The sequence below is a fragment of the Gopherus evgoodei genome, chromosome 3 (genome assembly GCF_007399415.2).
Source record: "Gopherus evgoodei ecotype Sinaloan lineage chromosome 3, rGopEvg1_v1.p, whole genome shotgun sequence".
NCBI classification, from domain to species: Eukaryota; Metazoa; Chordata; order Testudines; family Testudinidae; genus Gopherus; species Gopherus evgoodei.
In genome coordinates, this window is record NC_044324.1 from 182,221,146 (window position 1) to 182,365,324 (window position 144,179).

Consider the following 144,179-nt stretch of genomic DNA (forward strand, 5'->3'; position numbering starts at 1 on the left):
ACAGGGTGAGAATCACACTGTGCTAATATAAATAATAAATTCTGTGGTGCACCAGTATTTATTATAGATCTAAGGGTATGTCTATATTGCAATGTAAGCCTGGACTCAGACTTGGATCCTAAACCAGCTTCTGCTACAGTTCTCTAGGTCTCAGGCTCAGACCCAGGGTCCTAGATCCCCAAGTGGGGAGAGAGTTCAAACCCATGTCCAGCTGAGACCCAGGTTTCAAACCCTATCATTCTGCTGCGTGGATGCAGCTACACCAGAGACAGGGCCTGGGAGTCCACAAATGCTCTCCAACAAAACCATGGGCTGGTATCTCTACCCCACAAGTCGCCAATCTACTCCAAGGGAATGGAGGCAACCCTCTTTATTAAATGAAAGTGCAACTCAGCGTTTAACCCTTCTATTTTATCCTGACCGCTGAGCAGCAAACGCAGTGACTCTTCTCTTGCATTGGCAATGGTCACTGACCAGAAGAAGTCCTTCGCCAAGAGTGCTGCTTCCTTTTTGCAGGAGCACAGCCAGATTCTGGTGACTTTATGGCGTGAGGCAAGAAAACATTCCATTTTAGTAGGGGTGCTATGGATGCCAACACCTACCAGCAAATAGCAAAGAAGCTGGCAGCGTTGGAAATTTACCGGATTGATGACCAGCGCAAGGAGCAGATTAAGTAGCTCAAGACTGAGTACCACAAAGCCAGGAGCCAGAACAGCACCTCTGCAAACTTACCATCATCCTTCCCGTTTTATGATGACTTTGACTGGGGGTCTGAATACTGTGCCTAGCATGGAGCCAACAATGTGCACAATGACCTGGTCAGGTGGGATAGTGTCCTGCTGTCCCCAGAATCTAGCATGGAAATGGATAGGAACCAGCAGCAAGGGCCCGATGTGGCCACCAAAATGACTCTGGTGATGAAACCAGTCCCCGAGGAGACTTTGTTGCAAGTGTAGCTGCAGCATATCTTTGAGTTGTTCTAGGAGGAGCTTTTCGATGTCCCGCCCAGAGATGCAGCCCACCGCAGACCTGGCAGCAGGAACAGAAGAGGCAGAAATCACCCAAGAACCAGTAAGTTTCTGGCTCCATTTCTGTGTTTATTAATATACTATGGGAAGGATTTCCAGTTTATGAATGAATGCAAAGGTTATTACAGGCCTCGGACAGCAGTGTGTATCTGTGAATGGCAGATTGCACGCCAGCACCTTGGTATCTCCCCAACCACGTGGAATTCAAAATGGACATGGGGAAGCACAAGCAGTGAAACAAGTCTCTACAGAAAAGCTCAAATTTTGCTAGGACAGGTCACTTTGTTAGAAATAAGAACCCTATATTGTCTTCCCTGTAAGCACACTGCTCTGTACCAATCCAGTGGTGTAACAAACCTTCTGCAAACAGTAAACTGTAGCAGGGGGAGGCTGACGTGTAGTCCTTTTACAGCTGTAGACTATTTCAGTTAAATGTAGTCCACATGATACACGAGGGATGAAATCATGTGTCTGAAATACATCTGGGAGTTTGAATTAAGTCCAGAAACTGGTGGTGTGGGGCAGGTAAGGGGGATGCCAGTGGAGATTAGTGTGCTTGCAGGCAGTCACAACAGGCTGTATCAGAAGCAGAGGCAAGGCACCAATCCATGCAGATGATAACACAGCATCCTGTTGATTCAATCATGAAGTTTGACCCAATCTCGGGTGCTGATAGCTGCAAAATTTTCCTATAGTGGAAACTCCAGATAGGTGGGCAAATTTTGGGGAAGGGTGTATTTTTCAGGGCCATCTCACTGGCTGACCTGCCCACTCCACTCACAGATGTGCTTTTCATTCACCATACGTTTGAATATTTCTGTGCCATATATGGCTGGCTTCCCATCAGCAGCTTGGAATAAAACCTCTCTTTGCCACTCGGGAACCACAAAAACTGTTATGCCCTCCAAAATGTGGAATGCCTGCAATGACAGAGGCTTACGCAGAACACCGTCGCAACCACCCTCCCCCAAAGCCCAAACCAGTCTGTGTTTTCTAGAAAAAAAGCAGTTGTGATTTGTAACTTACCATTCCTCACTGCAATTAATCCAGCTGTGTCCAGGGAGCTTCTGTGATCCGAAGTTTCCCTTTAACAATCTACCGAAATACAGTTGTACAAAGTAACATTTTACGTCCTTGAAATTCCAAAAGATGTTCTTCTGTGCTCATGTACTGAGACAAACAACCTTCTGCGTGTTGTCCTCTTCCAAGTCCATTTACCTCTACAGACCACAGTACCGCGACAGATAACTGACACAGCAATAGAAGCTTGGGTCACCGTACCATCATGGACCAGTCCAAATGGAAGCATTTCCATGATGAACTTAGGGTTGACATTCTGGACAGGGCCAACAAGCTGGTCCAATACCAAAGAGAGGGACAATTACAGCAAGTGGAAAGGTTCAAGCTGGCTGCACAGCTTGAGGGCAGGATTTCAGGGCAGAAGCAGACATTGCTTAGCAGTTCCCAGAAGAGGAATGGCCATTAAGGGAGGAAATAGAACTGTTTGAATAGCTGCTTTTTCTAATGGCCACAAGACTGAAGGCTCCTGCAGTGCCCATTCCATGGCTTGATTCCCCGCCCCAGTACAATGTGCTGCAGACTAGGAACAGGTTTGACAATTCCATGATGGGGTGGGCCAGGCAATCAGGCCCTATCAGCATATGGACAGACTAAATGTACCCCACGCAGTCCTGCATGCTGAACCCCTCCCCTGGGGATGCCTCCACCCCTCTGCCCTGGCACCCAGTGAGCAGTAAATGTATAAGGAGGGGAAAAGAAGAACAGGGCAGCAAGGGACCGGCCATAGTAGGAGGTTTTCTGTCTTGCAAATTGTTTCACTGTTTGCTCCTGTTCATGCACTTTGTGCATGGTTTTGTTAAAGGTTTTGGTGTGCTAATGGCAGATGGCCTGTCTGGCTATGGTTTAATAGTGTGCTTTTCTAATAAATGTTCAAAAACAAAAATTTTTTTTAAATGAAGAAATTGTATTATCACTGCATCACATAATGTGTATTCCAAATAATAAAGATAAACACATCACAAGGGACAGCTTTGAAGTTGTATCCAAACATCACTTGTCAATACAGAATCTAAATCCGGTTCTCCCCATCCTGCCGTATGTCATAAGTGGTCATGTCACCCATAAGTACAATGCATGGCAATCCAACCCCCACCTCCCAACCTAACGGACTGTAAGCATTGCATAAGCACATTCATAAAAGGTACTAGTCTCCCTCTTCCATGTAAATCCATGAAGTAGGAGCACCCTAATTTCTGTTGCCTGGGTGCATCCAGCTGCAGCTGTGATAGGTGCATTTTCTGGTGGAGAGTACTGGTTCAGCAATAAATTACTGTCATGGGACCACTGAGGGGGGAAAATGGCTCACCTTTGGCGTCACAAAGATTGTGAACAGCACACCAAGCCACAGCACTGACAACACTGTCATCCAAATGGGTCTATAGACAACACCAGTGGATTTCAATCTGCCAAGCACACATTCAACCATCATTCTACACCCTCTGAGAATGTAATTAAACCTTCTTTTGCCTGGTCCTCTGACATCAGGGCATGGTTTTATAATCCCAGGCAAAAGGGGGTAAAGCAGTGCCCCCCATAATAACAATGTAATAAATGGAGTTACTGTCCTGACTGTTATTTGGTGGGAATAATGCCCCAATTGGCAGAAAACCCTGGCAGCATGAAACTTTCCATTGCAGCCTCGCTGACATTCATAAATCAGCCTCCGTGGCCCACAAGGGCCTGCATAACAATGTAGCAGTACTCTTTGTGGTTTATGTACCCGTGCTCTGTGAGGAGGAAAAAGCTATGGGTGCAAGAGCTCCATCAGTGGCCCCCACACAGTTTGGAAACCCCATTCTCTCAGAGCCAGTAATTCCTTCAAGAATATCTTTTATACCCCACACCTGATTGCCTTAGTAACCTCCACCACCACTTTACCCACAGTCGACTTTTCAATGCCAAACTGATTGGCAACAAACCCATAGAAGTCTGGCACAGGCAACTTCCAAACAGCTATAGCAGCCCACTACTGGACCAGCATGGCCACCCTCATGTGTGTATCTCTACACTGGAGGTTGGGGCAAGCTGCTCACCAAGCTTCAGAAACGTAGCTTTCCTCATGTGAAAGTTTTGGACCCACTGCTGGTCATCTCAGATCGGCAAGAGGATGTGTCTGCACCAGCCTGCGCGTATCAGCATCTATATCAAGCGTCATGAGCAGCATCAGCCAGTTTAAGTCTGCCTTGTCTGTGTCCTCCTCCTCCTCTTCCTCCGTCATTAGCTCTCTTGGGTGCCTTTGGTGAGTCAGAAACCACTGCCGGAACATGGATACTCGGCCCATTTCTTGAAACAGGAATGAAAGTGCAATCAAGAGAAGTTCTTCAAACGACAGCTGCTCCATGTTGTTGTCTCTGGTTGCTGGGAGCATGCAGTGGCGGCATGCTTTGATGGCCTGATCAAACTTGCCATGATGTGTGTGTGGGGTCGGGAGACAGACAGTCAAGTTTTCTCACACTACGCTGCAAACAAAGGGCTAGAACAGCCCCATTTTGGCGGGGTGCTAGTAAGTATGGGGATTCAGTTGGTTGTACTGAAACCTGCGCAGGGCAGTGTGGATGCTGAAGCCTGGGTTCAAAAATCCTCATCCTAGGGCTAGCAAACAGTGCAGATGCTCATGCCCTGGGCTCTCAAACCCAAGGTTTGCTGACTAAAGTTCCACTAACTCTGGACTTACATTACAGTGTACACATACCCTAAAAGGCTTGGGCTGGTTTTAAGCCACTCTTGTGCCCTCTCAGTCCTGGGCTGTTCTGTAGACAGTCCTGGGAGCCTGCCTGAGTTACAATAGCTTCTTTGGGCCTCTCCATAGAACACAGTGCTGCCTGGAATCTCCACAGTGCTGTAATCTGGGACACCACCGCGACACCCCCTTCCATTGCAGCCCCACTACTCCCACTCCACTATGGCCTGTGAGTAGGTTCTCTAAACAAAGCCCTGTGGCTGTCTCCACAATACCTGTGCTGGCGGAAGTCTTATCTAGACAGATATGGAGTTTAGTGTCCCTTTACACCACTCCAGTCCTTTAACCCTGCATAAAGGGGGCTGGAGTGGAGGTGAGGATCACACCCAAAGCCGGGGGAAGCTTTCACTGCAGCAGACTTCACTGTACGCTCTGTCTCTAAGGCTGCCTTGCAAATGCTTATACATCTTTTTAATTGTCTCAGCCCTCATCCTTTCACTTTAAGATATGCTTTTCAAAATGAAGGCATTGATGCTTTCTGAATAACCCTGCTGCAAATTAAAGCATTCTATCAGACCTGCTTGGCTACCAGGTCTAAACAAAACAACCCTAGGTCTGAGACCACGACAGCATAACGAATGTAAGGCTTAGAAAGCCTGACAATGCAATTCACTAAATGTAAAATAATTGTTAACTGCACTGTTATTAACAAGGAGACTTTAGTTTTATCTCACATGGGTTGCTCTAAATCTTCTAATCAGTGTTACAAAATTTTATTAGTCCATCCTCAGGAGTCAGTTTCCCCATCTCTGTGGCAAGGACTGTGCTTATATCAGCCCCCACATCTATTCAGTCTCCATCATAAGCTCGGCCTCTCATCCTACACATAACTTCTTCACAAACAAATGCATTGTTGTTGTTTTTTTTTGTCTGTCCTTAACAGGAGCAACAGTAAAACATAATGAACCTATTGTCCTGATTAAGTTTTACTAGTGAAATAGGATTCATTACTACACTGCTCATTGATTGGAGGAACAATATTCCTATATAAAGAAAGATATATATATTTAAACATAATTTTACTGGTTATCACAATTTTTAAGACTTACGGGGTGACAGGAGACCCTGAAAAGGAATGAATGGTTAACATCTTATCAGTGTTTATTTCTACCCTTGAGTTAGAATTCCCCAAAGCTAGCCATTAATGCAAACCATCAGCACTATTGCATTAACAGCTGGCGTCAGGAAATCCCAATGCCTGGTGCTAGACAATTAACTTTCTCATGTTGTGTCAGGATTCTTTTTCATTAAGAATAAAAAAAAAAACCTGCAGAATTCATTTTTACTACTCAGAGCAGCTCCTGGAGCCAAGAGGATTTTAAAAAACAGTACCGAAGCCATGAATCTGAATGAATATGAATATGATTGTGTCTCTGGAACCAATGAACACAGATCTTTGTCTCCTCAAGACAAGAGAGGTCAAAACAGCTGTGTGTTTGTCAGATGGCTTGACTGGAGAATGCTTTTCCATGCTAAAATGATGTGTAATCAAATCTTTAAACCATTTTGAAAACTAAAATATCATGCTCAGTGGCATACATTCATATTCTATTTGATGTCAGCACTCTACTGTATTTCAATTCATTAACCAATGTGTATATACAAGACAGAAAACCTAGCTGTGCACATATAGCCAGATTCTGAACTGAGTCATAGCCAGGGCCGGCTCCAGGCCCCAGCACGCCAAGCACTTGCTTGGGGTGGCATGCCGCGGGGGACGCTCTGCCGCTTGCCGGGGGGGGGGGGGGGGGGCAGGTGGCTCTGATGGACCTCCCGCAGCCGTGCCTATGGAGGGTCCGCTGGTCCCGTGGCTCTGGTGGAGCAGCTGCAGGCACGCCTGCGGGAAGTCCACTGGAGCCGTGGGACCAGCAGACCCTCCGCAGCCACATCTGCAGGAGATCCACCGGAGCCGCGGGACCGGCGAGAAGCACAGTCGTTTCACCTAGAGCCGGCCCTGGTCATAGCAGAGTTACAGTAAGTAGCTGAGATCAGAAATTGGCTCATGGATTCTTATTTCCTTTGGGTTTCAGAAGTTGCCTCTCCCTGTCTTGTGCAGCAAGTTGCATGACATAGATTTTTAAATTGCTTATTGTAGTCTGAACAATTCCCATATTGAGTGTTGGCATTAATGTACGTGCATCCATGTTGGGCCAAATTCTCTCCTCAGCTTCATTCATACAATGGTAACTCGCTGTATTTGGGGCTACTACTGAACACTCACGTAGCTGTAAACCCATTGAAAAATCGTTGACATCTCCATTCACAAGCTACCAATGTGACATTGAAAATCAATGGGATTGCAGAGGAGTAGCTGAGTGCAGAGTGTGCCCCTCCATTTAAGCACATACATTGGTACTGAAGCAATGCTCGGGAACAGACATCATGCGGATTGCACTGGGTGGGGTGCCATCCATTCTAGCAGATGTAAGCCTTTATGTACCAATGCTGCTCTATTGTGCATTAGCTCTAGATTAAGGGCATGTCTATGCTACGAAATTAGGTTGATTTTGTAGAAGCCAATCTTTGGTAAGCGATTTTATACAGTCAATCATGCATGTCCCCACTAAGTGCATTAGGTCGGCGGAGTGGGTCCTCAATTCGGTGGCTAGCATTGATTCACAGAGTGATACACTGTGGGTTGCTATCCCACAGTCCCCGATGCCCACTGGAATTCTGGGTTAAACTTCCAGTGTCTGATGGGGCAAAAAAATTGTCGGAGGTGGCTTTGGGTACATGTTGTCAGTCTCCTCTCCCTTCTTGAAAGCAATGGCAATCATTTCGTGCCTTTTTTTCCTGAGTTAGCATGGCAAGCATGGAGGCTGCTCAGCTGCACACTCCTTTTGTGAGCATTGTAAACACCTCGTGCATTATCCTGCAGTATGTGCAGAGCCTAGCTAGGAGCTGCCAGCACGAGGACATGGACACAGATGTTCCTGAAAGCACGGGATGTGACAATTGGGATATCATGGAGGCATTGGGGCATGTTGATACAGCAGAACGCCAATTCTGGGCCTGGCAAACAAGCACAGACTGGTGGGACTGCATAGTGTTGCAGGTCTGGGATGATTTCCAGTGGCTGCGAAACTTTTGCATAGAATCATAGAATATCAGGGTTGGAAGGGACCTCAGGAGGTCATCTAGTCCAACCTCCTGCTCAAAGCAGGACCAATTCCCAACTAAATCATCCCAGCCAGGGCTTTGTCAAGCCGGGCCTTAAAAACCTCTAAGGAAGGAGATTCCACCATCTCCCTAGGTAACCCATTCCAGTGCTTCACCACCCTCCTAATGAAATAGCTTTTCCTAATATCCAACCTAAACCTCCCCCACTGCAACTTGAGACCATTACTCCTTGTTCTATTATTACATGCAGCCTTTCGAAGGTAGTCAGATATTCAGCAATATCATCATCCTCACTGTATGCAGGACATAAGGGTTCCCACTTGTGGATTTTTGGAGTGATGCGAGTCGTTGGGGTCGGGGGGGTTCTGGTTCTGCTTCTCTAGCAGATCCAGGTGGTGTTTTCGCTCTCTCTCTCTTTCTTTTTCTTCCCGCTCCCTTATTCTCTCTCTCTTTTTCTTCCCTAGCCCTTCTGCATGCAGCTTCCTCCCAGGCTAACTCTTTCTTTTATCTCCAGTTCTTTCAGTTGCAGTAATCTCTGGTGTTCCGTCTCCTTTTTTGCAAACTGCAGCCTAAAAAGCTCCAACTTCGCAATTGCTTCACTGCTTTCACTCATTTTCCTGCTTTTCTGTTCTTAATTCCCTTTCCCGAAATGAGCAAACAGAGAATAACAAAACCGTGACCTCTTCCTGACTGTCCTTAGCCACTGCACTTAAGACTCATTTAAAAGCACAAATATCAGTGCTTAAAGTGTGAACTTCACTTGGAGTAACAAGCCGTACATGCACCCTGCTCACTGCTCCACTGTGACGTTCCCCTCTTGCACGCGTAAGGCCACTTTCATGGAACTTTGTGAGTTGTTTTCGCCTGCCCTGAAGCATGGGAATGCCAAGATGAGACCTGGCCTGACAGTTGAGAAGTGAGTGGCAATAGACCTGTGGAAGCTTGCAACGCCTGACTGCTACCAGTCAGTTGCGAATCAATTTGGAGTGGGCAAATCTAACGTGGGGGCTGCTATGATCCAAGCAGCCAGGCAATCAATACCCTTGTGCTAAGAAGGGTAGTGATTCTGGGAAACTTGCAGCTCACAGTGGATGGCTTTGCTGCAATGGAGTTCCCTAACTGTGGTGGGACGATAGAACGCATAGTCCTATCTTGGCACCGGACGACTTTGCCAAGGAGTACATAAACCACAAGGTGTACTTCTCAATGATGTTGCAAGCACTGGTGAATCACAAGGGCCATTTCACCAACACCAACGTGGCATGGTCAGGAAAGGTGCATGGCGCTCACATCTCTCAGAACTGCGGGCTGTTTGGAAAGCTGCAAGAAGGAACTTTTTTCCCCAGACCAGAAATTTTGAAATGCCAATAGTTATCCTTGGGGACCCAGCCTACCCCTTGTTCCTATGGCTCATGAAGCCCTACACAGGCAGCCTGGCAGCAGTAAGGAGCAGTTCAACTATAGGCTGAGCAAGTGCAGAATGGTGGTAGAATGTGCCTTTGGATGTTTAAAAGGGTGCTGGTGCAGTTTGCTGAGTAGGTTAGACCTCAGCGAAAGCAGTATTCCCATTGTTATTGCTGCTTGCTGTGTGCTCCGTAATATCTATGAGAGTAAGGGGGAGATGTTTATGGCGGGGTGGGAGGTTGAGGCAGATCGCTTGGTGCCCAATTTTGAACAGCCAGACACCAGGGCAATTAGAAGAGCACACCGAGGCGTGCTCATGAAAAACAGTTTCATGACTGACCAGACTACGCTACCGACCAATTATGTGTGTTTGTTCTTGATGCAAAACTGCCCCTTTTGGTGAATAGTATCAGAGGGGTAGCCGTGTTAGTCTGGATCTGTAAAAACAGCAAAGAGTCCTGTGGCACCTTATAGACTAACGGACGTTTTGGAGCATGAGCTTTCGTGGGTGAATAACCACTTCGTCAGATGCATGAATGCAACCAAAACCCAGGACCTTTCGCTGCCATACTTTGTGCTGCAATGTTTCCAGACCACTTGCTACTGGCGTGGCCTGGTAAAGTGTCCTACCATGGATGACGAAATAAGGCAGCCCTCCCCAGAAACCTTCTGCAAAGGCTTTCAGAGTACCTCCAGGAGAGGTCATGGAGATGTCCCTGGAGGATTCCCGGTCCATCCCCAGACACATTAACAGACTTTTCCAGTAGCTGTACTGGCCGTGAATGCATCCCAATTGTTCAGGACAAATCAAACATTAAACACAATTGCTTTTAACCCCTGTAGTGTTGTTACAAATGTGCACTCACCAGAGGTGCCTTCTCCACCTTCAGGATCCGGGAACAATAGGCCCTAGGAGGGTATTTGCTCCAGAGTGAGGAAAAGGTCCTCCACTTGCCTGCTGCACATTCTCCTTCTCCTCCTCCTTTTCCTCATCCACAAAATCCTCATCCATGTTGCGTGAGGCTGCCACCTTGCAGGTGTCCACAAACAGTGACGGGGTACTGGTAGGGTCCCCCTTAGAATGGCATGCAGCTAATCATAGAAGTGGCATGTATGGGGTTCTTACCCGGAGCGACCGTTTGCCTCCTTTGTCTTTTGGTAGGCTTGCCTGAGCAATGTAATTGTCACACGGCATTGCTGTGTGTTCCTGATGTAGCGTCTGTCCAACGTGCCCGGTGCGATTTTGGCATATATATCAGCATTTTTTCTGCTGGATCTGAGTTCTGCCTGCACAGCTTCTTCTCCTCATACAGCAATCAGATCCAGTGTCTCCTGTTTGCTCCATGCTGGAGCTTGTTTGTGATTGTGGGACTGCATGGTCACCTGTTCTGCTGAGCTCGCCATGCTGACTAAACAGGAAACAAAATTCAAAAGTTCGCGGTGCTTTTCCTGTGTACCTGGCTAGTGTTTTTTGTTTGTTTGTTTTATTCAAAGGAAAAGACTTTTGGATAAACAAAATTAGGGCCGAGTCTCTGCTCCTACTGAGGTCAATAGGACCTTTGCCATTGACTTTAATGGGAGTATGAGCAGGCCCTTTCGTACCTAAGATTCTAGCAAAATAACCTTTCTGTCCTTTAAATTGCAGCTAGCAGAGGAGCTGTACTGTATCACTTTATCTTCCTAAGTAGTTATCCTACTTGAGCTTCCTCAGCTATTCTCTGTGATAAGTATAGCTGGTGGAGAGAAAAAACACTTAATCCTCATTTATTGGTCTGCTTATATGACCCGACCGGGATACACCTCCATCAAGTCTAAATAACACAGAAAAAAGGAGCAACGCCACAGGGCAAAGATTTGTCATCTGTCAGCTGTTCAAAAGGAAAGAGAACTCAGCCTTTAGTAGCATTCGACTCCTAGGCTAAAGGTTCTAAGGCATTACCTTTGCCCACATATGTTTTGTGTGAACTCACCTGAGAGGCTCAATGCAGCCTCTGAGCACACCTACCAATTGGGCCCAACGTGTGACTTAGACAACTGAATGCTTTTCTTCCCCCAGCATCATCCATCTCCAGCAGAGCTAGGTGCCTATCTCTGTGAGAGGGGCAGGGCTTATCACACACCCCTCTGGTCTGCAGCTTCCATTGGCTAGCTTAAGTGGTGCCCTGCCTTTGCACATCACAATCTAAGGCACCTATCTCTTCCCTTCATTGTAAATGGAGTCTAGGAACTCAGCTCAGGCATTGTGGATTGCAGCATTATTCCTGTCATTTTCTAGGTGCCCAAAAGCCAGGCTCCAGAGTGCTCAGCATTGCAACTGGACCTTAGTGCCTAACTAAAATAGAAAGCAAACACCTGTATAGACTTATGCTTCTACAGGGCTAAACTGACATCTCAAGCAGACTTACAATAGCAACAGATGACAACCTCAGATAAACACCTGACAATATTGAAATACTGATTATGATAAGGGAACAGGCTGAAATTATGCTGTATTACCACAATATGTACTTGTTTACACGAGTTAAATTTTCCCACACACTGACCACTATTTTGAGAGCAGATAACAAAAAGGAGAGATAGCTCATTGGTTTGTGCATTGGCCTGCTAAACTCAGGGTTATGAGCTCAATACTTGACGGGGCCATTTATGGATTTAGGTCAAAAATCTGTCTGGGGATTGGTTCCTCCTTCAAGCAGGGGCTTGGACTAGATGACCTCCTGAGATCCCTTCCAACCCTCTTAGTCTATGAAAACATTATATATTAGCCCATAGCAACTCTGTTTAATTAAGGATCAGGGAAAGGAGAGGAATTCCTTAAACTTTATTACAGCATGTACCACACCTCAGATGGCTTGAGGGCATTTCCCTTCCCACTTTGGATCTCACAGACCACCAGCCCTTCCATCCACAATCAGATAATATCCCTCTGGCAACTACAATTGCTTATATGGAAAAGTAACATTAGGAAAGTATTTGATATGTTTTTGGCTTATTTTAATGACAATTCCTGTAAACAAGGAGAGGCTGCACTGTATGACTACTTAGCTCTCCATGGACAAAGAGGGCTTTGGAGTAAGAGCATGGACTTCAAGGTATTCAGAAACTCATAAAGGACATGTCTACAGAGCAATGAAAAACCAGTAGCTGGCCCGTGTCAGCTGACTCTGCTTCATGGGCTTACGCTGCAGGGCCGTTTCATTTCTGGGTAGACTTCCAGGCTCAGGCTGGAAGGGTCACAGAGCTCAAGTTTCAGCCTAAGACCAAAGTCCACCCAGCAATGAAACAGCCCTGCAGGTATTTCTTTGCAGTGTAGACATACCCAAAGTAATTTTGCAAACTGTCTATGAAGAGTTTGGATTTGTTTTCAGCAGTCTATGCCTCTGCTTTGTTGATCCTGTAACTAGGCGTGCACACTGGAGAGCTGCACACATAAGGTAAGTGTGCAGAAAAGCACAACGGTGTGCATTTCACTTTGAAAGTATAGCTTAATAAAACTTAAAACAGGCTGAAATTAGCATTGTAAGGATGGAATGTGCTGAACTTTGGGCCATTTAATTGGTATGAGTGCAGATCCATTAACTCCTACCCCAAATTGTTCTCAAAAGGCCAAGTCACGGTGTTTTCAGCTACTTGCTCAATGACATGCTGGAGTTACACAGGCCCCCCGGTTTAATGGCTCTGCCTATGTCCTCCCCTCACCTGAAGGGCAACATGGGTATAAGTAGTGCAGAATGTCTTGCATGAACACACTCTCAACATCTGGAAGAATCTCCCCCGAATGAGCCAGCAGAAAGTTGCATTTGATGAAGAAACATAGGGAACTTCTGATGACAGAGAACGGGGGAGAGGGAGTGTCATTGTCTAATGACAAAGCATTTTTCACCCCACAACTATTTACTAAATATTTTCCAGGATGCAGATAGTGCATGGGGGAGGGGGTGTAAGGTAACCAGGAAAGTCTAATTTTTTTTTAAGCTTGTTCACTTACACAAAAGAAGCAGCACATGTGCTTTGCTTAAATGGCATCTTTTACTTCCCTCATTGGCTTAAGTGGAAGTATTCAAATATACAAATTAACCCTTTAAAACAAATTCCAAGAAAATATTTTTGATACATCTTTTCCTCCCCCAAACACTTATTTAAAAAACAGCATCAACATGCATGTTAGACAAAAAGATCCAAGTCCATACAACAGGAGAGTCTCGGTCCATGACTTTGTTCATTCATTTTCTCCAGTAACAAAAAGGTGCACGTTTTTTTCAGACTGCAGCATTTGAGCAGCACGATCTACACCGACCACAGCAGCCAACTTCTGAGCATCATACTTTGAATAGAGAATGGTACAAGTCCAAGTAGCTTCCTCTCCACTGGCTCTGGCCATCAGCATATTACAAACCTCGCTGTAGAAATGGGGGTAGGTCGGTAACTCATAGAAAATGAGGTTTCTGATGCCCTTTATTAGGTATCTGCATTAGAGAAAAATACTATGGTCACAATATTGTATTCTGCAATCTGACTTCAGAAACTCTCCAATTTACACTGCCCACTTATGAAAGTTACATATCCTTTGAGGCTCTGAGCTCTCCCAATTCCCTGACTTCAATTGGAGTTAAGTGCACTCAGCCTCTTCCATCATTGAGCTCTGCAAGTCCAATGCTACATCCACTGATGTCTGGGAGTCTTGCCATTGACTTAAACAGAAGCAGAATGAAGAGCTTAATCCTGCTAGGTACTGGGCACCTCCTGAAAAGTGCTGAGCACCATCAACTCCCACTGAACTCGAACTCTTTGGATTTAATCCTAACATAGTAAAACTTGGTCAAACTAAGGCCCTGGTACTGCAATGGGATTCATGTGGGCAGTGTGCACCAGTGGTATCCAAATTAAACCAGTGCAATTGAATTCAATGGGGTTATACAAATCCACTCATATAGATGCCTTTTCTGGCTACAGGCCTACATTTAGATAATAGGGTTTTTTGGCTCTGTCTCCCCTCACATACATCACTGAAAGAAAATCCAAATCCCACTTTGCAATACATTAGGAATTACCAGAGGAGTATAATGTAGACTAGTTTAAGTGTCTGATTGCTTAAAATGCTTTCACTACATCCAAGGATGTAACAACACCCAAAAGACTGTTGAAATCTTGGAACAACCTTATGTATGTGCTAGTCAGAACAAAAACGTGTTAAGAACTGGGATTTCTGTTCCACAGAAAATTCCAACATTTCAAAAAAAGATTTTTTCTGAATCAGAAAGAATAACCGAAATGTCTTGCAAAAAGAAAATTAAAACTGATTCAGAATCATCAAAATGTTTTATTTTGATCAAAATTATGCAGTTATGTATGTAATAATAAATGTATTACATATTTCAATACAATGAAAGTTAAATGAAATTAATGGAAAACATTTTTACTTTTTTCCATTGAAAATTTCATCAAAATTGATATTAAATGTTGCACAGGAAGGTTTAGACTAAATAGCATTTGTCAACAGAAAACTATTCCATCAAAAAAAACTGATCAGCTGTAGTCAGGACAGAGCACATTTTCTGAATGGTCTTGATTTGTCACTTACACATCTGGAGTTTTTTTTCCCCCTTCTTTAAAATACAGCATTAACTTAGTTTTAATGCTTTTTCCTAGACTACAGTGGAGAGGAAGAGAGAAGAAACCAACCGAAATACCCAAGTGTATATATTAAAACCCAGAAAGAGTCACTCTGGGAAGCTGTCACACTGCCAGCCTAAGCAATCCACATGCTGTAAGAGTCACGATATGGTTTATTGCACCCAACAGACAACTTGAGAACTGGAAACTCCAGAGTTCTAAACCTCTGCTACAATTTCCTTCAGAGGGCCTTGGGCAAGTCCTTTAACCTTCCTGCTTCGGTTTCCCAAATGTGCAAAATGTAAATAATCGTTCTCTCTCTGCCACACAGGGAACTTATGGAGAATGAGTGAATAGTTGTAAAGCACTTTAAAGATGCAGGGCCAAATTCTGACCTTGATGTAAGTCAACTCTATCTCTGTTCACTCTGGCCTCTAAAATGCCAAGTATCACCACTTCAAGAGTTACTTAGAATATGGGTTTAACCAGAAATGCTATATTCTAAAGGGGCAAGAAGGCTAGAGTTGGTGGGAGGAGAGAGAGAGAGAACGCTCAAACCAACAACAAAAAAACCAACACAGTCTGCTGGATGATCTGTATTACTCAAAATAGCAAGACCCTTATACTCAGCTGATGGATGCTGAAGAGATGGCTCTGCAATACTGTAAAATTCAAAGGACACAGGATGTGAGTGTTTCAGGTCAATTTATGGGCATAAACCTTATGTTTTCACTTTTTTTTTTTTAGATGATATTTTCAAGCTAGTCTACATCCTTCGGTACAGAGACTGGAGATTCACGTGGCAACATTCTTCCTGAGGCAGTGCTGGGGAGCACTGAGCAGCTGTAGGTGCTCTTCTGAATGTAACTTAGCAGAGACCCTGACATGTGCTTAATAAGGATCCTATAACTTTTACACAAGGTCAGTTTCATCAGCCTCTGGGCTTCTAGCAGAATAACACTTTTGTAATTTCAGGTTACCTAATTAAATTCCACAAACGGTTTCAAGTAGAAAACTTATTATGGCCCCCTAGTGGTGCTGCTGTCACGGAACAAATTCCAAGTTCCTTTCCAGAGGTGAAAGGAATTATCCCAACCCAGATGCAGACTGTGATGAAAGGTACTATTAGGCCAATTCTGGATGGTGTTGTGTTCCTGCAGATGTCAGTGGGAGCTGGGTGCATTTACCAACTCCCAGCATTGAGCCCTATATGGTATTTAATGTATTATTAAAAATCTAGGGGGATACTTGCAATTTTTGTTTGCGTTAATATTTCATGAGGCTCCTACGTCAATCTAAGAAGGATTCCCCCAACGGGTTACATGAACCAGCCTTCAGATTTCCATATCTATCTATCTATCTATCTCATAGAACTGGAATGGACCTTGAAAGGTCATCAACCCCAGCCCCCTGCCTTCACTAGCAGGACCAAGTACTGATTTTGCCCCAGATCCCTAAGTGGCCCCCTCTAGGACTGAGCTCACAACCCTGGGTTTAGAAGGCCAATGCTCAAACAAGTGAGCTATCCCTTCCCTAGCAGAATCTGGCCCAGGCCTTACCTTTTGTAAAAGTGGAAGCGTTCAGTGAAAACTAAGAACTGCTTCTCTCCTTTGAGGAAGAAATGTCTTGCTCTAACGATATCAGGTATTTTGGTGTATTCACAGATGTGTGTAAAATTCAGCTCTTCCTTCTTGAAGTAATTTCGAAGACGCACATAGTCGAAATACGATGGAATGTAAATGAGTGTATGTGACATGATTGCATCACGATACTCAGGCAAAACTTTGTCAATGAAGAACTGAAACCTGGGTTAAGAAAATGCACACGAATATTATCCTGAGTCAATATGCTTCTGTCCAACATGTAAATGAGCTTTCTTAAGAATGGTTGCGGGGGGGAGAGGGGAGGAACCCTTACAAAACAAACAAAAAAGAGCCACACCAACCCCCTCCCCCCAATAAACCCCACATAACCTCCAAACATTATTATTCTGTGTCACAGTCAAGAAAATCTTTAAACTGACCAAGGTTTCCAGACTTGAGAAGGGCTAAACACAAAGGTACATCAGTGCAAGGGTTCTACGATGTTGATTGTAATCTTTTAAAAGAAAAATAGGGGGAGAGAGGACTAGGGGAGAGGAAAGTACAAGTTCATTTATTTGACTGTGCAGTGTCTAACCCACATCTGATGAGCAATAAGAGCACATATTACTATTCACTATCTCATTATTTTTAGGCACATCAGCTCTGTGGGGCACAGAGTGCACTATACTGGACTAAGCACAACATTTGAAGCTGCAGTTACTGGGGCATAGCAGAATGGTTTGGGTGACAGATTACCTTGCATCTATTACAGAAATAGAACTTTCAGCTTCCAGCCTTCGAAAGACGTGAGGAAGTTGTACCACAACACGGCTAATGGAGCCAATCAAGGGTACGTTCCTTACGGCTACCTGCAGGAGGTAAGTCAAACAGTCAGAGAAGCAGTGAAACATAAATGGCATTTAAAAAGCCTTCACATTCTAATCAGTTTTCAGTTAATTACATACTCCTTCAGGCAACAAACGAGGCTGTTCTGAACAAGTCAATAGAGAACTACTGCCAGCACTACTTCCACACAGTATCTGAGTAACTATACATGCCCAGCGGCGGTCATCTCCCTCGGCCCCGTGAGGCGGCGACAGGTGCGGCCTGGGGGCTGTAACACTCACTGCCCCGCGGCAGCGAGCCACCTGCCCGCCACTACTGCCAGCACTACTTCCACACAGTATCTGAGTAACTATACATGCCATGCTTCTAGGACAGTGGTTCCCAAACTTGGCACGGGCCGAGGGACGTACTGGCTGCCACTTCCGGAAGCTCCCATTGGCCTGGAGCAGCAAACCACGGCCACTGGGAGCCACGATTGGCCGAACCTGCAGACACGGCAGATAAACAAACTGGCCCGGACCACCAGGGGCTTTCCCTGCACAAGGGGCGGAGCAAGTTTGGGAACCACTGTCCTAGGAGGATACGGGAGTGGGAACTAACTCAGTGCTTTCTGTATGCCTTTTGCTCATCTTGGACAATGAAACCTGTCTGGTCATTTTCACTTTCTGGTTCTCGTGGATTAGTACAATGCTGCAGTGTTTGGCTTGCAAGCAAGTTAGAGGGAATGTAACTTGTAAACAAAAATTCAATTGGAATCCTCCCCCCCCAAAACCCCCCCCCAAAAAAAAAACACCAAAAAACCACTATTAATAGCAAGGTTTATAAGATTCAGTACAAAACCAATCCCTAAAATTTGACCTGAGACTCTGTCACATCAGGAATCTCTGTAATGACTCTGTTTGCACAGTGCCTAGCACTCATAGACTTTAAGGTCAGAAGGGACCATTATGATCTTCTAGTCTGACCTACACACACACACACACTTTCTTGGCTGGCTCTTAGGCACTGCCATAATAAACACACTAAATAAAAAAAATCTAATAGATCAAATAAAATTGCAATGGAATCTCTGGGGATAAGAATGGTTGCTTAAGGTAACAGTTTGCCATTAGAGATAGTTCTTAGCGCAGGCTGCACTGTCATGTAGATTAAAAACTGATGTGCGTTATATGAATTACTGGCACATGCACAAACAATAAGAATTTCTATTGCAGTTTCTTCATGTTGAAGATTAACATGGCATCTTGTCAGAGGATGGCTGGCCCTTCTAAAACGAGATAGGTCACAGTCCACTGTGATGACAGATTATTGGCCTCCACAACCAAGAAACTGAACTGTCACCTGATTGACAGCCATGTGACTAAACCAGGCCTCCAGGGCCTGGCCTCTAAGAAGGCCAGAAAAACAGAGGCCCATGGATAGCCGAAGGGGCTCGGGGGATGGTCTGCAGAGTGAAGCTGCAGGATGAGAGAGTCTCCTGCAGTGGTCCATAAGGAAGGGAGTTGTGGTTGAGCAGAAACTCCCAGCTGTAGGTTTAGTTTTCCTTTTGGAGAGAAGACAAAGAAGGCAGGATCAACCTTGTGTCTTCTCCAGAGGCACAGAGAACCATCAGAGGCAACATCTCAGGGATGAGGGGTTGGGTCCAGCTTAAGATGAGGTAGAAGAACTTGTGTTTATTTTGAACTTTATGTTAATAAAACCAAACCCAAAGAAGGGCTGCCACCAGACTCATTAAAGGTGCTTCGGGAGGGAGGAGACTGTGGGGGGGGGGGAGGGGAATCAGAGTTATTGAGAAATCAAGAGGGGAAACTGAGGTAGGGTGCAGCAAAGCCACTCCTGCTACAAGAGGACACGTAGGAAGCAACCGATCCTGTTACCTCGTTACCGCCAAAATCTAAGATAGTTATCGACCTGTCCGTGAACTCACCTGCCCTCTGTAATTGAAGCAGTTCTTATTGAAGATAGAGTTAATCTGGGGATCTTGAAGAGCACTAAACAGTAGTGTTTGACGATAATACTTTGACAAGTTATTCAAATTCTGCATGCGCACTCGTGAAAAATCTACACCATGGGACTCCGAAGGAAGGAGGTTGAGATGGTTCATCAGGTGCTTTAAACAGAGAGAAACAGATGTATGTAACCTTAGACCACGAATGCACACTTGACAAGTAAGTTAACTGCACTGTGAAAGTGAGTGGAAATGAACAAGTCAGCCGACAGCATAACAGACTAGCAGGCTCCCAAAACACAGCTTTCTGGATCCTGCTCACTCATCAGATGAACAGTAATTTACTAGTTTTCTTTCTACAGGACCTAATTAAAATTCATTAGCTCCTCAGACTTTACAAGTGAGGTAGATTTCAATCTTGGTATGGCCCCAGCTTCTGATTTCTTCCCCATGTGGGGCCACTTCCAGAAACTCTAGACCTAATCAATAAAGCCAAAGTGAAACCCGCATAGCACTCAGTGAGAGTTATGAACACAGATGGTGAATTCATCCCTCTGGAGAGGAGACAGCACCAGGCTTCTGTGCCACATCAGTGAATTTCACTCAGAGAAACTTCTGGATTGGTATCAATGAATGCGTTTTTGTTAATATTCAGTTTTATGCTTTTCCCCCCCATGGGACACGTTACATAAAAAAAGACACTCTCCAAGCTCACTTCTGAAAGCACCGTTAACAGGAATTTATACCTGGGCACCTTAGTAGGATGTTTCAATGCAGCAGTCTCATGGAAATCTGCTTTGTTTTAATACACTGAACAATGTATTTTTTTTTCCTGAAAGATACAGAACTTAGATTTTAAGTAGTAATTCAAGGAGTGTTTATAAATTACCTAAATTCGGCAACTGTCAGGTTGCTAACCCACTTAAGCCAAACTCCAAGGCAGGCTGAAAGCAACTTCCTTCCCAAGTTCTACACATAGTTACAATCAGATACAGTATTCTACTTCATTTTCTGACCTGAAATGTTGTATAATATTATTGTAAGCTGTCATACAGCTGCTATGTTCCCTCCCAAAAGTGAGTGAAGCAATCCCTGTTATCCTCCTCATAGGATTGTTCCAAGATTTAATCAACAGTTGTGAAAGTCTTCTCAGAACTTTAGACAAAATGTGCTACAGAAATACCAAATACTGAGACCTACAGAGTAAAAGTGCTGAGTATTACTGAAATCCAAGGAGTGTCATAGGCCTAGCACACTTCAGCATGCATCTGTCATTCCAGGACAAGGATTACTTTCATAATGGGAAAATATTTGTGAGATGAAACATTATTAAGTGGAGGGCACAGTAAGAAAGAATGAAAATTTGACAGAATTTATCGCTAGGGATGAATTATACCACTAGTTAGACATAATATAGCATGTCAAACAAATAAAGTAATAAGGAGTGAAAAAAACCTACCAGAGTATGCTCCCAATTCTGCATCAGGTAAACATCTGCTTCGTCAATTATAAGAATTTCTATCGATGAGAGGAAATCAAAATCTCTCTTCTTCTCCCCCTGTGCCCCAATAATGGTCCTCAAACCAAGGGGAGAGGCAATGATGATATCAGAAGAGTAAAATGGTGCATATAATCGCATACTCCTTTGAAGAATAGCAACCCCTGTTCAATAAAAAACAAATAGCAGTATTTTCTTGGTATGTTTGACTTTTTGATCACGGTACTTCCTTTCCCTCCACCCTAAAGGGACATGCAATGAAAAAAACCAAACAATTCCCTCTCCTTCTCCCCCACCCCCACAGTTTATATCCTTCTGCTTTAAATCTTGTTGTAAACATTATCTTACTCTGTCCAAGGAGGACTGCATAGAGCACCTTTAAAAATATATCAATACCATTCACAGATCCATAGGTTACTAAAACGCAACACTCCCCTCCTTCATAAAGGCAGGATGACCATTCTGTTCTTAGTTCCATCAGTGCCAGTTTGGAGTAACTTTATGGACGCTGGTTCTACACTAGCATGATATATCAGGCATGATGGGCTGACCTAGGTAATGTTTCTTGTGTACAAAATGAGTTAGTTATCCACGTCATGCCTACATAATTGACGACATTTTGGCCCACAGCTTTCTGTGCCCAAGTTAGACACTTTGGGTAGAATTCCTGACTTAACGGCAAATCTCCCATTGACTTCAACAGGGCCAGGGTTTCATCTTTTGTATGTTTTGGTTAAATAAAAATAATTTTAAAAACTCCTCACTGGAAATCAAGCCAATGAAATAAACTACCAGAGGGCATAAACACACAAGACAGAGTTACACTTCAATGTAACAAAAACGTTGACAATTTTTCTTAATTTAAAAAAAAAAAAAAAAAAAAAAAAAAAAAGAACTAGTAGAGTTTAAAATGCATTCCCTAATCCATACAAAAAAGGATTTTAGTGCCTGGAAAACATGGTGATGGATGCCATCATAATGCTGCTGCAAGATGACAGATGACGATTTCTTCTCTATTCAGATGTGCATTTCTTCACAGTAGTAGGTCAATCAGACAGATTTTTGCATTGGATGGGATGTTGAAGAGTGATTTTGCTGCAGAAAGCAGTGTAACTCAGTAAATCACAGCTATTCACTGGTGAAGGGGGGCCAATGCTTACATTTCCCACAACATTATCAAATATCTTTGAAGGCCAATTTATCTTTCAAGGGATAATAATTTTAAGAGCCTCTTCTTCTCTGTCTAGATAAGTTTGAACAACCACCTCTTCCTCATGGCATCAAGCCACAAGCTAATTCTCTGCATACCAAGCCAGTATGAAATTTCAATTTATTAAACAGTCTTGACATTTTCTGCTCAACTAGTATTCATACTCACTGCCCATCTTTTGCATGCATGAAAACTCTGCTGGAAAACATATGCAATATAGTCGAAAAATTGCTTTGCTCATTACAGAATTTCTAATTTTCCTCAGACCATTACTGATTAATAACTTCAGTGCAAACAAACTGCTTTAAAAACATAATCAGGAAAAACTATAGTCATTAGAGGTGGAAGCCATTATACCAAGTCCATCCTTTCTCAATTGCAATGTGGATTCCTCCCAGCTCCAATAAAAGATAAATTGGGTTTTTAAATTATATTAAACTTGATCTTAACCAAGAAGCAGAAAAAGATTTCATAATGTTACTTTACCAAAAAAGACTCTTGACCTGGGATGAAATTTTTAAGAGTACCTAAACTGCATTTTCAAAGTGATTTAGGCACTTAGAAGCCTAAGTTTCATTGGAAGTCAACAGAAATTAGGTTCCTAAGTCATTTAGGAAAACTGCATCCCTGCTCTTTAATTTTTAGAACTAAAATATTGATTTTATTACCTATCCTGAAATGGTCATCGATGTTGCCTGCAAACACAGCTTCATAATCTTCAGGTCTTTTCAGGTTGGGAGGTCTCTCATCTGGATCAAAACCATACTCCCCTTTGAAGCGCTTTTTGTTACTTACATCTATTTGTTTTTTCCTCCCTGACTCAAGGAGGCTGATGAAAATCTGCACCACCCGTAAGGCAGATTCACGGAAGGGCACTACTATCAGCACCTGTATGAACCAACACAATTAAAAAAGGATAACGTCCCTCAGTAACGAGGTCTTCTCCAGAGAAGAGGGGGATGCACATCACCCCACGAAACACAAAAAATACAAAGAGGCCTGAATTTGAATTATTATTACACATAGTACCCATTACTGTGCCATCTGGATTAAAGGAAATATAGGTCCCTTGTAAACAAATTCCAAGCTAGAGGGTTGTGCCTGAGTGATGAAAGCCTGACTGAACAGATATGATTGGATCCTGAAGCTGGCTCAGTGAAGTACTTCAAAATGCACTTCCACTAAAACAGGCCTTAGCTGCCAGCTCCCAAACACCTTATTGTGAGTCAGCTATAAGTGACTCAGCTGGAACTGGAAATACAATGAGTAAATGTAACCCCTTTTCTTGCGGACAAAGAGGAACCACTGGAAGTGGAACCTGTGAAGTTCTGCTGTACAATGGATGAGGCTGGATGCCTGGGTGCTTACCCCCAACCGTGGCCTGGAGCTCAGCTCTGCAAAGGGCACTCTGGTCATTAGCATGCAGGGCATGGACAAGACACGGGCCACTGGCACCAGAGGATTTGCCACTCTGAAGATCCTTCTGTTCTCCACACACAAGCTAGCAAAGCCCCGCACACAAATGGCTGGAATAGCCTCTACACAGCTGCTTGGACTTGGTGCTGTATTAGGATCTAAGTTTGGTTCTAGTAAAAAAAAAAACCTCAAAATACCTAAATATTAATATCTAAATAAACTGATAAAATAAAAAAACCCAAACCAGGTGTTTTTAAATGTGATCAGTCCACAATGTACCGTGACCATCCAACACTGGAACTTTTAAACCGGGCCACTTACACTTCTAGTGACAAATCAGTGCAAACTGAATCCAGCTGTCCATCAATCAGTTTATGGTGGCTTAGTGACATGTTCCCTATCAAGAACATAATTTGATTGCAGGACAGCTCTAATCTGGGCCTCATCACTAATGAAGGGGAAAAGTGGCCTTATTAGAATCTGATGGGACTGGATACTCCAGGGCCAATACAGATAGATCCCAGCTGATTTTTAGTTGACATAGCAACAGAGTTATGTAATAACAACAGAGGAGTTTTGGTCCCAAGTTATGCTGCACCAGATACAAAGAATTCTGAAGCAAAGTGTGACCCACAATGACAGTAGCCCTTGAGAAATGGGGGGACGGGAGTGGGAACTCATAAGGCTTTGGCTGAAGAGTAGTGACTACACAAAACCATCTCCACTGGTCCTACAGGAAGCAAGTGATTTTCTGGGGCAGTCTATGTAGATGCTGACCTCCAACTGCAGCAACAGTGTTAAGTTTTAAAGGGAGATATGGAGGCGCTTTATTTGCTAGTGTAGCAGGAATGGAGTAAGAACAAGGAAGGAGACACATCAATCTGTTACAGTACTAGAAAAGCTCTTCCAACAGAGCAGGTCTCCTGGAATTAGTCTGCCTGCAAAATGTGCAAACTGAAGTTAGCCCTTCTCCCAGCCTATTTGCCCTTGCTACTTACAGACAGCTTCAAGCCAACACGATCAGCCAGCGCGAAAAGACAAAAATTGGGAACATGTCACAAGATATAAAGAGCTAGTGGATGATGCCAGGATAAACTACTATGACAACTGCATGGCAGGGTCAATTACCCCAAAAAAGATTATGCTAATGGAGTCCTCCTACCTTAGGTCTAGTGAGTCCTTGGTCCCTGAAATCATCATTATCAACTATTGCCTTCTGATCTCTTCGTTTGGCATTATTGCTGAGAACCTGGGCATTCGCCTTCAGGACGTGATTCAGTGCATGCAGACAGTAAGCATGACGAACTTCTTCCCCATTCCCTAAAGCAGTTCTTTCCGGGTAGAACAAGTCCGTGTATCGATTCATAATACAAAAGAGTTCCTTTTGTAACAGGGTAAACGGGTCTTTGTTCTGTTTAGTCAGTGTGGATAAGAACTGGCTGTTCACTTTTGGCCAGGTGGATTCTAAAGTCTTGTGAAGATGAAGCTGTTTCAAATCAGCTTCTTTATCTGGCTTAAAAGTTCTCGGCTGCTGTAACGAAGAAGAAAAAACTAACTGGCCCAATGTTGGCCACTGGAAAAAAAGAAAGAAAAAGAAAATCAAACGTGATATTACTTTGCACCATACAGCTAAAAATATACATTGCTATAGCAGTTATTTTAATAACATATGTGAAACACTAGCCTCTCAAACTTGATACAAATTAAAAACCATTCTTCCTTCAACACGCACAATCTCTCAGGCTTAGTCTACATTAAAAGGTTTTATTAGCAAAGCTACTACGGTTGGGGGTGAAAAAAACCACACCTCTGACTAATGTAGCTATGCCAACAAAACTCTCTGTGTAGATGTAGCTTATGCTGATGGAAGTGGATTTCCATCAACACAGCTAACATTGCTTGGGGAGGTGGTGTTCCTATATTTACAAGAAAACTCCTTCTGTCAGTGTAGTCTGCATGTACTATGGGGCTATGCCAACAAAGCAATGCTGATATAGTCTCAATAGTGTAAACATACCATTTACTTTCTTTACCATGAAAAATAAGATAATTCATGTAAGCACTTTTTTAAGATCAAGGACCAAATTCAGAGGTGTTGTACATTACATGTTAATTGCTGTGTCTTAGACAGTTTAACCAGGAAGTATTAAGCTAGTGTGATTTACATTCTGAAAGGCCAGAACTGATGGGTGCAATAAAGAAAGCAATTAGCAGGGGCAAGTTAACCAGCTTCTTCTAGCCTCTCACCATGTAAGTTACACCCTTCTTTGTTCTCATGTGCAACCAATTTACCAATGCACATCATGCATCAGTTTACATTTCACCTCTATATTTGTTTTATGTCCTCACCTATGGCCACCCTTCAACAAATAAAATCATGGCCTACTGTAAGATTCTAATTAAACATCAGACTCCAGCCTAAATGAGGGTAAGCCAATGTATCAGGTGGATAAAAATACATGATTTAAAGAAATAAAGAAGGAAATTGAATTTTTAATGCAAAATAAGTAATTTTTCTGTATAAGAAACCCATTTGAAATTATGACAATTTATGTTACAACCTAAATTCACTATAATCTATTAAAATAATTTAAAGAAAAAATAATATTCAAGCAGTACATTTTTGTTGCCAAAGTTTAAAAGACACTGATCAAGTGATCCTGTCTAAGCATGTGAATGACAGTTTGACAAAATGCTCAGTCCAATTTTTGACTGCAGAAGCCTCTTCTGCAAGTGCAGAGAGAATATTTTCTTTATTTCAGTTTATTAAACCAGAAAAAGCAGAATATGAATAAAAAATGAGGTGTGAATGGCTATCTATTAATTCTAAAAGTTGTAAAGGATATGGTGACCAGAAATAGTCAGTGCAATTCATTAACTACAGATATACTTCTTTTGTTTACTAAATCAGGTAGTTTTAAAATGCAAAACATTTTGATAAACTTAGTTTTTTTTATTTATGCATCCCGAACTTTTCAGGTAGTTTTAATTACTAAATTAATAAAAAACAATTTTAAAATACTGTTTTGTAGATTTTTAAACTAAATTTCAATTTCCATTCAAATGCAGCTTGACACAAATCATGAATAAAAAAAATTGATTTACTGAATATGAAATTCATTATTCACCACTTTCTAACATAATAAAAATGTAAAAATTAAGAATCTATTCAAATATGTTAATTGCTTAAATAAATGTGTATAAAGTATATTCTTTTACTACCAAAAAAAGGTATCAAATTATACCAATACATGAGAATCAATGCAAACCAAGATTAAAATTGATTATTCAAACCAAGATTTCTTGCTTGTTGGTTAAAATCAGTGATTTAAAAATCAATCTACCCTCGTGTTGAATAACTGTGTGCTCGCTTTCTCTCTCTCTCTCTGTGTATATATGTTTTCATGGTGATGTAATCTACATGCCACTAGAAGCAGCATGTCATGGAAATGAGTAATAGGATACAGTAGTCCTATGACATGAATATAAAAAGATGTAACTCGTGGTTCATTTTAGGACTAATAGTTAGTTACTACTAGGAGTACAAAACTAATGTAAATTGTTGAGCAAGATGACAAATGAGAAGGACCATCAAATTAGAATCTAAAATAGATTGCATACCCTTCTAGGCAAGGACTGTATCTATGTTTGGAAAGTATCTAGCACATTTTGAACGCTATGGCAATCGAACTAATACAAAATGACATTCATTTTCTAAAAGTATTTTCCATCTATCCAACTTTGATTCCCATTCATTACCAGGTTTTCTAAAACTACTGGGAGGACGGAGTTGACAGCTGCAGGTTACCTCTTGGATAATTTATCCAAGATGTTACTTGTGCTGGGCATCTTTAATTCACCCCCGTTCCCCCCACGCCCCAGAACAGAACCTTCAGTGACAAATGACTGTATTTGAACAAGTAGATGGAAGAGCAGATCTATTAAGTGTGGCTTGTTGGTGTAGGGTATGAGTCTTGCTTTAGATGCAAGAGATCCCAGATTCAAATCCTGAACAAGTCCAAGTTTTCAGAAGATCAGACTAGATGGTCCCTTCTGGTCTTAAATCTATGAAGTAACATCAAGGTGTCTGACTGGATGAATGATCCCTGTGGTAACAACAAGTGTTCAGGTGCCCAGCCTATCACAGGAGGTGCTTGCCTCCTCTCAGAATCAGGCCTTGCAGGACTAATCTTACCAACGGTCAACAACAAAATGTTTACTAATTTCAATAGTGCAGATTAGACCATAAAGGCCAGATGCTCAGTGGCTCCCAATTACTCCAGCTGAAGATCTGAGCTTAAATTTTGACTCCAGCTTTGAACTACGCAAAAAGAAAAATCTAAACAACAATGCAGTCTGACTGAATGTTGACAAGAATTCCAACAGTAATAAGTATTCAGAATATATTTCAGTGCAGATAATGGAATTTTGGAATAGTAAAGTATACAAAAGGATTAATGTAAGATAAACACCAATTTCATTTAATGAAGGCACTTTTATAAGCTCATAATAGGGAAACAAACACATCATTACCTTCATATGAATTGTACTTTTAGAACGTGCTGAAATGTTTTCTATTTCTTTTTCTTCCAGTTCTTTGTTCATATGTTGCTTAAATGGATCTATTTAAAAAACAAAAGCTATTCTTATTAAAATTGGAATTAAATTTCTGAACTGATTTGCAAGTTGAGTCATACATGATTTTTGAACGAGGTAACTCAGTTGCTAAAGCAAATGATATTATAGCACTTGGAGGGAAGAGACATTTCACTTCTATAGAATGTCAAATACTCTGTATATGAACAAAACATAAAAAAATAGCACCACGCTGGAAACCGTGACGCTTCAACTGCAAGACACGTGTGAAGGGGGCATCACTTTGTATCTCACATCTTGCAAGAAAAACTAATGAGCCCATTTTCTTTTTCATAGAAAGCTCTGCCTGGGATAGGGTGCTTTTGATTAATTATGTCAATACCATTCTAGTTATGGGAGAAAACCTTTTTGAAATAGAATATTTTTATTTATTTCTCTAAAAGGTGGTGAAGCCCCTGATTAGTCTAATCTCTCCCACGCTCCCAAACTGCTTCTGAGATCTTTAAAGGCCTGATATTCAATTAATTTAGGCAAGAAATTGCATAAACAGATCAGGTGGCTGTCCATACACTACAGCATGTACAATCACAGGCACAGCTTTTTGAAAATCAGGCCCTGATAATAATTGCATCACATGGGACTGCTCATTTCATAAGGAAAAAATGCGTACTAGAGAGAATCCTAGTGCCAATGTCTCAAGGTTATCCAGCACTCAAAACTCACGGGGTTTTCTAAATTGTGGCAGTGCTGTGTATATCTTCCCAGTGATGCAACTGAACAGAATATTACTTTAAAGTAAGACAGCCTCCCTGATTTGTTACTGTTTATACTGGTTCCAGCATTGGTTGGCCCAGGGAAAGTGAATGATTATCACCATTTTCAGGAAGTCACTGCTGGATAAGGACAGAAAGTTGCTCCCTGACTGATGTACCCATATCTGTTGTTCTAGAGGACTCAGTTCGCCTCTTTTATCACAGGCTGAAAAGCAGCTTCCAGTCCACAATGTCACAAAGAAAAGAGACATCGTTTATAGGCTGAACAATGCCACCGTGCCGAGTATGAATTTGAAACGCTGGTAGTTCCTATTAAAATGCAATGCCCACAACATAAGCAATATTCCCCAGGGTAACAAGAATGAACAGTTTTTCCCATTGCATAGCCCTTTGATGCATCGACCCTAATGTAACAATAACCAAATTGCATCCCAGATTTAATACCAGCTGCTGTTGTAAGCCTACAAGCCAGTGTCACCAGGGATGCTGCAAATACAATTTCTCTCTTTTAAATTATGCCATCTAATATCAAAACCACACAGCATGAAACATGAACAGAAATTCTGCAAATGCCAATGTGCAGTATGTTACTTTACCACGGAAAGGCCATACACATCACTGCACACCGTTATTTGCATTTGGCACGGCAGTGTGAGTCAAACACTGGAGTTTAGGTGGCACATCCCAGTTTGATTTAACGTTCAGGGAGAGATTCTCAGCTGTATCACTAACAAGCGCAGCACAGAACTCACAGATGTGAAGGCTTTGGTGTGAAGCCACCTTTGTGCCTTACCATTCCTGGGCTGCAGAGCTCCTGTCATAACTTAGCCAGTTCAAGTGCCAAGTGAGTCCTCCTCCAGCTAGATACAGGGCTTTCAGGGCACTTTACACCACTCTGGCCCTCTTTCTGGTGTAGAGGGGCCACAGCGGGAGTAAGAATCTCAGCCCATTTTTTGAAATTTAGAAGTTGAGTACAGACAGCGTCTATGTTCTTAAACTTTAGTCTAGTTTTGTTTTGGTTAGCTTGGGAGATGGGCTTTTCATTCATAGTACGTGTGTGGGTAAATTCAAGACTCTGTTCTCTCCTGCCAGGAGTCACAATCACATAATTGTTAATGGGAGAATAGATTCCCGAACCTGAAGACAATTTGTCTGTCCATATTACCAGGTGAGCTTACCTAGACACAACTGGCTTACAAGTCCTCATAACGGGAACGTAATATAAGAATTCAGAGGCTAGCCAGCATGCCTTTAGGAGTTTGCAGTCTTGCTGCATGTGGTTATTGTAAACAAGTGTAAACTGTCAAACTACAGAAGCCAAACTAGAGAGAGGTCACTACACAAACAGTGTATTTTACCTTCTGAAACCATGACAGAAGAGCTACTCTCCCTCTCATCTGCATTGTAATCACCATTCTCCTCGTCCACGAAATTGGTTTCCAGGCTAAATTCAGATTCATGTTTCACATCGGTGAACTCTTCACTTGCTCCATGTTTTGGGTCACTAGAGGTATCTGCTCCATCGGGTTGCTCCTGGCCAAGCATCTGCTTTGCTGTGTCTTTAGCTGTGAAGTATTGGAGAGAGAAATGGATTATGTTCTCCGAAAAGAATCACTCTACACGGACACCTGACTCTTGCTGGTTAGCTTCCAGGTATTATTTTAGCTACTGGTTATTTTTCCCAATATTCTATCCAAAAACAGAACCAATTTGTGTTTTACAGTAACAAAGGCTCATATGCCAATTGCTGCACAATGGTCACTGATGCCCAAGGGATAAACCATATCTTTGCAGATGGGTGTTTTAGCCGCCAAACAACGCTATTATAAATAGCTACAATTTTGTAAAGCTGCCATCTCTTTACTAGAATTCTTCACTAACCAACCTTGCAAATGAGGCTCTCTCCTTGTAAAGAAGGTTTCCTTCCATTTCAAATATTTTCTCCTCTAGAGGCAAATCCTGCCCTCTCTTCTGTGGCAGAAGCAGAACTAGGTGCTGAGGAGGGGAATGAGCTGTGCCTGCTGTGTAGGAGGGGAGCATCCTCTGTCTGTCTTAGCAGAGTCCTGCTGGTGTATCCACTGCTACATAGATCCATTAGCCATTACCCCTTCAGCGTAGAGTTGCAGGAGCCATGGAAGTTCCTACTGCCTCAGGGCCAAAGCAGCAAAAACAAAAGCAGCCACCCCTCACCCCCCACCAACAGAAACCCAGCGCGCAGTTCAGCCACTCTTGGATACAGAGGCTTTAATGAGTGTCATAGTTTGTTTATATCTGCCGATTCAGCCATTCTTACCATACATTTGACAAACAAAAACTACCTTCTTCCTGGTCCTGCACATCATTCTCATCTTCTTCACCGACTGTATGATCTCCATCTCCACCCTCCTGAGACTCTTCACTGCCTGTTTCTTCCTCATCACTTTCATCACCTTCTTCAGATTCATTTTCGTCATCTTCTTCACTGTCGGCATCTGGAACAGTCTTGAATGTGGCCAGTAGCTTGTGATACACGGAGACCTGTTCTGCTTCACTCTCTCCATCGCTTTCTGCACTTGAGTGATCGGAATTCTCAGACTGAATGTGAAAATAGCGTTCCAGAACATACATATTATTCCTTCAGCATGTTAATTAGCATTCATCCTAACAGCATAGCAATTATTAGTGTGTATACATACACAAAGCAGCAGTATTTTATTTAATGCATGTGGCCAGCCCAAGGTCTCACAATTTTAAGTTTTGCATTCCATGATTCTACTCTTGAACAGACCTATATCGTTTCATTGCATCTCCATAAGGCCCACAATTAAATTAGGCCTCCCAGCTGAGAGTCTGAAAGCGGCATTAGCCACATAACTCCCGTTAATTTCAGTAGAAGTTGTGTAGCTAAATCTGCTGGATAGTTTTGAAAATCTCCGTCTCCAAGAACAGCTTCTTGTGATCAGTTGGGGTTGAAAGAACTTCAAAGTGAAGTTAAAAGTTTTGGCATCAGAAATTTCAAGACAAAGATTGCTATGAGTAAGAGACATCTACAACATAGCTTATCAGTGCAATACTGTTTTCAGCTTTATAGGGATTGGCTTCATATTTCCTAACAAAGTTTCATTAATATGTTTATAAGTAGTAATGCACTGAGCATCTCTATAAGGAAAGTCTGTTTACACAGTACAAGACGACAGTTCTGACCATGTCAGAGCACTAAGCTTCTTTGGGAACAGATGAGTCTGGCCACTTGGACACAGAACTTTGACCTCTGGACTTTTAACTGTGAAATCTAGTTCATCTAATTCTGCACTGACTTAACTCAATGGGCTTGTTCAGAGTACAGAGTAACACAGATTTTGACCCTGTCAGTCAAACCATGGTTAGAGGAGGTCAGAATGTTTGTAGTCTCCACAAGCAATGACTGCCATTAAATTGGTGCAGGACACTCAAGAGAGTAACCCGTATAGGAAGATACTTAGTGGAGATCTGCATCAATTTAGCTCACTTGGTAATCAGTAAAAAGTCACTGCTCAGATACTTCTCCCACTGAAGAAACATCTGTCTTTCAACAAGGCAAACTTGGTCTCCAAAAGATTAAGTCAGCAAAAAGTCCCTTATGAGTACAGAATCTGGTGGACAGGCCAACTCTGAATCTCTAAGCAACAGTCAGCATCCTAGCTGCTGTCTGCTATACCAGCCCAGCATGATCCTGCGCAACAATATTTAGCTATGACTGCAAGTCAATTTCACACTGCAGCCAGTGCCACAAACACAGTTATTACTATGCGGGAACACTGGCAAGCTTCATGCTGAGAGTAAATTTTCCTTTTCAGCTCCTGGCACCTTTATGTGAGGGGCAGCAGAGATACTGTAAACAACATGAACCATCACTGAAGAAACAAACAACTAGCAAAAGAACCCAATCTTCACCCTAGTTTTGAAGCCTCCTCATCCATCTGAAAGGGGATGATCGAGGGGATTCCCTTTTCCAGACCAAAACAAAATTAAAGCATGACAGTGGAACAAGCTTTAATGAAATTCCTTCACTCTGTGAAAAGATACCGTTTAATTGGAGAATGAAAATCAAATTGCCTACCCCATAATGGGCATTAATAAGATAAAGAGTTAAAAAGGACACTCTCAGATTTAATATTATACTTATTATTAACACTCCATTTTAAAATTTTAATTTACTTTTCACCATTATTGCTTGGAGAAATGCAAAAATTCTACACTTAGCTTGGGTGACAAAGAGACTCATCAGTTTCTATTCAATTTCACTTCCTGGCTCTCCCTTCAGAGAAATGTTTAAAACCAAACAAAACTATTTTCAATGGATTTTTTTTTAACTTCATTGAAAGTATTCTGTAAGCAGGTTTTTACTTAAATTAAAATGTAGATTTAGCATCTAAATTAGCTCTATACTATTTAATAATTCATATTAATTCCATGACTAACCGCAGCAATACAAAGAGGGCTATAAAAATAGTAATAATGTATTACCAGCTCACAAATTTCAGTTGTTTCTTCTCTTCCAGAAACCCTGAAAAGACATTGTTGACATTTATTTTTCTTAATTATCTGACAGTTTCTCCACATAAACATAACAAAATGGTAGGGTGGAGGAAAGAAAACAATAAATATAAACCAAAAATAAGTCCTAATGTAATTAAAAGCCAACTTAAAGGAAAAGCTAAATGTTACAGCATGGGCTGGGCCTTTAAGGGGAGCTGTGCTCAGCCTCCCCTGTGCCTAGTACTCCATCTCCCAGGTGATGAGTTTGGGTCAGGTGCCAAACATCACATAATGGTAACCAGGGCTTTGGTGCTGTGCTCCAGCTCCAGGCAAAAACCTGCAGCTCCACTGTTCTGCGCTCCACTCCAAAGCCCTGATGGTAACCCCAGGGGTAGGGCTTCCTATAAGAGTGAGCCTGCCGCCCTCAGAAGGAGGGCAATCAGGAGCTATGGAAGACCTAGGAGTAGTCCTGAGTGTCTCAGAGCTCTGCGGAGCTGAGGACTGGTGCCCTGATACAAGGGTAAAAGAGAGAAAGACACACATTTATGCTTTAAGGGAGCAGAGAAGCATCTACAGCAGTGGTCCCCAACCTTTTTTGTCTGGAGGGCGCCAGACGACGAGCCATGGAGGACCGTGGCAGCAGATGAGCATCAGCCGAAATTCCACCAACAAGCGGCAATGTCAATGGGCGTCGCCGCTGAAATGCCACCGACAAGTAGCATCATCCACAGGCGTCACTGCCAAAATCCCGTCGAAAATCAGCAGCATTTCAGCGCCGACACCTCTGGATGACGCAGCTTGTTGGCGACATTTCGGCGGATGCTCATCTGCTGGCTAGTACGCAGGCGCACTTAGATGCCCCGGCGGGCGCCATGCCACCTGCGGGCACCACGCTGGGGACCCCTGATCTACAGGGTACCCTGCTTTCCCTACCAGCCAATCAGAAAGATTTGGCTAGATCTATCTAAAAGGGGAAGAAGTAAAATCTTTGAGGGAGTTAAGAGCCCAGGAGGGTTGAAGTGGACTGCTGAGCCTTGAAAACGCATGTGGGTGATTTTGGCTTTGAGTTAAACTATCTGATGTTTATGAACCAGACCCCAGAAGGGGAAAGTAATTCAAAGCACCTGTTGTGGTGGTTTGACTGGGGAAAGAGAGGAACAGAGGCAATTGCAGAGTCTGACAGTGAATGAGGTAAGATCCTGTTATATTAAGTCTCTCATAAAAGCCGTAATAACCAAGCATTCTGCTCTGCTGCTTCTGACAGGCAGATTCCCTCACAAACATTAACAATATGCCACTTATTTACAACAAGATTATTCAGCTAAACAAGTTTATACAACAAAGTTAATTGGGGCAAACTAGCATTTACAATACTAAGATAGGAGCAATGAATAGGGAACCACTTTCACTCTTGAAAAAACTAATGTACAGCACAAAGCCAAATGTTGTACAACATACTGGCTACCAATTCAATTCCATACCAGTGAAGGATATATTTATATTTAATCATGTGATGAATCAGTTGGGTTACGTGTGAGCCAAACACTACAGTAACTCCTCGCTTAACGTTGTAGTTATGTTCCTGAAAAATGTTACTTTAAGTGAAACGATGTTAAGCGAATCATGTCCCATCCAATCTGTAAAGTCCTTTCAGAAAGGTGATTTTGTGGATTTGAATGGGACGGAGTGCTGAGCAGTGTCTGGGAAACACAATGGGCTGACAGGAAAACAGTGCAGCTAACATCAGGAGTCTGTGAAAACTTGAAAGAGCCTAAGGCCCCAACATTATGCATTTGACTCTGGACTGCAGCCTTTGCGCCCAAACTCAGCTTGCCCTGTTAAGAGGCTGTTAAGTGTTTCCCTTCTTGTCTCAATGCTAACTAGCCAGTTGGAAGAAGTGAGTGCATATTATAGAGGGATGGGGGAGGGGAGATATGAGTATGGGAAGGAAGGGAAGAGCAGCTTCATTTCTCCAATTCACCACCATAACTCTTTGGCCAGATAGCTCAATTCATAAACCTGTGAAGAAGCAAAGCCTAAGTTAATACTGTAATATACTATACTACATTTGCATGAGCCCTTTTCAACACACAGTCTTAAAGTCCACCACAAACTACACACAGCACCTTTTAAATGCAGCCGCCTCTGGGGTGGGAGTTTGAGCATTGGCCTGCTAAACCCAGGGTTGTGAGCTCAATCCTTGAGCGGGCCATTTAGGGAACTGGAGTAAAAATCTGTCTGGGGATTGGTCCTGCTTTGAGTAGGGGGTTGGACTAGATGACCTCCTGAAGTCCATTCCAACCCTGATATTCTGTTTAATCTATGAATCCAATTTCCCCATAAGAATTAATGTAAATGGGGTGGGTTAGGTTCCAGATAAATTTTTTTCACCAGACAAAAGACTGTATTGTATATACACACATATACACAGTATAAGTTTTAAACAATTTAATACTGCACACAGCAGCAGGGGGTTGGACTAGATGACCTCTTGAGATCCCTTCCAATCCTGATATTCTACGATTCTATGATGCCTGGTTGAGGTGGTTAACTCAGAGGGTGGGATATTTCCCAGAGAACGCCTTGCTGCTAAATGATGAACTAGCACTCGGCTGAGCCTTCAAGGGTTAACACGTTGTTAATGTAGTCTATCACTCTACAAGGCAGCAAGAATGGAGGGAGGGGAGACAGCATGGCAGAGAGACAGACACACACAACTTGTGTGAGAGAGAGAGATGTACATTGCCCCCTTAAGTACACTGACCCCATTTTCAGTACACTGCCTTTTTCAGTAGATCAGTAAGTTGAGACACCAGCTGCTGCCAGCAAGCTCCGTCTGTCCTGAGCCCTGTCGTTGTGTCCCCTGCTCTGTGGAGAGGGGGTATAGGAGCACGGGGCAGGAGCAGGGGGGAGAGGGACACCCTGACATTAGCACCCCTTCTCCTCTTTTGCACAGAAAGCAGGAGGCTCCTGGAAGCAGTTCCAAGGCAGAGGGCAGGAGCAGCACAGGGCAGTGGTGGGAGGGACAGCTGAACTCCCTGGCAATTGATAGCCTGGTGGGATACTGCTTCATTGGAAACTTAGGGGAGCTGATAGGGGGGCTGCCAGTCCACCCTGGTTCCAAGCCCCCCACCAGCTAGCTCCAATGGGCTGCTCTTCCTGCAAGCAGTGGACAAAGTGAGCAGCTGTCAAACATTATAAGGGAGCATTGCGCAACTTTAAATGAGCAAATTCTCTAATTGATCAGCAATGTAACAATGTTAGGTAAGGAGTTACTGTATATAAACTGGACTAAACATTCAAACTATACTTGTCCCTGCATGGGACAGTAACAGCATGTAGAGAGTCGTAGGAACATACACCTCTACCTCGATATAATGCTTTCCTCGGGAGCCAAAAAATCTTATCGTGTTATAGGTGAAACCGCGTTATATCGAACTTGCTTTGATCACCGGAGTGCCCAGCCCTGCTCACCGGGAGCACTGCTTTACCACATTATATCCGAATTCGTGTTATATTGGGGTAGAAGTGTATCTATTATGGGCTCCCAGCCTGACCTGCATGGTCTCACACATTTGAAGGGACAGTCTCTAACTTGAATAAGCGTGGTTCTAGGGGGACAAAGGTCCTCAGCACATCCCCCAAGTGCATAGCTGGCTACATAACCTGCTGTCCCCACAACCTGCTGCACCCACAAGTTTCTAAGACCCCAATCTCCATTTGACACTTCATAATATTCACACTGAGCAGCGAAGTCCCACTTCGAATTTTCCAGATATTAAGATGCTGCCAGGGTGAATGGGGTCCCCCCCCCAAGAGAAAATTAAATTAAATCCACCAAGCCTCTTACTGTGCACAGGACACTCTAAAATTAGGTTTAGTACTACCTGGAGGAGGGGGGTAGTTTTAATAATACGGCATCTGGATAGATAGGCACTTGTCAGGTGAAGATCTAAACCAGGGGGTCTCAACCTTTTTCTTTCTGAACCTCCCACTCCCAACGTGCTATAACAACTCCATGACTCAGCTGTGCCACAACAACAGTTTCTCTGCATATAAAAAACAGGGCCAGTGGAGAGTTTCGCTACGTCTTTTTCAGAGAGAGACTCACGATCTTTTTAAGCCAGCCCCGTACAGCCCCAGCATCACCCCATCCAACTTCACCACCCCCGACAACTTGCCGGCCGGCAGCCTCCGGCACCGCCATGTCCCCGGGGCGCCCAGGGCCCGGCTGCCAACTCTCCGCCCGCCTCCCAGCAGCAGGCGGGGCTGGGCCTCCCCGGCCGGGAGCAGCTGGTGCAGTGTAAGCTTGGGGCAATCGCTGCTGCTGACACCTTGTTACTTCCCGCTTCTCGGCGGAGGGAGCCGCTCGGCTCTTCCAGCCTCGGCTCTTTCCGGGCAAATCATATGTTGCCAGCGTCGGGCTGCCCCAGCGCCGGGCCCGGGGGGAGAATCAGGCTAATGGTCCCCCCCGGGGCTCTTCCCAGAGCGGGTACAAAGCTGACGGGAGAAGGGGCCGTTTCCCAGCTGCACAGGCGGCTCTGGGGAGTCCCGCGGCCAGGAGCCCAGCGCAGGCCGGGCTGCCACGGGGCAGCGGGGACACGAGATCACATCGCCCCCGGGCCCGCTCACTTGTCGTAGAACGGATGCTGCTCCCCAAACTCCTTGAGATGCTTTTTCTGCTTCTTGCTCAAGCTGCCGACCAGCTGGTGCATGGGGCGCTTCCTTCTCCCCATGGCGATGTTGTTCTTCCCGCACCCACGTGGGTCCGCTCCCTGGCGCTTTACGGTCAGCCGTAAACCCCCTCTGTCGCGCAAATCGCTTCCAAAGTGCGGTACCAAAGTGGCTGGGGGTTGACTCAGGCCCTTGCCGGGTCCGGCCTCCTACAAGGATCGGCTGCAGCACGTGGAAAGCTGGAGAGCAGCAATTCCCTCTCCCTTTGTATGATTGTGTACCTGTCTCGCTATGGTATTTACATCCTGGCCCCATCGCCATGACATCTAAGTATAAGCCATGGTGCATGAAGCGTGATGTTCAATCCGTTCTACACTCTCTTCATCAGTCAGTAATTCTCCTGCAGCTAACACATAGTCAATGCAGTTGCTTCGTATGTTAATAGCAGCTGCTGTGCTGGCTTCCTCCCAGTCCAGTCTGGATTCAGCTCTGTAAATAAGTTGTTGTATGCCTGTACGTTTATTTCATTTACTGTGTGTCAGACCGAAGCTTTGATCTTGCAGTGAGTTCCGCACAGGCGGATCCCTGAATCTGCTCAGAGCCTTATTGACTTCAGTATAAACGCCCAGCAGGAGCTCATTGCAGGCAGCTCCAAGAGCCAGGTTCAGTTCTTGATATCTGACTTTGGACAAGTCACTTCTCCCATCTGGGACTGTTACCCTAGCTCAGGAGTGGGCAAACTTTTTGGCCTGAGGGACACATCTGGGTGCGGAAATTGTATGCAGGGCCATGAATGTAGGGCAGGGGCAGGGGGTTGGAGTGCGGGAGGGAGTGCAGTGTGTGGGATGGGGTGTGGTGTGCAGGAAGGGGCTCAGGATAGGGAGTTGGGGTGCAGGAGGCGAGTGGGGTGTGGCAGGGGGCTATGGGCAGGGGTTTGGGGGCTCACGATAGGTGGTGTGCAGGAGCAGTGCGGGATGTGGCAGGGGCTCAGGATGGGGTTGGGGTGTGGCAGGGGGCTCAGGGCAGGGGATTGAGGTGCAGGAGAGGTGCGGCAGGAGTCTCAGGGCAGGGGTTTGGGGGACCGGAGGGGTTCAGGGGGCAGGCTCCAGCCCAGTGATGCTTACTTTGAGTGGCTCCAGGGTAGCAGCGGCATGCAGTGCGGCTAAGGCAGGCTCTCTGACTGCCCTGGTCCCATGCCTCTCCTGGAAGCTGCCAGCACCATGTCCCTGAGGCCCCGGGGGGAGGATGGGGCAGAGAGCTCTGTGTGGTGCCCTCGCCTGCGAGTACCTCCTCCTAAGCTCCCATTGGCCACGGTTCCCCATTACCAGCCAATGGGAGCTGCGGAGGGTGGTGCCTGCAAGCGAGGGCAGCTCACTGAGCCCTCTGCCCCGCCCTCCCTCAGAAGCCGCAGGGACATGGTGCCGGCCACTTGTGGCTCCAGAGCCACAGGTTGGCCACCCCAGATCTATGGGCCCAGATTCAAGGTGGAAATTTGTGAGAACAATTTTGTATAGTGAATTTCATGAGAACACACGTTTGAAAATTTTGGACATTATCCCTCTATCTGTATCCATGTCTGTGATATTTCAATGCCAATAACTGAACATGAGGACAGTAGATAAGGAGATGTGCTAACAGTAACAGATGTAGCAGAAGATCCTGTGTACTATCAAGAAACTCAACAGCAACAGGAAGATCCTGATGTAGAGCTTATGCAGCACAAACAATTCATGAGTTCTGTAGGTGTCATAGTATAATTCCCAATTCTGAACCTTAGCGTCCAAAATATGGGTACTAGCATGAATTCCCCTAAGCTTAATTACCAGCTTAGATCCTGTAGTGCTGCCACCAATCAGGACGTAGAGTAGAGTGCCTGATAAACTCTGGTCTCCCCCAAAACCTTCCCTGGGGACCCCCAAGACCCAAATTCCTTGAGTCTCACAACAAAGGGGAATAAACCATTTTCCTTCCCCCTCCTCCCTTCCTCCCAGCTCCTTTCCGCCCTGGATACACTAGGAGATCACCGTGATTCAAACTCCTTGAATCACCACACGGAGAGGAATGATACCTTCCCCCTCGCCCCTCCTCTTTTCCCTTCACCCAGAGGCAATACAGATTCAAACTCCATGAATCTAAAACAAAGAGGAAATTCACCTTTCCCTTCTCCCCACTAATTCCCTGGTGAGTACAGACTCAGTTCCCTTGAGCCTCAACAAGGGGAAAAAATCAGACAGGTCTTAAAGCAACAACTTTTAATAAAAAGAAAGAAAAAAGGTAAAAGTTATTTCTGTAATTTAGATGGTAAAAGTTACAGGTCTGTCAGCTTATAGAAATTGGAGAAACAGCCTCCTCCAGCAGAAATACAATTTAAAATACTTTCAGCCAAATACACATTTGCAAATAAAGAAAAAACAAATAAAAAGACTATACTGCCTTTCTACTTACAAAATTGGAATAGAAGATTAGAGAGCCTGTAGGTACGTGTGGTCACTCTCAGAGCCGAGAGAGAACAAAGCAAAACCCAAAAAACACAAACAAAGGCTTCCCTCCACCAAGATTTGAAAGTATCTTGTCTCCTGATTGGTCCCCTGGTCAGGTGTTTGGTTCCGTGTTTGTTAACCCATTACAGGTAAAAGAGACATTAACCCTTAACTATCTGTTTATGACAGTAGGTTTGACTGTGACTGACATTGGAATTATTGACAAAAGGAATGCTGCCCAAATGCAATCTTTTCTTCAAATTAGTTGTTTTGAAATTCCAAGTAACATTCCAAAAGATGCTGATAATCATGCTTTTCCTACTCGTCTGCTGACAAAGACTCTTCCAAATGGTGAGACCTGCACAAGAGACTGGTTATGCTGGAGTACGGAAAAACAATCTCTGTACTGTGCCCTCTACTTAATTTTGAACAAAAGTGCTGCAAATGCATCAGTTCTCTCTGATCAATCAGGATGGAGCATCAACAGAGGTTGGAGGAAGTTGAAAGAGCGAATACCATCACATGAGAGTTCAACATCACACAAAGAAAACTATGTTGCATGGAAATCAGCCAGTGGGGCAGCATCATAGACTCATAGACTCATAGACTCTAGGACTGGAAGGGACCTCGAGAGGTCATTGAGTCCAGTCCCCTGCCCTCATGGCAGGACCAAATACTGTCTAAACCATCCCTAATAGACATTTATCTAACCTACTCTTAAATATCTCCAGCGATGGAGATTCCACAACTTCCCTAGGCAATCTATTCCAGTGTTTAACTACCCTGACAGTTAGGAACTTTTTCCTAATGTCCAACCTAAATCTCCCTTGCTGCAGTTTAAGCCCATTGCTTCTTGTTCTATCATTGGAGGCTAAGGTGAACAAGTTTTCTCCCTCCTCCTGATGACACCCTTTTAGATACCTGAAAACTGATATCAGGTCCCCTCTCAGTCTTCTCTTTTCCAAACTAAACAAACCCAATTCCTTCAGCCTTCCTTCATAGGTCATGTTCTCAAGACCTTTAATCATTCTTGTTGCTCTTCTCTGGACCCTCTCCAATTTCTCCACATCTTTCTTGAAATGCGGTGCCCAGAACTGGACACAATACTCCAGTTGAGGCCTAACCAGCGCAGAGTAAAGCGGAAGAATGACTTCTCGTGTCTTGTTTACAACACACCTGTTAATGCATCCCAGAATCACGTTTGCTTTTTTTGCAACAGTATCACACTGTTCACTCATATTAAGCTTGTGGTCCACTATGACCCCTAGATCTCTTTCTGCCATACTCCTTCCTAGACAGTCTCTTCCCATTCTGTATGTGTGAAACTGATTGTTCCTTCCTAAGTGGAGCACTTTGCATTTATCTTTATTGAACTTCATCCTGTTTACCTCAGACCATTTCTCCAATTTGTCCAGATCATTTTGAATTTTGACCCTGTCCTCCAGAGCAGTTGCAATCCCTCCCAGTTTGGTATCGTCCGCAAACTTAATAAGCGTACTTTCTATGCCAACATCTAAATCGTTGATGAAGATATTGAACAGAACCGGTCCCAAAACAGACCCCTGCGGAACCCCACTTGTTATACCTTTCCAGCAGGATTGGGAGCCATTAACAACTACTCTCTGAGTACGGTTATCCAGCCAGTTATGCACCCACCTTATAGTAGCCCCATCTAAATTGTACTTTCCTAGCTTATCTATAAGAATATCATGCGAAACTGTATCAAATGCCTTACTAAAGTCTAGGTATATCACATCCACCGCTTCTCCCTTATCCACAAGGCTCGTTATCCTATCAAAGAACGTTATCAGATTAGTTTGACACGATTTGTTCTTTACAAATCCATGCTGGCTATTCCCTATCACCTTACCACCTTCCAAGTGTTTGCAGATGATTTCTTTGATTACCTGCTCCATTATCTTCCCTGGCACAGAAGTTAAACTAACTGGTCTGTAGTTTCCTGGGTTGTTTTTGTTTCCCTTTTTATAGATGGGCACTATATTTGCCCCCTTCCAGTCTTCTGGAATCTCCCCCGTCTCCCATGATTTCCCAAAGATAATAGCTAGAGGCTCAGATACCTCCTCTATTAACTCCTTGAGTATTCTAGGATGCATTTCATCAGGCCCTGGTGACTTGCAGGCATCTAACTTTTCTAAGTGCTTTTTTACTTGCTCTTTCCTTATTTTCTCTTCTAAACCTACCCTCTTCCCGTAAGCATTCACTATACTAGACATTCCTTCAGACTTCACAGTGAAGACCGAAACAAAGAAGTCATTAAGCATCTCTGCCATTTCCGAGTCTCCCGTTACTGTTACCCCCTCCTCATTGAGCAGTGGGCCTACCCTGTCCTTAGTCTTCCTTTTGCTTCTAATGTATTGATAAAAAGTCTTCTTGTTTCCCTTTATTCCCATAGCTAGTTTGAGTTCATTTTGTGCCTTTGCTTTTCTAATCTTGCCTCTGCATTCCTGTGTTATTTGCCTATATTCATCCTTCGTGATCTGACCTAGTTTCCATTTTTTATATGCCGCCTTTTTATTTTGTAGGTCACGCAAGATCTCAAGGGTAAGCCAAGGTGGTCTTTTGCCACATTTTCTATCTTTCCTAACCATCGGAATAACTTGCTTCTGGGCCCTTAATAGCGTCCCTTTGAAAAACTGCCAACTTTCCTCAGTTGTTTTTCCCCTCAGTTTTAATTCCCATGGGACCTTGCCTATCAGCTCTCTGAGCTTACCAAAATCCGCCTTCCTGAAATCCATTGTCTCTATTCTGCTGTACTCCTTTCTACCCTTCCTTAGAATTGCAAATTCTATGATTTCATGATCACTTTCACCCAAGCTTCCTTCTACTTTTAAATTCTCAACAAGTTCCTCCCTGTTGGTTAAAATCAAGTCTAGAACAGCTTCCCCCCTAGTAGCTTTATCAATTTTCTGAAATAAAAAGTTGTCTGCAATGCAGTCCAGGAACTTATTGGATAGTCTGTGCCCCGCGGTGTTATTTTCCCAACATATATCTGGATAGTTGAAGTCCCCCATCACCACCAAATCTTGGGCTTTGGATGATTTTGTTAGTTGTTTGAAAAAAGCCTCATCCACCTCTTCCGTCTGATTAGGTGGCCTGTAGTAGACTCCCAGCACGACATCACCTGTGTTTTTTACCCCTTTTAGCCTAACCCAGAGACTTTCCACCCTTCCGTCTCCTATGTCCATCTCCACCTCAGTCCAAGTGTGTACATTTTTAATATATAAGGCAACACCTCCTCCCTTTTTCCCCTGTCTATCCTTCCTGAGCAAACTATACCCATCCACACCAACATTCCAGTCGTGTGTATTATCCCACCAAGTTTCAGTAATGCCAATAATGTCATAGTTGTATTTATTTATTAGCACTTCCAGTTCTTCCTGCTTATTACCCATACTTCTTGCATTTGTATAAAGGCATCTAAGATACTGGTTTGATCTTGCCTCCCAGCTTCGCCCTGACCCTCCTTTCTCTCTGCCATTATAGCCCGTGCTCCCTCCTGTTTCCAACCCATCTCCCAGGTCTTGTTCCCCACTTACCTGTGGGCTTTGCTCACCTGTCCCCGTCGAACCTAGTTTAAAGCCCTCCTTACTAGGTTAGCCAGTCTGTGCGCAAATAAGGCCTTTCCCCGCTTCGAAAGGTGAACGCCATCTGTTCCTAGCAGTCCTTCCTCAAATAGCATCCCGTGGTCGAGGAAGCCAAAGCCCTCCTGGCGACACCATCTTCGCAGCCAGGCATTCACCTCCACGATGCATCTGTTTCTGCCCGGACCCCTACCTTCAACAGGAAGAATCGAAGAGAATACCACCTGCGCTCCAAACTCCTTAACCCGTACTCCCAGAGCCCTGTAGTCACTCTTGATCTGCTCAGCGTCACGCCTCGCAGTATCATTTGTGCCCACATGGATGAGTAGCATGGGATAGTAGTCAGAAGGCCGGATAATCCTTGACAAAGCCTCTGTAACATCTCGGATACGGGCCCCTGGCAGGCAGCATACCTCCCGGGATGAACGGTCAGGGCGACAGATGGGTGTCTCCGTCCCCCTCAGCAGAGAGTCTCCAACCACCACTACCCTACGTTTCTTATCAGTGGTGGCAGCAGACCTCCCAGCCTTAGGGGTACGAGGCTTCACCCCCTTCACTGTTGGGGGTGATTTCTTCTCTCCTGTATCAAGAAGAGCATAATGGTTATCTTTTACCACAACAGGAGGGTTCGCAGCAGCGGTGGAGCACTGCCTGCTGCTAGAAGTAACCAGCTGGCTGTGTCCACCCTGAGCCTCCTCCTCCACTGGTGTGTCAGATACACCCTGAGGCATCTCCTCCTCCACTGGTGTGTCAGTAGTCCTGTCAACTGGGACAGCACCATCAGCTGTCTCCACATGAATACTGTCCAGGAATTGCTCATGGACATAGATGTTCCTCAGCCTGGCCACCTCCTCCTGTAGCTCTCCCACCTGCTGCCTGAGAGATTCCACCAGCAGGCACCTTTCACATTGGATGCCACCCCCAGCCTGGATATCAGTAAGTGGAAATTGCAAATTACAGTCTTTGCAAGCCCACACCAGAATCTGGGTAAAAGCATCCATGCTTTGGTGCTCTGTCTGGCTACAGGCGCAGGTGGAGGAGACAGAAGCAGTGCTGGCACAGGTGTTGCGGGTCCTCCTCACCATTGTAAGCTTCCCTCTGTCAAACTCTCGCAAATTCCCGTCTACAGTTCCCTGTCCGCTCCTCTCTGCTGTAAACAGAAAGATTTTTGATGTGGCTCAGGTTATGGGTTCAGGGGACCAATGGGTCACAGATGAGACCGACAAGGGACCCCCCCTTCCTACTCCCCTTCCAAACTCCCTTGCAAAACTCCCTGTTAGCAGCTCCTGTTGGCTAAGCTCCCTGGTCGCTTGTGCGCAGCTTTATAAAGCCCTGGCCTGAGTGAATGCCCCGCCCACTGGTTAAGGTTCAGCCAATTACCAGAGGCTTCTAGCTTTCAAACCTTCCTAGTAGCTCCACCTCCAACTGCCAGCTACAGCACACGGTCCTTCAAACAAACAAAACAAACAGACTGACAAACACAAGCTCAGCACACAGCAAGTAACCCCCAAACACACACACAAACCCAAACACTGCAGACAGTCACTTACCCCACAGATGCTGTCTGTGCTCCTCCTTCATCTGAAAGTTTAGTTGAGAATTTACTCTTGCCTGAACTCTCTACAGCAGTGGTTCTCAAACTAGGGCCGCCGCTTGTTCAGAGAAAGCCCCTGGCAGGCCAGGTCAAGTTGTTTACCTGCCGCGTCCACAGGTTCGGCCAATCACAGCTCCCACTGGCTGTGGCTCGCTGCTCCAGGCCAATGGGGGCTGCAAGAAGGGTGGCCAGTACGTCCCTCAGCCTGCACCACTTCCTGCAGCTCCCATTGGCCTGGTGAACCGCAGCCAGTGGGAGCCGCGCTTGGCTGAACCTGCAGACACGGCAGGTAAACAAACCGGCCCGGCCTGCTAGGGGCTTTCCCTGAACAAGTGGCTGCCCTAGTTTGAGAACCACTGCTCTACAGAAACTAATAACTGGAAAAAACTTGGATGCATCCTGAATGTCATCCTTTTTCTTTCTGAGTGGGGATTGGCTTTTTGTGGTTCCAGTCAATGTATTGGTGATCGTGCAAATGGAAACTTTCTAGGCATAGTTGAGCTCCTCAGCAAATATGACACACTTTTATCAGAGCATGTTAAACTTGTTTGAGAATCACAAGCGAGTCGAAAGCACATGCAAGTCCATTATCTCTCCACATGCATACAAAAGACAGTGTTAACTCCCATGAGTAGTTATAGTGGATGAAATCCTGGTCCCAGTGAAATCAATAAGAGTTTTGCCTTTGACTTCGATGAAGTCAGGATTTCACCCAGTGACTTTAATGGGAATACTCAGCATACTAAGTACTCTGTTCACTAGTGCTGAACACAGTTGATCACCATGTTCAGCACCAGTTTATCCGCACTCATTACTGACACCCACTGTCAGAGCAGCAAACTCATTCATTTGTGAAAGAAGACTCATTTTAGGATAAGCTTAAGGCAGTTTTTAAAGTATCTGCATTTCATGGATTTTGCTCTTTGTTTCACTGAGATTTTAAAATCTTACTAAAAACAACCTACCATCTCCTTCGTTTAAATTGTTACAGCTTGAGACAGTTGCCCTGCCAAACAAACAGGACGGGACTAGTAACATTTGTTGTCAACAAAAAGAAAAAAATATATATTTCAAAACACAAAAAAATTCTCAAAGGACCAGTGACCATAATCCTAGTGATGTGAAAATAGTTCTAAGAGCAGCTGTTCTCCCCGTGGCAATCACGCTACTTCCCAAATACGGAGTAAGTGGTGGCAAAGCTGCCCAGTACCCACACCATATACTGCTAGCAAGGAGGGGAAATCAGCATGTTTTCCACTTGAGTTGGAAACCTCTATTCCGATGCAATCAGCATTGTATTGTGTCACTTTTTATGTGAAAATTATTCATTTGTTTGCTATCTGACCATTCTACAAAAAAAGAAAATTAACATTCTGAGAATGTGCATTCTCTGCATTAAGTGATGGAATTGGGGTGATGGAACTAAGGATTATTGCTGCTGTGTGGTGTGTTGGATGTACTCACTCTTGTAAGGATAGTTTTCCTCAGATTATTTTTTCTTGTTTGAACAAATTACCAAAAAATGAAGCCATAAATAACACAATGCAGAATTTATTGTTGATGGCTACATATTTTCCAGCTTCACTGGAAAACCATGCTGAATTTTAAACTGCTGAAAGGATCAGTATGAACCAACAGCATCCAGCATTTTAAGTGCAGACTTGTGCCAACATAACTCATTCTTACAAATAATAAAGCAGATGTCCCCAGTCCTTCAGTTTCTTTACTAGGCTCCATAGGAGTTCCACATACAATTTATTTTCCTGCACTTTCTATTAGTCTTTCATTAGCCTAAATGACACACAAAAAAACAGTGGTTTTAGTTAGTCAGGCTGTGTGGGTGTGTATATACGGTACAGAATCTACGTAATTAGGACAGGCAAAGGGGACTCTGACAGCCTGCTGCCTTGCTCTCTGCACTGGCACTTTGCACATGTTAAATCTCAAGCATAATACTGTATTAGCATAATTTTTCTCCACATGTATGTTCAGAATTCAGACTGAACAAGCACATAGCAGCATGTGGGACAGCTATGGGGTTCTAGCTTATTCTCTGGAAACCTTCATTTAAAAAAGCCACAAAGAGGATCTAGCTCAGTGGTCCTCAAACTGTGGGTCAGGACCCCAAAGTGGGTCACAACCCTGTTTTAATGCGGTTGCCAGGGCTGTCATTAAACTTGCTGGGGCCGGGGTCTGAAGTCAAAGTCCAAGCCCCACCACCAAGAGCTGAAGCCCTTAAACTTTGGCACCACCCCCCGCCCCAGGGCACAGGGGGCTCAGGCTTTGGTCCCCCTTCCTGGGGTCTAGTAGTAATTTTTGTTGTCAGAAGGAGGTCGGAGTGCAATGAAGTTTGAAAACCCGGATCTAGATCATATAGTTGCATACAAAATCTTCATAATGTGAACTGTATGTAAACCAAGGGCAATGGTGTCTGCCTGAGGGTTCAATCAGCAGGAAACAATAGCCACATATGATGTGAAGAATATTTAGCTCAGTGGATGTTAACTCTGAAACTTAATGTTAACTATCTAAATATCAACATATTATTTCACTGCTGATCAAAGTATGCAAGCAAGAAGAGCTCAATTATATTACAAAGATCTGAGCAATATGAGCGGCAGCCAGTATTGGGATTTTTATGCTGTTATGAATGAGCTTGGGATAGTATCACCTCCCACCTCATATATTACAATATAAAACTTTTCATTTGTGCCATTTGACACAGCTGATGAGAACACTGGAATCTGAGTTACTATCATTGCTTTACTTATAGAACCATAAGAGCAGGGTACTTCCATTTCTATTACAGACGTCTTCAATGTGATACTGCAGATATTTCTCAAACAAGTAGTCCTTACTCATGCAAGTCATCCCATTAAGCTAAGTGGATGACTCGCACAAGCAAAGACTACATGTGTGAGCAAGGGTTTCAAGACTGGGCCCCTTATTTTCAGTTAATTCAGGTAAGAACTTTACCTGACAGTCCTATATCCAAATCAGAACTCTGCCTGCAACACTTTACATAATATATACAATAATAACATTGTAAATACTATACAAGACCCAAAGAGACTGACACAGCAGATTCTGTCCCCAAATCACCTATTAAGATGAGAGATGAATCTGAACCAAAATCCCAGAATTGAATGTTCCTAGCTTTGGATCCAGATCCAAACATTCCAGACTGGATCCATGGGTAAATTAAACTCTGACAATTTTAAAATGCCTAAAAGGATTTTCTTTCAATGTTTTTTTGTTAAATTGCTCTGAAGCTGAGACTTTTCATGCCAGTTTGGTCATAACTTCTTTTTTAAAAGATGAATGATAAGAACTCTGAAAACAATGGGTTGTAATGGATACACTTGCAGAACCTCAGTTCTAATGGGCCTGCTCAAACATCATCCAAATAAGGGCTGATCCTGTTCTCACTGAAGAAGATACTAAAACTGTCTTTGACAGGAGGAGGCCCTTCAGTAGTAAATACTAATACTAGGGGGTTCCCTGATCCTATGTGAAAAATGCCAAGGGAATCTGGAACTGTGGTATCCTTGAAGGTTAATACAGTGTTCATTCTGATCCTCATTTAGATCTAAAAAAAGAAATAATCTAAACCTACTCTAAAGTAAGCTGACTAAAACCTAGTCCTCTAAAAACTCATGTAAGCACTGCAAGTGGACTGCTGACATACGGACTTCTCATGTAAAGACTTTTCAGATGAGAAGCTTGCAGGATTGGGCCCTAGGTTTCCAGTCTTTTGTGCTGAAGGCTACATATGTCATGGGAAAATCCATGCACTAAAGAAGATGGGGTGCAGTGGGGGGGACAAAGGAGAATCCTCTGCACAGAAGTTCCGATCACCTTAAATCAAAAAACAACACCAAAACAAGATCCTGTCTGAATCATATTAAATACATTACCTCCTTCAGCATTTCACTGCTGGAACCCAGATAGTAATTACAAGTTGAGTTCACAAGTTTACACTAAAAATTACGATAGCTCTCAAGTGGTGCAGTAATTGGGTTACAATGGACCATGGAAACCCAGTTCCTTTATTCCAAAGGCCCTTGCATTTAATGCACACTGAAAATTCCTATTTCCTTCAATAGGACGCGGGGTCAAGACCTAACCAAAACTACTTTTAGTACCACATGGTTGTAAAAGTGTAACTAATTATCCTGTGATCTGTTGATATCTCTCCCTCCTGTGGAAAGTTTGCCAGCAGACCAGCCTTCTGCTCACTGCAAAGAGAAGAAATTGTTAACTGACTGTAAGAATGTTAACTTCAATTTACTCCCTCTCGCTACTGAAAGTAAAAGTAGCCTTATTTAAGATTAAAGGATTGAGTCAGAGCCTATCACCTCTCAGTCCCTGGTTCCTGTTCATTTCAAGACTGTAAAGGTCAAAAGTCATTACTGTCTGATGTCTGTTAGGCCATATATGGACAGGGTATGGTCTCAGTAGTCATCTATGTGCATTCAGTCCAGTGTCTGATGACTAAGTATTAATATTTGAAAGTGGTTTTAGGATAATGTTCTTTATTAATATCTGCAGTATAAAAACAGAATATAGAAAAAACAACCTCACTACTGCTATTTGAAAGTTTAATCCTTGTCTTTAATGGCATTCTCAGCAAAGGTATCAAGCAATGTCACTAGAGGTGGTCCTTCAAACAGGATGGAGGCACATCAGTGATTAGTGTGGAGAAACATGTATTATGCCGTGGGATGTTGGTAATTGCCAGCAAACTTCTCTTGATTTATGGGCAATCGTAGATATCATTGAACCTGATAGACATGCTAGCCATCCCTTCATTCTAGCTAAATGGCAGAAGCAATTAAGCTTCTTTATGGAGTAAGACAGCTGAAACAATAGAAACCATCCCTGAAAGCACTGGCCAACTACAAGCCCTGGGTAAGGGCTGAGCCATGCAGGCTAATGGGCATCCTTGGGGACTGATTGCAAATGCCAGTACTGGGTCATTCATCAGTTGGAGTTGTGCGTATCTCTTTTTCAGAAGCAGGAAACAGTGAGAAAAGCCAGGAGAAAACTAGAGAAGCACTGATAGCATAGTGTGACCCATGAACCCCTCAATGCCAAATGGCAAGGGAGTCACTAGAATATCCTGATTCTGGTATGTACATTCTGGTTCATCAAAAAATGTCATGTGAGGTTTTGAATAAAAGCCCAGGGTCACACACTGTTAACTGTCTGTACCAATACTATGTAATGAGTTATGCATGGATACTGAAAATATGTTCTTAGATTCTATCTCACAGCCGTGGTGGAGAAACAGGTATCCTGTTAGATGAAAGATGGTAATTCACTTGTCTCTCTGTCAGATGTAAATTAAGCATTGTAAATGAACACAATGGATGCCACTTTGCATACAAAATTATTGAAGGGATGTGAGTGTCAACAGAGAGGAGCATACAGGAAAACAAACCATGAGGGGATTATACTATCTCTGAATACAGACAATGAACTTGGGGGATATAAGGAGAAGATACTACATGGGAATGTTTCAAAGGGTCTCAGGACATGTGGTACACCTATTGTTAAACTGCAAGACAACGTAAGGGCTGGCAGAGCTCGGAGTTGAGGGGAGGTCAGGCCAGTGGCTTGGGGCAGCTCAGACCACGGCCGGCTTTCAGAAGTGCGGGGCCCAATTTGAACAGTTTTGGCGGGGCCCTGGCAGTGATGACTTTAAAAAAAAATGTAAAAAAACATGTGGGGCTTGTACTCACCGGGTGATGCTCCAAGTCTTCAGCGGCACTTCGGCAGCAGGTCCTTCACTCGCTCCAGGTCTTCGGATAAACTAAAGGACCCGCCACCGAAGTGCCACCGAAGACCCAGAGCAAGCGAAGGACTCGCCACTGAAGTGCCGCTGAAGACCCAGAGCGCTGCCAGGTGAGTAAAAATTAAAAAGGTGCCTCTAGCCAAGGAAGGGAGTCTCACTAGGCATGGGGCCCGATTCGGGGGAATTGGTGGAATAGGCCTAAATCCAGCCCTGGCTCAGACTGGCCTGCTGGTGGCACGGGGGTCAGGCTGGTGCAGCTGGGGCAGGACAGCCAGGGCTCCGCCGGCTGCAGAAGGGGAGGGGCTCTGGGCACTGGACAGGGGCTTGGGGTTTCAGGGCGGGAGGGCTTGGGCAGGGCCAGTGCAAGGATGTTTTGCGCCCTAGGTGAAACTTCCACCTTGTGCCTTCCACCATCCCCGAGTCCCTGCCCTGAGGCGCTCCCCCCATCTGCCCTGAGGCGCTTCCCTTGTGGCAGCTCCCCACCCCCCAGCCTCCGACCTGAGGCACCTCCCCTGCCCCAGCTCACCCCTGTTCCGCCTCCATCCTGAGCACGCCATCGCTGCTTCACTTCTCCCACCTACCAGGCTTGCGGCACCTAAGCTGACTGGTGCCGCAAGCCTGGGAGGCGGGAGAAGTGAAGCAGCCACGGTGTGCTTGGGGAGGAGGCGGGGCAGGGATGAACTGGGGTGGGGAGTTCCCCTGTGTGCCGCGCCCCCCCTTACTTGCTGCAGGAGGCCCTCCCCACGCTTCCGTGCCCCAGCTCCCTCCGCCTAAATGCCAGCAGCGACTGGGGCGGCTGAAGATCTAGCCGCTGTGGTCGCCGCCAAAGAAAATGGTTCCCCTCAAATCCTAGTGCCCTAGGCGACCGCCTAGGTCGCCTAAATGGTTGCACCAGCCCTGGGCTTGGGGCTCCAGCAGGCAGGGTCTCGGGCAGAAAGGGTGGGGCTAGCCTCCTGGAAGCAGGGGGTTCACCAGCCACCCATGATGCAGCCCTCAGCAAAATAGCCATGAAGTTAGAGTTGGCCAGAATGGAGGTGATGAAGGCAGAAAAGGAATGAGAATTCCAGACATGGGCAGCACAAGAAGAAGCCAACCAGAGAGCCCTGGAGGCAGAAAAGCAAAAGCAGGAGGCAGATAAGCAATATACCAAAAAGTCCTAGAAGCTGAGAAGCAGAAAGAGGCAGCAGAAATAGCTGCCCATCAGTGAACTATGGAGCTAGAGGAGTGGAAACCTGAGGAGAGAGAGCACAATCGCAGGATGTTGAAACCACAGATACAAAACTCAAGCAGCAAACAATCCTTTCCAGAGATCACACAGCTGAGACAAATTGTGCCCTCATTACTAGGAAACTGACTGCACTGAGGAATATTTGACCACCTTTGAAAGAATGTGTAGGGTACAGAACATCCTGGAGGCATTTCTGTTCTCTAAACTGAGAGGGAAAGTGTTGCCGGCACAAAGTGCCCGAGGCCAAGCAACAGCGGGGGCAGGGGGTCCGTCGCCCGGTGTGCCGTGCCAATAAACACACCAGGGTGGAGAAGCAAACCAAGTTAATTTGAGATCTCAAAGTGATGCAGGGAGACTGATGCCTCAAATCAAGCACACCTAAAACAAGCAGTCTGTTCCTTTATATCCCTTGAGAACTTTTCTTGCTGACTACCTTACCCCCCACTCCCCCTCCCTCTCCTGTCCGCTGCAACATTTTCTTCTCACACACTCTTTTGTCTTCCCCTTCCTCCTCCTCTTTCTGTTGCAGGGACACGTATGCTGTATCTAAAAACAGCCTTGAAACTTGCTTCAATTTAGCTCCAGTGTGTTACAGCAGGGAACTGGCTGTTACAATCAGAAAACTAACTGCTGACATTACATTTTACAGCTATTAACATATTAGGTTACACTAGGTTACACAAAGTGTTGAACATGGAGGAACAAGGGTTCACTGAGGCCTACAACAGGGGGGCTTCATTGACACTCGTGGTCTACCACGCTCCCGAGTTACCTAGGGTTATGCCTAGTGACACCAACAACTCCCTCCTTTGAGAAGACTCAACAAACTTTTGGCTGAGTTTTCTCATACTTTAAGGACAAAAAGTGATTAAGCTCTAGGGAGCTAGAGTGCTTTACAACAAGCAAGCAGGAGGAGAGGAACGATACACAACACCACACCAGTGAACAGGAGGCGAACAAGGCCTCCCCCTAGTTCCCCCAGGCTGGGTAACCAGCCCCAGAGGAAATCAGAAATAGTGAGTTCCCTTTCCTGGGCCTTCCAATGTTCAAAAGCCTGTTCGGCTGACAGGATGTGCTTATTACTATCCTGTGTGTTTTCTGGGACATATGTATAGCATTCATCCCCTATAAGGGCGCACACCCCGCCCTGTGAAGCCACACTTCCACCCAGAAAGTGTCCATGTATGTCTTCATGATCACAGATCAGATGGCATTCCTGATGCGTCTGTAAGGGCAGTGGGCCAAGTCTGGTACTCAAGATCACTCCGAATGGCCATCAGCTGGTCATTCAGGAAATCTCGAATTTCTAAACATACTAGATCCCACTGCAATGCCTTCCCAGCCTCAGTGATATTCAATACCATCTTTCCTTGGTGTAGTACTATATTACATCTGTTATTTAACTATTCTCAGGTACTTTCAAAAGGCATTAACATTAATAGCATAGGAGGGGTTTACATTATTAGTCACTGGAATGGTTTCAATACGGGTAAAAGTTCTAGTAGCAGAACAAACTTTTTGGGTACTTGTTATTTAAAATCCAATTAGAGAGAGCTATACATGCTGAAGGATTTATCCAGAACACAGGGCGCAGCCTGCAGAATAAACCCCAAAATTCAATCAATACCACATTCCCAAGCATGGGTCCCACAAATGTCCTCCCGCCAGCATATAATTCTTTGTTTCTTCACCAGGGTCAGTTCTTAATGTCCTTTCTAGTCAGGAATTCCTGGACTTTGGCAATTTCAGTGGAGTGAGTGTTCCTTCTTCTTCCCCGAAAGTCGTGGTTCAGCATCCTACAGGGGAGAGGTTACCAGCACATCACCTTGTACTTTTTCCTGCTGTCCAGAAGGCACAGTGGAGCTAGAAGGAGAAATAGGCTAATTATCAGTAAGAGAATTCTCCCGATGTGGAAGGGTCTTTTTGCAGTGAGAATCATGGGTACAGGCAGTCAATCTTTGGCACTTCACAGCGGTGTTGGTAGTCAGCAGGACTTAATAAGGGCCTTTCCAGCATGGAGCCAAGGCAGTCTTTCATTGGTGGACTTTTACATTGGTTCAGTCTCCTGGTTCCAAGGAGTGACAGGGCTGCTAGGGTCTTTGGGTAGCACTTCTTTACCTGTGAGAAAAGAAACCTAACACATTTCATTAATGCCTGACAGTGTTTTGCAAACCTTATAGCTGCGTGGGCAAATTCAAGCCCTCCTTTTCTGGGTTGTCAGCCAAGTCTTAACTGTGAACAGTGTCCTTGAATGGAGTCAGTGTCTTATCTATAGCCTGAGCTTGCTAGCTATTTTTTTTTCCCCCAGTTAACTCATTCTGTTCTTTGTCCTTCTTCCCTTCTCTGCTTCTTTTAACCTACAAAGGAAACTTCCACTCTTCACTCATACATCTTTTTCTCAACAATGAACACATAAACATTGCCATTATACAGGACATTAGTCTTATTATTCAATGTATGCCACATATACCCTTTCACTAAAATAACCTTATTACAGAACTTTGGAGTAACAAGCTAAAACAAGCATACCCACTTTGATGGGTTTACTTAATACAACTTCTAGTCCGATAGCCTTCCACCATCCCCAGCCCTCTGACTAGAAATCTGAGGTAGCCAGAAGGATCCCGTGTACAATACAGGGAGTGGGTTAACTTTTCATGTCTTTGCTTCCAAAGACTATTGGTATGCAAATTTTAACAACAACTTTTTTTTTCAATTAACAATTTGGCCAATGAAGTTTCTTTTTCTTACTTAAGGAAATGTATTAAACTCTAGTATATTACATTTTCCTGATTCCAAACCAGACCATCCCATGAAAACACCAAAGACAACAACTCCAGCCACAAGACAAACACCACAAGACAGAACACAGAACACAAAACATAATCCCAGTTGTGCCACTAAATGCATGGTACGTTGAATGCTGTTCAGCTGGCATCAGTTTTCTCTGATTATCTGAATGACAAAAAAAAAAAACCCAGAGGTCTACCCCTTCTGGGCAGTCAATCATCGCTTAAAATATACAAATACCCTTGTTGACTTCAGGCAAAACAGAGGAATTACCCCATATTTTCTTGTATTTGTTTCATAGGCAGCCCAGGTTTCAGTGGCTCCTACCTTATCAGTTAGATAAGTTGCATTAATACAGATGCTTTCTGGTTTGCTTTTTACTTTTAACTCTTGCTTTCAAACACTGAAAGAAAACATCACCACTTATAGTGCCCTTAGAGCCTAATAAAATTTCAATTACATAACACTGTATACATTCTTCAGCTAATTCAACTAAATTGTTCATAGCCAAATGATTGCAATCCAATAATTTCTTTGCCTGAATTTATTTACAAACATTTCACAGGCACCAAGAACTTTCCTCTTTAGCATTTTTACAAAGTTCAACTACTGTTCCCTCCAGCAACTACAGAGTTAACTTCTCACTCTCCCTTAAATCACTTGCTTGTCTCCCAACAGCCACTTTTATCAACTTAACTCACCATTCCAAGTAAGTTCTGGGTATTTGAAATCCCCATGCTTACATTTACTGACTCCTTCCTTCCACTACACCCTTAAAGTTTTCCAACCCGTTTTCCAATCTCTCTGTCTGTTGCCTGCCCACCTGGGCCCGATCCTGCTTTTCTTGCTGAACCGTCCCTTCCATGGGCACCAACTTTTTCCACTACCAGTTTAGCTAGGAGGGTGGGCTTCTCAACTAGCCCCCACCCCTCCTGGTCTCTTCCCTTAAACATTTTTACTCACAAGACTACCCGAGTCCTCCCTCGTGAGGCTTGCCACCTGGACAAAAACACATGGCCCATTGGGCAAAGGCCATTTACTTAACATATAATTTAACGGACTATCCTTAGAGGGTTTACCCAGAGACCCACCCATTTGCCTGCTGACACTTAAACAGAAAAGAGAATTACACAGAGAGCAGAGGGAATTACAGTCTAGGTCAGATTTTCCCACTTCTGTACACTGACCGCTACAGGGGACAGGACAGAAGGATCTCAATTCGACCTCAGAGCTTCCTCGCACGCACGGCTTCCACTCCGAGGAATTACGAACGAGAGGTTCAGTTCCGCCCACACTCCTAACGCCCAAATGAAGAGAGCAGAAAAACAACAGTAACCGGTTAAACAGAACAGAACCAGATAGCGTTTCCTTATCCTATTAGGGCTCACTTTTAATCATGCAGTTCTCAACATATAACGCCAACAGTACCAAGCAAAGCAAACATAAAATAACAAGGATAAAACAAATAGATGGTGTAAATTCTGCAGGGCTCCCCCCTTCTTAATTGCTCACCAAACTGTGACAAATTTCTGTTACCAATCTATCCCTCGTGTCAGGTGATCAGGCTGACACTACAGGATCGTTGGGGGAAGATAAAGAAAACACACCATATAACTGAATTTTGAAGCTTCATTAATAAAATAATAGAACAACAACGGAGAGTGCTGGGAATGCTCCAACATCACTCAGGAAAAACATTAATGCCCCAGCCCTAAGCCCCTTTCATACTCACACACGTACGTCCAGACTGGCCACTTCTGTGTATAATGTTCAGAGAAGGGGGAGAGATGGATGGGAGATTATCCTGTATACAGCTTGTCCATAATTTCCAACATGCTTCCGTTCTTGGTAGGGCTGTTCTTTTACACCCTGGAATCTCCTGCGGCGTCTCTTTCAGAGATTCTGGTCCAAGTCGGCTGCCTGTGGCTTCTTTGGTGTCACCAAGCCACACTGACTCTGGGGTCACAAAGGCACACTGTTGGATCTTACTGGACAGTTAAGCTTTGCAAATGTAATCTCAGTTCTGTAACTTGTATTGCCTTTGGTTCGCCTCTGTCTATATTTTTTTCACACCCAGCTGGGGCCGAAAGCAGTTTTTCTTTGTACTAAGCATAGTCTGCGTTGATTCTTGACCTTGAACGCAGAGCAACTTTCTTTTTATCCCTGGCCCAAGCTGAATTTCAAATTAACCTGTTCCTTTCCTCAATAAACAAATTTGCTCACGCTGTGTCAGGGCTTTTTGGTGATTAAACGCTCCTCTTAGATGTATGATCTTATCTAGATTGAAGTACCTTCTAGTGGGCATTGTTTAGATGGATTTTCACGCGTGTAAATATTCCAATTCTCTAAATACCTGCAGGTTGATGAACCATAATGTACGTACATGTAATATGCAGGGGTAACCTTGGGGGGTGAGGTGGAATGTTTAGACTGTCCCCCACCCATTTTCCACTTACACACACAGGGAGGGTGCCCTGTCCGCGCTAGCGGCTCTTAAACTAAGGATTTTTCCCTACAAGGTACTCACACAGGAGAGGCTAAGGAGGATGGCCACGACCCTCCTACACCTCCCTTCAGCAAAGAGCGTCGGCTAGTCTCTGGGAGATGGCGCTGCTTACTCTGATTGCATCCAGTGAGATGATCAGACTGTCAGTAGCCCACACGGAAAGGAAAGGGGAAGGGAAGATGGGTACACACACTCCTAGAATCAGGTAGCTTCCTCACCGGACGATGCCAGGCTGAGTCAGCCCACCATGGGTCGGACCTCCTAAAGATCCACTAGTTACTGGGCTTGCGTTAGAGTAGTCCTGGTCACAAGCTTTTGCTTCACAGGGTACTCTGGGCGTCTTCCAGTAACAGTCACTCACACTGGCCCCCAGTACCATTCTGCATCTGATCTTGCTTTTTAGCTACAACAGGGAGAGAGTGCACTAGGACATAGGGTCTCCCCTTTCTAGACAGGTCCCGCCTTTGTCCCTGCACTATCCCTAACCTGCTTTTGAATTCTTGCACTCCGCCAGACAGGGGGAAGAACAGGAGCTACAGTGGGGGATTTTTTTTACAAGCACTCTCCATACAAACAGCTTCAGAAGCTACCCATTCACTGATAAAACAGGAGTAATTGGAGGATCGTGTTATAATTAAGTGATCCTTCCGGTGGCCACCTTTTCTGGTCCTCTAGTTAATATTGAGGCCAGTCTACTGTACAGAACTTTTTCAGTTTATTCTTAGTCATTGGATCCGAGCCAAACACCTTCCAATTCACTAGAATGCATTCTAAGGGTGTACACCGCCTGGCACCCCATACCATGCCCTTGACCCATTATATGAAGCTCTATTGTCTAACGGGAATTACAACGACTGGGCGTCCTCAGCCTCGGGCAAAAGTCCACACTACTGGACTGTTCCTACCTTATCCAAGGGACCAGTTCCTCACCATCGCCCACAACTGCTTCTCCACTACTCAAGCGCGTTGCACCGTTGTGCCCTCCGGGGTCGGTCGAACTGCGTCTCTGCCGAGGCCCCCGGTGGAGTCACCGGTGTGCACTGGGCGTCGGTCATCGCCGCGATCCGTTGACCACTAGGAGGGATCTGGGCAAGGCTAATTTTAGCTTTGAGCCCACCATTGGGCGCCAAGAACTGTTGCCGGCACAAAGTGCCTGAGGCCAAGCAACGGGGGGGGGTTCGTCACCCAGTGTGCCGTGCCAATAAACACACCAGGGTGGAGAAGCAAACCAAGTTTATTTGAGATCTCAAAGCGGTGCATGGAGACTGACGCCTCAAATCAAGCACACCTAGAACAAGCAGTCTGTTCCTTTATATCCCATGAGAACTTTTCTCGCTTACTAGCTTACCCCCCACTCGCCCTCCCTCTCCTGTCCGCTGCAACATTTTCTTCTCACACACCCTTTTGTCTTCCCCCTTCCTCCCCCCCTTTCTGCTGCAGGGACATGTATGCTGTATCTAAAAGCGGCCTTGAAACTTGCTTCAATTTAGCTCCAGTGTGTTACAGCAGGGAACCATTGTTCCTCCATGTTCCACACTTTGTGTAACCTAGTGTAAACTAATATGTTAGTAGCTGTAAAATGTAATGTCAGCAGTTAGTTTTCTGATTGTAACAGCCAGTTCACTGAGGCCTACAACAGGAGGGCTTCATTGACACTCATGGTCTACCACCCTCCCAAGTTACCTAGGGTTATGCCTAGTGACACCAACAAAAGCATTGCAGATGTTTAATGATATACTGTAGATGCAAGTGAAGTGATGAATTATCAGATTTTTAAATGATCCCCGTCAAAAAAGTTTCAAATTACACCAGAAACTTAGCGCCTCAGATTCAGGAAACTTAAAAAGGTTGGTAAGTTAAGTCATGGGGAATTTGTGCATAAAATGGTGGAATATTTGAAAAAAGTAGATTCAGAATAAAGGGCTGGTATAGCCGAGAGGAGAGTGTTTGGGTAACAAACAGGCTGGTGTTGTCAGGGAGCTGACACCCAGTTAAGCACGAGCTTAAGGAACTGCAGAACTTGGCCCATAGTTGCTGCGAGCATGGCTTATGCCGAGCAATGCCCTTTTTTCAAGCCAGACAGCAAGCAACTATGGACCAAGTTCTGCAGTCCTTGCTGACGCACAACTTTCATTCCAGACAGTAGCAGTTGTACTAAAAGGAGGAGAGCAGAACATTGCCCAGTGCTAGGAACCTTAGACCATCCTTGGACTCTCCTACTTACTGACATGTAACATACATAACACCAATTAATTTAGTTCAAAATGTCCATCCTAAAGCTACAATTTGCTGTAAACATTCCAGATGTGAAATGACTGAATAATATAAACCATGCATTGCAAAGCACAGATGTTTGTGTGAGCAAGGATTGTAGGATCGAACCAAATACATTTCTGCATGAAACATAGACCCCATGCAAAATGTTAGCCATCACACATAATTCCCCTTTTTAAGTTTCAAATAGAAGAAAGGAACAAGAGTACTATTTAGCCTCTTCCCTAAATTTCCAGAAAAAATTAAACTCCTCATTGTATCTTACAGTCTCCATTTACAGTTACTGATCTGTCCATTGCTCCTTAAATGAACAAAAGTGTTTTGCAATTCTTATCAGCTTTTATTTCAGATGTTGTTAGTCCCACATGCAACACTTGAAAGGCATATCTCTTAATTAATATCTGTTCAGAACCTGATACATTGTCTATTTAGTGTCTACCTGTTGCCATTGTGGGGAAATGAACCAAAATGACCTATACAGGTTTTCCCATTGGTAATATGATTCAAGATTAATATAATTTTTAAAGTCAGTCTTAACAATGAAGCTCTTAACTTACTCAGATGTATATATTCTTAGGCAGTAGTTCTCAAACATTTGTACTAGTGACCCCTTTCAAATAGCAAACCTCTTCGTCTGACCCCCCCCCTTATAAATTAAAAACACTTTAAAATATATTCAACACCATTATAAATGCTGGATGCAAAGCGGGGTTTGGGGTGGAGGCTGACAGCTCGCGATCCCTCATGTAATAACCTTGTGACCCCCTGAGCGGTCCTGACCCCCCGTTTGAGAATCCCTGCTCTTAAGCTAAGTGTAATATTGAGGATTGAATTCTGTATTGAGGGGATGAGGGAAAACCAGAAAACAAATTTAGTTTTTCCATCAGCTTGCAGTTCCCTCTATGAAAAATTAAATGTAGATTTAGCATCTTGAACAAAATTGAGTCTTAAATTTCCAGTTATTTCAAGTCATCTAGAAGTACTAGTGTACTGTTCCGTTTTGTCTCCAACTAACTCACCCCCTGTAGTGAACTATGACAGTCTCAGGCTTGACTACAGAAACAATAACATCTTTTATTTTATAAAGCACTCACTGAATACTTGAATTATTTTGTTTTTTCCACCCAGACTAGCTTATTTTAAGAGATTTTTGGTGAGTTTTTTTCATTTTATAGCAATCACAAGATATTTCCTTGTTAAGCATGTCAAATTTACTGATAATAGGCATAACCACACACATATAAAAAGACTGGCAGATGTCTTTATAAGAAAATTAGCAGACATTGGCAGAGTAATGCCATGACAAATTGGAAAGATACCAAAATTATCACCTACTAAGTGATTTAATAAAATCAGTTTTATATAAGAGTATGAAAAAATATCAGCAGAAAAAATATAGACATATAATCCCTTTTACTCAAACCTGGAAACCTCTGTTAGACTTTGTAGACCTGTTCAAAGAAGTATTGTACATTTTATTATTTTCCTCCTATGTTGTCAATGATGGTTGCTTCCCATCGTATGCCTTCTATTATGTGTCTTGTAAAGTATTCTTATTCTATTGTAATTAAGAAAAATAAAATTATGACAAATATTATGTGTCTTGTAAAGTATTTTTATTCTATTGTAATTGAGAAAAATAAAATTATGACAAAAAGAAAAAATGATTTAGCAATTCTGTTGGGTGCATTGAAGTCATTTCAATATGCTAAATGCTGACTTGTACCCTTGTGAAAGAATTCTTTATTCAATGTAACCTAAAGTATATTGCAACAACTTTAGTCACCAACTCAGATTTATCAAATTCAGTAGTGTCATAAACAGATTGCTAAGGGTTAATGTCTCTTTCACCTGAAGCACCTGACCAGAGGACCAATCAGGAAACCGGATTTTTTTCAACTCTGGGTGGAGGGAAGTTTGTGTCTGAGTCTTTGTTGTCTGTCTGCCTGCTTTCTCTGAGCTTTGGATAAGTAGTTTCTGCTTTCTAATCTTCTGTTTCTAAGTGTAAGGACAAAGAGATCAGATAGTAAATTATATGGTTTCTTTTCTTTGGTATTTGCATGAATATAAGTGCTGGAGTGCTTTGATTTGTATTCTTTTTGAATAAGGCTGTTTATTCAATATTCTTTTAAGCAATTGACCCTGTATTTGTCACCTTAATACAGAGAGACCATTTGTATGTAATTTTCTTTCTTTTATATAAAGCTTTCTTTTAAGACCTGTTGGAGTTTTCTTTACTGGGAAACTTCAGGGAAATTGAGTCTGTACTCACCAGGGAATTGGTGGGAGGAAGAAATCAGGGGGAGATCTGTGTGTGTTGGATTTGCTAGCCTGATTTTGCATTCCCTCTGGGTGAAGAGGAAAGTGCTTTTGTTTCCAGGACTGGGAACAGAGAGGGGGAGTCACTCTGTTTGGATTCACAGAGCTTGTGTCTGTGTATCTCTCCAGGAGCACCTGGAGGGGGGAAAGGAAAAAGGATTATTTCCCTTTGTTGTGAGACTCAAGGGATTTGGGTCTTGGGGTCCCCAGGGAAGGTTTTCCAGGGGGACCAGAGTGCCCCAAAACACTCTAATTTTTTGGGTGGTGGCAGCAAGTACCAGGTCCAAGCTGGTAACTAAGCTTGGAGGTTTTCATGCTAACCCCCATATTTTGGACGCTAAGGTCCAAATCTGGGACTAGAGTTATGATAAGTAGTTAGCTCCATATGAGACAATCCAAAGTCTAAGTTCACTGATAAGTCAAATATTAAAAACAAGTTGATACACAAACAAATATATAAGGACCCAGTGCTACAAAGAGAGTCAGGATTTCACCCACAGTATCTACATAAAGCTAACAATAGTAGATGCTCGACATGCCACCAGCCATCAGCTAAATAAGCCTCAAATCTTCCCTTACCACAAGTTACATAAACACTGGAGCAACATTTGCAAAGATCTTTCCACAGTGGATACAAAGATGTGCCCCATCCAAAAATCTACATACTGAAACTAGTACATGAGTTAAATTTCCATTGAATAAGAATGTATATTGATTTGCATATTAGTAGCATAATATATAATACTCAGAAATGGAAATCTAATAGATCTCCAGTGTAATCAAGATGGTTGCAAGAACCATCAATCACATCTCTGATGCTGAAAATAATTATCAGTGACAAAATGGGTGAAAATATACAAAATGTGATGTCACGTTTACATTAATGCATTTGTGATATAAACACGACTCATACATTACATTATTACCAAAAATAAGTTTACCTTTCTAAGCAAAATATGTAGATCTTATGGTCATGAATTGAGGCATTTTTGTGTCAAAATTAAAAAAAGAAACAAAAAAAGATGCTAAAAGCATAAAGGAATAAATTTCACTGAACCTAGATCTATATATGGTAAAGAGTTGGGTTTAAGTCTACAAGAGGAATGAGAGATTTTTCCCCCAAACCAAATACAATCAGTCCATTTGTTTGTAACACATTGTCAAGAATCTTTTGACAGAACTGGCTGTCTCTTCAAAATTGCACATACCAAGACCCAGATGGCTCCAAGCTTTTATACCTTTCAGAGGAATAAATCTAAACAAAATTTGACCATTACTATTTGATGGTAAATACATGCACCTTTCTGTCGAAATTAGAACACCCAATCCATGGGTGTTCTAATTTCCCTGGGAAAAACTGCGTATGCATCTCAAGGTAAAGAAAAGGATTTAGACCTCATTTGGGGATCCTTTCTTCACATTTGTTTAGGTCTGTACATAGCTTTTGGCTCAGTGTGTCAAATACAATCTTGACTTACAGTTGTGCAATTCCTTTGACGTCAACAGGGGTTGTGTGGGGCGTGACTTACAGAATTTGGTCTTGTATTTCTAACTTGAAAGTGGATCTCACAATTAAAACAAAATAAAATGACAAAACTCAATCCTGATTGTTTACAAATTGATTTCATTTCCTGTGCAGTACTTCATGCATATTCAACATGTGGATGGCCCTAATGCATAAGCAGTGACACATCACAATATGAAATTACTATATATTAAGTTAAATGCATGTAATTCACTCTCTTAATGTAATCCCTCTGCTTTATTATCCACTACTAATTTGAATTTTTTGAGAAAATAAAAATCTTTTGAAAAAATGAATCTATTGTTACCTTAAAGTTAGCACAGTACTATCTATACAAAGCAGTTTCCAGACTATAGGTTGGAATCATGAGGGATTGTCAGTGTGCTGTCTGGTAAACCTATTATCTAGGATACCCAAGTCTAAAATTACCTATCACACTGCTTTTTTATTCAGACATCTGGAATATAAAAAACAAATGACATTTTGGTAGTAGGTTAAGCCTGGAATATTAATAAAGGAATAATATAGGCTAGACTGAAGTCTGGACAAATAGGATTTAGGAAATAACTTGCGTAAAACCCAGCCATTTTTCACTAGAATGGGACCCAGGTTGAGTGTTTAGAACAGAGGATGGGAAGTCCAGATTTCTGCATTGTTTCCAGTTCCACCACTGAGATCTCATCTGACATTCCTTAAATTACTTAATTTCTCTGTGCCTCACCTGAGGTGGACTTAATCTGTCAGTAACAGTGATACCTACTGCATACTGTTGTGATGATAATTAATGTTTGCAAATTACTTTGGATCCTTGGACCAGAAGTGGCAGTGTGTGTGTGTGTGTGTGAAGTGCAGGGTCTCAGTATCCTTGTGCTATATGCATGCTTATCTTCCAGCTATGTGACAGAGGAGTCAAGGCACAGCCAGCTATGCCATATATACCAACAACTAGCAAGTCTGTTGTCCTGGCAGCTTGCAGGAAGTGCAGAATTGGCCTGAGACATGCCTAAATAGCGCTCTTGGATTCTCACTTGTCAAACAGAGTGACTGATGGGGCTAGCCTAGGAATGGCTTTTTAATAGGCAAGGCTAAGAAGGGTGGAACCCTCCTAGAGATAAGGGGTAGGGGATTCTCTTAGGGATGGGGCAGTTGGATCCTGGTAGGAAATGGAGAAGACAGAAGAGAGGGACTGAAAAAAACTGGTGCGGGCTCAGATGGTTCTCACAGTTCCTGCAGCAACAGGACAGGAGCAGCGAGGGTACCATGATGACCTCTCCTGGCAGCCCTGCCATTTACCCCTGTTGCGAGAGGGGCATTGACACCCGCTGAGTGCCACAGCAGGGCGCAGGCCCACGCAGTGCAAGCGGCTCTGGGGTCATCACTCAGCGGCTCCCACCCTTCACGTGGTGTCAGGGGCGGCTGCTCCCCGCAGTCAGACCTCCTGGGCCCTAGTCAGCGCCACCTCCAGGAGGTCAGTCACTGCCCATCGCTTGGGGGGGGGTGCTCTGAGGTCCATCGGCTCCTCCTTTCTCATGAGCGGGGCGGATAGGGAAATTTCCCCTGCCGGGGCGCTCCCAGCCAGCTCGGCAGTGACCCCGCTCGGCTGTGCCAGGTGATGCCCCTGGATGCATTAATAAATGGTGTGGGAGGGTGTGACACTCACCCCGCTGCGGGCCGGGCAGAGAGAAGCTCCGCCCCACCGGGAGTGGGCAAAGCCTCCCACCTCAGCCTCGCTGGCCAGCTCGGGCACCATTTAGAGAAGCTCTTTGGGTGTTGGGGCTGCGAGAGACACTCGGTGCTTGCCGGGCAGCGCAGGGAGCGGGGCCTTGGCCGCTGTGACTGGCCCTTCCCCAGGAACGTGCAGTGGAACTGGGCCTGAGCAGTGAGTGGGGCTGCCCCCTGCCCCCACTTCTCACTTACCCCCTTTGTTCCCCCTCAGCAGTGACTGAGGGGATCCTCTCCTCCGGCTCTCCTTGGGGCGCAGGCACGCCCCGCACCACCTCTGACAGCGGCAGCCGGGAGACCCCTGCTTGGATCCGAAGTCGCTCCAGTCTGGATCCCCGCGCCTGAGGCGGGACCACTGAAACTGGTTGGGGGAGTGCGGTCCTGCGAGTAAGCAAAAAACCCACCCTGAGGAGCCTTGGCCCGGCTGTCCTATGGCTGGTATAAAACCCAATGGCTTCTCTAAATGGGAGCCACAGATTGTACAGGATGCTGCCTCTTCTGTCCCGTTCCCCCACCTATTTGCACTGAGCAGTCACTGGTCGAGGTGTGATGTGATGGCTCTTGTGGTTTATTGGCTGGGGAGTGAATGTTTAAATAGTAACCTGTTTTCCTAGCTTTTACTTTCTACCATACGGACTCGGAGCACAAACAGTGCCCCTGGATATGCCCCTGTCACTTGTTCCCTGTATTAACGCTGCTTTTTTAGTGAACTAGATGATTTATTAGAAAATGGTACAAAGATGCTTACTGTTCTTCTCCCTCTGCTGAGTGGATTACTATGCTATTGCCACAGTGCTCCTAGTTTGGTTTATTCAGAGAGTGGAATTAGCCCTACACTGATGATGCCTTATGCACAGCTGCTAGAGGGCATTTATTCCTTCCTTTCTCCTGGTTCCTTTCTCCTGAGAAGCATCACATCTGTTCTGCTCTTTCCTCAAGATGCTTGGTCAGAAATGGGAGAGTAGTTTAATGAACTGATGTGACTCCACTCATTCTGTACTGTTCCAGCTGGGAAGTGTTGTGTAGTAGAGCAGTATAGACACCTGGCTTGCCTCCAGTGGTACACTCAAGAAAATTAAGGTGAATCAATTAAAGGTGTGAAGTGAATGTGTATAAATTAAAATGCTTTCACTCAGGAGCAAAGTATTTTAATTTAAGGAGGATTAAGTTACAATGAACACATGCTGCCAGCTCGATATGCATGGCTCTGCTAATCAACTGTGTGGCACTTGAACCTCTCCTGGGCGGCTGCCCAAACACACATTTTACAGGTAACACCTACAGGTGCAACAGAGATCAAGGTGCTATTGTGCTAGGTGCTATATAGCAGGGCTTTGGAGCTGTGCTCTGGCTCTGCTCCAGCTCCAGGCAAAAACCTACTGCTCCGGAGCTGTTCCGCGCTCCAGCTCTGGGCTCTGCTCCAAAGCCCTGCTGTATAGATACATAATAAGAGATAGTCCCTGCCCTGAAGAGCTTACAGTCAAAAATACACAAGACAGAAGAAGGATGGGGGGAAAAAGTATTAACCTCTTTTTACAAATGGGGAGCTGAAGCATAGAAAGAAAAAATGATGTGCCCAAGGTCACACATGAAGTCTCTGGCAGAGCTGAGTTGAATCCAGGTCTCTTGAATCTTTTCTCATAGCCTTATCCACAAGCTATCCTTTGTCAATTTCTCAGTTGTATATTATCTGTAGTTATTTCACTGAAATACAATAAATATATTTTAAACTCACTAACAAAAGTGAATTTATATTGCATTTACAATCTTAAATTGTAATTTTAAAATGTATTTTGAGTATAGTCTAAATTGGCACTCTTCAGGGGCCTAACTATAGCTCAGTAAAATGGTACATTATTAGTTATTCCTGTTGCCATTTTAGGATGACTCAAGTTTCTATTCCTTTAAATTTGATGCTTTTGTCATTTTCTGGTGTATACTGTTGCCTACGTATGTATTTTATAGTGGTCTTTGATTCAGTAAAAAGAATGAGGAGTACTTGCGGCACCGTAGAGACTAACAAATTTATTTGGGCATAAACTTTTGTGGGCTAAAACCCACTTAATCAGATGCACGCAGTGGAAAATATAGTGGGAAGATATATACAGAGAATATGAAAAAATGGGGGTTGCCATACCAACTCTAACGAGACTAATCAGTTAAGGTGGGCTATTATCAGCAGGAGAAAAAAAACTTTTGTAGTGATAATCAAGATGGCCCATTTCAAAACAGTTGACAAGAAGGCGTGAGTAACAGTAAGGGAAAAATTAGCATGGGGAAATAGCTTTTAGTTTGTGTAATGACCCATCCTCTCCCAGTCTTTATTCAAGCCTAATTTAATGGTGTCCAGTTTGGAAATTCATTCCAGTTCTGCAGTTTCTCGTTGGAGTCTGTTTTTCAAGTTTTTTTTGTTGAAGAATTGCAACTTTTAGGTCTGTAATTGAGTGTCCAGGGAGGTTGAAGTGTTAAATTTGTTAGTCTCTAAGGTGCCACAAGTACTCCTCGTACTTTTTGCTGATACAGACTAACACAGCTACCACTCTGAAACAGGGCTTTGGAGCTGTGCTCCGGCTCCGCTCCAGCTCCAGGCAAAAATCTGCAGCTCCTCTGCTCCGGAGCTGCTCCGCACTCCAGCTCCAGGCTCTGCTCCAAAGCCCTGCTCTAAAACTTTGATTCAATAGAATGTATTGATGTGTCTGAGCCAGAATGTCAATCTTAGGACAGAAAATCTAGAAAAGGATTTGAAATTTTAAAAAATCTTCTCTGCTAACCTGTTTACGTGTCCAACTGTAAGCAGCCATGTGACTAAGTTCATTTGGCAACAGCAGTCTGCTATCGTTGTCTGCACAGTTCCCTAGCGTCCCACTAGCTGTGGGACATCTTCCAGAGACATACTACAGACGCAACCGGGTTATGCAAACCCGACTTACACAAATCTGCACTTATGGAAAAAGTTCCATAAGCTAGAAATAGGAGTGATTTTTTTTGTTTTGCATAATTGACAGGTATACATTTCTGACTTACGCAAAATTCGAGTTATGGAAGGCGTTTCAGAATGGAATGCTTGCGTAAGTCAGGGAGCGTCTGTATAAAGACATGAAGCAGTGTGTATAAATAAAACTCCACTAACTTAAATGTTGTCAGTTCCTTCTTGCTGTCTATTTTGTCTTTTCTCTCCTGTTTTTTTCTTCTTCCCCACTTCATTTTACAAGCCAATGTAGCATCCACTTGTGTGTTCTTTTCTCCTTGTTCCTGGTTCTTGCCTATGCCCTCACCCTTTTTAGGCAGTCATTGGCATTCTGCTTCATCTGAGTGCAAACTTATCATATCTGGGGGAAAATGTTATTTCTTTCCAAATAGGTGTGCCACTAGACAGCTACGCTTTATTTTTTTTTTAAATCGTCCATAAGGCACGCAGCCATTTGAAAGTTTGAACTTTCCACTGTCTTGTAACTTCTTCAAATTAAATACCTACCGAACACAACTGGTGTACTTTGTGTACAATAAAGGAGGGAAGCTACACAATTAGATTCCTGTCCAAAGCAACTTTGGAAAAAAGTTAATCACACTCTTGCATTTTGTTCTTCATTTACTCTCCCTCACCCATCTGTTCCATTCCTTTTCTTCCCCCCTGCTCCTATTTCCCTGCTCCACAGGATATATTGCTTGTCTATCTTGTTCCCCTCTCCCTTGGTCATTCCTTTTCTACTCATGGCTGGAAATTTCATTTCCACAGGTAGCTCTGTATTGTCAGGGCTTCCATTTCCCTTTATGCAGAAGTGGTCCCTGATAGAGGCAGCTAGGGTGGTACCTTGTTACTTCCATTTGCTTCTTAGTAATCAGGGGGGCTCCAGGCACCAGCACGCCAAGCGCGTGCCTGGGGTGGCAAGCCATGGGGGGCACTCTTCCGGTCACTGTGAGGGTGGCAGGCAGGTTGCCTTCGGTGGCATGCCTGTGGAGGGTCTGCTGGTCCCGCGCCTTCAGTGGACCTCCCGCAGGCATGCCGCCGAATCTGCGGGACTGGGGACCTCCCGCAGGCAAGCTGCTGAAGGCAGCCTGCCTGCTGTACTTGAGGTGGCAAAATACCTAGAGCTGCCCCTGTTTGTAATGAAGAAGGAAGAGCCTAGACCAGTGGATCTCAAACTTTTCTACTGGTGACCCCTTTCACACAGCAAGCCTCTGACTGCGCTCCCCCCTTATAAATTAAGAACATAAATTAAATATTTAACACTATTAACACTTTGGAGGCAAAGTGGGGTTTCGGAATGGAGGCTGAAAGCTTGCGATTCCGCCCCCCCCATGTAATAACGTTGCGACTCCCTGCGGGGTCATGACCCCTAGTTTGAGAACCCCTGGCCTAGATAATAAAAGCACTTGGAAACCAGGAAGAGGAGCCAGGACAACATAAATTGCCTGCTGGCTGTCACGCTATTAAAAAAATTAATCGTAATTAATCAGGCAATTAATCACACTGTTAATAATAGAATACATTTAAATATTTTGGATGTTTTCTACATTTTCAAATATATCGATTTCAATTACAACACAGAATACAAAGTGTACAATGCTCACTTTATATTTATTTTTATTACAAGCATTTCCACTGTAAAAAAACAAAAGAAATACTATTTTTCAATTCACCTAACACAAGTACTGTAGTGCAATCTCATTATCATGAAAGTTGAACTTACAAAAGTAGAATTATCTACACAAAAAGGCATTCAAACATAAAACAATGTAAAATTTTAGCACCTGCAAGTCCACTCAGTCCTACTACTTGTTCAGCCAATCACTCAGACAGACAAGTTTGTTTATATTTGCAGGAGATAATACTGCCAGCTTCTTGTTTACAGTGTCACCTGAAAGCAAGAAAAGGCGTTCTCATGGCACCGTTGTAGCTGGCGTTGCAAGATATTTACGTGCCAGATGCACTAAAGATTCATATGTCCCTTCATGCTTCAACTACCATTCCAGGGGACATGCATCCATGCTTATGGTGGGTTCTGCTCAATAACACTCCAAAGCAGTGCGGACTGACACATGTTCATTTTCATTATCCGAGTCAGATACCACCAGCAGAAAGTTGATTTTCTTTTTTGGTGGTTTGGGGTTTTGTAGTTTCCTCATTGGAGTGTAGCTCTTTTAAGATTTCTGAAAGCATGCTCCACACCTTGTCCCTCTCAGATTTTTGGAAGGCCCTTCAGATTCTTAAACCTTGGATCCAGTGCTGTAGCTATCTTTAGAAATCTCATATTGGTACCACCTTTGCATTTTGTCAAATGTGCAGTGAAAGTGTTCTTAAACAACATGCTGGGTCATCATCCAAGACTACTATAACATGAAACAGAGCAGGGGACCTACAATTCTCCCCCCAAGGAATTCAATTACAAATTTAATTAAGGCATTATTTTTTTAAAGAGCGTCATTAGTATGGAAGCATGTCCTCTGAAATGGTGGCCGAAGCATAAAGTGGCATGAATGTTTGGCATATCTGGCATGTAAATACTTTGCAATGCCAGCTACAAAGGTGCCATACAAATGCCTGTTCTCACTTTCCAGTGACATTGTAAATAAGAAGATGGCAACATTATCTCCTGTAAATGTATACAAACTTGTTTGTCTTAGCGATTGGCTAAACAAGAAGTAGGACTGAGTGGACTTGTAGACTCTGAAGTTTTACATTGTTTTGTTTTTGAGTGCAGTAGCAGTTTTTATGTAACAGAAAAAAATGTACATTTGTAAGTTGCACTTTAAGGACAAAGAGATTGCACTACAGTACTTGTATGTGGTGAATTGAAAAATACTATTTCTTTTGTTTATCTTTTTTACAGTGCAAATATCTGTAATAAAAATCATACACGCTTTGATTTCAGTTACAACACAGAACACAATATATATGAAAATGCAGAAAAAACAACCAAATTATTTAATAAATTTCAGTTGGTATTCTATTGTTTAACTGTGATTAATCACGATTAATTTTTTTTTAGTTAATTGCGTATGTTAACTACGATTAGTCGACAGCCCTACAGAATAGGACAGTACAACGTGGAAAACCAGAATTGAGAGTAAGCATTGTAGCCAGACCAATATATAGAATTAGAAATTTCTTGAAAGGGAGTAATCCATCACTAACTATGCAATTGCCTTTTCAGCAATGTTTTGCTAGGCTGAGGCTTTTTGAAATACCAGCCACTTTATTAATGGGACCTCCAGGATGATGAATGCCTTTTTTATTTTCAAGATGGAGGAGGATACAGAGATGCCAATGGATCAGACTGACTCTCCTATTGAAAGTGGTGATATGATAGAAACCAAAAGGAAGTGAGTGTCTACAGTTAAAATAATAATTTAAAGTAACTAAAGAAATTCACCTTTTCCAGTAATAGTTCTTCTTTTTGAGGGGCCCTCTGTGTATGAAATACCACCTTTTACAGGCATGATGGGTTGATTTCCATATTAAGCTTGCTTTTTAAATTCATCTAATTAAACTAAATAGCACAGGCATTGGTTTCGTTATAAGGGTTTGCATATAAGTCTAAAAGATCCATGTGTATGGTTTGCTGAGATGTATATTCAGGTATATTGCTGTATTTTCACTTTAACTAGATTGACAATTTACTAAAAAACCAATCAGGATGCATATTCTGTTTCAAATAAAATGAAAACACCAAAAATTCAGTGTAATTCTTCTGTAGACTAGGCTACTTTCTTAGAATAGTTCGAGAAACCATTTTTATCTACAAGTACTTGGTTTAGTGAATTTATATTAATATAAGATTCTTATATTACAAAAAAAACCCCTGGTCAGATACTTATATTAAGAACTTCTGTGCACCATATAACACTAGCTGCTTACTTTACTTTTGCTTTCCTCTGATATGTTTGAATATGCCATATGTTTTCAAATTTTATCTTATTTTCCATGTCCCTTTTCAACTGTGGCTGCCTTCCTGGTGGTTGCTCACTTCCAATCTGGCCCTAAAATTTCTTTCTAGTATCTTGAAAGTTACACTAACTTCTGGTAGACTCTAAATTAGTCCATTTGGCGTTCTCCATTTTTTCCTAAATTTGAGAACAAATACATGGAGGAGAAAATGCTGGTATCCTTTTTCTTGTGGCATGACATTTATTCAAAAATGATGTTTTGGCAGTCCCTTAAATGTGTTTGCAACTCCCTGATTTTTGTAGCATATTGCTAATATTTATTCTCATGACTGTTATATATAAAGTGGTGGTGTCTAAACTAAAAAATTGAAAAAGATTATGATATAAATGTAAAGCAAAATTTGTCCAAGAGCAGAGCTTTACGTGATCCCCTCTACTAAAGTGAATTTCACTGACTGAAAATGAAATTTTCTGTCTGTAGGTAACTCATGCAGTAGCTCTCATCATGACTGTTCGAATCTGAGGCAAATGTAGAAGTGTAATAAATGCTGTTCAACATATACTCAATTAGGGCCTAATCCAAAGCCCACGGAAGTCATTGAGTGTTTTTCCATTGATATTAGTCAGCTTTGGATCATGCCCATGCAGCAGCAACAGGATTACAATCATAGAAGAATGCATGGTTTAAAAAAAGTAGAATGCAAGTTAAAAAATGTAAACTAATAGGCAATATGCAGTGTGTCTGCGGGCAGTTTATATGGAACAGGTAATGGAGATGTAGTAATTTAGTTATCAGAGCAAAGGTAATTGCCTTAATTTGTTTCCTACCTTTACATTCAGAGGACCAAGAGGTCGGGGCAGAAGAAGAGGTGGCAGAGATTTTGAAAACAAGGGACAACTTTCATGTCAGACGGAAAATGCGAGGCAAAACATTTAATGGCATTGGGCCCATGAGGTAATACTTGTCAAACTAATACTTTTTTATTGCATTGTTGACTTTCACAAGAAGGGGCATCTTATAATATGGTACAGATTGGTCCACCTAAGGTAAACATTGAATTTTACAAATAAAATGGAACACTTTCAAAGACAATGATGAATGGTTGGGATAGCCTTGAAATCTATTGTTGAAGTTAAGGGTGACTTTATGTAAGTTAATCTATATTTTCATAAATGAAGCTTTCAGCTGTGAACTTCTTAAAGAGATATTTACTTTTGAAATTAATGTCTTTTTGATCTTGTGTGACAGATAACATGTCCAGAACAGTACAACACTTAAATACTTGTGGCACTTTGAATGTGGATGTATTGGCTGTCATACTTACAGATGTGTTAACAATTATACTAGGATAGTAGCACAAGGTGTGTATATAAGTCATATATACTTACATAATGTAGTAATGAAAGAGGCATGTTTAGAGATACAAATTTCATTAAAAGACATGGAAACTGCTTACTCTTTCATTGCAGTCCCACAGCTTGAAAAGTAAAATAGTCCAACTGGCCCTCTTATGTCCCCATGGGCAAATTTACTAAAAGCAACTCTTCATTAAGGAGACTCAAACTGTATAAACTTGTGTGTGTGGTAGGTGAAAATAAAAGCACAAATGCATCTCAGATGCTGCAGCTCTGTCTGATGTGGGAGTGAGTTGGAGCGGGGACCTACTGATCTCTGTGGTGGGGAGATTGTTGTAAAAGACACTATTCTCATTGGAGGAATTTCCCTGTAGACAGTTTTGCAGAATAGTGGCTCACAAAACCAAAACCATGGGGTCTTGCAGCTGGAAAGATACAGGCACCTGCTCTTGCTCTCACCAAAAAAAAATAAGGAAGACAATATTATTGTCAAAATATTATTACATTCATTTCCCAGATTTGAAAATTCAAGCATGGGTTAAATGACTTGCCCAAAGGCACAGAGGTGATCTGTTGAAGAGTTGAGATTAAAACTCAAGGAACTTTTCTCCCAGCCCTCTTGCTCTAACCACTCACTACAACATACTTCTTCCAAGCATCACCTGTAAAGTGGGGATGCCAGGAAGATGCAAGGAAGAGCACCCTCAGTTGCCAGTGGTGAAGGTGAGAAGGAAGGAAAAAGGAGAATATCCCTAACATCTACAAAAGGAAAAACTCACCCAGGCATAAAGCCATTGTAGTTTTGGAAAAAAACAACAGAGCGAAGAGTCTTACTATAAAGAGGGATTCCAGAGCAACAATAGCACCTTGCTGCAGTGTTTTGGAGTGGAGGGCAGAGCAGGAAGGGGTCATCTTTTTCTCTTCATGACCTTCTTGTTAACTGTCCAGTGCCCCAGCAGCCAACCCTGGAGTCTGTTGCAGGGACCATGATTACCCAATCAAAGCCCTCTTTCGGGAACTGTCCCTTTGGTTGAGTGATGCAACAAGGCAGCACAGCAGGTGGGATCTGCCCTTCAGGTCTCACACCACAATCCCACCCTAACTGGGAAGGCCAGCATGCCTTACAAAATATGTAGACTCCTTATCTTTTGTATTCCCTTGTGACCCTACTGTGACGCGTTTCCTTCCCGGGATGCCACCTGGAACTGTTGCGTACTGACTCATCAGCTTGGGCTCCCTTTACACTGTACTGCTGTGACCGGCCCTCAACCCCCTCCAGCACACGTACAGGTAGGACACACCCAACTGCAGCTACACACATATGCTGAGATTAGTTCTGCATAGGAAGACTTAGCTAAGGCACTTCCCATTTCCTAAGGCACACACCCCTTCTGGAGTATAAACCCAAAATTATACAGTCTTGTGCTGCACAGGGAATTGTACAATGTAAGCTCATGAAATTTGCCCCCTTTCAATGTGGAGGAAGATATACAACAGCTTTCTGCCCCTTTCCCCCCCAACCCCCGTTATGATTTCCACACACTGGTTTTAGAGAAAACAGAAACAAGTTTATTAACTACAAAAGATATATTTTAAGTGATTATAAGGGATAACAAACAGATCAAAGCAGATTATCTAGCAAATAAACAAAATGCGATCTAAGCTTAATATACTAAAGAGACTGGGGGAGGGATAGCTCAGTGGTCTGAGCATTGGCCTGTTAAACCCAGGGTTGTGAGCTCAATCCTTGAGGAGGCCACTTAGGGATCTGGGGCAAAATCAGTACTTGGTCCTGCTAGTGAAGGCAGGGGGCTGGGCTTGATGACCTTTCAGGGTTCCTTCCAGTTCTGTGAGATAGGTCTATCTCCATATACATAAAAAAGGCTCCCCAGTAGGAGATTAGCATCTTCTAAGACCTCCTGTTTTCCTTAATGGCCCTTTCCAGCCAGCCATCTAAACTGATTGAGTTCTGCCTAGTGGGCATTCCCCAGGTGTAAACACATTTGCAATAGATGCATAGACAATATTCCTAATTTCAGATACATGTATACAAATAGGATAATCATACTTGGTGAATCATAATCTTTTCAATGATATCTTACATGACCTATCACATAAAATACATAATAGTTACGCCATAATCATGTCATAATATCATCACTATGAAGAATATGGGGCATAGGCCATTGCTTCTCATTTACCTCCACAAATTTACTCTGAACAATTCTTCCTTATGGAACCAAGCTATGTAAATTTTTCTACATGGTTGTAAAATTATGCTTAACACAAAATCTTTTGGAAGTAGGAAAGGGCAGCTATAATGAATTCATCTTACAGTTGTCTATAGCATATAGTATGTAAGCACTAGTGAACTAGGCTTGCATGAAAAAAGAACACTTCTGATTGCTGGCCACTATAACCTATAGAAACGCAAAGCAAAAAGGGTTAGTAAATGTCACCCCAAAATGAGAAGCAGAAATTGGAACCAGTAACCTATTCAACCATATGTTGCTTTAACAAAAGAAAAAACAAATTTTAAAAAACTACAAACACTTAACTTCAGTAGCCCAATAAAGAATCACTCCATAGAAAACAGGTCAGACTAGATGATCATAATGGTCCCTTCTGACCTTAAAGTCTATGATTCTATGATTACATGTAACTTCCCTTGAACAAGATGGTAAGAAGCTGGTGAGAGACTCCTTGCAAATAGCTGATTGTTTAAAGGTTTCTATAAAAAAACCTCTTTATTTTCATTATATTCATTTGGCATTCCATCCATCTCTAATTTCAGTAAACACTGTACAATATTAGTAAGTATTCATGTTTTTTCTTGCAGCTTGGCAGTACACATACATCTTTTGAATAATGTTAGACAATTTATTCATCCCGTCTTAAAAGATAGTTCCAGGAGTAGTCCCTACTTTGGGTTTTTACAGTCTTCATTTTATATTATTGCATCATTATAACTGTACAATGAAATAAATACAACTTAACTTTCAGATCTTAACTGAAAACAAGTGTCTTTCCAGACATGGGATAGGAAGAATGCATCCATATTCTGACCTCCGAGGCAGAAGAGGAGGCAGAGGGGGGCCACCTTTTTTACCACCCCCACCCATGAGAGGAATGATGAGAGATCCTTTCTCATTTCCACCACCAAGGTTAGTTTTGAAAACATTGATAGAAAGGTGTTTTTTAAAAACGATGGATGTCTAGTGCTGTAGTCATGTTTCTCTAATGAGAAATTGGTTCACATAGGAAGAAACCCAGAGTGTTTGTTTTTTGAGGCAACATGAGATTGTTTGATTGGACTTGTCTTTGCAGGAATGGACTTCCTCCATCACCACCAGGACAAATGAGCTTCAGAGGCAGGCCACCTCACCCCAGAGCAAGAGGGATGCTGCAGATGCCAAGAGGTCGATTCCCTCTGCCAAGAGGGTAAGAATGTTTCTTTTGTCTTTTTAAAATTAATTTCATTTGAAACCTAAAATTGCAGTAATTTTAAAGCTGTCTCTTGCAAGTATTAAAGTCAAGGGCCACATCCTATGTAAACATTTCAGATTTCACTGTTGTAGTAATTTTAACAGCTGTGGAAGACTTTTAAGTATGCATGAGATTGCTAAGAACAAAATAAGTTTAAATCCAAATTGTAATATAGTGTTGTAACTCTTTTGTTATTTTAAAGCAGTTATCTTGAGGGGTAAAAACAATTATGATTTTATCCTTTTACACAGCTTTCCCAATGGACCTGGTGTACCATTCCCTCCGCCACTTGGACAGGGCCAGAGATGGCCTGGACTGTCAGGTGGCAGACACTATTAAAGAGGCTTATTCTTTAAATTGTATAGCAGGGCACTTTCTTGTTATCTTAAAACCATTTGAAATGGCTAGACTAAGAACTGCCTATAAAACATTAAAGATGGCAAAGAATATTAATTGAACTTAGACAACTAATATTTTCCAGCAGCCCTCATGCACCAGTTGGCAAAAGCAATATATTAAAAAAATCTGTGACTCCTTGGACTTTTTTCAAGCATATTCCTTTTAAGCTTAGGCTTTATGGACACTGACTCCTGCACACTTAACGTAAAAGGAAAAACACGTCTGTGACAATAGGTCAAGCCTTCATTTAATATACAGAACTCTGATTGCTTTTGACAGTTGTGTGCAGTAGAACGTGAATTTGTTTTAATGCTGTGATTTTGTGTGTATAAACGTGAACTTTTTTTAAGGGTTTGAAATCACTTACAAATTTTATAACAGTAAATGCAGCCAACTGCTTAATATTTGGGAAGAGTATACTGTACTACATTTTGAAGTGTTACCTGTAGAACCCTGCACATCCGCGGGAATCTGCTTTCCATCCACGGATATCCGCAGACCATTTTTGCTGCTCGCAGCTCAGATGCGGATACAAATTTTGTATCTGCACAGGGGTCTGCGGCGTGGGTATGTCTACATCTACAATTTTGCAGCGCTGGTTGTTACAGCTGTATTAGTACAGCTGTATAGGGCCAGCGCTGCAGAGTGGCCACACTTACAGCAACCAGCGCTGCAAGTGGTGTTAGATGTGGCCACGCTGCAGCGCTGTTGCACACCACGGGGCTGGAGACCTGCTTGGAGGGGGGGTCGGGGAACGCCAGAGCACACCACGGGGCTGGATACCTGCTTGGAGGGGGGGTCGGGGAACGCCAGAGCACACCACGGGGAAGGAGACCTGCTTGGAGGGGGGGTTGGGGAACGCCAGAGCACACCACGGGGCTGGATACCTGCTTGGAGGGGGGGTCGGGGAACGCCAGAGCACACCGTGGGGAAGGAGACCTGCTTGGAGGGGGGGGTCGGAGAATGCCAGAGCACACCGCGGGGAAGGAGACCTGCTTGGAGGGGGGGTCGGGGAACGCCAGAGTACACCGCGGGGCTGGATACCTGCTTGGAGGGGGGGGGACGGGGAACGCCAGAGCACACCGTGGGGATGGATACCTGCTTGAGGGGGGGGTCGGGGAACGCCAGAGCACACCGCGGGGAAGGAGACCTGCTTGGAGGGGGGGTCGGGGAACGCCAGAGCACACCGCGGGGAAGGAGACCTGCTTGGAGGGGGGGTTGGGAACGCCAGAGCACACCGCGGGGAAGGAGACCTGCTTGGAGGGCAGTGGAGTTTGCTTAATTACCGGAGAGGCTTCCTCAGGTATGCTGGGATACCTGCTTATTCCACGGAGGTCAACAAAAACGCTGGTGAGTGTCTACACCTGATGACCAGCGCTGGTAATCCAGCGCTGGCTCCTCTACATCCGAGGCACGACCGGGTGTATGGCCAGCGCTCCAAACAGGGAGTTGCCGCTGGTAATGCCCTGCAGGTATGTACACATCCTAAGTTGCAGCGCTGTAACCCCCTCACCAGCGCTGCAACTTTGTAGTGTAGACAAGGCCACAATCACCAGAATGCAGAGGCTGCCACACAGCCTGCAACCTCCAGCTCGGCGCTCTAAAACACGCAGCACCGGGCTGGGCATTCTGGGAATTGTAGTTTGACTCCTCCCCGTGAGCAAGCTGAGGACTACAACTCCCAGAAGGGAGTAAGCCAAGCGCCATTTTGATGATGTGGTTGTTCTTTAAATGAGCAGGCGGCAATAACTGTGCGTTCGAGCCTCTGCAAGTGCGTAGGGGTGTCTGACCTCCCCGGGGGGATGGTGCTGCATAGAAGAGCCCAGAATTGTAGCCTCCCTGCCAGGAGTGGGGAAGGAAGTACGGCAAGGGCGGAGCAGGGGGCAGAGCAGGAGGTCTCTGGGGAGAAATCGGGGGGGGGGGTGAGTGGTGGTTGAGGGTTGGGGTTTGACACAGTCCTGTGTCCCTGCTGCCCATTCACCTATGGAGCTGTTTAGAGCCCTGCAAATCCACGGATTTCCACAGACAATTTTTGTGGATTGGAGGCGGATACACCTTTTATATCCACACAGGGCTCTAGTTACCTGATACACTAAATGCAATGGTTAAACAGAAATTTGTGAATGTTAATTTCGAAAAGTGTCAGTAGTTCATGATGAACTTAAAAAACAGCTGTGGACTGTTTTTAATTTTATGATAATTGTTCTTTATACACAGCTTGACCTCATTGTTTAAATGTCCAGTTGTGTAAGTAACTATAATTTCTAAACAAAGTGTGTAACAGAACACTTGACCAATTGTATGGTACAACTGGTGTATGCATTTGCATTACCTATAGGATAAAATGTCAGTTACTTCAAACTATGCTAACATACAGTATTGTTAAAAATCATAATTGTTCATACTGTTAAATGTATGGATTGCTGTATAATCACCCTAACAGTTAATTTAACTTCTGTTAATGTGGAAAAAAAAATAGACTTCAAAATAGTGAAACCTGTAATTTTGTGTTGCTTGTTGCTGTTGAAATTATAGATGTAATTGTAATATTTTGAAACAGTGCTGTTTAACGTCAAGGATGATCACAGTCTGTAAATTATTTTAATCCTTAAAATGTGCTGTGTTCTTTTGTGCTGAGGGCTGAATTCAATTTTTTTTAGCAGTTTGATGCAGGTGGGGCTTTTTAACTTAAGCAATCTCTTCACTGGGTCCAAAGCCTGCAAGCAAAATATAATATATGAAGAAAGCAATAAATTGAGGTATGAGAGTGCAAAAATAGGTGGGTATTTCCCACTTTACACCTCGCTTCTAGTAAATCATTATCAAAATTATTGAAGTTGTCATAACCTTGGTCCCAGATTTGGACCTTAGCGTCCAAAATATGGGGGTTAGCATGAAAACCTCCAAGCTTAGCTACCAGCTTGGACCTGGTACTTGCTGCCACCACCCAAAAAATTAGAGTGTTTTGGGGCACTCTGGTCCCCCTGAAAAACCTTCCCTGGGGACCCCAAGACCCAAATCCCTTGAGTCTCACAACAAAGGGAAATAATCCTTTTTCCCTTCCCCCCTCCAGGTGCTCCTGGAGAGATACACAGACACAAGCTCTGTGAAACTACACAGAGTGACTCCCCCTCTCTGTTCCCAGTCCTGGAAACAAAAAGTACTTTCCTCTTCACCCAGAGGGAATGCAAAATCAGGCTAGCCAATTCAACACACACAGATCTCCCCTGATTTCTTCCTCCCACCAATTCCCTGGTGAGTACAGACTCAATTTCCCTGAAGTAAAGAAAAACTCCAACAGGTCTTAAAAGAAAGCTTTATATAAAAAAGAAAGAAAAAATACATACAAATGGTCTCTCTGTATTAAGGTGACACAATACAGGGTCAATTGCTTAAAAAATATTGAATAAACAGCCTTATTCAAAAAGAATACAAATCAAAGCACTCCAGCACTTATATTCATGCAAATACCAAAGAAAAGAAACCATATAACTTACTATCTGATCTCTTTGTCCTTACACTTAGAAACAGAAGATTAGAAAACAGAACTACTTCTCCAAAGCTCAGAGAAAGCAGGCAGCCAGAAAACAAAGACTTAGACCCAAACTTCCCTCCACCCAGAGTTGAAAAAATCCGGTTTCCTGATTGGTCCTCTGGTCAGGTGCTTCAGGTGAAAGAGACATTAACCCTTAGCTATCTGTTTATGACAGAAGTACAATATTTTATTAGTAAATTTATAGCTGGTTTATAGCAATTCTGATTCTCAGTGTACTTAATTTTTCCTGAAAGCTAATATTTACCTTTCACGTTTTATTCTTGAGAAATCAGAATCTTTATAGTATATTTAATATTCAGAGTTGCATATTGGGGCATGGGCTTATTAAACATTAGTCATCTTGGCCAGGATCTTTACTATTAAGTAAAGCTTTTTGTGCATGTTTTGTTTTGTTTTCTTTTGTATACATATTTTATAGAACATAGTTGTAACCTCTACCCTACTCTGCTAAGTGACTTGATAGGTTTTAAATCTAATTCTGTTTGTAGTATGGTGAACAATTATGCTATTATCATCTTCTAAAGGGTAACATAGTCACCCTTTGAGGCCAGTTGGAGATGGTATGCAGACCTTTTGGAGAGTGTACAACAAGCCTTATCTGAGGTGAGAACATTTTTAAAACTTCTTTTTATCATCCACAGTTTCTCTGTCCTTTACAGACTAAAAAATTTAGGCAAATTTTTCTAACAAATGTACATGTGTTTAGTAACTAGTTTAGCCAAGAGAAAATGTGGTGAGAACTTTAGCATTAAAGCTTCTGTTCTTTATCTTGTGTTGCAGCATATGCCGAACAATAGTTCTGGAGTCAGTTACTATAATGTCCTTCGTTTGTTCTAGCTGTAGTTTCTAAATATAGAAACTATTTCACTTGTTTTTGCTATTGAGACTTATATTTTGAACTCTTGGAATTTTTGCTATGGGGAAACTATGAATGGCAGAGCTGAAATTTAAGCTGGAAGTTCTATTGAGTTCAAGGAGCAAAAGATTGGTATGTTCATTATGACTTAATTTCTTATACTGCAATTACTGAATATTGTAGAAGCACTTAAGTTTTCTGGAAAGTACTACCAAACTTTTTAGGAAAGGAGTATGAATATTGTAAATTAGAATACAGAATAGAATGCCAATGATGACTTATAGTTCTAAGTATGTGTAAAAATAGGTAGTGTCTCTTTATTTTAAAACTGATACTCAGTGGGAAAGTTTTCCTGTCATCTAGACTTTTTTGTTTAAAAAAATAAAAAACTTAAAAACATTATTTTATTGTGATCCAAAATACAGCATTTATACAGGTTGTCTGAGATATACTGTTCTGAAGCAGTAGTTATTAACACCAAATTTATATAAAAATAAACAGAGTATGCATACTAAAACCATCAGCTTGATTGATGACTTACAGAACTGCACATTCTTGCTATCAGTGTCCTGTTTCTAGTGCACCAACTGGAGAAAAACAAAATAAAAAACAAAACCCACGGGGGGTCTTTTCAGATACAGTTCCAGTATAACAGTAAAAATTAAATTGAGAGAAGAGATTCTCCCCCCCCGCCCCAAAAAATATATATATATATAAAGGGGTTTTCAAACAGCAAGGAGGATTAGGCCTATCATATGTCCATTTTCTTCTTTTAAAGTGTTTGTCTTGATGAGGACTTCTGAGATTAACTTTTCAAACCCAGATATATTGCATGACTATTAGGATGGGATACATTAACAGAAAATATCAGACAAACCCAATTGGTTATACAGATTTGAATGAGAAGCAAGTGAAAAGACAACATTGTTTATGAAAGCCACTATGTAAATTCATACACTGTTTAGTGTACTAGGATTACCATAATCTTCTGAGATTTGTGCACTGACTACTTTGGCAGAAGATAGGTAAAAAGGTAAATTTTATCTTTTATTTTCTTTTCTTCTCCCCCCTTTCTATTTTGTAGAACTCAGTTTTCTTTGAAAAGTTTGTTATGGCAGTTTTTTTTGTCAGCAAAACTAATCTTTCTGCTTATCTCTAATTTCTCAGCAGATGGAACATCACAGTTTGAAGGAGCATCTAGTCAAAATTATAAGTATCCTAAAGAACTCTCTCCACTAGTTTTGATAAACTCATTCAGTAATGATGTAACTCTTTTGTAGTGCAGGGATTAACAACTTCCTCTATACAGAAAGGTGAGATGCTAGATTTTATTTTCCTGCAGCAGCTTGGGGGGGGGGGGGAATACCTTATTTTTAATAGGGCTTATTAAAATGTTGTTCACAGTTTTCATTATTTCCAATTAGAAAGAGCTTGCTTTTCCAATATCTGAGTTGAAGAGTAATTAGTATGTAATCAAAAAAAAGTTTCAAAGAAGAAACTAACACAAAATATGATGTAATAGGTGTCCCTATCACAAAGATATGAAGTGTTGATTGTATACTGTCATCAAGTAATATTATGGGTATTAGTTGGATAGATTCTTTATTCTTATTTTTAGAAGTTGCATTTTGTATTCTTCAATTTATTATTCTATCAAAGAATATTACTTTGAAATGCACCTAGCAAGTTGAGCATGGAGCATTGAGTCAGTAAGTGTAAAAGTAACATTCTTTTTAAGGAAGCAAAAATAAAATTCTCTTAATGCTGCCTTGTCTTTTTTTTTCCCCTCCCTTTGCTGTATAGAAATATTGTACTCTGAAAAACAATATAAGTGGGGAAGATTTGCATTTGGGATTCTGCTTTCAACCCTTTATGACTGAAAAGACGGTTACTCACCTTTGTAACTGTTGTTCTTCGAGATGTGTTGCTCATCCATTCCAGTTAGGTGTGTGCGCCGCGCGTACACATTCGTCGGAAAACTTTTACCCTAGCAACTCAGTGGGCCGGCAGGTAGCCCCCTAGAGTGGCGCCGTCATGGTGCTCGATATATACCCCTGCCGGCCCACCCGCTCCTCAGTTCCTTCTTGCCGGCTACTCTGACAGTGGGGAAGGAGGGCGGGTGTGGAATGGATATGAGCAACACATCTCGAAGAACAACAGTTACAAAGGTGAGTAACCGTCTTTTCTTCTTCGAGTGATTGCTCATATCCATTCCAGTTAGGTGAATCCCAAGCCTTACATAGGCGGTGGGGTTGGAGTGAAATGTGGCAGAATGAAAACTTCTGAGCCAGAGGCTACAGCATCTCTTGACTGTTGAACCAGGGCATACTGCGAAGCAAAGGTATGGACCGAGGACCAATGGAGCTGCGCGACAGATCTTGTGGGTAGGAACACGAGCCAGCAAGGCGGCAGATGAAGCCTGAGCCCTGGTAGAATGCACGGTGATGTGGCTTGGTGAAATATGAGGCAAATCATAACAAGTGCGGATGTACGCCATCATCCAAGATGAGATCCTCTGAGAGGAAAACAAGCAAGCCTTCCCTTTGGTCTGCTACTGTGACAGAGCTGGGGCACCTTTCGAAATGGTTCTGTCAGCGCAATATAAATGCGAGCGCTCTACAGACGTCCAGGGAGTGCAATTGTTGCGCCCATTGCGTTGAGCTGTGGGTAACATAAAAGGCCGAAACCACCTTAGGGAGGAAAGCCGGGTGTGGTCGTAACTGCACCTTGTCTGTGTGAAACCTAGTGCACGGCAGAACCACCATAAGAGCTCTGAGCTTGGAGACTCGTCTGGCCGATGTAACAGCTACGAGGAAAGTTGTCGTCCAAGACAGGTATAGCAGAGGGCCGGTCGCGAACGGCTCGAAGGGGGGAGACATAAGTCTGGTTAAAACTAGGTTGAGGTCCCAGGTTGGAGCTGGGCGGCGCACCCAAGGGTGCAAGCGCTCCAAGCCCTTGAGGGACCTCGAACCAATAGAATGTGAGAACACGGAACGTCCACCTTAGCCTGGCTGGAAGGTAGAGATGGCTGCCAAGTGTACCCTCGGCGATGATACCACCAGGTCCTGCCGCTGAAGGCCAGAGGCAGGCCAAATAGAGGGGATCGAGACCTCAGTAGGAGCAAGATCGAGCATATCACACCTGTAGAAGAAACGCTTCCACTCGGCCAGGTACGATGACCAGGTGGAAGGCTTCCTGCCACCCCGGCTCAGTTACGCAGCAGCCACACTGTGAGGTGAAGAGGCTGCAGGTCCGGGTGACGAACCTGTCGTGGCCCTGAGTGATGAGGTCTGGGTGGGGTGGCAGGGTAATTGGGTTGGTTATTGACAGGCCGAGCAACGTGGTGTATCAGTGCTGCCTGGACCACGCTGGAGTGATCATGATGATGCGCGCTCTGCCCCTGCGGAGTTTGAGCAGGACCTAATGAACCAGTGGGAACAGTGGGAAGGCATAAAGGAGTTGGCCTTTCCACGGCATCAGGAATGCGTCCAAGATCGATCCTGAGGAGAGACCTTGGAAGGAGCAGAACATCTGGCATTTTCTGCTCTCGCGGTGAGCGAACAGGTCTATGTGAGGAAAAATCTCCACTTCTGGAAAACAGAACGCCTCACATGGGGCAGAGTGATCACTCGTAAGACAGGAAAGACCTGCTGAGTCAAAGCACCAAGGCGTTCCGAACGCCTGGGAGAAAGGACGTCACCAGCTCCATCGAGTGGGCCATGCAAAAGTCCCAGAGATGGATGGCCTCCTGACAAAAGGGGGAGGACCATGTCCCTCCCTGGTTATTTATGAAGCACATGGCCATTGTGTTGGCTGTAAACACCGAGATACCACAGCCTCGCAGCTGCCGCTGGAACCCCTGGCATGCCAGACGGACTACTCTCATTTGTGGGGCATTGATGTGGAATGCCAGCTCCCGAGAAGACCAAAGGCCTTAAGCTCGGAGGTGACCACGAGCACTCGAGCAGAGAGATGACACGTCCGTCGTCAGGGGCAGTGAGGGCTGGGGTGGATGGAACCGCATCCCTGCCCACACCAGGGAGGGAGTTAGCTACCACTCTAGGGAGCCTAAGGTGCTCGAGGGAACGGTGACTACCATGACCATTGGCTCCCTGTCCGGGCGGTACGCCGAGGTGAACCGGACTTGGAGAGGACGGAGGCGGAGCTTGGTGTGTTTGGTTACAAACTTGCGGGCAGCCATGGACCCAGGAGACTGAGAAAAGTGCGAGCCGAGGTCGTTGGGAAAGTCTGCAGACCTCGGATGATTGTTGCCATCGCCTAAAACCGTGGCTGTGGTAAGCAGGCTCCAGCTAGGTCGGAGACCAGGATAGCCCCTAGGAAGTCCAACCTCTGCGTGGGAGCCAGAGTGGATTGCTCTATAATAATCATCAGGCCTAGACCTGTGAATAAGACCGTGACGATGCCCACGTGCTGAATGGTTTGTGTCTCGGAGTCTCCTCGGATAAGCGAATCGTCCAGATATGGAAAAAACGCATATCCGACATCAGCGAAGGTAGGCGGTGACTACGGCCATACACTTGGACAATATCTGTGGGGCTGTAGAAAGGCCAAATAGCAGGACCGTAAACCAGAAGTACTGATGGTTGGCTAGAAAGCGGAGGTATCTCCTGTGCGGAGGGAAGATGGCGATGTGAAAGTACGCGTCCATCATATCGAGGGCGGCATAGCAGTCCCCAGGAGGCAAGGATGGGATAATGGTTCCCAGGGATACCATGCGGAACTTCAACCTTATCCTAAACTGGTTGAGTCCGCGCAGGACTAGGAAGGTCTGAGACCTCCGTTCGAGTGGGGGACTAGGGCATAACAGGAGTAAACCACCTTGCCCCTTTCTTCCGTCGGCGTCTGCACCTCTTGTATGAGGAATTGCTCGTGAGAGGGGTCCCTGAAGGGGGAAAGGGTTGGAACAAATTAGAGGTGGTACTCATGCTCCACCGTGCGCAGGACCAGCGATCTGAAATTAACTGGGGCCACGCCAGGAGAAAGCGGGATTGGGATCCTGGCCTGTGACTGGTACACCACCCTCAGGCGCACCTTGAGAGGTTCGTCTTTGGTCCCAGTGGTAATTGCGAGGGACCTTGACCGTGGCTCTTTAGGGGTCCTGACGTTTGTCTGCGACCACCTTGGCCTCGCCGTTTGCCAAAGTCCTGTCTCTGGCTAGGCACAGAGTATGGCGGCTGGGGAGAGAAAGGCCTGCATTTGGTCGCTGGCATATGCATGCTGAGAGAGCATGTTAGGACCCTATTGTCCATCAGGCTTCGCAGCCTGGGGCTGTCTTTGCCGCAAAGAGGCCTTTACCAACAAAGGATAAGTCCTGAATGGCATACTGCAGCTCCGGCCGGAGGTTTGAAACCTGAAGCCATGAGATACACCTCATGGCAACACCAAAGGCCAGAGTCCTGGCTGCTGAGTCTGTTGCGTCCAACGAGGCCTGGAGGGACGCTCTAGGTACCTTTTTTTTTTTTTTTTTTTTTTCCCCTCCCCCTGTCCTCCAAGATGGCAGCGAACTCTTGGCGGGAGTTTTGAGGGAGAAACTCCATAAACTCAACTACCGTCACCCAGGTGCTATAATTATAGCAGCTAAGCAAGGCTGGTTGCTTTGCTGTCCAGAGCTGCAGGGCCTCTGCAGAGTACACCTGGCGGCCAAGTAGGTTCATTCGCCGAGCCTCCTTCGGTTTCGGGGCTGGCGCCCGCTTGCCATGCCAATCCCTCTCCTTAATGGACTGAATGACTAGTGAGCAGAGAGGAGGACAGACAGATGAGTAGTCGTACCCCTTAGAGGGCACCATACCGGGTCCTCTACCTAGGGACCTCCTCCACCTCAGGTTGCCTGAGCATAAGATCTGCGCACGTGAGATGACACGGATGCGTGTCTGGATGGCCATGGAGGTACTAAAAAAAGGCTTGGGCGGAGTCTCTGACTCTATCGGACCTTGCCCAACTCGGCACCGGGGACCGGCACCGGGAGGCGTACCGGTACCTGGAACGAGACCCAGACCTGCAACCAGAACGGTGCCGGGAGGTCGACCGAGATCTTGAGGCTCGGGGAGAGGCTATGGGTGTCACGGTACCTGTTGCGGTGCCGGGAGTCGGAACGGTGCCGATAGTAGCGGGTTGGCGAACTGGATACCGACCAGTGCGGCGAGTGCGACCAGTACCGAGGAGGAAAACAGCACCGGGACTGCAAGTGGTGTCGGGTGTGCCGACGGGACCTGGAGCATCTGCGGGACCGTGATCATGAACGGTGCCGCTCTGCTGTGCCGACAGAGGACGGTCAAATGAAGAGACTGTATTACCCGCACCGGCGGTGCCGGGGTCAGGCAGCATTGACTCTGTCATGGCAATGAGATCCCTCGCCGTTGGTAATGTGTCCAGCGTGGAGGGAACAGCAGGCTCAACCACAGTGCATACTGGGGAGCTGTCAGGCACCGGATTCGACGGCCCTCGTGGGACCGGGATTGACGGTACCGAGGTCGTCAGAGCCTCGGTAGGTGTCGGTGCCGGGCGATCTGACTTAGACGAGCTCTCTGGCTGCGGTGCAGTTGGCACGGAAGCAGCAGGAGCAGTAAGCTCAACCACGGCGCGTGCCGGGGAGCCGTCAGGCACCGGATTCGACGGCCCTTGTGGGACCGGGATCGACGGTGCCGACGTCGTCGGTGCCTCCGCAGGTGTCGGTGCCGGGCAATCCGACTTAGACGAGCTCTCTGGCTGCGATGCAGGTGGCACGGAAGCAGCAGGAGCAGGGGGCTCAACCACGGCACGTGCCGGGGAGCCATCAGGCACCAGCAGGAATTGTAGGCTTTCTCGACCTTGGAGGGAGGGAGCGGTGCTGAGTTGATGCCGGCGATGGCCAGTGCCGAAAGGCCTTGGCAGTACCGGCGGGGTCCGGTGCCGAGGAGGCGCTTCTGCTAGCCGCTTGATCATCGCTCGGTGCCAAAGGTGGAGGGATAAGTGAAAGTCCCGCTCCTTTTTGTTCTTGGCTTAAAAGCCTTGCAAATGGGGCACTTAGCTGTCAAGTGTGATTCCCCGAGGCACTTCAAACAGGAGTCGTGTGGATCTCCCGTCGGCATCGGCTTCTGGCAGGCTGAGCCCATTTTAAAACCCGGTGAGCCGTGCATGGGCTCCGGCACCGGGTGCGGGGAAGGGGCTACTTCCTGAACCCCGCTAACTATTACTAAACTAACTATATTAGCAAAGAAAAAAACGTATAACTATACAAATATATATATATAAAAGGATTATAACCACATAATTATATACACGAGAACTACGAGTAGCTAGGGAAGTGGAGGTCAGCTAAGCCGCGCTCCACTGTTCCAACAACCGACACGGGCGGTAAGAAGGAACTGAGGAGCGGGTGGGCCAGCAGGGGTATATATCGAGCACCATGACGGCGCCACTCTAGGGGGCGACCTGCCGGCCCACTGAGTTGCTAGGGTAAAAATTTTCCGACGAATGTGCACACGCGGCGCACACACCTAACTGGAATGGATATGAGCAATCACTCGAAGAATTTTTTTTCACTTGATTTAATAAACTAAGTTATTTATAAACCAGAACTCTTGTATGATGATCCCTGAGGCTTTTATTGTGGATGTGATATCTGCAGTGTAGTCTGTCTTAGTTTTAGAGAAAGCAGATCAATATTAGTGGAAAGAGCATATAATGAGCAACATGCCTCTGTTGCTTTCAGGTATGGCTTCAGGAGTATAGAGGATTTGTAATATATACTAATATATCAAGGCTGATATATGCCTGGATGTTTGACAGAAAGATGAACGATAAGCCACCTCATAATATATCTTACAAACTGAACTAGGCAGAACTTACTGGTTTGGGAAAGATGGGGTAAAATAGGGTGACTAGATGTCCTGATTTTATAGGGACAGTCCTGGTTTTGAGGGCTTTTTCTTACCCTCCACCCCGTCCTGATTTTTTTCATACTTGCTATCTGGTCGCCCTAGGGTAAAAGTACATGCAATTCTTACTTGTATATCATTTAATACTGCGATACACTAGTATTAATGATTTTCATTTAGCTGCTAATCAGCTGGACCAATAGTCAAATACATATCCTTTCTAAAAGCCATTTTATATGAATCGATGTTACAGGGTAGCCTGCCGCTGACAGCCCTTTATTAGGTTTTGGTGAAGATAATGGAATTGAGCTGCATGAAGATGATGAAAGTTTCAATAAGTTACAAAATAATGATGACTCACTGGTTAAGATATTTAAAAATCTGGCCCTCTGAGTCCTGTCTCCAATTGGTGCACTAGAAACAGCAAAGTGTTCTAAAACAAAATTAGCCTTTTGCTGTGTCTCTCCAAAAGCTTATATGACTTTATTTGCGACTTCCAAATTAGATTGGTGAAATCTGAGCTTTAGGTCTCCAGACACAGTTCTCATTTTGTAAACACTTGCATTGTTGGAAATTTTTAGATCAGTTGGTTGCTTAAGAACTGCTCTCCTCCCCACCCTCCAACAAATAACTTAAGCCTGTTTATCATGGTGGGATACATTCTTTAGGAGACAGGGAAACATCTGTTCCCTGACCCGTACTTATTTGATCTATCTCCTGACACTGGTAGCCTGAGCCCCCTGAGCTTGTAGAATTCAGGGAGAGACTCAGAAGGGTAGGTGGTCAGTGTCAGCTGCTCTGTACAAATAGAGTTTCTTTAGTTCTCTGGTAGAGCAGCTGTGAATTGAGATCTTTGAGGATCTTACAGGGTATCTAGAGGAGACTAAAGAAGTCCTTCTTAGCAGCCAGAGGAAAAGGCCTGGCTGGAGCTACCTGGAGCAGAGACAGGTGAGGGTTGAGATACAGGTACACTGGTGATGAAGTATAGGAATTTTTTCCTTTAACTGACCATACTAAGGTGGCCCTGGAACACTGGGCATGCCAGATGAACCGTCCTTAGCTCCCTTACATTGATATGCAGAGATAGTTCTGCGTGGGACTATAGGCTTTGGGTTCTGATATTGCCCAGGTGCGCTCCCCAACTGAGCACCGAGGTGTCCATGACCAGCAATAGCGTAGGTTGGGGTTTGGCAAAGGGTACTCCCGCACAGACCACCTGTGGCCACAGCCATCAACGGAGAGACTTAAGAATGTGAGGGGGAAAGATAATCTGTCCAGTGGGTCCCTGCTGTGCATGTGCACCTGTGCCAACCATGCCTGGAGAGGCCAACTGCACAGTCTGGAGTACTGGACCATGTATGTGCAAGCTGCTTCATGCAATTTCTCGTCGTCATGGGGAATCGGTATAGGTTCTCGATGTCCCTGAGTGCTTGGAAGTGCTGCTCAGGCAGGAACGGCCTGGTTTGTGTCAGTCGTATGAATTCTATTGTGTCGGGGCTAGTGTGGATTTGGGCAAGTTCAATATGAGGCCAGGCCTGAGGAAGGTGGCCTGAGCCAGAGACACATGCTATGCAGCCTGTGCTTGCAACTTGGCCTTGATGAGTCAGTTGCCCAGGTATGGGAAAACTTGCACCTGATGTTTGCGGAGGAAGGCTGCCACGACCGCCATATACTTCATGAATAACTTGGGGGCTGCTGAGAGCCCAAACATGAGCACCCTGGACTGGTAGTGCTGACCACCAAGTGAAGAAATTGTCTGTGGACCGGGAAAATGGAGATATGAAAGTACAAGGGTGGCGTGACAGTCCCCCGGATCCAGGAAAGGAATGATGGAGGCCAGGGAGAGCATGCAAAACTTCATTTTCTTCATGAATGTGTTGAGCCCACCCTTGGCCTTGGGGATGAGGAGGAGTAGAACCTCTTATCCCTGAACTCCTGAGGAACCTCCTCTATTGCCCCTAGAGCAAGGACTGATTGTACCTCCTGCAGAAGTTGTTTGTGAGACTGGTCCCTGAAGAGGGATGGGGAAAGAGGGTGGGAGGGAACAGAATTGAATAGAATATCCCATATCCACAGTGCTCAGATCCCAGTGATCTGATGTAATCTGGGACCAAGCACTGTAGAAGTGGGACAGTCGATTCACGAAGAGGGGATAAAGATCCGAGCTCGGTACTGGTGCTCTATCCTCGGGTACATCTTCAAAAGTTTGGCTTCAGGCCAGGGGGCTGTTTCGAAGAACCCTGGCCTTGGCCTGAAGAGGATTGGCGGGCGCCTCCTATTATTCCTGCCCCTCTCCTGGACGAGTCATGCCTTGGAGGCCCGGAACAGAAGTGGGAAGGGGCCTGAGGCTTAAATGGCTTTCTTTGAGGTTCAGGGGTGTGGATCCCTTAAGACTGTGCAAGTGAGAGTCCATATTTTGGGCAAACAAGCCCGCACAGTCAAAGGGCAGGTCCTGGATAGCATTCTGGACCTCCAGTGGTATACCCAACACCTGCAGCCACGCACTGCGTCTCACTGTAAGGGCAGTGGCTATGGTCTGAGCCACCCAGTCTGCCGCATTTAATGCAGCCTGGAGGGAGGTTCTTGAGGCCACTCTGCCCTCCTCTAGAAGTGCATTAACCTCCTTGCACAAGTAAACTGGGAGAAACTCCTGAAACTTTGCTAATACACTCCAGGAAATGAAAGCATAGCAGCTGAGTACCGCTTGCTGGTTGAGCACTCAAAACTGGAGTCCACCAGTCAAGCTGACCCGAAGAGGTCCAGCTTCTTAGTGTCCTGTGACTTTGGAGCAGGACCTGGCTGGCCCTGCCATTCCTTGTGATTCGCCGCATTGACCACTAGAGTCCCCAGTGGGGGGTGGGTGAAAGGGGGTTCATACCCTTTCTGCGGCACAAAATAACATCTCTTCACCCCTTTAGCAGTGGGTGGTATCGAGGCCAGGGTCTGCCAGAGCACCGTAGTAGTGTTCTGGATCATTCTTATTGGCCCAGAATCCTTGTCCCATGCAGGTGGGAGCACATGGTGTGGATGCCACTGATACACCCTGGAGTCCTGACCCTGAGTCTGATGCTAGGCCAAAGGAGTCCAAAAGGGCCATTGTACTGGCCCTGTGACTGACGTGGCTAGGAAACCACTTGTGCTGATGAGTCCATGACTGCAGGGCCAGGACTGCAAGCGGTACTGGCTGTGTCGAAGACAGAAGACAGCCTCCAACTCAGAGTACTCTGAGACCAACCATGGGTGGGTGGAGCCCGATGGTGCTGGGGAGCAGTACTGTGGTGATGGGGAGTGGTGCTATAACATCATGGGCTTGCCCTGATGATAAACAGGCAGTGGTGCCATGAAGGGTGCCAGAGATGTTGCCACATGTGGCACCATTATAGATGCTGCTGATGATGCCTGAACTTGGGCCAACATCTGGAGTGGTGCCGGAGCTTGCATCTGCGGGGCTGGGGACTGCACTGTCATGGCAATAAGGTCCCATGCTGCCTTGTAGGTATCCAGCATGGAGGGGAGGTTGAGCTCTACCTCCAAATCCTCCCGAGTCAGGGAGTCCACTGACACCGGACTCGACAGACCTCCGGTCGGGGCCTAAGTCAGTGGTGCCAGGTCTTGAGGGCCAAGCCGTGTGTGTCCTGGCACGGGACACACCCCACTGGAATCCCCTTGCAGCTTCTTAACAGGGGAATGATCCATGTATGCTTTGTTCTTCCTATGCAGCACTGGGGACTGTGAGCACTGCCACCTGCTAGAGCTGGCCTTACGAGCCAGGGAGTGATGCTGATGCTCTTTGGAGGAGTCCATCCTCAGTGCCATTTTCAGTGGCGGCTAAGGGCCGACTCCATCAGGAGGACCTTTAAATGATAGTCCTGATCTCTTTTAGTCCTGGGTTTAAAGCTCCTGCAAATTGGGCACTTGTCTGATGACCTCCTTTTGGGCACTTAAGACAAGCAGTGTGCGGATCGCCTCTGGGTATAGGTTTCACATACCTCTCACATGCCTTAAACGCCTGCGACCAAGGCATGCCCCGGTACCTGGAGAAAACTATGGGAGGAGCCCCCTAAAGTAAGCGTAACTAACTATAAACTACTATACAACTACTGTGACAACAACTCAAACTATTTATACATAAGAAAAGGGAACAACTAGGTAGCCACTTGTGAATGCAAGAGACCGAGCTGCTCCAATGACCATTACTGGCAGTAAGGAGGAACTGAGTAGGTGGTGGGTTGGTAGGGACCTATATACACTGCTATGAAGGCGCCACTTCAGGGGTCTCCACAGCCAACCCGACGGGTACCGCTAGGGGAAAAACCTTTTGATGATTGTGTACGTGGTGTGCACACACTCCAGTTGGAATGGACATGAGCAACACATCTTGAAGATCAAGTTACGAGAAGTAGGTAACTGTTTTTTACCAGGGTCTGTCTGTCTTTCTCCTCTAACCTTGATCCATTCTGTACCTCCAACCTGTTTATCCTAACCCCATTCTCCATTCCTCAAGCTTTTAATCTCAGTCTGTCTCCTTGCCCAGATGTTCTTAGTCTTACACTCTGGCCCCTCTCTCCTGCTTGCTCCCAGTCCTGGGTCCCCACTCTCCCAAATGGCTGCTCAGCTAATCTAGCTCTCCCTTCTTCAGCTGGAACTGAAAACAGGGTCTCATAATGGAAAGTGTCTGACTACCTTAACTGTAGGCTACTAGTTTTGCCTCTAGCACATTCATTCACCTTATTGAAAAGACTATATATTCTATTATACCAATTTCTACAGCTATTTCCATTCAGGTTCCTTTCCCAGCCACCTTTAAATGAAAGCTTAGATTCTGTAAAATAATTGTATATCCCCAGAAAAAAGTTTCACAACCCCTTTGGAGGACAGTGGCCCAAAAGCTGAGAACCACTGCCTAGAGCAGAGGTGGGCAAACTACAGCCCGCGGGCCACATCTGACTAGTGGGACTGTCCTGCCTGGCCCTTGAGCTCCCAGCTGGGGAGGCTAGCCCATGGTCCCTCCCCCGCAGTCTCAGTTCACTGCACTGCCAGCGCTCTGAGCAACAGGCCTGCGAGCTCCTGCCAGGCAGCATGGTGGTGTGTCTGGCTCTGGCTGGGCTCGGAGCGGCACGGTAAAAGGGTGGGGAGTGGGGGGGTTGGATAAAGAGCAGAGGGTCCTGGGGGACAGGGCGGTTGAATAGGTGTGGAGTCCTGGGGGGCCTGTCAGGGGCAGGGATGTGGATAGGGGTTGGGGCAGTTGGGACAGGGAGCAGGGGGGGTTGAAAAGGGGGTGGGGTCCTGGGGAACAGTTAGGGATAGGGGTCTGAGCAGGGAGGGGTTGGATGGGTACAGGGTTCTGAGGGGGGGCAGTCAGGAGGCACAAAGTGGGAGGGGGCAGATCGGGGGCAAAGGCCAGGCTCTTTGGGGAGGCACAGCCTTCCATACCCAGCCCTCCATATAGTTTAGGAACCTGATGTGGCCCTCAGGCCAAAAAGTTTACCCACCCCTGGCCTAAAGAATCTGATGACAGTAGATTAACTTCCCCACTCCTCCCAAAAGTCCTTTCTCTTTCTGTACTTATGGGTGTTAGGTAGATAAATATCAGTAGTTTCTTCTTTTTCATGTTATATTTATTTTTGTCCTAAAGACCAAGTGTCTGTCTGGTTTTAGTTAATAAGAGATTAAGATTCCACTTTTATTCTAATGTATTCCTGACTGAACAGCTGACAAAAAAAACATTGTATTTCAAACATTTGTTGATGAGTTTGATGTGAACATCCTGAGTAGCTAGCAAAATCAGGCTATTCAGTAAATGAAGCTTTGTGGCTGACACAGTGAGCTTTATTGACACACTAATTTAATTTTGTTTTGATTTCCCTCCAACTTTGCAATGCTCCATCTTGGCTCTTTTTATTTTTCTACTAAGAGCTGCTACAGCAGAACTTCCCCAAACTATCTACCTCCCCACAGCACATGTTGCCTATGTACAGAGAGTAGTAGGGGTTGAAATCAACTGTGTGCCTTCAAATCGGAGATAAGTATATCTCATAGAACTGGAAGGGACCCCAAAGGGTCATTGAGTCCAGCCCCCTGCCTTCACTAGCAGGACCAAGTACTGATTTTGCCCCAGATCCTTAAGTGGCCCCCTCAAGGACTGAACTCACAACCCTGGGTTTAGCAGGCCAATGCTCAAACCACTGAGCTATCCTTCCCTCCTTGAGCTGTGTCATCAGTCAGCTAGGAATGGAAGGAACATAGAATGTACTTGAGGGCTAAAGTTATTGGGCTCTTCCTGTCTGACACCTCTTTTTAAGAGGTCACATATAGAGAAGAAAAAAGACTGTGCCCTGAAAGTTGCATTACTTCCCCCCTCAAATGGCCAATGAGATCTGAGCCCTCCCCACCATACAATTGAGGAAGGTGCTCCTTTTCCCCAACACACAGTGGGTTGTGGCAGAAAAGGAGTGTTTGTATACTGCATTCTAGTGACTGTAGGGGTCCAAAAGTCATTCTCCCTCCAACTTAATTATTTTGTTTTTAAACCGCAGCCCCTCAGTTGAATATCTTGCTGGGTGTCACAAAGGCTGTGTGATTTTAAATAACTTGAGGCTGGTGAGATGAATAGTTGCAACAGTCACATGTTGTAAGCAGCACGAGAGACTGCACATCTCTGCTAGAGCAGGTTGATTTTTCCCTGGCAGGGGACTGTGTTTGTCCGCTAGTAGCTCTCTAGCGCAGGGGTCGGCAACCTTTTGGAAGTGGTGTGCCAAGTCTTCGTTTATTTACTCTAATTTAAAGTTCTGTGTGCCACTAATACATTTTAATGTTTTTAGAAGGTCTCTTTCTATAAGTCTATATTATATACTAAACCAGGGGTAGGCAACCTGTGACACTCATGATGCAGCATGCGAGGACATTTTCAGTGTCACTCACGCTGGCTGGGTCCTGGCCACCAGTCCGGGGGGGGGTGGGGGGGGCTGGGCTCTGCATTTTAATTTAATTTTAAATGAAGCTTCTTAAAACATTTTTAAAACCTTATTTACTTTACATACAACACTAGTTCAGTTATATATTATAGACTTATAGAAAGAGACCTTCTAAAAATGTTAAAATGTATTACTGGCATGCAAAACCTTAAATTAGAGTGAATAAATGAAGACTTGGCACACCACATCTGAAAGGCTGCCAACCCCTGATCTAAACTAGTGTTGTATGTAAAGTAAATAAGGTTTTTAAAATGTTTAAGAAGCTTCATTTAAAATTAAAATGCAGAACCCCCCTGGAGCAGTGGCTAGGACCCAGCGGCCAGGACCCGGCTAGTGTGAGTGCCACTGAAAATGAGCTCGTGTGCCACCTTCGGCATGTGTGCCATAGGTTGCCTACTCATGCTCTAGTGTTTCTAGAACCCCCATGATCTATTAATACACTTTCTTCTGACTGACTGGTACCTTACTATTCTAATCTTGGGCCCAAGTATGATGCTAAATTTCACAATGGACCTATGGACAAAAAGACAAGGAGGCCAGCCAACTATTGTTTAGGTGTGATGTAAACAGACTCCTTTGCTGCTAGAAGAAGCTAGCTCATTATCCCAGTGGGCCACTCAGGCCTCAATAATCTACTTCCTACTATAACCTATTTGAGCTCCATAAAACATTTTGTTGCCTTAAATATTCCCTGCCAGCTTGTAAAGTAGAAAGAAAATATACGTAGCTGGTTTTGAACTGATGATAAGAGCAGGCTCATGCTGGACACAACTAACCAGTATCAAAAGCTTGCCAATCTCTCTCCTTACAGCCTTCTTTCAATTCATTGCAGCCCCCACCCTTCCATCTCCTCCAAACTATTCTAAAGGACCATTGTTACGGCTAGAACTGCTAGGCAATAGCACATTCACTCAGCAGCTCTTGATCCCACAGAGCAAATTATTTAAAAAAACACTTATGGGGTATTTGTGGTTTCTCAAGGAATTTCAGCACTGGGTTTCATTCTAAATTAGAACAAGAGGATGCTGTTAAAGATAATTTTACAAGTGCTTTTTCTTAGGCTTGGTCTACACTACAGACTTGTGGTGCTCTGCATGATGCAGTTTACTAACTGAACTCCTGCTGTAGACAGCACTATGTTGCTGGGAGAGATTCTCCCATCAACACAGCTGCCGCCTCAGACATGGAGTACATACACAGCCTGGAGAAGCTCATCAGCAGGGGCAATGTCTTCCCTAAGCACTGCTGCATGTGTAGACAAGCCCTTACTATACAAACAGCATAGTCTTGAGAGAAATGCTGTATTCAGTTTCGTGATGCAGATATTTTGGGGGAACTGGCAAGTAGCTAGAGAGTTTGCTCTCTGTCATTGTATCAAGAAAGGACCCTAAAGAGACTCGGTTGCTGCTTGATAACAGTGTGTCTGATCTGAGATTTCCTGTGTGGTGTTTGACAACATTGTTCAAAGTGTATACAGCATAAAAGTTTCACTAGAAAATATCCAGCCTGTTACTGATTTCGCCTCCCAGCAGAAACTGACCTGACCTGTAAGTGCCCCACCTGCTCAGCTGAGTGGTGAATACTAAAATAAGTCCTGAAAGTTCTCTTCAATGTGCTTTTACTGTCATCTTGCCAAGTATAACAAAAGAAGATAAATGTAACCTTTTTCAGGAGACTATCCTAGCAATAAATATTTTAAATAAAATTTAATAGGTCACAGAAAAACTCTGAGATATGTGCTTCAAATATCAGCCTCAGTGACAGTAAATTCACAAATCCTGTGGTGTTTATGCAGAAATAAGCCATTACCGTACATCCATGACCTGTTCATGTACATTTATCAAGTTTTGGCCACATAAGACTTAGATAAAAGAAAAACAGACAAAACATTTTCACAGCAGTCCAGTCTTTCTGCTAATGGCCTGGAGCTGGGATCCTAACTCACTGATAATTAGGGTAGCAAATGACCTGTCTCATCATAATTTTTAAGTATTGTTTGCAAAATTAAGACAGGGTTTGAGGTTGGATAGAGGGTAACACCTCTGAGAAGATGCTGTGTTTAAAATGTTAACAGGCAGAGGCTGAGCTTCCATTGCTAACAGATGTGAAAAAGCTTTAGTACATGAAGGGCTCATGACGTGCTTGCTGTTTCTTCTACTGAAGGTAGCTTGTCCCAAATGGGCTTCTGAATATGTTCAGGTAGTTTCTCTAATTTGGTCTAAAAACAAAACAAACAATTATACCTATCAATTTGCACCTTAGATGTGACAATTCCCTCAGAATAAATTATTTTGCTGTATTCATATTTACCCAAATCAAATTGCAAATACTTAATTCAGGTACATGAAAGTACCAAGTAGCAGAAGCCATTTTAAGAATAGCATAGCTTCCATCCCCTCTTCATCTTGTGCTTTCCACTGTTTGGATCCCACGCTCGCCAGCCCAGAATTTCTGCACGTTCCAGAAATTACACTTGCTATTAGTCCCAGCAGATCTCAACAGCTACCATCTGTCATCTGATTCATCTTAAAACTAGACTCATCCCACAGCTCTTATTAGAAATACAAGAAAGCAATTCAATTATACCTTTTTTATTTCCATGGCAACCCCTTCAGGTAAATTTCTTTGGATGTATTCCAAATAGACATCAGCTGTACTGCCAGTTAAATGTTTTAACTAAAACACAGAAAATGTTTTAAAAATAAAAGTAACCATATTTTCTGCTATTAGCATATCACTGTATAATGATATAGGCACACACTGATAGGCAAATTTCCTCAGCGTTAGAAAAGCTGAAGAAAGCACTTAGGTTCAACCTTCCCTTCACTACAGGCAAAAGATTAGCCTCATCTTTGCACTCTCATACTCATGCACAGTTAGTAGGAGAAGGTACTCCCAGACTCGACGTTTGCTTAACACACGTATTCTAGAAGCATAGAAACACATACACCTTTGTTTACTTCTAGATCCTCCTGAGATTAACTTGTAATTTGATTAGTGCAGCCTATATTTAGAAAGGCCGCCCTGGGTATTATATAACATCCTATTATGCTAGGCACACTACACACATACATTAATTGACAATCTCTTCCCCTCAACAAACATGGGTGGTGGCCAGTTTTTGTTGTTGTTTTTGTTTAAGAGGAAGGTAGTTATTTTTTAAAGGCAACTGTGGGCTGGTTTATCTGCCATTTTGTTCTAATTTTTAATTAACATAAAAGATACAATGTGGAAAATGGTGTGCTCAGAACCATACTTTTCAGTAGTATTATTTTAATATAAGGTACATGAATTGCATCAGATATAACAAGTATTCTCTTTAGTATCCACAGAGAGGATTAGGAAGTTCTGCATGCTGGGGTTAAATGTAAAATCAGTACACACATATTTCAGGAATTTTAGTGAGTGTCAAACATTAAATGCTTGACAAAAGTCATTTTCTATACGTGAAGTTCTATTTGAGCTCTCTCCTTTCCTCAAATACACTCACTCACCTCCAAGCATCTATAATGTGTCCTCATTTCATACTGAACTCTGTGCTTCTTGAAAATGTGTATTGACTTCAGAAGGGTGAATCGTTCTATCTTCCTGGGAGGTTCATGTCTAAAATGCAATCATTTAAATATATTATTTCATATTTTAAATCACATTCATACCCCTTTTAGATCAAACCACTGTTTTCAGTATCTACATAACCCACCGGGACTTAATGCCAGGATCCCTGCTTTAGTTGACATTTGCACAAGTGAATGAGGCAGTGTGAAAAGTACCAGTGTATTTTGGTACCGCAGCCATATTTTGCCTTAATAACTATTAAAAGACCTGGGGGAAAAATAGGCCCACTAATTTCAGCTAGTGATAATGATAACTAGGGGGCTGCTTGCACAGTCAGTGATGCTGTCCTTACAGCAAGTCTGAAATGATACTTTAAAAAAATACACACAACCCTAGGCAAGATTCCCTTTTCTATAAAATGTTTTGCTGTTTAAGATAGTGTTGTGTGTGTAACAGCTGTTGATTTTGGCTTTATGGTCCTTGAACTATTATTGTATCCTACTGCTATGTGAAAGGCACCATGTAAAACCAACTTTAAAAAAAAAAAAAAACCTGTGTAGGATTTTATAACAAGGAAAATAAATTAAAACCACTTGTCAGGGAAATATCCCAATGGCTTCAAATTAGTTAAAAAATGCCATCAGTGTACATCTTTCACTTCTGAAACACTTAGCAAAAGTAAATTCCATACCTCAAAAATCTACAACTATGGATGCCATAAGGGGTGGTGTTTTACAAGTAGCAGCTGAGAACAGGTCACCTACACTTACACTTTTTCAATGGAGATGCCAAGTTCTTTAGCAGCAAGCACTGCAAAATATTCATAACTGTCCAACACAGTTTTATCATGGCCTTTAACTAAAACTGATAATTTCCTGTATAATGTGTCCGGTTCATCTGAAATGGATACCTACATTTTGTAAGAAAAAGACAGTTAGGTGATAAGTCTATACTTCCCTTAATTAATTAATACAATACACATTTATCTTATACACCCAACTATCCTATATGGGGGAAAAATACTATAGGCAGCTCAACCTAATTGTACTTTATAGTTTTGTCAGCCTGTGACTAATTTGCCACTATTACCAATTCTGTGAAAGATGACAGACCTGTGCATGACTTAGGGTATAAATACATTTAAAAACACTCCAGCTAAGCCCATTGGCCTAGATTTTTCTGTAGGTATAGGTAATCCACCTCCCCAAGAGGCAGTATTTAGGTCTATGGAAGAACAATGGAAGCTGTCTACACTGGGGGTTAGGTTGGCTTAATTATGCTGAGCATATTTAACTACACCCCTGAGTGACATAGTTAAACCAACTTAATTTTCTAGCGTAGACCAAGCCTCTAAATTTTGAGCATTCAGAAGTTCTTGACCAGGAGAGTGAGGGCTCTTCAAGATGACTCAGGAAAAAAAAATGCAGTAAGTCTTGCAATAGTTGAAGTTAAGAGTAGAGCTCAGCGACTTCTGAAGAGTTGCAGATTCTTCCCTAAAACCAGTCTACTATTACTTTTTTTTGGCACTGGAGAAGTCACCTTCTCAGGCCCTGCATTGTCGGCAATTCTCTCTGTAGCAGAAGAGAAATACACAGGACTCCCTCCACCAGGATAAGATGAAACATAAGTAAAATGGGAATTAAAATTTCTCCTTTTAAAGTATCTACCATACGTATTTTAAAATGAAAGGACTTTCCACAAGAATACAACATTTCTATTCTAAATGGAGATTGTATCCCTAGGACCTCATTTGCATCCGACGAAGTGGGTATTCACCCACGAAAGCTCATGCTCCAAAACGTCTGTTAGTCTATAAGGTGCCACAGGACTCTTTGCTGCTTTTACAAATCCAGACTAATACGGCTACCCTTCTGATATTAGGACCTCATTGAAAATGAGACCTCAATGAGTAATAATCCAACTCATACTATAAATATTCTTTTCCTAATGGGATTTTGCATAATTAAAAAAATACTCACCTATGCTAAAATAAGTCTGAGTTTGTGTATTTGCTTTGTTACTGAGAATGTATATAATAAGTAGAGGGTCTACTTAATCACATACCAAAGAATTGTCCATATGATGGTGTAAATCTCTGTGGAATCCTGAGAACTGAACCCACAACAAGTCCTTGTTTCTAGATGGGAGGAGGGAGAAAAGACCACATTTAACATGATTACAAATTAAGAGCTCAGGGTTTTTCAGACTTCATTATTAAATGTTATACTTACAGAAGAAAACGATATTGCTTTGGCATATCTCTGCTTGAGTAATTTACAGGAAAAGTCCCTAGTCCCTGTGAAAATAAGTTAAATCATCAGATGGCATCTTTCAGATTAAAAGTTATCAGCTTAATGTAGATTTGTTAAAAGCTAGTTATTATTTTCTAGACAAATAAATAAATGCAAGTCTGGAGGTACCATGAAGAACTTAGCATATGAAAGATTAAATGCATCTTTTTGTAGAGAGGCTCTATAGTAACTTGAAATCTGTGCATAGTGTTGGTGCAGAGCAATGAAACACATCCTGGTTAGAGGAGTTTCGTTCTTGCTCCAAAAGTGATGGCACAGAAGGGAATGTAGACCAAGTAGTTTGGAATGGCTGCATGATTGGTATAAAAAGGCAGCAGCTGCTATTCCAGTGCATAAGCCTGAATAAACATCACTTTGATTCCTAAACAAAGTTCATTTACACCTAGGGTCTATAGCGAACGTTGCCCTCAGTTGAACACATTGTAAAATGACTAGTTTAATTAATTTGTATGGTATCTTTCTAGAAGGATTCAGAACTAAAGTAATATGGAAATTACCTTTACTTTGTGCAGAAATTCCACATTAAAGTTTGTGTGTTGGAAATGCAAATCTGACTAGCTCACACAGAAAATTTTTTTGGATTAACAGTTACTTTACTTGTCAATATATTACCATTACATGAATACAAAAAAAATATGAACTCATTACCTAATATATATGCCTACCTACATAATCACTAGCAAATAAGACGACTGAGGAAGAAACTAATTGATTACCAATGATACAAAGTCATAATTATAAGAATACCCTGAGTTAGAACTCAATACAAAAATTGAATATTACTAATTTTATTAGCACAATAACGGACTCCAGCATGTGATGTCATTCCATTTCTGAATGCAGGATATAGCAATATATAGAGTATTTCACAGTACAATTACAGTCTTTTTGTCTTTGTTTTCATAGAACAACAGACATGTTAGCTCTGCCCCTGTGACAATTCACCCAAATTTGGCCAAGTTACTTGTCTATGAAAAATCAGAATTTGCACATGCTCAGTAGAAACGTGTTAGAATTTAGCAGGTAAATTATCAGGTAAGATTCTATCTCTAGTGAGCACTCTCCACCCCAAATAGCTCCTATGGGGCACCCAGACTGAGCAGGCAACATCCCCAGAGTGACTGAGCCTGTTCCAGTCCAAGGCTCCAGGGGCTAAGCAGGACTTGTCCAATCATTGTTGCTCTTAGCACCCAGATGCTGGGGCAGTGGAACTCAGAGCAAGGAGACTGTCTCACCTATACTCTCAATGGTCCCCCTGCAGCACCCAGGAGGAAAAAGAGGATGCCTCACTGGAATTTAAGAGGGAGAAGGGAAGTCACAGAAACAGGCTTCACAGCGGCAGAATAGGACAGGCAGGGAAAGAAGGGTCTGTAACAGCAAAAGCACACTCACTTCCAGAATCTGGAACAGAATCCAGGATTCCCGAGTCCAACTACTCCTCTGCTGCCTAGTAAACAGCTGTGAAACCCAGTGGCAAGTATCTCCCTTTAGTGGATGGTCCACACAGGAGAAAAGCCTGCTACTGCTACCAGTCACTTCATTAGCTCAAATGGTAGAGACCTGTGCTATGTATCTAAAAGTTCCAAGCCTGCTATTGAGCCAAGCCAGGATCAATTTTCAGTTTTGTTTTGTTTTTAAAATAGGAAATTACATGCAAAAATCTATTTTAAAATAAAGTTAATGTTCCAAAGTCAAGCACTTAAAAGGGAGAACGTGCTAGAATTAAGGTTTTCCATGCAACCGTAATGTGTCCCCTTGTGCATCTAGTCTTTAATTACATGATCACATTCTATTTTTCCCACAAGACCCCTGGCTTATTCACTCCACACTATAAATTGTGTTCAGGAAATGAATCAGGCTTGTGAATGAAGCTGTTGTCTGCAGGACCTCTCTCATTTGCTACAGAAGTTAGGAGGCGTGTAGTGAAAAGACGGTTACTCACCTTTGTAACTGTTGTTCTTCAAGATGTGTTGCTCATATCCATTCCAGTTAGGTGTGCGCGCGCCACGTGCACGTTCATCGGAAGACTTTTTAACCCTAGTAACACTGAGTAGATCGGCTGGGCGCCCCTTGGAGAGGCGCCGCTATGGCACCGGATATATACCCCAGCCGACCCAGCCACCCTTCAGTTCCTTCTTGCTGGCTACTCCGACAGTGGGGAAGGAGGGTGGGTTTGGAATCGATATGAGCAACACATCTCGAAGAACAACAGTTACAAAAGTGAGTAACCGTCTTTTCTTCTTCGAGTGATTGCTCATATCCATTCCAGTTAGGTGATTCCCAAGCCTTACCTAGGCGGTGGGGTCGGAGTGAGATGTGGCAGAGTGCAAAACTGCTGAGCCAAAGGCTGCATCATCTCTAGACTGTTGGACCAGAGCATAGTGCGAAGCAAAGGTGTGGACCGAGGACCAGGTAGCTGCATGACACCTCTCCTGGATTGGGACATGGGCCAGGAAGGCGGCTGATGAAGCCTGAGCTCTGGTAGAATGTGCAGTGAGATGGCCCAAGGGAACATGAGCCAGGTCATAGCACGTGCGGATGCATGCCGTCACCCAAGAGGAGATCCTCTGGGAGGAGACAGGTAGGTCTTTCATCCAGTCAGCCACAGCAACGAAGAGTTGGGGCGATTTCCGGAAGGGCTTCATCCGATCGATATAAAAAGCGAGCACCCTACGGACATCTAAGGAGTGTAACTGCTGTTCCCGCTGATATGGGTGAGGCTTCGGGAAGAAGACTGGAAGGAAGATGTCCTGATTGGTGTGGAAGGCCAACACCACCTTAGGGAGGAATGCCGGATGTGGTCGCAACTGTACCTTGTCCTTGTGAAAGACAGTATATGGTGGGTCCACCGCTGGCGCTCAAAGCTCGGAGATTCATCTGGCTGATGTAATGGCTACTAAGAAAACTGTCTTCCAGGACAGGTATAGCAGCAAGCAAGTTGCCAACGGCTCGAATGGTGGAAGCATAAGCCTGCTTAGGACTAGACTGCGGTCCCAGGTAGGGGCAGAGCGGCGTACTTGGGGGTAGAGGCGCTCCAGGCCCTTGAGAAATCTAGTAACTAAAGGATGGGAAAACACGGGAATGTCCACTCTCCCCTGGATGGAATGTAGAGATGGCCACCAAGTGCACCCTCAGAGACGATATCGCCAGGCCCTGCTGCTTAAGCGACCAGAGGTAGTCCAAGATAGTGGGGATCGAGACCTGAGAGGGAGTAGTAGGCTGCGTTTCCACTTGGCCAGATACGTTGACCGAGTGGAAGCTTTCTGCTACTCAGGAGTATATGTTTATACCGGAGCAGAGCAGCGTAACTCCGACCTGTTTAGCCACGCAGGAGCCATGCTGCGAGGTGGAGGGCCTGCAGGTCCGGGTGGCGAAGATTGCCATGGTCCTGCGTTATGAGGTCCGGGTGGAGAGGCAGGGTAATTGGGCTGGCTATGGACAAGTTGAGCAGTGTGGTGTACCAGTGCTGTCTGGGCCATGCTGGCGCGATCATGATTAGGTGCGCTCTGTCTCTGTGGAGTTTTACCAGGACCTTGTGAACCAGCGGGAACGGAGGGAAGGCATAGAGCAGCCGGTGCTTCCACGACATGAGGAATGCGTCCGAGATTGATCCCGGTGAAAGACCCTGGAAGGAGAAGAATGCTTGGCATTTCCTGTTTGTGAGAGAGGCGAACAGGTCTATGTGGGGAAAGCCTCACTTCTGGAAGACCGAATGAACATCATCTGGTCTTATCGACCATTCGTAGCAGAGGAAGGATCTGCTCAGCTGATCCGCTAGAGTGTTCCAAACCCCTGGGAGAAAGGACGCTACCAGGTCTATCGAGCGGGCTATGCAGAAGTCCCAGAGTCGGATGGTCTCCTGACAGAGGAGGGAAGATTGACTCCCTCCCTGTTTGTTGATATAATACATGGCAGTTGTGTTGTCTGTAAACACTGAGACACAACGGCCCTGTAGATGCTGCTGGAATGTCTGGCACGCCAGGTGGATCGCTCTCAGCTCTCGGACATTTATGTGAAGCGTCAGCTCCTGTGGTGACTAAAGGCCCTGGGTACGAAGGTGTCCGAGGTGAGCCCCCCATCAGAGAGAGGATGCGTCCGTTGTCAGGGACAGTGAGGGTTGTGGCAGATGGAACAGTAACCCTGCACATACGAGGGAGGGTGTTAGCCACCAGTCGAGGGAGCGTAGGGTGCTCGGGGGAATGGTGACTATTGTGTCTATCGGGTCCCTGCCCAGATGGTAGACCGAAACACGTTTGGAGGGGTCAGAGGCGGAGCCTGGCATATTTGGTCACATAAGTACAGGCAGCCATGTGACCTAGGAGACCAAGACAGGTGCGAGCCGAGGTCGTCGGGAAGTTCTGCAGACCTCGAATGATCGTTGCCATTGCCTGGAATCGTGGCTGGGGTAGGTAGGCCTTGGCTAGATTGGAGTCCAGGGTAGCTCCTATGAAGTCTAGCCTTTGTGTGGGGACCAGTGTGGATTTGTCCACATTGAGCATCAGGCCTAAGAGTGTGAATAGGTCCCTGACAATGTCTATATGCTGTCTGACCTGTGTCTTGGAGGTCCCTCTGATGAGCCAGTGGTCCAGATACGGGAATACATGTATCCGACGTCGACGGAGGTCTGCGGCAACTACAGTCATGCACTTTGTAAACACCCTTGGGGCCGTGGAGAGGCCAAAGGGGAGGACCGTGAACTGGAAGTGCTGGTGTTGGTTACAAGGTGAAGGTACCTCCTGTGTGGAGGAAAAATGGCAATGTGAAATTACGTGTCCATCATATTCAGGGCAGCATACCAGTCTCCAGGATCCAAGGACGGGATAATGGTCCCTGGGGAGACCATGCGGAACTTCAACTTTATCATGAACTTGTTGAGGCCTCGCAGGTCTAAGATGGGCCTGAGGCCTCCTTTCGACTTGGGGATCAGAAAGTTCCGGGAGTAAAACCCTTTGCCCTTCTCTTTGTGGCACCTGCTCTATTGCTCCTACGGCAAGGAGCGTCTGCACCTCTTGTAGAAGGAACTGCTCGTGAGAGGGGTCCCTGAAGAGGGACTGGGTGGGAGGGTGGGAAGGCGGGGATGAAACAAAGTGGAGGTGGTATCCTTGTTTCACAGTGCGTAGGACCCATACGTCTGAGGTCAATTGGGACCACGCCGGGAGGAAGTAGGAGAGGCGGCTGGAGAAGGGAGGAAAAGGATCCTGTCCTGAAACTGGTACACCGTCCTTGGGCATACCTTCAAAAGGTAGAGTTAGGCCCCGCTAGTGGTTTTGAGGAGCCGTAGTTTTGGGCCCCCTGGGGTCCGGACTGGAGTCTACGGCCACCCCGCCCGCGCCATCTGCTAAAGTCTTGCCTGTGTCTGGGCACAAAGTATGGGCGGTGAGTCTGGGGACGGAAAGGTCTGCGTTGGGTCACAGGTGTATGCATGCCCAAGGAGCGCACTACGACCCTGTTGTCTTTCAAGCTTTGTAGCCTGGGGTCAGTCTTCTCCAAGAACAGACCCTTACCATCGAAGGGTAAGTCCTGGATGGTATATTGTAATTCAGGCGGCAGGTTGGACACCTGTAGCCATGAGATGCGTCTCGTGATACCGGAGGCCACAGTTCTGGCTGCCAAGTCAGCTGCATCTAGAGAAGCCTGGAGGGAGGTTCTGGCCACCTTTTTTCCCTCTAGGAATGCAGCGAATTCCTGTCGGGAGTCCAGGGGGAGTAGCTCTGTATATCTACCCACCTCTGCCCAGGTGTTGTAGCTATAATGGCTCAGTAGAGCCTGCTGATTTGCCACCCGGAGCTGTAGGGCGCCTGCCAAATACACCTTGTGGCCGAGTAGGTCCATTTGCCTAGCCTCCTTGGACTTTGGGGCTGGCGCCTGTTGGCCATGGCGCTCCCTCTCGTTGACCGATTGGACAACCAGTGAGGAGGGTGGACATATAGATACTCGTACCCTCGAGAGGGTACCATGTATTTGCGCTCGACCCCCTTTGCCGTAGGGGGGATGGAGGCTGGGGACTGCCATAAGGTGTCTGCATTAGCCTGGATGGTCCTGATAAAGGGCAATACCACCCTAGTGGGGGCATCTGCCAACAGGATGCTCACTACAGGGTCCTCGACCTCCGGGACCTCCTCCACCTGAAAGTTCATGTTGAGCGCCACTCTCCTGAGAAGGTCCTGATGGGCTCTTAGGTCTATTGGAGGCGGCCCCGAGGAGGAAGTCCCTGCCACTGCCTCATCTGGAGAGGAAGAAGATGAAACGCTGGGGACGAGCGGGTCCTGTATGGCCTCTTGCTCCTGTGCCGGTTCCTGCTCCAGTGGCACCGGGGAACCCAGTGGGTGGACTAGTGGCTCCTCCGTCCCAGGTGGAAGAGGACGACTAACTGTGGCCTCTGGTGCTCGGTGCTCTGATGAAGCAGAGCGGGCCAGAACTAGCGGAGCACCTTGGGCCTGGTAGTATGCCCAAGGTGTCCAAAAGGACCAATGGTGAGGTCCTGGGTCCTGAGACCGGGCTTCCTGAAACACTCCAGTGGGCACATCGGAATCGCGGTCTTGGCCATAGTAGCTGTCCACGTGGGAGGACACCGACGTATGCCTGGATGGTCATGGAGGAGCGGAGAAGCCTTGTGCAGATGTTCCAACGGACCAGGCTCCACTCAGTATCGGGGATGCATATCGGTACCGGGATCGAGAGCGGGACCTGTGACCAGATCGGTGCCAGGAGGTCGACCGAGATCTCGAATCCCGGCGTCGTGAATGGCTTCAGGAGGCACGGTGCCTGGAGCAGCGCAGAGAACTGGAGCAGTGCCACGGGTAATGAGCCGGTGAACGAGAGTCCAACCGGTGCCGTGAGTCTGACTGGTGCCATGTAGTAGAACGGTGCTGGGACTGCGAACGGCGTCAAGAGCAGGAGCGCCACCTGGACCTGGAGTGTCTGCAGGACCGTGATCATGAGCGGTGCCGGTCAGCTGCGCCGACAGAGGATGGTCTAATCAAGGTCGGCTTGCCTAGGGATTGGATTACCTTCACCGGCGGTGCCAGGGGTAGAGGCAGTGCCGAGTCTGTCAGGGCGATCAGGTCCCTCGCTGCTGAGAACGCCTCTGGCGTGGACGATATGATGAGCTCTACCGTGGCACGCGCCGGGGACCTAACAGGCACCGGACTTGACGGCGCTGATTTAGTTGGTGCCGCAGCGGGTGTCGGCGCCGGGCGATCCGACTTAGACGTACTCTCTGACTGCGGTGCGGTCGGTGCCGAAGCAGCAGGAGTCTTCGCCTTCCTCAACCTTGGGGAGAGGGAGCATTGTAGAGCCGACTTCGGTGCCGGTGACGTCCTGTGACGTGAGTCTTTAGGCGTACCGGTGTGGTCCGGTGCCACAGAGGCACTTCTGCTCACCGATTGACCAGCACTCTGTGCCGAAAGCGGAGGGGTGAGGGCTGCCTCCATGAGGAGCTGTTTAAGCCTGATGTCCCGCTCCTTTTCTGTTCTCAGCTTGAAAGCCTTGCAAATGGGGCACTTAGCTGTCAAGTGCGATTCCCCGAGGCACTTCAAACAGGAGTTGTGCGGCTCTCCGGTCGGTATCGGCTTGTGGCAGGCCGAGCACGGTTTGAAACCCGGTGAGCCGGGCATGGGCTCCGGCACCGGGTGCGGGGAATGGGCTACTCCCCGAACCCCGCTAACTATTACTAAACTAAACTAACTCTCTCTCTCTCTCTCTAAAAGGATTATAAATATATACACGATAACGAACGAGAACTACGAGTAGCTAGGGAAGGGGAGGTCAGCTAAGCCACGCTCCACTGTTCCAACGACCGACACGGGTGATAAGGAGGAAATGAAGGGTGGCTGGGTCAGCTGGGGTATATATCCAGTGTCACAGCAGTGCCACTCCAGGGGGCGCCCAGCCGACCCACCGAGTGTTGCTAGGGTAAAAAGTCTTCTGACGAACGTGCATGCGGCGCGCGCACACCTAACTGGAATGGATATGAGCAATCACTTGAAGAAGAATGAGGAAAGACTGTAAAAGAACTGAATAGTATTTCGGCCTCTGCCATAAAGTTCTTACGTAATGCTGACAAGTCACTTCAACCAAAACATTCACAGGTGGCTACAAATTGTGTACCTTATTTCAAAGTACCCAGCTTGAGACACCTGGAGTCAGATTTGCAGAAGAACTGAGCACTCAACTGCAGCTGAAGTCAATTAGAGCTGTGCATTGAACATATGAAATGCTACAAAATGCTAACTACTCTGAGAAATCAAGTCTCCTGATTTTAGTGAATACCTGATAGTTTTGACTTAACTTCTCTATGCCTTAGTTCATCACCTGTCCTACAACAGAGATAATACCACCTACCTAACTTACAATGGTTTTGTGAAGATAAGTTCATTAACATTTGTGAAGCACTCGGGTACTACTGTGATAAGTACCACAGAAAAGCGCATGAATGGCATGCAGAAATATTGAATGGGACTGCACATTGAATGAGTATAAAAGATATACTGAATTGCCACCCATACAGTTAGCACTGTCCAACTTGGGCACTGAATGAGGCAGGTGTCCTGCAGAAAAAATGGTGATAACGTAATTAAAGACTATTGTAATGCATATACACAAGGGGGCTAAATTAAGGTTGTACAGACAACCTTAATTCCAACGTTTTCTAACTTCTGACTCTGCAATCTTAATATAGTTGTTTGTATGTAAATATATATATACATGTTATATTCACTATGTGCTTTGTAAGCATCACACTAACTTTCATAACTACAGAATATTAGAGAGTAGCAGAATATGTTGAAATTAATGAGAAAGTTAATTGTCTATATCAAACGAATGAGAAGAGATGTTTGATAATTAATGTCCTTCCTCTCCTCAAAACAAGAGTGGGCATCTCAAGTTCACAATAGGTATTAAGTTTACACCTTGGTGCATTGTTTATCCCTTTTAATTGACTGAATGGCAGATTTATATTCTTACACACATTCCATTTTTTGCAATTTATGTTTTTAAAACTTCTGGACACAAACATTTGTAATCGATTCTGTGTTTAAAGTGATCTACTGTTTCATCAAGCTTTGTTTTTAAATCTTCAGTATGGGGAGTTATGCTCCTTTGTGGTATCAAACGTTATAGCCTTTTTAACATTATTTAAATGTGTAAAGCATTATTCCTGCACACTTTTTCCTTTCTTGCATTGTGCTAATAATGTGTACAGGGACATTACAGAGTCATGTGCTTCTGCTAAATAAAATTGACAGTAATCTTAAAATGTGTTAAAAGCTGGACTGTAAGGTAAATTGGTGAATACATATAGTGGGAGGGGCATTCAGCACCTATTAAAATATATGTTTTGTAATAGTTCCATTTATTCTACAATTTAAGTCAAATATTTTTTAATTTATTTCAAAAGCTGGCCATCCCACAAAGCTACAGATACTCTAACAAACTACAGTACAATGTAATTCAAATTCCATATACAGGTTGACCCTCCTGGCTAAACAAAATTGGTCCTCTCCTAACAACAATCATCCAAAAAAGAGCCTCAACTTTGTCCTCCTCCCATACACACTGCAGGAAAAAAGCAAATCTTGGAGCTTGGAATGTTAACACGTCTCAGGAAGAAAGCAAATTCCAAAGTAGAGGGACTTAATGGGGAACCCCAACTGGTAATTTACTCTCAAACTTGAGAGAACTCAAGCAACTTCTCTGACAATTGCTGCAGAAATTACATAGGGAAAACAGCAGTCCCTCACATAGCTTAGTCCCAAATCTTCGTTTCTTTCACTTCCACAGCATAAATTTCAAAATTAATTTTCTCAGTTAGATACTTCTCACATGCTAGCCATCTCTTTGCTTCATCCACCAAGTAATCTGTAAGCCACAGGAACCACGCCAGGGCACAACTGGGAGATGGCTTTTGGGGGCCACTATATCAGTGGCCATGAACAACAGATTACAAAATCCAACCAATTCATTGCTAAACTTGTCTTTCAGAAAGAGTACACTTCCAGAAAGCAATCTGTGATGGACCTTGATAGACATTCTACAAGGCTGGACCACTGAAACAGGTCTTTTGCTCCACTTGGATAGATACAGCCCTAAATCAATAGTCTTGGATAACAGGTGTATCTACCCTACCCTCCTCCAAAATCTGTTCTTAACTTGGATTAAAATAAAATAGAAAACACAGCAACTCTGCTTTCAACTCATTTGTAGTTTAAGTTAAAGCCTATAGGAGAGCCTGGAGTTGAACTCAAGCTACTAATCCATGTTAAGAACACCTTTTTTATATCCAAAGCTATAACCCTCAACTCTAGCCCAGATGTGTCCAGTGACATGAGTAGAGCAGATGTCCCCATGATTGTCATGTTAGCTACAAATCCAAGTCAATCCACAGGAATCATCTGTGTTAACATGGAAGTCAAAACACTATTAGCCAAAGCGAAGAATGTGAGAAATTCAAGCAGGGCTTCCGCAGCACAGCTGGTGAAACAGCAATATTAACTAAATATAGTCCATGTCTCTGACTTTAATTTAGAATTAAACAAACACAAAACTTAGAAATAGGGGTAAAGCCCCAAGACTGTTAACTCTTGGAGCGGGGCTGCCTATTTGCACTGCCTTTGTACAGCCCTGGCATGCTGGGCTCCTGGTCCAGGAGTTGGGCTCCCAGGTGCTACCCAGCCCCTCAAGGTGATGGTCTCTGCACAGCTCTCTGGGCCAGACACCATGAGCGGGTGTAGTGTGAAAAACTGCTAACTGATGTAATTTGCTACTAGTAGCAGTTACTGATATTAAACGGCTATCTGATCTCATCTGCTACTGGAACGGGATAGCAAATTGTACTCAGTAGCAGTTACTGATACGTAAGCTGGTTCTTATTTGGTGACTTGTCCTAATTTGCTAAAACTTGACAGTGTTGTTGGATGGAAGCATGAAGTCTTCAGCTTCCAAACAACCCTGCTTGGTGTACATAAGTATCAATTACCTCTTAATAGAGTGAAGTCATTTAAATGTCATTTATTTTGCAGTTTCCTTTACTGCGCTAACAAAACACAAGTGCAATACTATAAAGACATGTCATTGCTAAAACTACTAGCAAGTACTTACTTAGACATATTTTCAATGAGGACTTGTTATTAAAATATAAATAGCACAATAACAAAGGTAAATAATGAAGTGCTAAGAGTAATTCAGAGAATCCCAGCAGCAAATAAGACACATTTGTGAACTGCTATAAGACTTCAGAGCAGCAGCCATGTTAGTCTGTAGCCATAAAAAGAACAGGAGTACTTGTGGCACCTTAGAGACTAACAGATTTATTTGAGCATAAGCTTTCATGGGCTACAGCCCACTTCATCGCATGCATGCAGTGGAAAATACAGTAGGAAGAGCTATATATACATATAGAGAACATGAAACAATGGGTGTTCATGAGACTGCATGCAGTCATATAAACTGATAAGGGATTCTTTGTTTTTCAGGGCTGAATGTAAAATATTTCACCAAATCAAGTCTCCCTCAGCACCTCAGTAGGTTACATCAGACTGAGGGCTTGTCTACATCAGAAAGTTGCAGCGCTGGTGAGGGAGTTACAGCGCTGCAACTTTGAAGGTGTACACATCTGCAGGGCACAACCAGCGCTGCAACTCCCTGTTTGCAGCGCTGGCCGTACTCCCGTTTTGTCTCGGGTGTAGAGGATCCAGCGCTGGTGATCCAGCGCTGGTAATCCAATGTAGACAGTTACCAGCGCTTTTCTTGACCTTCGTGGAAGGAGGAAGCCTCTGGTAATCAAGCTGGTTTCCTTTCCCGGTTTGCTCTCTCGGTCCCGGAGCCAGCCAGCAAACCGCAGGGAAGGAGACCTGCTTGCTCGGGGTTCCGGGACCGAGAGAGCAAACCGGGAAAGGAGACCAGCTTCGCCGCGGTTTGCTCTCTCGGTCCCGGAGCCACCCAGCAAACCGCAGGGAAGGAGACCTGCTTGCTCGGGGTTCCGGGACCGAGAGAGCAAACCGGGAAAGGAAACCAGCTTCGCCGCGGTTTGCTCTCTCGGTCCCGGAACCCCGAGCAAGCAGGTCTCCTTCCCTGCGGTTTGCTGGGTGGCTCCGGGACCGAGAGAGCAAACCGCGGCGTTCCCGGTTTGCTCTCTCGGTCCCGGAACCCCGAGCAAGCAGGTCTCCTTCCCTGCGGTTTGCTGGCTGGCTCCGGGACCGAGAGAGCAAACCGCGGCAAAGCTGGTCTCCTTTCCCGGTTTGCTCTCTCGGTCCCGGAACCCCGAGCAAGCAGGTCTCCTTCCCTGCGGTTTGCTGGCTGGCTCCGGGACCGAGAGAGCAAACCGCGGCGTTCCCGGTTTGCTCTCTCGGTCCCGGAACCCCGAGCAAGCAGGTCTCCTTCCCTGCGGTTTGCTGGGTGGCTCCGGGACCGAGAGAGCAAACCGCGGCGTTCCCGGTTTGCTCTCTCGGTCCCGGAACCCCGAGCAAGCAGGTCTCCTTCCCTGCGGTTTGCTGGCTGGCTCCGGGACCGAGAGAGCAAACCGCGGCGTTCCCGGTTTGCTCTCTCGGTCCCGGAACCCCGAGCAAGCAGGTCTCCTTCCCTGCGGTTTGCTGGGTGGCTCCGGGACCGAGAGAGCAAACCGCGGCGTTCCCGGTTTGCTCTCTCGGTCCCGGAACCCCGAGCAAGCAGGTCTCCTTCCCTGCGGTTTGCTGGCTGGCTCCGGGACCGAGAGAGCAAACCGCGGCGTTCCCGGTTTGCTCTCTCGGTCCCGGAACCCCGAGCAAGCAGGTCTCCTTCCCTGCGGTTTGCTGGGTGGCTCCGGGACCGAGAGAGCAAACCGCGGCGTTCCCGGTTTGCTCTCTCGGTCCCGGAACCCCGAGCAAGCAGGTCTCCTTCCCTGCGGTTTGCTGGCTGGCTCCGGGACCGAGAGAGCAAACCGCGGGGAAGATGGTTTCCTTTCCCGGTTTGCTCTCTCGTCCCGGAACCCCCCTTGAAGCCGCCCAACAGCGCTGCAGTGTGGCCACATCTAACACCACTTGCAGCGCTAGTTGCTGTAAGTGTGGCCACTCTGCAGCGCTGGCCCTATACAGCTGTACTAATACAGCTGTAACAACCAGCGCTGCAAAATTTTAGATGTAGACATGGCCTGAGAGGAGCTGTCGTGACTAAGCCGTGAGATGCCTGTGATGCTAAGAACCCAGCCTTGAGAAGCCCATTCTGAGAGGAACTGTCCTGTGGGAGGGGAAATGAAGAAGTCCCTCTGCCCCCCTCGCTATTTTTGAAAACACTGGTCTCTCAGTCCACCGGGGTAACGGTCACCCCCTATGCCCCAGTTTTGCCCTCTGGCAGTGCCTCACCCCAGCACCTAGCCCCCTCCCTGACTTTGCCTTTCAGCCCCTAGCCTAAGCCTGCTTTCAGCTGCTTGAACCCCCGACCAGTCAATTTCCACCCCCCTGCTCAGACCATCCCCTGTCGATCTGCCCCCTTTTAACCCCGTACAAACCAGCAACGAAGTGTGTATCCACCCAGGAAAGCTCATGCTCCAATACCTCTGTTAATCTATGAAGTGCCACAGGACTCTTCTCTCCTTTTACAAGTAAGGGCAGTGACTTCAGCAGAGGTTACTGAACATGCTCACTACACCCTCAGTGGCAAACGCAGACCCAGAGCTGCGTCTCACACTGCACCGGCTGCGGCCGCTCAATTCTTGACCCAGCTGCCGCGGCCCCCAGGGCGCCAGCCGAGAAGCCCAAGCCCCGTTATGGGTCCGTGCAGCGGAGCCGGGAGTCAAGCGGGCTGCAGCCCCCAGGGCTGTAACGCCGGCACCTCTGCTCGGGCTGCGGACACCCGGGCGGGGGTCGGGGTCGGGGCCCTGGCTCGTGTCCGGCAGCGCTGGCGGAGGGGGCTGAGGAGCAGCCGAGGGCTCAGGTCAGGAGCGCGCTGAGCACTGGGGCGGCTGGACACGGAGCGAGGAAGCCGGGATGGCCCTGGAGGCAGGTCGGAGCATCGCTGGGGTGCGCGCGCCCTGTGGCTGCAGCCCGCCCCCGGTACCTGGCAGCACCGCCGCCACAAGCGGCTCACGCCTCCCCACGCCGCCATCTTGCTCACAGTCCCGCCTCCCCTGGCAACTTCCGGCAGCCACCGCACCGTAGAGCTGACCCGGGAAGGATAGAGCGGCCCCACCCGCAACCTGCTGCCATAGAGTCCGTCATCCCGCCGGTAACTAGGCAGCAGCTCGCGCTCGAGTAGCAAGTCGGCAGAGGAGCCAGACCCGCCCACGTGACACAGAACAGGCCCCACCCCTCCCGCACTGTCACGTCCCAAAGCTGCGGCGGCACCGCCCCCCCTCACCCTGCCTGAGCAGAGCGTCGGCCTCAGGCCCCCCCGTCACGTGGGAGCCCCCCGTGACAGAGCCCGAGGGGAAGGCGCCTCCGCTCCCTGCCAATGGCTGAGAGGCCCCAAGGCGGCTCCTCCGCCTTACACCCATCGTCCCTTCGCCAGCCGCGAGCCGGTTACATCTGCCGCCCAGGGCTCCAGGCCGGGATAGGCCCCAGGCACCATTTTCCAGTACGCGCCTGGTCTTTGCCCCCCTGGAGGCGCCCAGCTTGTCCCCGGCCCCAACCACCCTAGCGGGCCTGGGCGGCGCTGCCTGTGAGGACCCCCACCAGGCGTGAGGGCTTGGGGGGTCTTGAAACACGTATTGAGGATGCTAAACAATCGGCTCCACATTGTCTTGAGCCAGACACGCTGAGTGCGGCTCAAAAGCTTCTCACCTACCCTGATCCCATAAACATATTTTGTCTGTCCTGGCTCTTCTTTATCCTGTGCTTTCCCCAGCTAAGGGCTTGTCTACATCACAAAGTTGCAGCGCTGCAACTTAGGAGGTGTACACATCTGCAGGGCATTACCAGCGCTGCAACTCCCTGTTTGCAGCGCTGGCCGTACTCCCGTTTTGTCTCGGGTGTAGAGGATCCAGCGCTGGTAACCAAGTGTAGACACTTACCAGCGCTTTTCTTGACCTCCGTGGAATAAGCAGGTATCCCAGCATACCTGAGGAAGCCTCTCCGGTAATCAAGCAGGTCTCCTTCCCCACGGTTTGCTCCGGTGTTCTCCGAATCCCCCCCCAAGCGGGTCTCCTTCCCCGCGGTTTGCAGGGGGGTTCGGGGAACGCGAGAGCAAACCGCGGGGAAGGAGACCTGCTTCCTCGGGGGTTCGGGGAACGCGAGAGCAAACCGCGGGGAAGCAGGTCTCCTTCCCCGGTTTGCTCTCGCATTCCCCGAACCCCCCTTGAAGCCGCCCAACAGCGCTGCAGCGTGGCCACATCTAACACCACTTGCAGCGCTGGTTGCTGTAAGTGTGGCCACTGCAGCGCTGGCCCTATACAGCTGTACTAATACAGCTATAACAACCAGCGCTGCAAAATTGTAGATGTAGACATAGCAGGTGAACAGCACACTTAGGGTCTTTCATAGCCTCGATTATAATCGCTTTAGGCCAGCGCTGGTCAGGGTTGTAGTGCCTTGCATAACAGTGCTGTCGGCCAGCCTCACTCTTGCTATGTAGGGATAATGACATACTTTGCAACAGTCAGCAGTACTCATAGATCCTATCTGTACATACCCAAGCTCCAGCATGTGATTAACTACAAACTAAGGCAATCAAATCAAAAGTGAAAGCAGCTACATTTGCCTAAATCGTTTACAGCTGTATTAGAACTCTGTGAAATGCTTTTGAAACTGACACACCTAAGGCCTTGGCTACACTGGTGCTTTACAGCCCTACAACTTTCTCCAGCTATCTACACTGTGGAAGGACTGAGTAAACCTAGCCCATCCCTGACAGGTACTTACCAACATGTTAAAAAAAAAAACCAAAACTCCCATAGGGAGATTCCACATTTCCAGAGCTTAACTACCCTTGTATCTAACCTAAATCTCTTTTGCTGCAGGACTTTCTGTCCTACCTTCAGTGGACATGGAGAACAATTGATCACAGTCCTCTTTATAAACAGCCCTTAATATTTTTAAAGATTTCTCAGGTCACTCTCCCTCCCATAGTCTTCTTTTCTCAAGACTAAACATGCGCAGTTTTTGTAACCTTTCCTCATAAAAGTTTTAGAAAACCTGACCTATCTTTTTTTTTTGGTTACTCTCCTCTGGACTCTCTCCCATTTGTCCACATCTTTCCTAAAGCATGGGACCCAGAAGTGGACACAGTACTCCAGCTGAGGCCTTACCAGCACCATATAGCAGAATTAAGGAATGCTCTTTTAAAAAGCATCTATAAAGTAAACTATGTGTATATTATTTTTTATATATAACTTTGTTGTCAACCCCCTAATTTTTTAACAGATTAATTTATTTAAAAGAAATTTTCATCACGGTAGAAAAACCCAACAAACTACATTTTATCAAAAGTATAAAATTCACTAGAAAATACTGTCCTCTTTTTGGCAAAACTGTTACATAAAACCCTTTGATTTACAAATACAACAATTATTTGTTACAAAAGAAATAGTACTGAATATTCTATACATAGTGCTTTTTGATATGTACCAAGTATATGGAATCCAAACAAAAACCATCAAAAAAACAAAACAAATATAAAGTTGTGAAATTAAGCCGTCCTAGTGCAAATCTGAATAAGTTACATCCTGAAGTTAAATTGCATGCAAGTCAGATGCTAATAATATGAAGCTATATCTGGAAGAGATCACAAACTACATTAAATATGTAGTTTTTATTTCCATTGCTTTTCCACCCAAAAGTATATATATATACACTAGAGCTCCTAAAATATTTACAACCTTCTAATAAAATATATCAGTTAAATATATTTGAAAATAAGATGATTTTTTTCATAAAATATATTGATTTTCTATGTACAGACTTTACCAAAGGACTAAATCCAATAGTGAAACCATCCCATAATACATAGTTTTGCATCAGTAACTATTAGCAAGAAAACAACTTTTCTGAAATAAAACGAAGCCACATTTAGATACATCTAGGCAGAACAGAATCTGTATAACAGACTGTGCAACATTTTAAGAATATGGAGTCAGTGTTTGAGGCCTAACTTATTTAATACTATTTCAGGAATCTGCATTCTTTCTTTATAGGCAATCTCTTTGGTTATTTTCAACTAATTTTTATCATGGGTGTAAAATTAAAAGTTTGCCTGTCTCATCCTGAAGATCTAGGGAAAAGTTATGTGTATTTAACACAGGCATCTGGCTAATCTTTAGTTAGAAGGAACCCAGGTTCTTTTTTTAAAAAATTACTTCTGTGGGGGTCAAATCCAAAAATTTCTACAATATTTTTACTCAGTTCTTCAGGCAAAACTCCCATTGACTGCAATGAAAGTTTTGCCCGAGTTTGGCAGGATTGTCCCTTCAAGACTCTCTATATGCAGACTCCTTCCTACCAACCTATGAGGAGTGCCACTTCCACAGCATGCTTCCACTTTCTCTTCAACTCTACTGAGGAAGTCCCTTCACAGAGGAGCCCTTAGGGTTTAAAGCTCCATAAATCTGGAGGGGAGGAAAGGGGAGGAGAGTGGATGGGCGCTAGTCAGGTCTTTCCACCTTAAGCCCACAGACTCCAATGCAAGTTACTGTATACAAAGGCCCCGAACCTGCAAATACTTAAATGACTGTAGACTCCACTCACAAGAGTCTCAACTTCTGTGGACTGCCCAGAGCATGGGAGTCATGCTCCAGGGCATGGCAGAGAGCCAACTGTAAGTGTAGGGACACAGGCCTTCTGTCAGATCTCCTGAGATTCACAGGCATAGTGGGTGGAACCATCTGTTGTTCCACGGAAAGGGGGGGAGGAAACTCCACCCACCAACAAAAGAATTCACAGGAAACTTGCAACTTTAAAATGATGAGTGGTTTCAACTTACCTATAAGGGTCTTTCTTGATTAGCAGAGCATTTGACTCTGAGTAAGAACTTGAGGATTTGGCCTTGTATGTTTGACTTTAACACAAAAATAGTCTCTGTACTCAAGTAATAATCTTGTGTAGACAGCGGTCTTGATTCTCACTGCCTTTGCATCTTGATGGTCATTTACATCTGCCTATGGTGAGTGAAGAAACACTATTTGATAGTATTCTACCGCCAGTTTGTATTCATTTTGTACAGGTGTAAGTATACAAAGGGAAGACTATGGAGAACCAGGCCCAACATCTTGCTTGGCTCTGGTTAAGACAACATTTTGTGACTCCACATGTCAGATATTGTGCCAAATGAATGAAATATTCTTATTGTAAAAAATAATGGAGAAGATCTGAAATGATTTACATACAAATGTGTTTTAAAATTTGCAGTATTGTTCTCCTACACAGGATTCAGGAGAGCATCGGTGTTATCAGTGAAGCCTTTAAAACATTTACAGCATTTTATTTCAAGAAGAGCTCACAAACTGCCACTTAGTAATGAAAGGTCGTGCACCCAAGCACTGTCTAATCCTGCATGTGGTTTAGGTGCAACTCTATGAATCCAGTACTGTGTATCTGTGGAGAATGTGCCAAACCAAGGTTAATACAGATAAAGTTAGAGAGATCTCGTGTGCAGATCTTGGCCAAAGGGAAAAAAAAAACGGGAAGGGCGGGGAGGAGTTAATGTAAGCATTTTTCCTACCTTTGCTGGATAAATGTCACACTGAATACATACAAATCTGAGTTTGATGTAAAGACAAGTGATTACTCAAAAATAGCACAGGAATATTTCAGGACAGGAAGAATAAAAAAGGTATCTGTTTAAATTTTCAGAAATATTCTTTTGAAAGAGAGAAGATATACCAACAACATCCCTCCCTCCTTCTGTCTGTGGGGAAAGAATGTCTCTGGACATTTGCTGTCTTCCAGAACATGCTCCTGCACTGCTCAATTGTACAAAATCTCTAAAACCTCTGGGATGGCTATTGAAAAGCGTGATTTATTGTTACAATAGAAGGTATCTCCAGTTCTGTCCAATTACAAAGGTAGGGCTCCTAATCCAGTGTTCCAATTAGAGGATGTGAGTTTTTGCCACACTTTAACTGAAGTGAACCGCTATAGAATCATCTTCAATTCTCACACTGGGTCATTCAGAAATCAGCGGATCTCTCTCTTTTGAATCCTATTAAAATGGAAGCTCTAAAATGTACAGTATGAACAATATCTTTTGCAAGCAGACTAACAGGTACAGGTTGAGCAGTGTTCGGGGGAATGCATGGTAGTCACTCCTGTAATTATTTCATATTTAGTCAGATTTCTTTTTGTTACAGATACAAGAAGAATGCAAAAGGAAGAACACATCAAGTCAGCATCTCCAACAAATATGGAGTACTATCGGAAAAACACTGCAAGATCCATTGCAGGCAATTAATCCAGTCAGAAATGCACAACAATAGGACCAAAATGAGATGTGTAAAATGAAACAGTCCAGGTTATACTGAACTGAGAATCAGAACATTCTGAAGAGTTGAAGATTCAAGTTCCTCCCATAAAAAGGCTGGAAGGAAATGGAAACAGAAACATGAATTTCTCTGTTATATTTGTGGTTTTGAATAATCTCAGTGAAGCAGAACCCAGATAAAACACCTTATAAGAATATTTGTGCCAATTATTTATTTTTCCCCAACAAACAAACTGATTAAAAAATGGGTGGGAAGCATATCTTTTCCCTAGACCTGGATAAAAGAATTACCATTTTTAAACAGGTAGTTTAAAATCAATGGGAAATAAACAGGTTATCCGGGTTTCCTGACTGATACATTCAGGATGTTTTCAGTAGCTGTCTGCCTGTGACAACTCTACATTTACAACTCAGCATCATCCTGAAGTAAATCTGCATCTTCATCATCCAACAAGAGGTCAGCATTCATGACTTCAGTCTCTTCCATTACATCTCCTAACTCCTGAACAACATCATCTTCAAGGTCGTCTACATGCTCAACATGTTTAATCAAACTCAAGTGATCCAGAGGGATCACATCATGTCCAACTGGCCCAGTAGTTCTTGCAATAGCAGCTGCCATTTCTGCTGCAACAGCAGCTTTCTGAGCCTTCTGCCTCTGCTGTTCTTCCTGTTGTCTGTGGGTCTTCATATGAGCATTGCGACTTTTGATTTTGAAAAACACCCTAAAATTTCAAGAGAAGAAAGAACATTTCAGATGACATCCTATTGTCTCTATTCAAAAACACACTGATGTGCTTTGCTTTCTTGCCTTGAAAGAGATGATGGAGAAGAGAAATCTATGTACAACTTGGAGGATTTCAGGGAGCAATTATCAGGTTTCTGCAATCTAATAATAATACAGACAACTGTATGCTCTCTTCATTTAAACATTTATATGAATCCAATTGCTGCTGTATCTGAGTGCCTCACAACTGTCAATACACTTATCCTCCAAACACCCCTATCAGGTAAGAATGTGCTAATATCCCCATTTAACAGATGTGAAAACTTGAGGCAGAAAGAGACTAAAGGTGGGATTCACAAAGTATTTAGGTACCTATATACTTTTGTGAATCCCACCCTAAGTGATTTGCTCACAGTCACACACGAAGTCAGTGGTGGAATAGGAAACTGAATCCAAGTTTTGGGAGTCCCCGGTTAGTGCCCTAACCGCTGGAGCATCCTTCCTCCCTCTTTTGGAAAGGTTAATTTATGCTTTTTAGCTACCCCTTCCTCGGATATCACATCCATCTACTGCAGCACTGCCAACTCCAAATACATAACAGTCATCCGTCAGGCTTCCCAAAATCATGGTTGACTTTTGCTGAAGTGAAGAGTTCTGTGAAGATTGGCCACAGAATACAGAACTGAAATCCTAAAACAGGGGTGCCGAAGGTGGCACGCGAGCTGATTTTCAGTGGCACTCACACTGCCCAGGTCCTGGCCACTGGTCTGGGGGACTCTGTATTTTAACTTAAATTTAAATGAAACTTCTTAAACATTTTTAAAACCTTATTTACTTTACATACAACAATAGTTTAGTTATATATTATAGACTTATGGAAAGAGACCTTCTAAAAAAGGTAAAATGTATTACTGGCACACGAAACCTTAAGTTAGAGTGAATAAACGAAGACTCGGCACAGCACTTCTGAAAGGCTGCCGACCCCTGTCCTAACATTTCAAAACTCAGCTACTTAGAGTAGAGACCTTGACACTATTAAACTGCTCAGATGGTTTATCCTGGAATAGTATCAGACTTTGCAATTTTGAAAACTTTTCAAGATTTGATCAGTATCTGCACTCAAAATGTCTGCTTTATGTGACATTTTCATGAAAGTGGCTTTTAAGACTTCAACCCTTGTGGGCAGATACAGACGTAGCCAAGTCACTTGATGTGGCTGTATTAATTTTATGTATTACATTTCCAACACTTCAGATGTCCAGAATACCACATCAGCTGAACGGAAACTGTATCAGTTGAGCCAACTGAGTGTTTTACGCCTCCTGGAAACAGAACCCAAATGAGACTTCGATAACATCAACAAAAATGCTAGGGTTATCTGCCTCCCTCTGCTGGAACCAGGAAGCATAACTCTTGCATAGGGACTACCAGGAAATTGAAAAAGAGACTGAATGCAGTAGGCAAACTATCCAAAGCTCTCAAATGATATCCAAAGCAGTTTCTCAAAACAGATTAGGGTAGGTGGCTTGTGGGCACATTTCAATGGCTGTTTTTTGTTGGGTTTTTTTTGGTGGATGGGGAAAGGAAAACTTCACAATATGTCAAAGGAAACTAATACTCCTTTGAAGAAACCATGGGAAAATAAATCATTACTAGAAACTTGTTGAAGTTCTATTTCTTTGGAACATGAGCAGACAAACTTTCTGTACTATTACAGACAGATATATTCCCTTACTTGCCACACTCTTTACAAGGAAAAACTGTTGTTGGGTCCGTCTCGCCACTTGTTGTGCTGTGAGCAGGGGAACTCTTGACTGAGCAGTATCCACTCTGCGTGCCAGATTTTTGCTTTGTACCTGGAATGGTGCATCGTGGTTTTGTCACCTGGTTTGTACCACCATGTATGCGAGCATGGCCATTTAGTGCTTGTCTGGAGCTGAATACCTAAGAAAAAAACCAAACTCCATTAGACCAGCAACTCAGAAAGAGAAATACATTTAATTTACATTATATTGATATATAAACAACTGCACTGGTTAATAGTACAAACACCACATTAAGCCAATTCTGTTCTCAGTTATACCTAGTTGAAGTTAAAGATCTACTCATTATGGAAACAGAAATGTACAATAATGAGTGGCATTCCCAGTTATTTCATTATATTATCCTTTGAATATACAAAAATACCTAGATCTTATCTGGAGCTTTTCATCCATACATCTCAAAATACTTAAAGGGGTTAAGTATTTTATCCCTCTTTTATAGATGGGAAATCTAAGATACAGAGAGGTGAAACGACTTGCCCAGCAGACCAGTGGCAAGGCCAAAAGCAGAACCCTAGTCTCTTGAGTCCACCACAATACTGCCCCCCATATGCTTTAAAGATATCAAACACACTTACAGCACCACAGTTTGGCATTTCACAGATAAAAGAGGCTGCAGAAAATGTGAGACTTTGAAGGGGTGGCAGGTCTACAGGTGCACCAAGAGCTATAGGTGGTGGTTCAGGAGATTTCTGCATTTCACTTTCCTCTTCTTTTACAGATTTTCTTTCTTCTTCCATCTCCTCCTCATCCTCTAAATCTTCCTCTTCCCCACTTGTCTGAAATTAAAATTAAATTTAAGGAAGACTAAAAATTTCATAAAAGAATAAAGGAAAGGCATAAAACTAGCGACAGTTCTGAAACACAGCATCAGTCTCTTCCTTCAAGGTTTTTGCTGTAACATTTTTATTTGTCCCACAATGGAGGACTTCCCATGTCTTATTCATAACAAAATGATCATGTATCCATAGCTGCAAGGAGTTCTACAATATGACACAAAACTGCTCTTGCCTTTATTATAAAGCTGTGGTGTCTACATATCGCAGCATGCAATGCTTCATATTGATCTGGGTGGCAATATATAACATGCACACACACACACACACTAGCAAAATTACCTGCTAAAACAAGTGTCTATTTTAAGAATGCTCAAATAATAGTGGCATTGAACTCACATGCAGACTAAGACTTTCTTGCCAGTGTAGTAAATTACCTTTCCAAAGACATAGGCCAATAGTCTATAGGAGTAACTATCCAACTTTTCATACACTGAAAATTACAGTAGCAATTCTATACATATTCACATACACATATGCATGCATCTAGGAAAGTGTGCATATATTTTTCTGTTACAGTGCTACCAGCTGCAGAAATATACATAGGACATACATGTTTCTAGACCAGAATTTGATATACAGTGGTAGAAGTGCTTGTACCATTAATACATTTCAGTTTTCACCATTAGAAAGACAAATGAAACTGCACTACACGCCCTGCACAATTCACAGGATTTTTTTTTTTAAAACAAGTGTTACAGTTTTATGTTTATTTTTTAAAGCTCACCAGGCATTCATCTCTTATTTCTGCTAGACGTGTTCTGTGTTTCCGTCCCAGACGCATGATTTTCTTCCAAGTATAGTAGTATTCCACACACTGTGCAACTGTCTTAGACTTAACCTATAGTGTGAAGCAATAATACAAATATTCCAATAACAAAATGTTAAAACAGCTGTTTTGTTTTCACCTATGAAAAACAAAAATAAAAAGAACAACAATTTCTGACAGCCCAGTCTTTTTTCATTTCTGCAGTCCAAGATAAACTACAAATCTGAGTTTCAATGTGGTTGCTTTGTGAACACTCCTATAAGATATTCTCAGACAAAAACTCCACTACGGTGTTTAGAGCCCTGCAAATCCGTGGGTATCTGCTTTATATCCATGGACCATTTTTGCGGAGAGCAGCTCGGATGCAGATACAAATTTTGTATCTGCGCAGGGCTGTGGAGCTGTAGCACAGACTCACCAGAGCAGGTGGAGGGACCTAGGCTCACAGCTGCCTGCATGGCTCTCCCCAACCTGGCTCCAGCCGGGGCTCAGAGCTGCAGCCCGGCCATAAGAGCCAGGCGGGCAGCTGTGGGGAGCTGCGGTGGACCCTCCACTTGCCCTGGACAGGGAGCCTGAGCAGCCCCCCAGTCCATGGCCCTGCCCCCGAGGAGTCCCCACCCAGGGTGGGTGGAGGGTCCGCGCGGTGGTTGCTCACAGCTGCCTGGCCAGCTCTTGCTGAGGCTCCAAGGCACATGCACCCCGTGCCCCCCCTGGAGCTGGGTTGGTGCCTGGGAGGGGTGGGGACACAAATTGGGGATGCTCTAAGCTCCCCCTCGGGGGGCAGGTGGAAGGTGTGCTGTGGCTCCCCAGGGCTGCCCAGCTGGCCTCCATGCTGACCTGGGGAGGAGGGGTCTGTGGAAGAAAAGAGGGTGGGGGTAGACAATTTTGGGGGATCAGATGTGGATACACATTTTTCTATCCGCGCATGGCTCTATCAATGTTGACTGATGGTACACAAGCAGTAACTGATGGGTAAAAATCCTCAGAAGAATATTGTGGTGGTGTAACACCCCACTCCCTGTAAACAAAACAACCATTAGAAAGCCATGAAACTGAGAATTAAAGTTTAACTTACACAAACCCAAACATTTTGAGCATGGATAATGACAATTGAGATACCTCAGCTCTGCCCCCAGAGAGATGCCAGCTTCCCATCTTTCCTTCTTTGGGGGTAGAATACCAAAAACGTGTCCTAGAACATACTGCCTTTATTATCTCTCTGATACTAAGTGTTGCGTTTCATCACCACTGTGACCTGGTGCCATAATTTCATGATCTGATCCTAGAAAGCTACTATACCAAGAGACACTAGCTCAGTGTCACATGAAACTTGGATAATCGGCTGACACAGAATCACAGGTCCAATCTAAGGTGCCAAGAGCTCTCAACACCTTGAAGTATCAGCCCTGTCAGATCCAGTCGAGCTTCCAATGGACTAAAATTTGACTAGGCTGGAAAGGTATTTTTTGATGGCCCAATGAAAATCCTTTTAGTTATGCCTGAGTTGTCTTTCTTTCTCCTCCCACACCCTCAGGTGCATAGGGTGTCAACCAGTTTCCACCATTTATTTTTGTCTTGTGCTGTTCTATTCAGGCTTCTGAGAGTCAAACTGACAGATCTGGGTTTTAAAAACAGACTGAGCATGCACACACTAGTTTATTATTACTTTAAAAAGTAACTAAATTTCTAACGTTCTATTGGTGCACATACATGTATAAATACGCACACACACACACACACACAGAACTGAATTTTTCATTCATTATGTAATCTCTAACTACCACTAGCTCTATGATTGCAGTGAGTCAGTCTATCACCAAGGGGTGAAGAGCAGGAAGACAGATTCAAACTGAATGTGGCAAATAAAGAGCAAAAGATTATAAATTGCAACCCCCAAAAGAGAAGCCGCCTTACCATTTTCTGTACAAAAATAAAATCTTTGCTGTAAGTGGATAATGCTTTGTTAAACATCCTTCTTTCTAGAGGTGTCCACGTGTCAGATCCTAAAACAAATGAAATAATTATAAACAACTTGTCCTCTAACTGCCAGCCTCCATCTTTGTTCATATGATAGTCTGTCTGTTAGGGCAGGGGACTGGGAGTTGGGACTGTTTGCTTGTAATCCCTGCCATGAAACAAATTCATTTAGAGATCCTGGACAAGTTGTTTCTCTGTGATTCAGTCCCTTCCATCTCCAAAATGGGGATGGTACTTAACTACTTCATAGGAGTCGGGCAGAGACTGCAAAGTGCTTTGAAATGCTGGGATGGAAGGTGCCAAGTATTATTATTATGTATTTACTTTGCTAGATTGATTGCCCAGGAAAAAATAAATTTTCATCTCTGAATATCAGTGCTGAAATCTAGAGTGGACCATTTAAAGCGAGTTAGTGCTCTCGCTGAAATCCTTAGTGGGTATTAGTCAAACGGGAGCTGCTCTCCTGGATCAGATCAGTATTCTCTCTGCAAGTGGACAGCACTAAATGTTTCAGAGGAAGGTGCAAGAAACCTTACAGTGGACAGTTGTAGGATAATATTCCCATGTCCAATGTTGTGGATGTTCTCATTATCTATATACGGATATATGCCTCACCCTTTTCTGAGTTCTACTAAATTCTCTCCCCTATCCTGTGGCACTGAGCTCCATGGGCTAATTATGCCTTGTATAAAAATGTATATCCTTTTATCAACTTTCAGTTTTTATTGCTTTTCAATTTCATCCTATACTTGTCAATTTGCTCCTGCACTTCCCCTTTGACATTGAAAAATGGTGCCTCCATTTTATTAACTGAAAAGAGTAGACCTAGGACACCTATCTTCCCAATATCTTCTGCTGCGACGACTAGACAGTGTTTCGCTTCTCTTCGGTGATATTTATCCTCTTGTTCTCTGAAGGAATTTCTCATATCAGGGAGAACGCAATATTAGCAATTTCTATCTACATTTATATGAAATCTTTTTGTATGGCTCTTGTACAATGAGACTGACCTCACAGGGTGAGTTTCATTCATTGTTCTGTTATCCCCTCAGGATTGTCTTCTGACTCATTGCTTTGTATGCAGCCATTTTTCCAATTCTGGATCTCTACTACTTAGTATTTTCCCCTATTTGCATAGCCTTCATATACACCTAATTCTGCCCTTGAGCAGCTCATCACTCTAGTCTCTCTGCTTGTTCACCTGAGGTGGTCTTGTGCAAATTTACTATTCCACCCTTCTGTGCCTCACTTTATTAATCTGTTAAAATGGGAACAATACTTATCTCAGTGGAATGTAGTGAAGGTTAGTTATTTTTTATTGATCTTTTAAGATCTTGGTATGAAAACTGCTGTGAGTTATCACTCAAACTATCGCTTTTTCTCACAATTGTACATCTTTAATGCTTTTTAAAAAAAGATGCTGAAGCATAAGCTTCAGCAAACTCCTTCATTTGTCTCTTCTTTTCTTATGAATTATTACAATGAACGAAGGGTTAATTTACTGTACACCTAAGGGGATTCAGGCTTTGTATTGTTTCCTGGAAGTTGTGGTGTTATCAGCAGGGGCCCCAATATGAATATTAGGATTAATTAAAGCAGCCTAATTAACTAGGACAAAACCTCTGTAGAAAAAGTAACAGGAGAAAAGCTGTTTTTAACTCTGGTTGCTGGGAAACTGACTTTGTACTTGCTGGCTGTGGGAAACACAGAGTGCGTATAGGGGATCTGCAATGCAGTAAGATAGAACTGAGACCTTGGAATACGGATCAGTTTTTAAAGCAGGTCTTTATATTTCAGCAATTCATCCTATATTCCATTGTATTTGCCATACGGAGACTGTTACTGCACTGACAGACAGACAGTGAATCTCTTCTGCAAAATGGGGGGAGGCGGCGGGAGAGGAGGCGGGAGAGAAGGAAGCACTGGTTCTGAGTCCATCATTTCAGTGGGCCAGTTCAGGCCCACTATATGCGTAGCATGAAGAACACATAACATGGTATATGGCCTACATACAAAAAAGTGCCCTGTGTATTGGATGTTTACAGATTCTCACAGGAGCACACTGCCGTTTCATTTGGTCTGTCTCTCTTATGCATTCCTAAAGTGAGAGCACTGCAGAGTTGAGAAGTTCCAATGCCCAATAAACAAAATCCTGGTGCAGCTCAAAGGACCATAACAGAGCTTTTGTTTTGAATCTGGGCTATTTTAGAGACCACCTCTTTCTGAAGGTCACAATCTGACAAATGTCTCTAAAATAAACAAACTGGAGTGTTATTGCTAATAGTCCTCTGTTTAGAATGTCCACCATTCTTGGTGGATGGGTGAGGAGCCCTAAAATTTCATATTTCCTTCCCTCATTAGCCTGACGATGTCTGAGTGTGCTGACTTTCGAAGCACAGTTCAAAGTCCACTTATTCACTCATTCTTTTGCCTGAAATGTATTTTAAGGGGGATTATGAATCTCTCATATTTGGGGAATTGTTCACATTCTCATGAGTCAGAATTGTGTTCTGTTTTGATCTAGCTCTGCTTTAATGTAAACATATGCATCAAGCAGCCGTGATAAATCAAATTTATATTTTGGGGGGGACGAACCAAAACATACAAATTATTAATCCAAATGCCACTAAATGTATAAAGTTTGAATTCAACTAATTCTTGCAGTTAGACTGTTTTCCTGCAATAACAAATCCCATATGCCTAGAGCAACTGACTGACCAATAATCACCAACAAAACTACCATGTAAACCCTGTAAATAGACAGAAAGGTATTGTCAATATCAGACACAACTGTATATTGCATTGAAAATCTTCAGAGAGCAGTTCTGTACTTTGGCTTTTTGTATTTTAATGGGATTTAAACTTGGATTGGAGAGATTATAATTCATCATGTAATGTACTGACTCTAATGTTCAGGTTTCTTGGTCTCCTTGAGAAATTCTGATCCCTTCACTCCACCTGGCAAACAATAGTGTACTCTGATGCCCACAGCGGTACTGCTAGTTGACAGGTATTAGCATTTAACTGGAATTCTATCTTGTGAGGAATGTGAAGAAAACAAGAGCCTCCTCTTGTGTTGCCTTTGTTATTGTGAACCACTTGCAGAAAATGATAGAAATTTGTTTAAATGAAGATGAATTCTTAAAATCTAACATTTTCCAGCCTTTAACCACTTGCCAAAATCTCTCTTATAGGTTCTGATCTTTATTTCACTCTTATCAGCTAATTACAGATCTGAACAATATTAGGTGATCAGAGGCCAGGGCTGCAGACATCACTGGCAGTAACCAAGTAACAGTTTTCTCTCTTCAGTCTTCTGTGGGAATGACAACTGGCTTTCTCTTGGTGGGAGAGAGAATCTTCCACTCAAAGGAACTGCTTAGGAAAAGCACCTGCCATCCCTTCCATCCAAACAGCACCCACATGCAGGCACAGTGTCATTTTAGTACCTAATCTTGTTAAGACTTCACATATACTTTCATATTAAATTTCAAGTTGTTAATTTATCCTTAAAAGGACAGAAACTGTGGACCAGACTTCCCCCTGCATCTAAGCTCCATTTGGCCAAGGGGAGTGGCATGGCAATCACAGAGCTGCCTGATAAACTGGGACAGTATGAGTCTTTCCTAGGGATTGCTCCAAGTTACACCAGTAGAGGATCACCATACTATAATATAACTCTTCAGGCCCCTATTTTGGGATGGCAGCTAGCACATGTGCCAGGCTGCAAACGTTATACTAGCGGAGAGCTCTCCCCTGGGTTGCCACAGCCAAAATTGGGCTCATCTGCACTTCCTAGGTAGCACAACGGGCTTTGACTGGAAGCCAGAATTTGGCTTTGTACATTTTGATTATCCAAGCATAAGGAGATTCTTGGATTGTTCCCTTTTGAGTGCAAGCTGGAGACAATGGCTAGGCTCAGACAAGAAATCTTACTATAGAACCTGGGTTGGCTTAGACACAGAATGTGGTGTGAGAAGAGACCTGCGCTCACCTATCTTTTTTATCATGTAATCTTTAGTAACAGCACATACATCTAAATAGCTGGCCAGGTATATGTATCACAAACTATTTTCAAACTATGAACAAGAGGAGACTCCCATTATGTTTGTTAAGTAGAAGAGCTAAATCTGTTTGTTTTAGGCTAGATCTATGCAAAGAAGGATTCTGCATTCAGTAACTGCGAAAACACTTGCAAGAGTTATACTCTAAGCTGAACTTTGCACTTTTCATGAAATGACCATAAACGTCCTTACAAATATTTAAGCATCACAACATCCATAGGAGGAAGGTAAAATTGTACAACGACACTCTGGTATAAAGAAGCTAAGGGACCAGCCCCAAGCTAGATCTTTTAACAAGAACGCCAAGCATTTCAATCAGTTTTGGATCTGAATTAATGGCAGAAATTAGCCTAAATTGTTACAAATATCTATTAAGAACAATGATGTACCAACCCCCCCCCGCCCCCCCCCCAAACAATGAAGAATATTCATACAATCTAAAGATTCATCTCTCCATTATTAAGAATTTTCCCTTTTAGTTATAGGAGATGATAATTTGAGGTGCTACCAGATGTTTCTGTAGCATCAACTCTTTATTTAGAATCTTTATTTTATACACCAGCATACTTTATAGATTAATATACCAAATTAACAGTTTATTTCATCATCTTTTTTTCCTTCACATGAAACAAACTAAAGTAGTATTAATGTAGCCAAGTACTGTCTGGTTACAAAAACCTGACCAGAAATTATGCCAAAGAGAGGAAAAACGTCCGTTATTCTAAACAAAGGGAAAGAATAAAAGAATCAGGCGGCCTGTAGCTTTAATTTTATTCAAAATTATGTGTGCTTGCCCTGTGCTCTTTTATAAATGTAAATACATACATACATACATACATACAGGCTGTTTAGAAACCTACCAGCATAATGGTAATTTGCCAAAGGATGACACTTCAATCTTACTGGCTTCCTCAACAGCAGCATTTCAAGGGCAACCTATAAAACAAACACAGAAGAACAGAATTAAAAAACCCTCAGTTATTTACTGTGTATAAATGTGCACAGAACAAGCTTAACAAGTATTATAATATGGAACAGAATTCAGTATCAATTGGGTTTATTTTCTACTTCCTTATACTAAAAATTATCATCAAATTACTCTTCAAGATCTACTTATACTTCCGCCCCTACAAGAAGTCATCCCTAACTAATCAACTAAAGATGGCCAGGCTGATGTGCGGCCACTGTTAAGAGGACATTATTTATTTTTATAGAAACAAAAATAAATATCCTTTACTTAGAACAACGCAGTTGTGCACACAACTAGCCTATGTAACCAAGTGATTGTTCTACAATTCCCCTCACCTTCCCTTCCCTATTTCCTCCTCCTGATTGTTACCTTCACTGGTTGCATCTTCCCTTAAATTAGATGGTATGTTATTTGGAGAGGAACTTTATCTTTCTATTTGTTTGTACAACCCTTTGGATACCACTATAATACCACCATCCCCCAAACATTCAACACTAAGTGAATTATCCAAACAAGAACAGTAAGCAATAACACACTACAGTTCTGGACAATTAAACACAGATTTGACAAGGTTTCACAGGCAATGGAAGACGACTGAGTCCTGTGGGTCTTTCCACTGAAATGAAGAGAGACCTTGGGTAATGTCAGCACAGGAGAATGCCGTGTACGGTATTAAAATACACAAATCCAAGGACTAAGTGCCATTAGTCACCCAAGGAGTACAAAAACTTCTAGAAAGGCCCTGCCTTGAGATTTAATTTATTAACAATGAAAGGAAGTGGTCAGCCCCCAGCACGATTACAGGGCAGGTTCACAGCATCACTGCCAATCTATCAGAAAAGTTCTTTTGTGTGGCAAAACCTAAAGCCATTTAATAATAAAACCCGGTTACCTACCTTTCGTAACTGTTGTACTTCGAGATGTGCTGCTCATGTCCATTCCATTCTAGGTGTGCGCGCACCCACATGCACGGCCGGAGATTTTTGCCTTAGTGGTGCCCATAGGGTCAGCTGTAGTGCCCTCTGGCATGCCGCGCACATTGCGGTATATTAGGCGCTGCCAGCTCACGCCCTCTCAGTTCCTTCTTGCCAACGACTCTGACAGAGGGGCAGGAGGGTGGGTAATGGAATGGACATGAGCAACACATCTCAAAGAACAACAGTTACGAAAGGCAGGTAACCGTTTTTCTTCTCCAAGTGCTTGCTCATGTCGATTCCATTCTAGGTGACTCGCAAGCAGTATCAATGGAGGTGGGCTTGGAGTTCACCGTCATGCAGCTTGTAGTACGGCTCTGCCAAAGCCGATGTCATCTCATGCCTGCTGAGTCAGCATGTACTGCAACGTGAACATATGGACAGACGACCAGGTGGCGGCCCAAAAGAACACTTGAATCGGCACCTGGGCCAGGAAGGCAGCCGCAGACGCCTGCACTCTAGCGGAATGAGCTGTCACAATCGCTGGCGGGGCCACTTTCACCAGCTTGTAGCACTGGCGGATGCACGCCATGATCCAAGACGAAATTCTCTGGGCTGACACCGGGCAGCCCTTCATCCTGTCCGTGACAGCAACAAACAACTGCATTGACTTACGGAATGGCCGCGCTCTATCAATGTAGGAGGCCAGTGCTTGTCTGACGTCCAGCATATGCAGCCCGCGCTTCTCATCCGATACGTGAGGCTTCAGACAGAGGACCGGTAAAGAGATGTCCTGGCCCGTGTGGAACTGGGACACAACTTTGGGAAGAAAAGCCGGTGTGGGCATAGCAGGACCATGTCCTTGAAGAAGACCAGATAGAGAAGCTCCAACGTGAGGGCCCTGATCTCGGACACCTGCCGAGCCAATGTATTGGCAACCAGGAAGGACACCTTCCAGGAAAGGAGCAGGAGGGAGCAGGAAGCTAGGGGTTCAAAGGGAGGGCCCATGAGCTTTGAGAGCACCAGATTCGGATCCCCTGGGGGAACTCGGTCATAGACGTGTGTACAGGCACTCAAGATATTTCAGGAATCGTGCTGTTATGGGATGGGAAAAGACAAATGTGCCCTGAAGCAGAGGGTGGAAAGCAGAAATGGGCCCCAGGTGCACCTTGACCAAAGACAACCTTAAGTGCAGCAAATAGTCCAGGATGACCTGCAACGAGGCCTCCTGAGGACGAATGCACTTGCCCGAGGTCCAACACGGGAAGCGCTTCGACTTGGCCACATAGGTAGTCCCGGTGGAAGGCTTTCTGCTGCTCATAAACCTTTTGGACCGCCGTGGAGCAGTCCCGCTTGTCCGTGCTCAGCCACGGAGCAGCCACATCATCAGGTGCAGCGATGCCAGGTTCGGGTGGAGCAGATGGCCGCGGTTCTGGGACAGCAGATCCAGACCAAGAGGTAACTGCAGCAGGTCAGCCACCACTCAGCAGCATGCTGAACCAGTGCTGGTGAGGCCACGCCCTGTCTTGCTTCACCTTTACCAGGACTCTTTAGATAAGCGGCACTGGCGGAAAGGCATACATAAGCGCTCCCGGCCACGGGGTCAGGAAGGCGTCTGACAGGGAACCCTTGTCCCCACCATACAGAGAGCATAACACGTGGCACTTCTTGTTCTGCCTGGATGCAAACAGGTCCCTCCACCATCAGAAGATCAGGTCGACCACTTCCAGATGGAGGGACCACTCGCGGCGAGAGGAGAAGGTCCTGCTGAGATGATCTACCGGGACATTCCTGGTTCCAGGTAAGTGAGCAGCCAAGCAAGTGGATGGCATTCTGCACTCAAAGGTCCCAGAGACTCAGTGCCTCTTGATGCAGGGCCGAGGACCTGACGCTCCCATGCCCGTTGATGTAAGACATCATGTTGTCCGTGAGGACCTGAACCAACTTGCCTTTTAGGTGGGGCAAAAACACCTGACAGGCCGGGCGCACCACCTTGAGCTCCCTGACATCAATATGAAGAGCTAAGTCGTGCTGCAGCCAGTGCCGGTGGGTGCTGAGCTCACCTAGGTGGGCTCCCCAACCCAGATCTGACATGTCCGAGACCACGGTGAGCGACGGTGATGGGGCATAAAGGGAACTCCCCGCAGCACTGCCTTGGGGTCTAGCCACTAGTTTAAAGACAAGACGACGCGGTCCGGCACCGTGACCGCTCGGTCTAGGCAGTGCCTGCTGGGAACATAACCGTGAAGAGCCACATTTGCAGGGGTCGCAGATGAAGGTGGGCATACTTGACCACATATTTGCATGCTGACATATGGCCCATCAGCCGCAGACAAGTGTGGGACGTGGTGATTGGATGTCTCCTCATGTGGGCAATGAGATCCACCATGGCCTGAAAGCATGCTTCTGGAAGGAAAGCCCTGGCTCGTGTGAAATCAAGAACTGCTATGACGAACTCTCTGCCCTGCACCAGCGTGAACGTGGACTTTTTCTGGGTTTATTAACAGGCCCAGGTCGTTGCAAGTGGAGCATACCAGATTGAGGCTTCTCCGCATCTGTCCCGGTGACCTGTCCTTGATGAGCCAGTCGTCTAGGTACGGGAAGATCTGGATCCTCCCCCACACACCCTGACATCTGAGGTAAGCTGCTACTGGCACCATACATTTCGTGAACACCTTGGGAATCAAGGACAGGCCAAAGTATAGTGCTGTGACCTGGTGGTGGTGCCCCACCACTATAAAACACAGGAACCATCTGTGTCCTGGGAATATGGAGACATGGAAGTAAGCATTCTTTAAGTCAAGAGCGGCATACCAGTCCCCTGGATCCAGGGAGGGGATAATGGAGGCCAGGGAGACCATGCAGAACTTCAACTTCTTGAGACTTGCTGAGGCCATGCAGATCCAGGACGGGTCTGAGGCCCACCCTGGCCTTCGGGATGAGGAAGTAACGGGAGTAGAATCCTTCCATGTCCCGAGGAACTGCCTCCACAGCCCCCAACTACAGGAGCTTCTTGACCTCCTGAACCAAGAGTTGCTTGTGAGAAGTGTCCCTGAAGAGGGACCAGGAAGCAGGGGGGTGGGAAGGAGGAGTTTCCACAAACTGCAGGGTGTAGCCCTGAGCTGCTACGTCCAGGACCCAGCGGTCCGAGGTAACCCGTGACCAGGCCGAGTGGTAGGGGGAAAGGCGGTTGGAGGAAAGGATGGGAAGAATCTGGCTGGTTGACTGGGGGCGTCGCTCTTGAGCACACCCTCAAAACAGTTCATTCCCCTCCCTCCCCGAAGCCCTCCCCAAGTTCTTTGTGGGTCCGAGCTGGGCTGACAAGTGAGAGAAAGAAGGGTGGTGATGGCTAAACCCAGCATCCCTTCTCCTTGTAGGTCCCTGCTGGGCTTGCCAAGGCCTTGATGGCGACAGAGGCCAGAATGGCTTTCTGGCTGATTGCGGGCTATGCATGCTCAACAAGCAAAGGATAGCCTTAGTGTCCTTCAACCCATGAAGTCTGGCATCCGTTTGATCGGAGAAGAGCCCAGCTGCGTTGAAGGGGAGGTCCTGAATTGAGGCCTGCTGTCTGGAGCTAGGAACTGGGTCGCATAACCACCGCCAATGTGACCACCTCGCTGCTGAGTCCCATGCCATTTGCAGGGAGCATCTGGCTACTGCAGTACCTTCCTCTACCCTTGGCTGGCACAAAATATTTTTTCTTGGCCCGTTTAGAGGTAAGAGGGATGGAGAATGGGGTCTGCCACAATGACTTGGCAATCTTGAAGACCCCATCGTGTACAGGCAGGGCGACCTGGAAGGCATAGAGGCCGAGAGGACGTTGAACAGGGTCTCCTCCTGCTCAGCCATCTCTTGCACTTCTAGCCCCAAGTTCTCAGCCACCATGCCTGAGAAGGGCTTGGTGCTCTTTAAAGTCATCTGGGAGGCTGGCCCTGGAAAATCCTGTGACCACCCGTCTGGAGGAGAAGAGAAGGCTGTGGCTGCCAGTGGAGGTGCTGGGGGCTCAGTCGCCATTGGAGAGGAGGTTTGGGGGTGGGCACAGGGACATGCATCCCAACTTTTGAGTGAACTTCTGGTACCAGGCCCAGCGGGGCCCCCAATCCCCGCTCCAACATGGCCACAGATGCGCGCTGCAAAGGGGGCATCATCATCACTGGAACGCTCCATGCCCCACAATATGGCCACTGCATTGACCACTGGCCTCGCAGCCACTGCGGTGCTGCGGATGACAGAGCAGTTTCCAGTGCCCAATCTTGTCATGAAGACCAGGGCGATGGGCTGAACTGGACCTCCGCATCAGGGGAACCACACTCTGGGGACCAGGGAGGAGCCGTCGATGACTGGGTTTGCTTGCTGGTCGTGGCTACCGGTGAATGCTGACCAGGTAGTTATACCAGGGGGGAGCAGTCCCGGTGCCGGGGAGATTGGCATTGGGGAGAATGGTATTGTAATATGAGAGGGAACGGTCCAATGGAGCCGGCGACCGGGATCGACATCTAGACACAGATCGGCATCATAACATGGGGGGCATTGACCCGTTACTGGGGAATAACATTTCAACATGCAGGGGGAGAGTTTGGGTGACCGTTGGTGTGGTTGCAATCTGCTCCAGGATTGCTTATCCAGCAATCTGTGGTGCTCTCCCACCCCCGAAGGGATCTTAATGGCTAGCTTGTCCTCTTGGGAAACCTTAGCCTGGTCCTGCGGCACCGGAGACATCAGAGGAGCAGATGGAGATCTGTGCGCTCTCTGCTCCCAGCTTTGGAATGACGACGGTGCAGGCAGGGTGGTGGGTCCTTTCCGCTCACCAGAGTCAGTGATGGACCTTTAAGAGGGCTAAGATCCCCAGCTGCAGAGGCCCACTCGTGCTGCTCTGGAGAAGGTTGGTGGACAGGTCCGGTTCCTCTACTGGATGACCCTTGGGCGTTCTTGCTTGGCCCCGGCGAGTGCTTCTTTGCCTTCTTCTTCGGCACTGGTGACGGCGAACGGTGCCAAGAGGAGCCGGGCGCGAGCAGCACAGTGTGCATGGAGGCCTAAGTACTTGGTGCGGCCTGTGCAGACGGCTCAGAAGCCGGGTGGAGAGGGGACTCCATCAGGAGGGCTCAGAGGCGAATGTCCCTCTTCTGGGTACGAGGCCGCAAGTTCTTACAGTTCTGGCAACACTCCTTAATGTGTGATTCCCCCAAACATTTAAGGCAGCTGTCGTGAGGGTCACTTACAGGCATAGGCCTGCCACATACAGAGCAGGCTTAAACCTGGGAGCTTCAGGCATGCTCTGCCTGGAGCAAAGTCTCACCGGGGACGTTAGCTAACAACTAACTACGCTACTTAACAGCTACGTAACACTAACTACAATTAACAAAGGCCCAAAGTCCGATGGAAGAAAACCTCTTGCTCTTGACAAGCAAGAGAGGCACTCCGAAGAAGGAACTGAGAGGGTGTGGCCTGACAGCTCCGAATATACCGTGGCATGGGCGCAGCCCGCTAGAGGGCACTACCGCCGGCCCTACAGGTACCGCTAAGGCAAAAACCTCCGACGGCCATGCACGTGGGTGTGCACACACCTAGAATGGAATTGACATGAGCAAGCACTCGAAGCACAACTTGTTATTCTGCTTCGAATGCTCTGCACATTCCCACTTATGGGTTTTGCACCGCCTGGTGTAGCCTAATGGTAGAACCTTCTCCAAGCGCTGGCTGCTATAGCTTGTGGAGTCCCTTCCTGCTGCTTCCTATAGCGTATCCAAACGTTCTCATAGTGAGGTTACACAAGGCAGCGCTGCGGCCTCTGCTGTCTCAGTACTTTCCAACCACTGTGCCAGATGGAAGTGTCTATCAGATTTAGGGTTCTCTCCTATTCAGTACCTTTGGACAGTTTGCAATAGTTGTTTGTTTTAGTGTTAAGTGTAGTTTAAGGCAGCTACAGTATAGTTAGCTAGCAGAGTTTGTAGGTTCGGTTCTTTGTAACAGTGGAACTGAAAAAACAGCAGCAGCCAGGTTTTAAGAGTTGTGCTTCATTCCCAGATGTCTTCCCAGTGCTGGACAACCGTTAGGTGCCTTAAGTGCCTTGGGGAAGGCCCCTGTCCTTCTGACTGTTCTATTTCCCAGACCTTTACACCCAGACTTTTTAAAGAGACACAAAATAGACTGCTTGCACTCCTGCTTATAGAAGCTCTTGCTGCTAACTGCTGGGTTTTGGGAGATCACTAGAGCTGAAGACTAAGAGGCCAGTTCCTTTGTCTAGCAAGAATAAAATGCTTAAATGATCCCGGAGATTAGGGGTTTTGGTCAGTTCTGGCTCCTATTCCTGTTTTGTTGGATCTTCTGGTTAAACCCATCAAGATGTCAAAGACACTGTCTGTTCAGCTGACTGTTCTCCAATCCAGACCTAACGTCTGAGCTTTGACCTGAGGATTAAGAGTTGTGGAGCAACTGGCAAGGATGCCTCCCCCTTCCTTTGTATGGAGACAAGCTGGCCTATTTCACAGACATTTAGAGGTCTATTACCTTGGAAAAGAGAGTCCTAGTAATTATAGAAAAGGGCTATACAATACAATTTTAAAAGTTACCTATTCTCCCCTAATCCTTCACTTTTCAGGACATCTTCTCACATGATTATTCTTCTGTCAGAAATTTAAAAATTGATCCTGACAGTTGCAGTCAAAGAAGTATCTAAACATCTGTAGGTCAAGGGTTTATTCAAAGTACTTCTTGGCACAGGGAAAAAAAAGATGGAGATTTCCATCCAATTTTAGATTTAAGAAAATGGAACAGGTTCACTTGGAAGAATCAGTTTTGAATGCTAACCCAGGCCTCCACAATTCCCTTGCTTTCAGTTATGGATTGGTTCGCAACTCTTGGTTTACAGGATGCATATTTCTCTCTGGAAAAATCATCCTTTCCACCTTCATTTTGTAGTGGCACAAAGACATTTTCAGTACAAGTTTCTTCTATTAAGCCGTCTCCCAATGCCAGGAGTCTTCAAAGTACCTTTCTGTAGCAGTGATCCATCTCTGAAAACTATGCATCTTTGTTTACCCACATTTGGACAACTGGTTGCTAAAGTGATAGGTTGCTAAAGGACAGGGCAAGGACCATTGTTTGCGTGCAATACAGTTTAAAGGCTTATGAAGGGGTTATCTAATAAGTATACCCTTTTGAGGGAACCAGTTCCACAATGGGATTTTAATTTGGTTTTATCTATGCTCATGAAGCTGCCTTTTAAACCTTTGGCAGAGTACTTTTTATTTTACTTATCTATTAAAACTGTGTTTATTATTGGTATAGCGTCAGCCAGAGGGGTGAGTGAATTGTATCCTTTGATGGCTGATCTGCCATTTACTATTTTTTATCAGAACAAAGTGGTTCTTAGACCTGATCTCAGATTTCTACTAAAAACTGTATCTGAGTTTCATATCCGTCTATTCATTTACCAGAATTTTGCTCAAAGTCACCTGCTAATAAAAGGGAATCTGTGTTATATACTTTAGATGCCAGAAAGGTTTTTAGCATATGATTTAAACAGAACTAAAAGTTTTAGGAAGTCATCTAGGTTATTTGCTTCTTATGCAAAAACCCATATGGCTGATAAAATATCTCCTAAAACTATTTCCAGAGGGGTTAAACAATGTATAATTAAATGTTACAAGTTAGCAGCAGTCCCTGTGCCTACTGTTTTAAGATATCATTCTACTAGGGATATGGCAGCATCTTTTGCTTGCCTTAAACATGTTCCTTTTGGAGAAATCTGTATGGCTACTTCTTGGAAGTGAGTCCATACTTTCATAGGTGCCAACTCTGTGGGTGCTCCAGGGTTGGAACTAGGGTGACCAGACAGCAAATGTAAAAAATCGGGACAGAGGGTAGAGGGTAATAGGAGCCTATATAAGAAAAAGACCCAAAAATTGGGACTGTCCCTATAAAATCAGGACATCTGGTCACCCTAGTTGGAACAGGGGGAAAATGTGCGTTCTGAGCACCCACTGGCAGCCCCCACCATCAGCTCCCCTCCCTCCCCCCACTGTTTGCCACCAGCCAGCAGGCCCCACTGATCAGTGCCTCTCCCGCCCTCCCCGTGCCTCCTGCGATCAGCTGTTTCACAGCGTGCAGGAGGCTTTGGGAGTGAGGGGGAGGAGTGAGGGCATGGCGCACTAGGGGGAGGGGGTAAAACAGGGGTGGGAAGAGGTGGGGCAGGGATGGAGCAAGGGTGGGAAAAGGTGGGGTGGGGCCTTGGAGGAAGGGGTAGAGTGGCTGCAGGGCCTGTGGCAGAGCCGGGGGTTGAGCACCCCCCAGGACATTAGAAAGTTGGTGCCCATGCATGCCTTTACTAAACATTATGCTTTGGATTTTGCTTCAAGAGTGGATACTAAATTTGGTACATCAGAACTTCAGTCCTTTAATTAGGACTCTGTTTCGCTCCTCCTGAGTTTTCAGCACTGCTTGCTGAACTTACCCACAAACAGGAATATGCAAAGCCACTTGCAGAAGAAAGGAAGGTTACTCTTAACCAGAATTCTTCAAGACTATTCTGCATATTCACACTTCCCCCGCACCTTCCCCTCTTTCTCAAAGTCCTACAGCAGTTTATCTGGGTTGGGGGTGGCAGGAACTGAGGCAGTAGAGGGTGCAGTGCTCCCAGTCAACCTCAATGTTCGGAGACACTGAGGGAGGAGAGGGAGCACATGTGAGTTCTAACAGATACTGCTTGGATAAGGTTCTACCTTTAAGGTGCACCAGGCAGTGGAAAATCTGTAAATGGCAATATGCAGAGTAAATATAAGTAAATAACCTTCATTTTCCCATGCTGCCAAGGTAAAGGAGAAGTGAACCTTTCTCTTCAGCTTCTTGTCTTACCATAATATCCCCTTTGGACTCAAAGAGGGAGTGTAATGCATATTCTGAGTTAGTTCCTCCACCAGGTAACACACTTGAACAGCACATATTTAAAAGGTCTTCCACTGTCAGAAACAAAAGGGATCCTGTTAAATATTGAAACATGTCAGCCAGATCCCTAAAACCAATGATTCTGCAAAGCCAACTCAAACACAATAGAGTATAAAGTTTTCATTCTGAAATGTGCACACAGTTCTTGATGTTTTCATTGCCCTTTTCTGTAACAATTCTCAATGTATCAAATTAAAACTGATCAGATATTGCAACATCTGTATAACCTTTTCAACGTAAAAAAAAATAGTATATGAGAGAAATATGCGGAGATTTCTATACTGAATATAGTGTTTGCAGTAAATAATTCAAATGGCAAAACGCAGTACCTCTTTGTTGGAAGACTTTGTTTTCCAGTTCTGGCCACGGTTTCCAAACCAAAGTTGCCTTGTGCATCTCTCTCCCCATTGATGATCGGTCTTGAAGTTCAGGAATATCAGCCTGGAATCTTGATCCAATATTGATCTGTCTGTAAATAAATAGAGATCTCAGTTGTAAGATTTACAGAGAAAAGAGTAATATTTTTTATTTTATGCCAAACAAAAATAATTACACAGTTGAGACGCTCCCCAGGAGTACACAGGGTTGTGAAGCACCTTTAGCATGAGTGAGCCTTGTCTGTACCTGCCAGGAGTCAGCTCCCTGACAACT

General features: G+C 44.7%; 3 protein-coding genes and 2 long non-coding RNA genes across 19 annotated transcripts in view; 2 read left to right on the forward strand and 3 right to left on the reverse strand.

Annotated features, from left to right (window-relative positions):
• Positions 1-12,180: 12,180 nt before the first annotated feature.
• On the reverse strand, positions 12,181-38,142 carry UTP25 (UTP25 small subunit processor component). Its single transcript, XM_030557608.1, has 12 exons — positions 37,985-38,142; positions 33,341-33,380; positions 31,174-31,429; positions 30,214-30,420; positions 28,020-28,108; positions 24,649-25,059; positions 22,739-22,958; positions 20,822-21,024; positions 19,342-19,524; positions 17,325-17,437; positions 16,545-16,790; positions 12,181-13,838 (listed from the first exon to the last, which is right to left on the reverse strand). The coding sequence occupies exons 1-12, from the start codon at positions 38,086-38,088 to the stop codon at positions 13,592-13,594; spliced, it is 2,319 nt and encodes a 772-aa protein (XP_030413468.1). The 5' UTR covers positions 38,089-38,142; the 3' UTR covers positions 12,181-13,591.
• On the forward strand, positions 31,446-52,729 carry LOC115649065. Its single transcript, XR_003999746.1, has 3 exons — positions 31,446-32,854; positions 45,089-45,095; positions 52,720-52,729. It is a non-coding gene; the product is annotated as an uncharacterized LOC115649065 (long non-coding RNA).
• A 26,624-nt stretch (positions 52,730-79,353) lies between these two features.
• On the forward strand, positions 79,354-83,759 carry LOC115649066. Its single transcript, XR_003999747.1, has 3 exons — positions 79,354-79,852; positions 82,073-82,151; positions 82,329-83,759. It is a non-coding gene; the product is annotated as an uncharacterized LOC115649066 (long non-coding RNA).
• A 15,264-nt stretch (positions 83,760-99,023) lies between these two features.
• On the reverse strand, positions 99,024-117,330 carry MRPS10 (mitochondrial ribosomal protein S10). 5 transcript variants are annotated; one of them, XM_030557625.1, is made up of 7 exons: positions 117,262-117,330; positions 103,042-103,106; positions 102,875-102,947; positions 101,581-101,720; positions 100,750-100,858; positions 99,842-99,931; positions 99,024-99,473 (listed from the first exon to the last, which is right to left on the reverse strand). In XM_030557625.1, the coding sequence occupies exons 2-7, from the start codon at positions 103,065-103,067 to the stop codon at positions 99,387-99,389; spliced, it is 525 nt and encodes a 174-aa protein (XP_030413485.1). In that variant the 5' UTR covers positions 103,068-103,106; positions 117,262-117,330; the 3' UTR covers positions 99,024-99,386. The 5 variants fall into 5 exon arrangements, with proteins under 5 accessions (XP_030413485.1, XP_030413482.1, XP_030413483.1 ...); XM_030557622.1 differs by lacking the exon at positions 117,262-117,330 and adding an exon at positions 117,154-117,255; XM_030557623.1 differs by lacking the exon at positions 117,262-117,330 and adding an exon at positions 105,010-105,038.
• A 2,133-nt stretch (positions 117,331-119,463) lies between these two features.
• TRERF1 (transcriptional regulating factor 1) overlaps positions 119,464-144,179 on the reverse strand; it is a 168,656-nt gene continuing 143,940 nt past the window's right edge. For all 11 annotated transcript variants that reach the window (XM_030557612.1, XM_030557611.1, XM_030557609.1 and 8 more), the window contains 8 exons: positions 143,858-143,997; positions 143,439-143,542; positions 133,562-133,637; positions 128,575-128,663; positions 126,619-126,732; positions 125,634-125,834; positions 124,968-125,176; positions 119,464-123,230 (listed from right to left, as the gene is read on the reverse strand). In XM_030557612.1, coding sequence (XP_030413472.1) covers positions 122,909-123,230; positions 124,968-125,176; positions 125,634-125,834; positions 126,619-126,732; positions 128,575-128,663; positions 133,562-133,637; positions 143,439-143,542; positions 143,858-143,997 — 1,255 coding nt within the window. In that variant the 3' untranslated portion in view covers positions 119,464-122,908. The remainder of the gene's footprint in view (positions 123,231-124,967; positions 125,177-125,633; positions 125,835-126,618; positions 126,733-128,574; positions 128,664-133,561; positions 133,638-143,438; positions 143,543-143,857; positions 143,998-144,179) is intronic.

Excerpts from the sequence above, each read along its gene's own strand:
- MRPS10 (XM_030557622.1), bottom strand. The coding sequence starts at position 117,201 with ATGGCGGCGTGGGGAGGCGTGAGCCGCTTGTGGCGGCGGTGCTGCCAG. Across the intron at positions 100,859-101,580 it reads GGCATCTCCATTGAAAAAGT|ACATGAACCTCCCAGGAAGA; the intron begins GTAAGTGTAGGT and ends ATTGCATTTTAG. Across the intron at positions 99,932-100,749 it reads CACATTATAGATGCTTGGAG|TTAAAACATTTAACTGGCAG; the intron begins GTGAGTGAGTGT and ends TCTGTGTTTTAG.
- UTP25 (XM_030557608.1), bottom strand. The coding sequence starts at position 38,088 with ATGGGGAGAAGGAAGCGCCCCATGCACCAGCTGGTCGGCAGCTTGAGC. Across the intron at positions 31,430-33,340 it reads CAACTGAAATTTGTGAGCTG|TCTGAGAATTCCGATCACTC; the intron begins GTAATACATTAT and ends TTTCACATTCAG. Across the intron at positions 28,109-30,213 it reads TTCTGTCATGGTTTCAGAAG|ATCCATTTAAGCAACATATG; the intron begins GTAAAATACACT and ends TTTTTTAAATAG.